General features: G+C 52.0%; 2 protein-coding genes across 4 annotated transcripts; one reads left to right on the forward strand and one right to left on the reverse strand.

Moving 5' to 3' along the window:
• The first annotated feature begins 20257 nt into the window (after positions 1–20257).
• Pald1 (phosphatase domain containing paladin 1) lies at positions 20258–91032 on the forward strand. Of its 2 annotated transcripts, none has more exons than XM_015990351.3 (20): positions 20258–20395; positions 53854–54067; positions 57058–57160; positions 58566–58745; positions 59902–60066; positions 60941–61101; positions 61253–61328; positions 62075–62226; positions 62512–62611; positions 62804–62908; positions 65327–65422; positions 65777–65905; positions 66507–66623; positions 66704–66859; positions 67163–67345; positions 68334–68474; positions 68688–68759; positions 71993–72133; positions 86126–86281; positions 89453–91032. In XM_015990351.3, the coding sequence occupies exons 2-20, from the start codon at positions 53883–53885 to the stop codon at positions 89603–89605; spliced, it is 2571 nt and encodes an 856-aa protein (XP_015845837.2). In that variant the 5' UTR covers positions 20258–20395; positions 53854–53882; the 3' UTR covers positions 89606–91032. The 2 variants fall into 2 exon arrangements, with proteins under 2 accessions (XP_015845837.2, XP_006972766.2); XM_006972704.4 differs by lacking the exon at positions 20258–20395 and adding an exon at positions 20442–20730.
• Positions 91033–103306: 12274 nt separating this feature from the next.
• Positions 103307–109487, reverse strand: Prf1 (perforin 1). Of its 2 annotated transcripts, none has more exons than XM_042265987.2 (3): positions 109374–109487; positions 106917–107625; positions 103307–105286 (listed from the first exon to the last, which is right to left on the reverse strand). In XM_042265987.2, exons 2-3 carry the CDS (start codon positions 107450–107452, stop codon positions 104158–104160), a joined length of 1665 nt encoding a protein of 554 aa, XP_042121921.1. In that variant the 5' UTR covers positions 107453–107625; positions 109374–109487; the 3' UTR covers positions 103307–104157. The 2 variants fall into 2 exon arrangements, with proteins under 2 accessions (XP_042121921.1, XP_006972765.1); XM_006972703.4 differs by having other exon boundaries at positions 106917–107489; positions 109374–109475.
• Between the last annotated feature and the right edge of the window lie 9702 nt (positions 109488–119189).

Here is a 119189-nt window from a genome sequence, read left to right on the forward strand (position 1 = left end):
GATGGGGCAGGAAGTACTTTTGAGAACAGCTAACAGCTTCCCTGGAAGTGAGAATCTATTCTCACCTCAACCACGCTAGGAGTCCTTTATTCTAGGTCTTGTATCTGCTTCTTGGTACTTGGGGATTAGGGTGAGATGGAGCTATTCCAAACCTGCGTCCTTTCCAAGCGTGACTAAAGAAGAGCTTGTCAGAAGCCAGATGTGGTGCACACACCTTTAAACCCCAGCACTCAGGAGGCAGAGGCAGGAGGATCTCTGCGAGTTCAAGGCCAGCCTGGTCTACAGAGTGAGCTCCGGGCCAGTTACTATACATAGTCAAACCTATACAACAATGAAGCCCTCCCTCCCCCCCACCCCCCCACCCCCCGCCCCGCTGTCAGACGTGTGGGACCCAGGCCTCAATGAAATCCTCTCCAACAATGAAGCCAGCTACATCAGATGCTTCATTCAGAGGGACTCGTGCCTCTTTTTCATCCTGATCCCGGCGAAAGGAAGGCATGCTCTCTGGAGGTGTTGAAAGGATAAAAAAAGAAAGGCGAAGTGGGTACCTTCCGGCAGGCCCTGCTAAGGTGGGCCACTAAGAAAACACACCGCACGTGCAACAGAGTGAATGTAAGAGGCTTGTTGGGGGAGAGGGAGCGTGAAAGAGGGGGAGGCTCTGATGGAGTGGGGGCATGAGAGGGGCAGGCAGACAGACAGAGAGACGGAACAGGGAAGAGACGAGGAAGAAGAGAGGCAAGAGAGTGAACGGGCACTTTTTTTTTTTTTTTTTTCCGAGACAGGGTTTCTCTGTGTAGCTTACGGCGGGCACTTTTAAGGGGTGCACATGGCGTACAGCTGACCGTGGAAAGGCCCCTGGCGACAGGTGCCGAGGTGGCTTAACTGCTTCGGCGGCAGAAGCATGCATGCGTGCATGCACGGCACGCACGCACACATGCACGAGGCTGCGGCTGCGGCTGCGGCAGAAACTAACAGTACTTATTCCTATTTCACAGGTGAAAACACTGAGGATCCCACTGCTTCAGTTCCTGCCCAAGGTCACATGGGTACTAAATGAAAAACTGGGTGTGGTGGCACACTCCTGGGATCCCAGCACTCAGGAGGTGGAGGCAGAAGTTATCCAAAGTCTAAGGTCATCCTCCACCACACGGCAACTTCGAGACCAGTGTGGGATAGGTGATAGCATGCCATAAATAGCCTCAGAGGAGCTAATGCCCTCTTCTGGTCCCCAAGGGCACTGCATTCAGGCGGTATACCCGTATACCTGATAATAACAATAATTATTATAAAATAATTATTAATAATAATAAAATAATAACAATAGATTTTTAAAAAATTGTAAATTAAGGCATGCACACCTTTCATCCCAGCACTCAGGAGGCAGAGCAGGCAGATCTCTGAGTTCCAGGCCAGCCTGGTCTACATAGCAAGTTCCAGGCCAGTGAGACCCTGTCTCAAACAGACAAATAAAAATAAAATAAACAAAAATGTATAAATTAGGCACAGTAAGCAATTCCTAAGACTGACTAATGACAAAACAGGATGTTGATTGCCTTGAGAAAAATAATGATTACCTGACCTTTATTTACTTACTTATTTTGGTTTTGTGGTTGGTTGGTTTGTTTCTGGACAGGTACACACTTCACTGTGTCGTCTAGATGGTGACCCCCCTGATCCAGCACCCCTAGTGCTGAGATTAGAGACATGAGCCAACACCCTCCTCCACTTGATGAGTGGTTACTTAAGCTAGCTGTGGTGGTGCCTGCCTGTAAGACCCAGGAGGCTGAGGCAGGATGATAGTGACTTTGAGGCTAGCTTGAGCTAGTGAGACTGTCAACACACACACACACACACACACACACACACACACCATGGAGCTGATTACATGCCTCCCATCCCTGCCTTGAGAGGCAAAGGGTTGAGGGCCCCCTACAAGCTGCAGGCCAGCCAGGGATACATAATGAGACCCTGTCTCAAAAAGGAAATGGCTAACAACAGTTACATGAACATCAACACTGTAGTGATGATAGTTGACCTGAAATGGCCGCTAGGTAGCTCAAGGGAAGGTTAGCAATACTGTGTGGATACTCTGGACGAAAGGACAGTTCATATCCTGGGCATGGGACAGCTGGAGATTTCGTCACGGTACACAGAGGATACGTAATTTAAAACTAACAAACTGCGTATGTGTGTGTGTGGGGGGGCATGTTTTATGTAATCTTTTCTGACTGATGTTGACCAAATGGAAATGAAATGTCACATCAGAGCACTGTTTCCTGTGGAGTGGTCTTTCTTTGTCCTCTGGGAATTTCTGGGCTGGCTATTGAAGGCCAGGTAGGGGAAGGAAAGGTGAGCAGACCCTGCCAAGGGACTCTTGGGATCTTGGCCTAATCCTTGGCTTTGGAGCCTTGTTGTAAACAGCCTGGCAGGGAGCAGATTTGAGCAAAGAGGACATGTGGTGACTTTGGCCTCTCTCTGGGGGCACTGCTTCCCTCATCTGAGGCAGGGGTAGATGCTCTGTGAGTGACCCCAGAAACTGGGGTGCGTGTGGAAGGAACCAAAGAAAGTTCTAGAAAAGCTTTGCCCAAGTCTTCCTACAACTTCCTCTGACCCCACAGCCACGTTGTTGGACACGCCACTATGCCCTGGCTCCACTCTCTGCTTTACAGCCTGACCCTCGACACCCCCTCCACCCCCCCACCCCCTCCACCCCCCTCCCCGCTAGCTGCTACATTTTCCCTTCATTGCCAAACTGCCGATGGCGTTGCCTCCTCACACTGTCCGTCTCCCTCCTGAGAGTTATTATTCACTCCATTTTATTCTCCTGTCTGAATCTACCCACGGCTTCCCTGGCTTGGGTGATGGGGAACTGTTTCCAAGTTGGTTCTGACCCGACTTGGCTGTACATCAGGCTTCGGTCCCTGTCATCTTTCAAGCCAGCAAGCTTCCCTACGTCGTGATCTCTAGTTCAGTCCTCTGGTCTTGCCCCGCGCTCACAGCAATTCTCCTGCCTCTACCTTCTCTTGTGCTAAGTAGCCCTCATGCCTTAAGTATATGATGTCACAGGTCTCACAAGGGCACTCTGTGTAGTTCAGGATCCCCTGTGCCTAGCATGGGGCCAGGCTTGTAGTGGGCCCGGGGATACCCTTTGTAGAGGAGAGGAGCTGGTCACTGAGGTGGTCTGGCAGGTGGCTTCCCAGGCCTGGTCCTCCTCACATTAGTCCTTAGCAGAGAACAGTCCTCCACCAGCCCTGGGTCCAGCTGAGAGCCCCATGGCAGGTGCTGAGCCTTTCTAACCCCTGCCATGGACAGCCCTCTGCCTTCCTGCTTCTTGGGACTTTCCTCGGGGTTCTTTCTTTCTTTTCTTTCTTTCTTTCTTTCTTTCTTTCTTTCTTTCTTTCTTTCTTTCTTTCTTTCTTTCTTTCTTTCTTTCTTTCTTTCTTTCTTTCTTTCTTTCTCTCTCTCTTTCTTTTTCTGTATGCTCCATTTAAAAAAAAGATTTGTTTATTTATTATGCATACAGTGTTGTGCCTGCATGTATCCCTACAGGCCAGAAGAGGGCGCCAGATCTCATTACAGATGGTTGTGAGTCACCATGTGGATGCTAGGAATTGAACTCAGGACCTTTGGAAGAACAGCCAGTGCTCTTAACCTCTGAGCCATCTCTCCAGCCCCTCCTTGGGGTTATTTCTGTACATCTCTAACAGAGACCAGGGAAACCTATGTCACCATCCCCAGTGTCCATCTTCTCTACTTCTGCTACTGTGCAGAGTTCTGGCCACATGAGCAGCAGAGACACAAAGCTCCTGGTGCTGAGCTCAGGCATTGGAGTCCCGCTGCCTCGGTTCTAATTTTGGCTCCAGCTTCTTAGTTAGGAGACTTTCAGGAAGTTTCTTCCTTGGCCTCTTTTGTTTTCCTCTTCAGTGAAATGGAAATCACACATGCGTCTGAGGGCTCATGTGACGCGGAATGAAGAAATTCATGGCAGCCAGGTGTGGTGGCTCGTACTTGGAATTCCAGCACTAGGGCAAGAGGGATGCCGTGAGTTCAAGGCCAGCCTGGGAAACATAGCAAGACTCTTATTTCTTTTTTTAAGATTTATTATGTATACAGTATTCTGCCTGTATGTGTCCCTGCAGGCCAGAAGAGGGCACCAGATCTCATTACAGGTGGCTGTGAGCCACCATGTGGTTGCTGGGAATTGAACTCAGGACCTCTGGAAGAACTCAGTGCTCTTAACCACTGAGCCATCTCTCCAGCCTTTAAGACTCGTATTTCAATAAAGCAAAACAAAATACCTGAAAAGAATCGAGGGTGGCCTATGGACATAGTAAATGCTCAGTGAAGGAGGTCTTTTGTTACCACACAATCCTTCTCCCTACTGTAACCCCAACCGATCTCCAGGAGAAGCTGCCCACTCTTGTACTGGGTACCACTGCACACAGTTGTGTATGGTAAATGCACATACATGAAAACGCACAACGACGCAAAAACAAACTGAGCAAGACATCCTGGAATCTCCATACTTGGGAGGCAGAGACAGGAGAATCGGGAGTTCAGAGTCACCCTTGGCCACACAGCAAGTTGGAAGCCAGACTGAGCCGTAAGAGGTGACGTTTGAAACAGAACAAAACAAGCACACAAAATACACAACACCCAGCTCTGTGGCCTGCAGCTTAGATGGACCAAGGAGCCTCCCTCACAAGGAAAGGGGGCAGGGCAGATGCCCGTCACCTCCCGGCCTTGTGCCTCTAGCAGCCAGTGCCCATTGACTTGGGACAGTTGCCCCGGCGACAGGTGCCTGCCTGGCCTTGGCTGGAGCTCTCTGGTATTTTAGAGGGGGTGGGTGGGTTCCTGCCAAGGTCCAGCCTCCTGCTGCCCAGTGGCCTCTCCTCACCCCAGAGCCCATGATGGGGCATTGACCCTAGGAACTCAGAGATGGAGCTGGCCCTGAGTATGCTCTGGGCAAGGTCCCTCGCCCTTTCCTCCCCTGCCCCATGGGTACCCCTCAAGGCTTTAGATTTAGATTGTCCAGGCACATAGTAGGCCTCTCTTGAATGTTTTTTTTTTTTTTTTTTTTTTTTTTTTTGGCGGCAGTGGCGGGGGGGGGGGGGGGGAGGGGGAGACATGACAAAAATTGAACTCCTTCTGGTCACCCCGAGGAGACTGCAGTTCTGATGGCGCTCTGGTGACGAGCTTCTCGTCCACAATGTTTCTTTAGTAGCATCAGCTCTGTATGGAAGCACGCTGAAACCTGGATGGTCAAGGTTTGCCTGCAAACTCACATCCTTCTCGAGAGACAGAGAACAGGGAAGCCCATCAGATGGGGATAATCCTGGGCAACAACTGGGGGTGCTTAGCGGGATGCAATAGAGAGGGGCTGAGGGCCAGGAAAGACCTCTTTAAGGAAGGGACATTTAAGCAAAACCCTCACCAAAATGAAGAGGGGTTTGAAGGAAGGCGTTCTAGGAAGAAAGACGTGCGAGTGCAAAGGTCTGGAGCGAGGGGCCCACTTGTCTGGTTTAAGGAACTAAAAGAAATGATACTTAGTGGGTAATGGGGTGACAAAATGATGCATAGGCAGGGGAGGGAGGGAAGGAGACTGGAGAGAGCCGGTCGGTTACTAGGGTCTGAGTGAACCTGGGGCCTCCCACATGCTAGCCACGCTGCTCTACTGAGCTGAATGACTAGCCTTCCTTCTATTGATTATTTTGAGGAGGGAAGTCTCACCAAGGTGTCTAGGCTGAGCCTTCCACTCACTCTGTAGCCCAGGCTGGCCTTCTGCCTCATCCTGGAGAGTAGATGGGATGACAGGCCTGGACCACCAGGGGGCGCTGGATGCACAGATAGAATCTTAACATTCTAGCTCCCTGAGTTTTCCAGCCATCGACTCAGGCCTGGGAAGTCCCTGCCTAGAACACTCCGAAGAACATTCCAGCACCCCAGAGGTTCACTGGCGCCACCTTAGCCAGTGTCATCCTTACCCATGGGTGGCCTTTCACAAAGTCTTGGTCCTAGCAAGCTACTACGGTGGAGTCTCTTCCACATCTGGCACCTGGCTATCACCAGTCTGTGATTTTACATTTTCACAGTGCCTCAGATACAGCTGTTCAACAACTTTATTATTTTTTTTTAATTTATTTTTGAGGTTTTTTTTTTTTTTTTTTTTTTTTTTTGGTTTTTCAAGACAGGGTTTCTCTGTGTAGCTTTGCACCTTTCCTGGATCTTGCTCTATAGACCAGGCTGGCCTCGAACTCACAAAGATCCGCCTGGCTCTGCCTCCTGAGTGCTGGGATTAAAGGCGTGCGCCACCACTGCCTGGCTATTTTTGAGTTTTTGGAGACAAGGTCTCACTGTGTAGCTCTGGCTGTCTTGGAATTTGCTGTGTAGACCAGGTTGGCCTCCAATTCACAGAGATTCGCCTGCCTCTGCCACCTGAGTGCTGGCACTAAAGGTATGCACCTCCATGCCCACCCAGCCTTGTGGTTTTTTTGAGACAGGGTCTCGTGCAGTACAACCCAGGCTGGCCTTTGCTTTAGGTGGTTGAAACATCGGATAGTTATATGCATGTATTTTTACATTGGGAGAAACTGAGGCCCATGAGAAGGCTCTGGGTTCACCCCAGTTACCCAGAAGAGTTAGTGGCTGAGGGGAGCGTGGCGGGGGTGGGGGAGGGGGGGACACGACACACTGTTGCCTTCACTGGGTCTTAGGTTAGAAATGGAAGGGAAAGACCATCTAATGAACACGTACTCTATGTTGACCTCCATCAACGGCTGTGATCGTCAGCGTAACTCAAAACAGGCATTATTGTGCCCTTGTTACAGATGAGGGACTGAGTATAAGACGCAGAGTCACAGGCCACAGTCCTCTGTCAGACTCCAGCCCACGCAGCCCTTCACAATATCACCCTGCATCCAAAGGAGGGACCGAGGACCACATGCCTGGCTTTAGAAGCCAGAAGGCTTGGTTCGTGGTGGGCCCTGTAGGATGGGGCCCCTGCGGGACTGGAGAGAGGAGGAGATAAGGTCTAGGTGTGCTGGGACCCGGCCAGACCCACTGGCCTGGCTTGCCTGCCAAGGGCAGCCCTGGGGCCCTGGTACCAGCTTTGAGGCCTGCCCTCTGCACCATGCCCACAGTCTAGGGCTGGTCTCTGCGCGCTGGTGCCGAGATCAGGGTTTCTTGGTTTCCACGGGTCTACCCCTGGCCCCTGGGTTGCTATGGGAGCCACTGGAAGAGAGCAGCTGGAGAGCTTTCCCACGCTGTGTGGGGTCTCCACCTCTGCTGGTCGGCCAGACTCAGAGCCAGACCTCAGGACCCCTGGGGCCTCTTGGGGGGAGGCCGACTTTTGTGTGTTTGTTGGGTTGTTTTTAGTTCTGTTTTTAAATTATTTTCTCCCATTTTGTGAGTTGTCTTTTGTGTTTGTTTGTTTCAAATTGTGGTAAAAGATGTGTCACAGGCTGGAGGTGTAGCTCAGTGACAGAATGAATTTTTGGGGTGTGTGCATGTGTGAGGGGTTGAGCTAGGATTTCTCCGTGTAGCCCTGGCTGTCCTGGAACTCATTTTGTAGACCAGGCTAGTCTTGAACTCAGAGATCTATCTGCCTGCCTCTGCCTCCTTAGCGCTGGGATTAAAGGTGTGCGCCACCACGCCTGGCTGAATGCTTTCTTATTTTTAATTTTTAAATTGTATTTGTGTGTGTGTGTGTGTGTGTGTGTGTGTGTGTGTGTGTGTGTACATGTACACATATGAGGCTCAGAGGACACTCTGTGGGAGCTGCTTTTCTTCCTCTACTGTGGGTCCCAGGAATGGAACTCAGGTCGCCAGGCTTGGTGGCAAGCACACTTTACCTTCTGAGCCATCTTCCTACTCCCAGAGTACGGGCTTCGCTCAAACTGGCCAACCACATGCATATGTAGAATATACAAACCCTGGGGCTGGGGACACAGCTCAGCAGTTAAGAGGGCTGGCCGCTCTTCCAGAGGACTGAAGTTCAATTCCCGACACTCACTTGACAGCTCATAATGGTCTCTAATTCCAGTCCCTGGGAACCTTATGTCCTCTTCTGGTCCCTGTGGACACCAGGTGTGTGCCTAGTGTGCTTGAAGGATAGAAGAAGGCATCAGGTCCCCGAGAGTGGAATTACAGATAATTGTTAACTGCCAAGCGGGTGCTGGAAACTGAACCCAGGTCCTTTGGAAGAGGAGGCAATGCTTCCTAATTGCTGAATCGGCCCTCCAGGCCTTCCAGTATTTTTTTTTTTTTTTTTTTCAAGACAGGGTTTCTCTGTGTAGTTTTGTGCCTTTCCTGGAACTCACTTTGGAGACCAGGCTGGCCTTGAACTCACAGAGAGCCGCCTGGCTCTACCTCCTGAGTGCTGGGATTAAAGGCGTGCGCCACCACAGCCAGGCACCTTCCAGTATTTTTAACTGATTCACACAATAGCACTAACTGCATTTCTTTTCTTTCTTTCTTTTCTTTTCTTTTTTCTTTTTTATTTATTATGCATAGTGTTCTGTCTGCACATATCCCCACAGGCCAGAAGAGGGCACCAGATCTCATTACAGATGTTGTGAGCCACCATGTGGTTGCTGGGAATTGAACTCAGGACCTTTGGGAGAACAGCCAGTGCTCTTAACCTCTGAGCCATCTCTCCAGCCCTGCATTTCTGAGGACCTCGGTGACCACTGTCCAGAAGCCTACCATCCCCTCCAATGGAAACTCCATAGGCGTTAGGTGATAACGTGGGGAGGCTTTGCAGGGTGGGGAGGTAGCCTGGAGAGAGGAGGAGATAAGGTCAAGGTGTGCTGGAAGCCCGCCAGACCCACTGGCCTGACTTGCCTGCCGAGGGCAGCCCTGGGGGAGAGGAGGTGAGAGAACTCACTTTCCCTTTACATGCCCACAAGGCCCCGGAGCAGGAAGCTCAGATCTCGGACCTGCTGGGGTTCCATCCCTCCCTCCTGGCCTGGCCTGGCCCTCCCATGGGACCTCAGACAGCAGCCTAGCCTTCCCACTTGCCGCCAACCACTGCTGTACCCTCCCCAAAGCAGAAGTCGGGGGCCAGGTAACCGGTGACAGGCTGGGAGGCAGGTGAAGGGGGTCTCAGGATGGGACTACAGTTTCTTAAAGTGCCAGTTAGGTGTGAAGTTAGAGCCAAGAGTCAGCGGTGTGGGAGGGGGTGCGGGGAGAGACAAAGACTCCTTTCTTGACCATCTTGGGAAAGAATCCCACAGGGGAGGTAGAAAAAGAACCCAGAACTCTTGCGTTTCCAAGGTTCCCACAGCCTTTGAAAGCTAGGGTGTTCAGCTGGGGGGTCTGGGGGTGGAGGGCGGGTATGGCATGGTATTTCTCAAATATTTGAAAGCGAAACTATTGAGACTCCTGGTGCTGATGGTGATGGTGGTGTGGTGTGGGTGTGTGTGTGGTGTGGTGTGGTGATGGTGGTGTAGTGTGGGTGTGGTGTGGTGTGGTGGTGGTGGTGTGTGTGTGAGATAGATAGATAGACAGACAGACAGACAGACAGATAGATAGATAGATAGATGGATAGATAGCGCCAGCTGGAAGTGGCTGTCAGATTCACTGAGGGGAAGGATGAAGTCCACCCTGACACCTCAGTCCTGCAGCAAAGAGGACTGCCTTCAAGGGCAGCTCCAGCCACTCAGAGGAATCCAGTCAGGCAGCATTTGTGTGGCTGAACACAAGAGCACCGGTGGACTGGGGGATACAGGACAAATTCCTCACCTGCCCATTATCTCAATTTATGCATTTGGATAATGAAGACAGTAACAGAGTCGGCCTTAGGACAGAAATGGCCACTATGAAGTAGATCTACTACTCAGGGAAGGAAAGAGCAGCGTCTCAAGGGGGGGCTGGGAGTTCCGGGGTGAGGTGGGGAGATCCTCTCCAACTGTCCTCTTGGCCCAAGGTTCCGTGGAAGTGGACCCATCGGCCCATTCCAACAATGCCCCTAAGTCACCTGAAGTTTGTCACCTGCCACCAAATGGGCATCTGCCACCAAATGGGCATCTACCGCCCCGCCCCCCCCCCCACAGATGGAGCTGAGAAGAGCACAAGGCAAGGATGATTCTGCCCATTGTACAGATGAGCAGACTGAGGCTGGATCCCCTAATCTGCCCAGTCTAGTCCCAGGGAGATAGGGTTTGGGCTGGAACTTGGGTCTCTAGAAGCCTGAGCATGGCTCTTTCAAGCCTGGCCCCATTTCCCCCTCAGTGGAGGAGGGCTGATCGCTTGACAGGAAAGGAAGGCAGGATGAGCTCCATTCTTCTGGAACCGAGGCATGGAGCTCCCTCCCCTGACGTTGCCCCTAGAGGAGCCCCTGCCCAGGACAGTCACGGATGAAGAGGGGACAGGGCACAGTAGATTCTGTGTTGGGGGGGCAGGTAGGGGAGAGGGCAGAGGCAGAGGGAGCTCACTGTACCACATTTTCCCCCATGCTCCTTCACGGAGGCCCCCAGAGGGAGGAAATCCATTCTTTTCTTTGAGTAGACAAGGAAACTGAGGTTTGGGAGATAAACTAACCTGCTCCAGGGTATCTGGCCTTGCTTCACAGTTCAGGCTCCCTGCTGGAGGTGGGGGGGCGGTGGTGCAATCATAAGACACACTGGTTCAGACCTGGGAAGCTCTCTGAGCCTCGGCCAGGGCAGCCCCGGATCCCTGCCAGTGAATTCTGACTAACACACCGGGTGGGGGGTCGGGGTGCTGTAACTAAGTTGTATTAGCAGGGTATAGCCAGAAGAGGGCTCAGTGTCCTTTGGCCCAGGGGTTCCTAAACAGTCAACATCGTCCCCACCCACCCTGGAAAGGTGTCGTCCATGGCTTCTGCTAATGACGGAGGGCAGGGGAAGAATGGTCAGGTGCCTGCTCCTGCTGGCGCCTTCCTGCAGGATTTTGAGTGCCTGCAGGATATGGAGGGAGGTCTGCTTTCCAACAGTGGGTGGGAACGTAGGGGGCTGCAGCTCAGCTGAGCTTGTTGGAGGGAGGAACAGACCTGGGAGTTGTCACTGCCTCTGCTAGGTGTCTGCAAGCCGGCAAAGCAACAGGAAGCATCGGCGGCGTCTCTTCAAAAACATCGCTGCCAGCCACTGGACTGAAGACGTTGACTTGGGCGAGCCAGGTGTACTGGGGCATGTCTATAATCCCAGCACTTCGGAGGTGGAGGCAGGGGGATCAGGAGTTCAAGGGTTGGTTTGGCCTGCATGAGACTCCGTCTCAAAAGGAGGGAAGAAGGGAGAGAGAAAGGGAGAGGGAGAGAGAGAGAGGAAGAGATTGAGATTTCTGGTTGTGAGTTTCTGGGAACAGTCAAGAAGAGGGCAGGCAATGCTACCCCAGGGAACTTAGTCCAGGGTCAAGGTCAGGTCTGGTGGGACACGCTGGCTGTCCTTTTTACACTTTGCTTCTGGAATGGTGTGTGTCACATCCCTCACAGTCTGATGTGGGGTCTGTGAGCTGGTGTGAGGTCTGGGGTTGCTTTCAAACATTCCAAGAGAAACCCCAGTGGGAACTGGGTGTGGCCATGCAAGTCTGTAATCCTAGCACTGGCCTGGGGTGGGGGGGGACGACAGACAAGCGGATTGCTGCAAGCTTGAGCTGACTCCAAAAACAAACAAACAAGCAAGCAAATAGACAAAACAGAAACAAAACAAAAACAAAAATAAAAGACAAAAAACCTAAACAGCAAAACACATACACATACACACTTCAACCCAATAGGAAGTGAAAAAGGAAGATTACGAAGAAATCATGAAAGATGAAATTACATACATACATACATACATACATACATACATACGTAGTCCTGGAACTCTCACTGTAGATCAACATGGACTTGAATTCAGAAATCCACCTGTCTCTGCCTCCCCAAGTGCTCGGATTAGATTGGTGCCATCATGGCCGGCTAAGAGATGAAATTTTTGTATATATATATATATATATATATATATATATATATATATATATACATACATGCTCTAACTGCATGTAATGCCAGAAGAATGCATCAGATCTCACTCTACATGGTTGTGAGCCACCACGTGGTTGCTGGGAATTGAACTCAGGACCTCTGGAAGAGCAGTCAGTGCTCTTAACCATTGAGCCATCTCTCTAGCTCAGGTTCTCCCCCAACATTGCAGAAAACAAAAATGGCATCCTGTATACAGACAGGGGCAGTCTGTCTACACCAGTGATACTGTCTATCAATGGTGTTGCATAGTATCTGTTCACTCCTGGCCCTTATCCCTGGATACAGTATTTCCAAGCTCATTCCAGTCTCTGGTTTGTGTGTTTAGCTGCCTGGGTGAGCTGGGCATGACCTGTAGTTGGGATCAGTCCCTCTAGAGACAAGACCTTAACTGATTCCAGGAAGCCACCACCACAGTCCACACCACCCTGGCTGTCCTCGTCCCTGTCCACTTCCAGACCTCATTCCCACTCTAGAGATACTCCCCTCTCAGCCTACATCCATCTGCCTCCTGTTCTAAAATAGTTGTGTGTGGGCAGGAGAAGGCTCAGTGCTTAAGAGTTCTTTCTGCTCTTCCAGAGTTCGGTTCCTGAACCCATATCAGGTGGCTTACAGCCTCCTGTAACTCTGCTCCTGGGGATCTGATACCCTCTTCTGGCCTCCTCAGAGATACCTGAATACAGACACACACACACACACACACACACACACACACACACACACACCCCTTAAAAAATAAAATAGCTGGGCTGGAGAGATGGCTCAGTGGTTAAGAATATAGACTGCTCTTCCAGAGGACCCAAGAGCCATTCCCAGCACCCACATGGTGGTTCACAACTGTCTGTAACTCCAGTTCCAGGGCACTCAGTGTCCTTTTCTAGCCTCTTCTGGCACCAGGCATGTACATGGTGCGCAGACACATGTGCAGACAAAACACTCACGCACCATAAAATAATAAAATAAAATAAAATGTTCCATGCTTCAGTTAGCCAGCCCATCAGCTCTCTGTCCATAGAGCCTTTTCATTGTCCAAACTTACACCATTGAAAACTATGACCAGCCTCGCTCAGGGGCAATTTGCTGGCACAGGAGCACAGCGTTAGGCCCATTTCTTCATGGAAGTGTGAGGGCCGAGGGGCCATTCCTGTGTCATTTGGACACACCCTGACGAAGGGTATGGGAGAGTCTCCTCTAACCCCTTATGGCTGCGGTCTTCTAGAACCGGGGTTCTTCGAGGCCCAGAGGCCCTGCTGGAATAACCAGCCCCCAGTGTTGGTAATGAGGCTGGGTGGCAGGGGGCCCGAACCCAGGTGACCCCCTTAAGCTCCTGTCTGGGTTCCTGCATGTCTCACGTTCCCAATGTCCAGGACCTTCCCTGTAAGTCGGTGGCCCTCTACCTCCCTCTACCTCCGGGCAAGCAGCCCTTCATTCTGCCTTTCATTTAGGGAGATGTCACCACCCCAGGAGTTCTGTTCCTAGGGACAGGGACTTTGTCACAAGAGGCCCCTGGGAGGCTATGTCAGGCCCCCCCTGGATCCTGTGACCTCTCTCCTCTTCCCTACTTCCCCTGCGGTATCTTCATAAATGGCACTGCCATTATGAGACATCCTTGGAAGCCTGGACGGGGCTGCTTGGAGACAACCAGGCAACAGAGCTGGATTATTTAAGGGAGAGAATAGGTGGGAGGGAACGGGTGACAGCAGTTTATTCAGGGATGGATGGTCTCTCTGCTGCAGGGGCGTGGCCCCTCCCTGTGCCCATTATTCCCAGCGTCCAGAGCCTGGGGTTCTCACTGAGGCCCATCAGAAAGCCGCTTGGAATCCTGCCTGAGGGCAGCAGGGGCCGGGCAATTTTGCATGTTCTGAAGGGGTTTGGAATAAGTTCTGGCTAGGGAACGCTGGAGGGGAGGAGGGTGAATAACATGTCAGAGAACCTTCTGGTGCTGAGGATAACCACAACTATTTTTCTGCTCAGAACTTCACCTGGGGTCCCTGTTGATTAAGGGATTTATATTTGCTTAATCTCAGAATGATACCAGGGTAGGTATGGCTCCTTTATAGATGTGGAAATGGTAGCTCAGAGGAGTTAAGTCGCTTGCCTGAAGTCATACAGAGAAAGGGCAGAAACTGACTGAAAACTCAGATCTGTTTCAGGCAGACGACTCAACAAACCACCCCCACATTGCTGGGGCCGGCAGGGTCCTTGCAACCATCTACTTCAGCTCAAGCTGGCCTAGGAAGCTGGGTATCCTTGCTTGACGCAGGGCCATTCTCTCTGCTTTTCCATGACTCAGGTCCCATCCCTCACTTGCAGGCACAAAATGCTTAGAGATGACCAGCCAGCTTGTTGGCTTATTCGTCTCGTCTACAGGTGCTCAAGGCTACAGGTGCTTGAACCATGCTGTAACCATTCCAGCTTTGGTCTGGAAGTTCCAACTCCCATTGAGGCTTCGGTAACTGTCACGCCTACAAGGCAGGGCCGAGAGAGGGCCCTGAAGACCCGAGATCCAGATGTACCCCCTTCTCTTGGTTCCCGGACCCTGGACGCTAGAGATAGACCGAACAGAGTTCTCCAGAGAACACTGCCAGACTGCGCTACGTCTTCCCCAGACCCTGTAGCCTATCCCTTCATTTGTGAGTTACCCCACAAAATAAACCTCCCTTTTAACTACGTGGAGTGGCCTTAATAATCTCACCAATACCATGCTGTAGGGCCGGCATGGTGGGAGCTCTAGGCTCCATCCTCGGTACCACATAAACAGGTGTGGTGACACTCACCTGTAATCTTAGCAATCTGGAAGAAGATGCTGGGGCATCTGGGCTTCAACGGCACCCTCAGCGACATAGGGACTTGGAGATAGACAGACCCTGTCTCAAAAACAAAAGCCTAACCAAAAAGAAAACAAAAAAGAAACATCCAGACAAAAGTATTTACTTTGGGTCATATATATATATATATATATATATATATATATATATATATATATATGTAGCTGGAGGGCTTCTCTCCAGGTTCCCCAAGCCCCGCAGTCCCACAATCCAGTTACAAAATAATCACTCAGACGCTTATATCACTTATAAACTGTATGGCCGTGGCAGGCTTCTTGCTAACTGTTCTTTTATCTTAAATTAACCCATTTCTATAAATCTATACCTTGCCACGTGGCTGGTGGCTTACCAGAGTCTCTATATGCTGCTTCTCCTGGCGGTGGCTGCAGTGTCTCCCCACCTCAGCCTTCCGCTTCCCACAATTCTCCTCTCTCCTTGTCCCACCTACTTCCTGCCTGGCCACTGGCCAACCAGTGTTTTATTTATTGACCAATCAGAGCAATTTGACATATAGACCGTCCCACAGCACTTCCCCTTTCTTTTTTTTAAAAGGAAGGTTTTAACTTTTACACATCTCCAAAGTCAGCTTGGTATATTTGGGAATTTGGGCGTAGCTTCTCTTACTACTTCCTGCTGGAGGGGGGCGCTGTATCTTATGGGGACACAAAGAAAATTTTAGGATCATGGAATAGTCCGTGAAACCGTATCGTCTGAGCCAGTTGCCTTGAAACGATTCTGGATGTTGGATCATCTGGGCCATGGTGTCATCGGAGACCTTTCAGGTGGTCTTGGCTGCCTCTGGCTTTCTGTAGAAACAAAAGCAGAGCCTCCTTTCCAAAGCAACATATCCTTACATCCACATTTTGAAGTCAAGGTACCTTTAAAATATACATTTTGGCATAACTCAACAGCTTTTGTAATCAAATGTTTTTCTTCAGTTACAAATATCAAAGACAACATAATCCAGATTCTCTGTGTGGTAGCCATCGTTACGTGGCTTATTTTTTATATTACCTTGAGCCTTGAGCCTATTGCTTTAAACTGTACCATTCTAAGACTGAAATAGCATTGTGGCTGCTGGCTCCACCCACTTTAGCTGCCCAACATGGCAGTGGTACATTTTCAGCCAGCTCTGGGAGTCATCAAGTCTCAGAAATAGTGGGTCTAAGCTTTCATCAAAGCAGCGTGTAGCCCAGAAACCTCTTTTTTTTTTTTTTTTTTTTTAATAATAGTAAAGACTAAATCTACCACACAGCTTAATGTGCCGCTGGCAGATGCCTCATTCCCGCCAAACTGCCGGTCAGACGCACACGCCAGGAACCCGCCAGTGTTCAAACCCGCGTTTTGCGCCGTCTAGCTGCTCATATGAGACAAGAAGCAGGAACCTGGTTTTGGCTCTGTTTAGAATTGGTTATTAAATATTCTCAGGTTTAAGGTGGAAGCTCGAGCCGTTGGGCGCCATTTGTAGCTGGAGGGCTTCTCTCCAGGTTCCCCAAGCCCCGCAGTCCCACAATCCAGTTACAAAATAATCACTCAGACGCTTATATCACTTATAAACTGTATGGCCGTGGCAGGCTTCTTGCTAACTGTTCTTTTATCTTAAATTAACCCATTTCTATAAATCTATACCTTGCCACGTGGCTGGTGGCTTACCAGAGTCTCTATATGCTGCTTCTCCTGGCGGTGGCTGCAGTGTCTCCCCACCTCAGCCTTCCGCTTCCCACAATTCTCCTCTCTCCTTGTCCCACCTACTTCCTGCCTGGCCACTGGCCAACCAGTGTTTTATTTATTGACCAATCAGAGCAATTTGACATATAGACCGTCCCACAGCATATATATATATATATATATATTATAATATATATTGGAATGACTTACAGGCTGCAGTCCAACAATGGCGTTATGAATGGAAAGTTCAAGAATCTAGTAATTGTTCAGTCCCGAGAGGCTGGGTGTCTCAGCTGGTCTGCTGGGATCTCTAAGAAGGAATCTGGGTCTTGGTTTTAAGCATTCTGAGTGTTTGGGTGCTGTACCTCAGTAATAGAGCCTTGCCTCACTCAAGGCCCTGGGCTCTACCCCCAGCATCAGAAAAAGAAAAAAAAAAATGCTTGAATTTAAACTTTGAACAATTTGAATTAGCGGGTGGGTTGTGGTGTGAGTGTGAATCCTGGTGATTCTGAGGCTGTCAGTTACCAGTACCTACCTAGTCTGGGGGATGTACTTGGGTCTAGGGGATGTGCTTGGGTCCCACAGGCTTGCAGGGCCAGCATGTAGAGGAGTCCAAAGCCCCACAGATCTAGTGGGTGCACCAAGGATGGAATCCAAGGGGGACTGTGCTGTGGGATGTCTTTCTGTACACTGTGAATATGCATTGCTCTGATTGGTTGATAAATAAAGCTGCATTGGCCTATGGCAAGGCAGCTTAGAGGCAGGTGAGAAATCCAAGCAGATATAGGGAGAGAAGAAAGGAGAGGAGAGAGATGCCAGCCACCACCAAAGGAGAAGCAAGATTTGAGCAGACTGGTAACGCCACGGCCATGTGGCAAAACATAGATTAATAGGAATGGGTTAATTTAAGATGAAAGAGCTAGCTATCGAGAAGCCTGCCATAGGCCATACAGTTTATAAATAATATTAAGCCTCTGAGTGACTATTTTATAAGCAGCTATTGGACCATGGGATCAGGGGGGGCCTTGGGGCTGGGTGGGACCAAATAAACCTTCCAGCTACAGGACCAGGCTTCTGAACTCAGCCAGGAGATGTCTTCTGCTCTGGCAGGATCAGGGCTAGGTTCTCAGTGTGAGCTCTGGTGGCAATAATAATGAGAGTGACAGATGCCACCGGTAAATGCTGGCACCCCTTTCATCCTCCAGGTGGTCCCAGGAAGCAAGAACTGCTGGAGACCTGTGGTGACTGGGAGGCATGTTAGGTAATGTGGAGGGTGAGCCCAAGGCTCTCTCCAGGCCTGTGTCTTCCTGGTTCAAAGCCAGTGTCCTTTATGCGTGGATTGTACACAGCAGGACTCAGTCAACTATGGGAGGGATCCTGAGACAGAGCAAAGGGTCTGCCAGGGTAGCCATAGCAGCCTGTGACTGTTTGGGTTGGGAACTAGGTAACTGTCCCAGAGATCACCAAGCTTGGGGGGAGCCGCTGACATCTGCTCTGGAGTACTGTGTCAGTACTGTGGTCCCCAAGAGCCAGGACAGGTTGACTTCATCCTCTGTGTTCTGTGTCCCCAGGCTTGCCAGGCCCGACGGGAGCTGAGAGGAGCAGAGGGGCCTGCTTCTTGTCCCTTGTCAAATGTGATCTTTGGTTCGGACTCAGCACCTCTGCCTTCCGGACAGTCATTTGTGCCTGTCAGGAAGTAACTTGTGGCTTGAGTGTTCCCAGGAGGGGAACTGGATTCCCACAGCTTCTGCCAAAGGCCTGGATTTGAGAGGGCTCTTTGAAGAGGACTGAAACCTGGCTAGGGTTGAGTGGTCCTGGGGCCCCATAAGCTACCCCCCCCCAGATGCTTTTTGCAGCGGCATCTGGCTGACCATGTAATGGGGCAGGGTGCTTTGTGTGGTCTATATGCATCTTCATTCAGGTGCAGGCACACACATACACACATGCACACTCACATACACACTTGAGCACACACATGCACATGCACACACACACCGTCACCCCCCCCCCACATTTGCATGCCCACATTCCCACTGAAGCACATTCCTGCAAAGAAGCAGTACAAGCCTGGGCTGTGCACGTATACACACACACACACACACACACACACACACACACACACACACGTTCAACACAAACATCTGTACAGGGCACCCCACTCCTTAGGCCTTTCAAGGTGTTACATAGGCGGATCTTTGTGAGTTCGAGGCCAGCCTGGTCTACAGAGCGAGCTCCAGGAAAGGCGCAAAACTACACAGAGAAACCCTGTCTCAAAAAACGAACAAACAAGACCCCCCAAAACATAGTGTCTTTTATGGGCTGCAGGGGTGTGGGGGTGCGTCCTGATCCCACTGCTTTCTCAGGTTCGGTTCTGTGGCCCATGAGTCCTTTCTTAGGAGAGCCGGGCTTTGCTCTGAGCTTTCAGCTGGCATCGCAGAAGCTTCTGCGGCAGTTGAGAGGTTCTGGACTGGCCCCGCTGGAGGAGCCGCTTCTCGGTCCTTGATTTCTACTGGAGAGAGTACAGCATGTCTGCTTGTGGTGCCCTAGGCTGCTGCTCTGTGTCCCATCTCAAGTGGGGTGACTCTGGGGTGTCACTGGTCCAAGTGGGGTGACTCTGGTCCTCCAGGCCTGACTTTAGCCCCATGGTCAGGGCTTCAGAGCTTTCTTCTCAGAGCAGGGGCTTGGCTGGGGACTGGTAAGGCCTAAGGCTGGGTGGTGAGGCCTTCATGGTCTGTGGCCCATCCTTGTTCCGCCTCCAAGTCTTTAAGTCCCTGCTCCTGAGGCCTTTCCACTGAGCTGTGAGGTTGCCGGTTAGAGTCAGAAAGGCTGTGATTTCAGCTGTTTTTTTTTTTTTTTTTTTCTTTCTTTTTTTCCCAGGCCTCCACACAGGGCTTCTCTGCGGGGTTCAACAAGAGCAGAGACGTGTGTGAGTGGTGCATTGTCACTGCGTGGAGATGCGCCAGACACATGCCGGGGACCAAAGACAGGTCACACATGCTCTGACATCTCCAGGCACTGTCTTGAGAGGCTTGTGTATGTACGCCCTTGTCTGTGTATGTATGTGTGTTTGCACATACCTGGCTGTGGGGCTTTGGGGGTATACTGTCCTGAAACATGTTCTCAGGCCTGCGGGGGTACCATTTGGGACTTGGGGAGGTGTTGGGGCCCATTTTAGGTTTCCTGGTAGCTGTTCCCAGCAGGACTGCTTAAGAGGTTGATTGGATCACGGGGCCTGAGTATCGGGTGTTTTCAGGGGTGAAAGAAACTCACCTCATATACAAAGAGGGCCTCCTGAGACAGAAGCAGGGGTGAGCAGGTACACGTGGGAGACCGGAGGTCAAGGGTCGCATAGCCTGTCCGGGTGCAAACCCAGAGCTCGCCAGAGCCAGCCGGCCCACTATCACTTGGAGGCCTTTGAGTATGGGCAGTGAGGATCCGCCTCTTCCCAAGACTGGGAGCTGCAGTTTTCTTAACCCAACCGTCAAGCTAACAACCTGCTCTTTACGGGGCCCATCCTTGGACATCTGAAGAGGTTGAAGCCCAGAGACGTCAGGTCAGTCCTCTAGCTCAAGTTGCACAGGAGAAAAGCAGATTCTGTAGCTCAGGTGTTCTGCTCAGTCTGGAGAAGCAGAGAGGGAAGCCAGGGGCTACCGATATCCCGGGGACCTGGAGTTGGGGAGGGGTGTGTGGCGTCACCAGCCTATGCCGCTTTCTCCAGCCAAGGAGCCTGGAAGCCGGCCTTGGGTGTCTTCCAGAAGGAGCGGAGCCGACAAGGGAAGAGGAACTGGCTTCGCGGGCAGTGTTTCCCGCCCCCGACTTTTTCTCCAGGCGTAGGGCGAGCGGACGGAGGAAGCTGACCCGGAACGGGGCCCTCTGGGAATTGTAGCTGAGGCAGGGGACATGCCTATCGGAACCCGGTGGGGTGAGTGTGTCTTTAAGTTCGCGCCCCCTCCTCGTAGGAGGAGGCCGAAGCTGCGGCGGGCAAGGCTGGGTAGGGAGTGACCAGTCCCGCCTGGGCGTAGAGGGCGGGGGGATCCGGACTCGGGGCGGGGTTCCGGGGATGATTCGGGGCTTGGTGGCCGCAGGCTGGTGGGGTCTGCACCGCCTGGACTCTGCGGGATCTGCCTCCGCCCCCGGATGGGCCGGGAGGGTGGGCGGAGCTAGCTGGAGCCCGCGCCCGGCGCGCCCGCAGCCCGCCTAGGCGCCGGCAGTCTCCGGCCGTAGTGCGCGACGCTCCCCCGGAGCTGCGGCTGCCAGGTAAGCACGCGTGGGCCGCGCCGAGGGCGGATCGGGGTTCCTTGACTTAGGGTGGAGGCGTCCGGGCCACCCAGGCCTGCCCCAGGCCGGCTCCACCGCGCTCTCCCAAAGCCCGAGCTGCTCCTGGGTCGTGCGCAGGTCGATCCCGGGTTCAGCTCCTGTACCCTGGCTTCCCTCGGAGCGGAGACAACGTGGGCTGGCAGTACCCGCTCCTCACTGGCGGCCTGGGAGTCCTCCTGGCCACCTGGGCTTCCGAAGAAGTTAGGAGACATAGCCGGGTCGCGATCCGTGCACGGGTCCCCCTCCACTCCCACCAACAGGGCCCTTGAGGCCCAGGGACAGGAGAGCAAACCCAGGGGCCTGGCAGGCACCAGCTTTGATCCTCCGCTCTGTTTGGTCTCTTCTGAGCCCGAATCTTTTTTGGTGTGAGCAGGTGTGTGTGTGTGTGTGTGTGTGTGTGTGTGTGTGTGTGTGTGTGTGTAGAGTGTGTGCATTCATGTGCCTGTGCGTGTGTGGTGTGTGTCCGTCTGTCCTCTCACCAAGCTTCAGAGGACCCCCTGAAAGGACATGAATCAGAAAAGGTACAATGCATGGGAGACGGACTGCTCCGGCCTCTTGTAGTGGCCAGAGTGCTCTTATTTTGGAAATCAGACTCAATAAAAGCCTCCCGGTCCGGGCAAGCTTGAGGCCATCTCTGCTCCGGCAGCCGCAGCCCCCGCCAGTCCTTGGCTGCCCACAGCCAGTGACAGAGCACCTGTGAGCTGTGGCCTCTGAGCCATACCCAGACAGTGTGGGAGGTGGGAGGACTAGGGAGGACTCTGTCCCCGCGTGGCTCTGCCCTGCAAGGGTAGACAAGACAGAAACACACAGCCAGTTCTCTGATAGGGAGCTTGATATCAGCCCTGGGCCGGTAGCAGTAGAAGAAAATGCCAAGAGGCTACTCCTGGGAATTACAAAACACCAATGCTGCAAGAAGGCTGGGGTGTCCTGAGACTTTGCACATAGATGTGTTTTCAGTGTCCCGGTGCGATCCGTCCCGCCCTCTCTGTTAGCATGACCCATCCAATCGGGACCTCTTTCCACCTCAGGGGCAACAAGCGTAGGAGGATTGAAGGGCAAGGACTTCCTGCTGCTGTGTGTCCACTAACCACCCCCCCCCCACCCCCGATTTTGTTTGCTTTAAGGGGGTCTAAGGACCCATTTGTTTTCTCCAGTCAGATGGAGCACAGGTCTGGGGCGCTGAGGTTTGAGCAAGCCCTACAGGAGGAAGCCCTGACTTCCTTTTTGAAGAGCCTCCATCGTGGGGGCCGGAGGGGAGGGTGGGAGGCATTGGCCAGACGCGGTTTCCTGTGGAGGCAGACAGGCCCGAGGTGGCCCACTCTGCTCCCTTCTCTGGTATTGGAGTGGACAGGGTGGGGTCCTGGGCAACCTGACCCTACCTGTGAGGCTCCACAGTATCTGGCTCTCTACTCTGTCCTTATTGCTCCTGATAGGCGTTTCTACAACACTCTGGGGGAGGTGGCGGTGTACCTGTGTCCAAGGCCTTGGGCCCTATTCTTCTTAGTGGGAGCTTCCCAGTCACAGGTGCGAGTGCCGTGTGGGCAGACCATGAGCTCATAGTCAGGTGTATAGCCATCTGGGCAGACAGACACAGGGAAGAACTGGACATACTCACCTGAAAACAGGCACAAAACGGGGTGGGCAGGCAACCCAAGAGCATAGACACGTGAGTGGACAGGCGTGTGCGAGCATGTCAAGGAGGACCAGTCACAGACACACTTACAGACAGGCTTGTGTCCCCAGGATTGCAGTCTGCCTGGAGCAGGTGTGTGAACGGACAGACAGGTGGACTCACCGAAGAACGGACATGAATTTGAACGGGCATTTGTAGATACAAGACACTGAGTCTCAAGGTTCTCAAGTACCTAGGTAGACATAGAGCCAGCTGAGGACCCCCAGGGAAACACATATACTGGCCAGAGGCGCCTGCTAGTCAAGGCTAGGATCTTGATAGCTGCAAATGCTGAGATGCAGTCCCAGGTGAACGTTGCTGTGGATATGGCAGCCTAGCCAACCATCATCTTGTTCGGCATGGAGGGACAGGTTCTCGGGTGTTGTGTGGTATGCTTCCTTCCTTCCTCATGTATCCCAGGCTAGCTTTGAACTCACTGTGTAGCCAAGGATAGCCTCAGACTCCTGATCCTCCTGCCTCTACCCCCTAGACACTAAGGTTACAGGCATGCTTCGCCGCACCCAGTTTATAGGGTGCTGGGAATGGAACCCAGGGCCTTGTGCATGCTAGGCAAACACTTTACCAACTGAGACCCAGCCCCACTGTGGATTGATTTCTAGACCATGCTGGGGATGGTTGGAGGACCCCAGAGGGCTCAGTGTTCTGTTTTACTCTGAAGTCCCGTGACCTCCTGCCCCCTCAGTTGCAGGGCTGAGTGTCTGGCCTGGGGCACCAGCAGAAACTTCTTAAGCCTTTGGTGGCATCCTTTTGTGTCCCCGGGACTTTTATGAACCTTCCCGTTGCACTGTACGCTGCTTCAGCTGCTGCCCGCCCCAGAGTCTGGCTCGAGGCTTTTCTGCTGATCTTAAGCCCCGAGCCTTCAGGCTGTTGTCTCTGTATACCACTGGGAGAGACGTGGAGGGTCTGGGATGAAAGCTGGCGCCCTTTGGCTTCAACAGAGCAGACTCTCCCACGTTCTGGCTGTGCTCGCGGCTCCTCTTCTGCCCAGCCTGGCACCTTGGAGCCAGCCCTGACCCTGATACAGCCTGACACCAAATGCTCTTGTGACCTTCCACCGTTACTTCATGTCTCAGTTGCCTCATCTTTTACCCCAGCTCCCCGGAGGGTTAAATGGGGGACAATTCATGGAAAGCTAGTGACTTCGCATCTGTCAGTAAGGGTGCAACCAGGACGGCCCAGAGACTCTTTGGCTTGGCTGGGAGCCTGGGCAAGCAGGGCATGGAGGCACGGGACACCTCTCTGTTGGAAGGGGCAGCCCACTCTGTCCTCTCTCTCTCTGCCCACAGCCCCTCCTCGTCCTGGGGTCCTCTGAAAAGGGTCAGGAAGTGGCAGGCTGGGCGTGTGGAAGCTTGGGCTTTTTGCCTGCTGGGCCTCTGGGAGGGGAGCCAGTGGTTCGCTAAGAATAGCCCCAAATCATGGTTCTGGCCTCCCGGTGGGCAGCACTGCCTCTCCCTGGCTCCCGAGCAGGGGACTTGGAGACAGGCTTTTCATGTTTCCTGTGGCCAGTGCGGCCTAGGGATGGGCCTGGGAGCCGGGAGGGAGCTGCAGGGAGCTGCAGGAGCTTGGCAGCAGCTGGCTCTGCCACTTTGCCCAGGCCTTTGTCTGGGACTTGGGGAGGAAGAAGTGAGTGAGTGAGCAACAGCCTTTGTCCGCTGCGGCTCTTCCCCCCAGGATGTCCCGATAGCCTCGCCCCTGACCATCTTCCCTCGACTTAAAAGAATACGGTTCTGTAGCACACTGGAGCAGAGTTCCTGTCCTGGCTCTGTGACCCTCAGCAGCACACCGACGTCTCTGTGCCTTATTTTCCTTATGTAACAGGGCGGGGAAAGGGATTCCCCTGTAAGAAGGTCACGGGAACGTAAGGTGGGTGTGTACGGAGATGGCTGGAGACTGTCTGGCTCACAGGATGTGTTAGGGAGACAGTGGGTGCCCTTAGCCATCACGATCACGTTTTTCCAGCAGGGTGGCTGGTGACACCAGAGAGGCCAGTGATTGTGCACCATGTTGGGTGGGGACAAGAACCGAATGTCATTCTGATTTGGATTCTTCCCTGTGGGTTCCAGTACAGAGGATCTGTCGGTGGGGAACAGGGCTCAGTTGGTAAGGTTGGATCCCACGCAAACACAAGGATCTAAGTTCCGTCACTAAAACCCACTGAAGAGCCAGCTGCAGTCATGTGCATACGGTGCTGGGGGAGTGGGCATGAGGATCCCTGGGGCGTGCTGGCCAGCCTGCCTCGCCAAACTGCTGAGAACCAGGTTCAGCGAGACACTGACTCCAAAAAACGTACAATAGAGTGATTTAGGTAGACATCCTAAACGTCAGCCTCCAGCCCTCACACATGGCCACATACCTGCATGAACACCGGTGTGCACACACAGAGGTGAAGTATCTTTCTAGAGGTGGATTGGCCTCTGATCACCTAGGAGCACACACCTGAAGTATACCACTCTCCCCTGGGGCCCACCCACCGTGTGCAGGTTATTGCCGCCCATGGTTGGAGCTGGACGGTACGGTTTCCCTGGGCAGTCACTTGGTCACTAAGGTAGGCGCTGGACCTTTGGCGCCTCCTGTGAGTGTGTCGTGACCTGACTCACCCAGGACCTGTCAGTAAGCTCAGGGTTCCAGATGCCCATGACAAAGGGCCATGTCAGGACGTCAGGTCCTAGGCTGCAGAGGAGTGTGGGCCAGGTCTCTCCTCTGTGGACTCTGATGGGCATCAGCTTGGGTGACGGTCCGGTTGTCTGCTCTGAACACATGTTCTCAACTGCAGAGTGGGTGGAAATTTTTTCTCTTCCTGCCTTTTTAGAAATTGCACGCCTTTAATCCCAGCACTCGGGAGGCAGAGCCAGGCGGATCTCTGTGAGTTTGAGGCCAGCCTGGTCTGCAGAGTGCGTTCCAGGACAGCCAGGGCTACACAGAGAAACCTGGTCCTGAAAAACCAAAAACCAAATCCAGACAAAACAAAGAAAGAAACAAACAAAAACAAAACAAAACAAAAAGAAGAAAGAAAAAAAAAGAAATCGTATGCATGCATGTGAATGTAGAGTTCAGAAGTTAACCTCAAGTCATTCCTTGGGCATCCTTCCTCAGGCAGGCAGGCACCACCCACCTTGTTTTTGAGATAGGATTTCTTACTGGCCTGGAGCTTCCTGGGTAAGCTAGGCTGGCTGGCCAGTGAGCCCCAGGGATCCGCCTTTCTAGCTTTGGACTAACAGGCACGCACCGCATTCTTACCTGACTTCTGAGCATCATGCTTGTAAGAAAAGTGCTTTACAGCTGGGCAGTGGTGACACACACCTTTAACTGCAGCACTTGGGAGGCAGAGGCAAGTGGATCTCTGTGAGTTCGAGGCCAGCCTGGTCTACGGAGCGAGTTCCAGGACAGCCAGGGCTACACAGAGAAACCCTGTCTCGAACAACAAGACAAAAATAAAAAATAAAAATAAAAGAAAGAAAGAAAAGAAAAAAGAAAAGCACTCTACTGAGCTCTCTCTAGTCTTGCCTTTTGTGTTTATATTTACATCCCCCACTCTCTTGACTGTGGGCCTGTATGTCATGGTGTGTGTGTGTCAGAGGACAGCTGTGGATGTTGGCCTTTGGCTTCTGCCTTGTTTGAGGCAGGGTCTCTTTGCTGACGAGCCGCTATCCTTCTCACAGGAGGAGCTCTGGGCTTACAGATGTACGTGGCCGTGTCTGACTTTTACACGGGTTCTGGGGATTCGAACTCAGGTCCTTGTGCTTGTGTGGCAACCGTTTCACCAACAGAGCCCTCTCTCTAGCCTCCTTGTCTCGGTTTTTGTGTGTGTTTTGGAGGCAGAATCTCACGTTTGATAGCCCAGGCTAGCTTGGAACTCATTAGTTGCCCAGGCTGACCTTGAACATTTGGCCCATCCTTCTGCCTCAGTCTTCCAAGTCCTGCGATTTACAGGCACGTGCTACTTTTGGTTAGTCCATTGTTTTTTTTTTGAGCAGTCCTTTCCTTGAACATACAATGAACTGTTTTAGGGTAGGTAAAATGCCTCACTGGGTAAACATACTTGCCCCAAGCCTGACCAGGCATTACCATAGAAGCATTTGGCCTGTACACACCGCTTGGTGGGGATTGATTCATCTTGGAGTGCTTCGGCTGAAAGCTGAGGGTCTGTGTGGACGTGTCCTCCAGCTAGCAGCTTCAAGCAGGGTTCCCATCGCACTTCTTGTGTCTGTGAGTTACTAGAAGGAATCCGGCCCTGCAGAAGGCAGTTGGTTGGGTGTCCGGAAGAGCCTTGGGGTCTGTGAGGAGAAGGAGCAGGTGCCGAGGTTTGCTGGGAGCTCCAGAGACGGCTTGCTTCGTCTTCTCTTTTCTTAGCAGTGCTCGGTTGGGGCCTCAGCACAGGAATGCTTTCTGGCATGTGTGTGGGTGGAGGGCTGAGCCTGTCTGCACCTCTGGAGGAAGGGGCCCAGCAGGCATGGATGTCACTACCAAGTCCCTGGCAGTCTGTTTGCCTCTGAATCTCTGTAGTCACACTTGCTCCTTGACACTGTCCTTCTGCCTGTGAAGTTTTAATGTGTCCCCTAATTTAATAATTCAGTGTAGGGTCTTAACACTATCGTGTGAAGTATTTCCCAGGTAGACATTCTGTGTTGGGATGACTACCCAGGTCTAGTTACTGCTTACTCAGATGGGGTTGACTTGGAACTTAGGGACACCAAAGTGGGTGGGAAAGAGTGGACCTGGGAGAGGAGGCATCCTACAGCCTGGCACTGCTTAATCTGTGTTACTGACATATAATTTCTTTCTCTTTCTCTTTCTGTCTCTCTCTCTTTTTTTCTCTCTCTCTTTTTCTTTCTTTCCTTTCTTCCCCTTCTCTTTTTCTCTCTTTTTCTGAAAAGATCTTGCCATACAGCTCAGGCTGGCCCAAAACTTACTGTGATCCTCCTGCCTCAACCTCCTGACTGCTGAGATTTTAGGCATATGCTACCACACCTGGCTTGAGAGTAACTCACATGTCATTCAGCTCTCCCATCTGAGGTGTTTAGTTCGGCTTCTATTCAGTATATTCACAGATGGTGCACCTGTCACCAAGGTCTAATTATACAGCATTTTCATAATCCCCCAAAGACACTGTCTTAGTTAGGGTTTCTATTGCTGTGAAGAGACACCATGGCCATGGCAACTCTAATAAGGAAAACATTTCATTGGGGTGGCTCACTTACCATTGCAGAGGTTCAGTCCATTACCATCATGGCAGGGAGCATGGCAGCGTGTGGGCAGACATGGTGCTGGCTACAGCTTGACCAGAAGGCAACAGGAAATGGACTGAGACAATGGTCGGAATGTTGAACATAGGAAACCTCAAAGCCCACCCCCACAGTGACACACTTCCTCCAACAAGGCCACACCCACTCCAACAAAGCTACACCCCCTAATAGTGCCACTTCCTATGAGCTTACGGGATCCAATTACAGTCAGATTACTACAGACACCCTGTACTATTAGTATTGTCTGCTTACCCCAACCAGGAGTCCACTGTCTAGCTCTATAGATTTTCTGATCCAGGACACTTCATATAACTGTAGTCATACCACGGGTGTTATTTGTAGATTGATTTTTGCCACTTTGAGACAGAGTCTGATATATATATATATATATATATATATATATATATATATATATATATATATATATATATCAGGCTGACTTTGACTTCCTGTGTAGCAGAGGGTGACCTTGAACTCTTTATTCTCTCGCCGCCATCTTTCAAGTGCTGGGATTACAGGAAAGTACCATCTTGTCCAGTTTATGCCGCACTGGAGATCAAACCCAGGGCTTCCTGACTGCTAAGTAAACATTCTTCTGGAAAAGCTACATCCCAGCCCCAGGTTCCTTTTCAAAGACATTCCTCCTTCAGAGATAGATGTAGCTGGAGGGCTTCTCTCCAGGTTCCCCAAGCCCCGCAGTCCCACAATCCACATATAAAATAATCACTCAGACGCTTATATCTCTTATAAACTGTATGGCCGTGGCAGGCTTCTTGCTAACTGTTCTTTTATCTTAAATTAACCCATTTTTATAAATCTATACCTTGCCACGTGGCTGGTGGCTTCTCAGCGTCTTTACATGCTCTTCTCCTCGCGGTGGCTGCAGTGTCTCTCCCCTCAGCCTTCCGCTTCCCAGAATTCTCCTCTCTCCTTGTCCCACCTACTTCCTGCCTGGCCACTTGCCAACCAGTGTTTTATTTATATATAGAGCAATATCCACAGCACTTCCCCTTTTCTTCTTTTTTTAAAAAGGAAGGTTTTAACTTTAACATGGTAAAATTACATATAACAAGACAATTACCGAGCAAGAATTATAGTTACAATATTAAAGAAGATGTCCTATCTATCTTATATTTGTGAGTTTAAGGTTTTATATCTAACTTATCTTTTATCATAACTGAGGAAATTACAACTATCTAGTTTTCAACCACATCAAAGACCTGAGAAGGAACATAATGGTCCCTGAGAAATGGTAGATGGATGCAAGCAACTTTCGGGAATCTTGCAAGAGTAGACCAAGACAGCTGGCAGCCTGGACAGTCACCTAATGTTTCTCAGCATTGTTGGTGCATTCAAATTGGCTATAGGCCTAGAGTATCTGACAGACCATTTTCAGAAGCAGGATTTCTGAAAGACCATCTTACCCTGTCTTGGCAGAGTACAGTGGTCACTTTCCTTGTGTCCCGCTTGTCCAGAAAGGAGAGCATTGCATTCATACTGTTAGCCGTCAAGGCAAGGGCAGTTCTTTGCCCAGTAGGCCATTTTGTGCCAAAAAGACAAACTTCCAAATGGAAATGTCTTAGAAGCCCAACATTTTCTCGGGATCAATTGGTGCAGCCAGGAGCAATTGTGTCTCACGTGAACAGAATTCTAAGTTATTTAAATGCCATATTCTCTAGGTCTATGAAGTGTTTGAAGATTACCTATCTATCTGAAATATATCTATGTATACCTAGAAGACTTAACTAACATGGCTACAAATATGATTATCATAGATGACTAATTATTAATCTATTTTTAATTATCCATTACAATTTTTTTTATTTTTATTATCATTATTATTATTATTATTATTATTATTATTATTTTACAACACCATTCAGTTCAACATAATAGCCACAGAATCCCCTGTTCTCCCCCTCTCGCCCACCCCTCCCCCAGCCCACCCCCCATTCCCACCTCCTCCAGATCAAGGTCTCCCCCGAGGACCGGGGTTGACCTGGTAGACTTAGTCCAGGCAGGAGAGATGGCTCAGCCGTTAAAGGCTAGGCTCACAACCAAAAATATCCATTACAATTTTAAATGAGTTACACAAACACAATACCTCAAACAAGAATAGAAACATATATATATATACAGTACAACAAAATTAACTTCAAGCCTGTATCAACAAACCAAAATCCATACCAATGCAAAACATTTTAAACATAAAATAAAATCCATACCAATGTAAAACATTTTAAACAAGTTCTTTAAAAGTAGGTTCATTAATCTACCCTTTTATCTTATCATCTCTATATACTATATATCCATATCATATCCCCTTTTCTTTTTTAGAAAGAGATCACATTTATAATCAACCTGTTTTAAATAAAAATATTGGTTTTTCTCTGTCCCATACCAGAGGGCTCTTCTGATTTGGGACACAAGAATCTCTTAACCATTTTTTTTTTAAAGCAATATGTCTGGGTTTAGAGGGGGAGTGAGCCAATTCCACCTCTAAAGCCAGCTTGGTATATTTGGGAATTTGGGCGTAGCATCTCTTACTACTTCCTGCTGGAGGGGGGCGCTGTATCTTATGGGGACGCAAAGGAAATTTTAAGCCTATGGGGTAGTCCTTGAGGCTGTATTGTGTGAACCAGTTGCCTTGAAACCGCTCTGGATGTTGGATCATCTGGGCCATGGTGTCACCGGAGGCCTTTCAGGGGGTCTTGGCTGGTGAAACCTGATGTATCTTAATCTGGAACAAATCCACAGCCTCTGGCTTTCTGTGGAAACAAAAGCAGAACCTCTTTTCCAAAGTAACATATCCTTATATCCAAATTTTGAAGTCAGGTTACCTTTAAAATATACATATTGGTTTAATTCAACATCTTTTTTGATCAAATGTTTTTTTGCAGTTAAAAATCCCAAAGACAACACAATCCAGATTGTCTGTGTAATATTCATCTTTACGTGGCTTTTTACATTAATTTTGTTGTCTCTTTCAAGCCTACGTATATTTTCCACACATTGTAAACGATTTTATCTGAATCAGTCTTTTTGTGAGCCTATTGCTTTAAACTGCATCTTTCTAAGCCTGAAACAGCGCTGTGGCTGCTGGCTCCGCCCACTTCAGCTTCCCAACATGGCAGTGGTACGTTTTCCGCCAGCTCTGGGAGTCATCAAGTCTCAGAAATAGTGGGTCTAAGCTTTTATCAAAGCAGCGTGTAGCCCAGAAACCCTTTTTTTTTTTTTTTTTTTTTAAAAAATACTAGTAAAGACTAAATCTACTACACAGCATAATGTGCCTCTGGCAGACCCCTCATTCCTGCCATACTGCCGGTCAAACGCACACGCCAGGAACCCGCCAGTGTTCAAACCCGCGTTTTGCGGCGTCTAGCTGCTCATATGAGACAAGAAGCAGGAACCTGGTTTTGGCTCTGTTTAGAATTGGTTATTAAATATTCTCAGGTTTAAGGTGGAAACTCGCGCCGTTGGGCGCCATTTGTAGCTGGAGGGCTTCTCTCCAGGTTCCCCAAGCCCCGCAGTCCCACAATCCACATATAAAATAATCACTCAGACGCTTATATCTCTTATAAACTGTATGGCCGTGGCAGGCTTCTTGCTAACTGTTCTTTTATCTTAAATTAACCCATTTTTATAAATCTATACCTTGCCACGTGGCTGGTGGCTTCTCAGCGTCTTTACATGCTCTTCTCCTCGCGGTGGCTGCAGTGTCTCTCCCCTCAGCCTTCCGCTTCCCAGAATTCTCCTCTCTCCTTGTCCCACCTACTTCCTGCCTGGCCACTTGCCAACCAGTGTTTTATTTATATATAGAGCAATATCCACAGCAGATAGAAACTTTTCTTCTTCTTCTTCTTCTTCTTCTTCTTCTTCTTCTTCTTCTTCTTCATCATCATCTTCTCCTTCTCCTTCTTCTGGAATATACTAAGTGGCGGATGATGCCGGTGCAGTGGGAGGGCATGGAGGACTCGGGGGCCCAGGATTAGGAGGCCTCGGTGTCTTCTGTAGAGGATTCAGCAGCAGTCTTAGGGGCTGCTGTTGTGGTCAAGGTCATGGCCGTGGTCGAGGCCCTTGGGCTCGTGGAGGTAAAGCCAAAGACAAGGAGGGGGTCCCTGTCACCAAACTGGGCTACCTGGTTAAGGACATGAAGATCAAGTCCCTGGAGGAGATCTACCTGTTCTCCATGCCCATTAAGGAATCCAGGATTATTTTTTCCCTGGGCGCATCCCTAAAGGATGAGTTCTGAAGATCATGCCAGTGCAGAAGCAGACTCGGGCTGGCCAGCGGACCAGGTTCAAGGCTTTTATTGCTATTGGGGACTACACTCGTCATGTTGGTCTTGGTGTTAAGTGCTCCAAGGAGGTAGCCACTGCCATCTGAGGGGCCATCATCTTGGCCAAGCTGTCCATTGTCCCTATGGGGAGAGGCTACTGGGGGAACAAGATTGGCAAGCCCCACACTGTCCCGTGCAAAGTGACAGGCCGCTGTGGCTGTGTTGGTGCGTCTCATCCCTGCCCCCAGAGACACTGGCATCGTCCACTCCTGAGCCCAATAAGCTACTGATGATGGCCGCATTGATGACTGCTACCCATCAGCCAGGGGCTGCACTGCCACCCCGGGCAACTTTGCCAAGGCCACCTTTGATGCCATCTCCAAGACCTACAGCTACCTGACCCCCCGGCCTCTGTCTGGAAAGAGACTGTGAAAACCCACACCCGAGTCTCTGTTCAGAGGACCTAGGCTGCAGCTGTGGCCACCACATAGGGTTTTTATACAAAAATAGAGTGAATTAAGTCTGTTATATAAAAAAAAAAGAGAAAAGTACTTGTTGGTTTAAATTACTCACATTAGAGTGTAACTTACATATACATGTTAGACCCAAGTGCCTGAGAATTCAGGTCTTATTTAACTAGGAAACAAACATGGGGTGGTTTGACTAAGGCTCAGTGGTAGAGCGCTTGTCTGTCATGCTCAAAACCTTGGGTTCTAGCCCTAGCATCATCAAAAAGCAAACACCTAGAGAAGCAGGAATGCAAAGGATGCTGGAGAGCCAGCCACCTGCAGGGAGCCATGCTGGTGTGGGGAAGTGGCCCAGTTTCAGAGGTGGCCAGTGCTGAGTGGCCGGCAGAGCTCTGGAGCCCTGGCCTCTCCTGACATGGCCTCCGGCTACCTGGACTGTGTTCAGACTATGTATATCAAGGACTTGGAGCTGGGTGTGTGGACTGGGGTAACCAGACTTCCCAGTTAAGCCCACACTGCCCGTGAGTGACTTTGTCTGTCTGTCTGTCTCAGTAGGTCGGCCTTAGCTCCTGGCAGGCCTGTTTCTGGGCTTGCCGATAAGGGCGGAATAATGGCACTATTGACGTTGTATGGAGTGGTTCTTCAGCCCACTTCTTGTGGGAGTCAGGACTTGGCACAGCAGCCAAGGGCTTTGCCCGGGACACACAGATGTTCTCGACTTCACCAGCCTGCTTGGAAACTAGGCCCCGTCAGTCAGGCAGGGCCATGCTCCCGTGGGGGTGAGGTGGCCTAGTTCGCCCTCCCGACTCCATGTTTGGACTTAAGCCCGTCTTTCTTGGTGCTGTGTGTGATGTTGTCCCGTGGCCTTCGTGGAGAAGGAACTGGGTTCTAAACGTGGAAACAAACTCCAGCCCAGACTGCACCGCAGTACAAGGTGGTCCTTACAATTAGGGTGGCTTTTTTTTTTTCAATATGTATGAGGGTTTACCTGTGTGTGTGTGTGTGTGTGTGTGTGTGTGTGTGTGTGTGTGTGTGTGTGTGTTGCTCATCGAGGTCAGAGAGGGCACTGGATCCCTGGAATTGGAATCACAGAAGGTTGTGAGCTGCCCTGTGGGTGCTCTGGAAACCAAACCTGGGTCCTCCACAAGAGCAGTCACAAATTGTGTTCCTTTGTTCCTGCGGTGGGCCTGAGCCTTATTTCTAACCTGTGGGAGTTGGAATAAAGCTCTCTTACCTGTCTAGAAGAGACGCCCAGGAGTGAATTGTTGGCTGGAATCCTTCTTTTACCAAGAAGGAAGCTGAGGAGCTTCCAGACGGTATGCAACAGGAAGTGTCACTCAGTCTGTCTGACCCCCCCCCACACTCTTCCCCACCCCCACCCTGGCTGCAACTTCCAGATCAAGCTGGAGTGGAGGGGGGGAGGGGGACTATGCTTCTGAGCCTTGTGGTAATGGACACGCCCACTCAGCAGTCGTCTCCCCCTCCTCCTCGGTCCCCTATCCCTGGTCCCAGCAGAGCAGACGGTCAGGCTTAGGTTTGCCCTTGTCTCTGTCTTTCGACAAGTTTTCATGTAGCTCAGGCTGGCGTGAGACTCGCTATGTAGCAGAGGCTGGCCTTGAACTCCTGATCATCCTCCTGTCTCTAGCTCCCGAGTTCTTGAGTACATGGTACCACCGTGCTTGGTGTAGATGGTGTTAAGGAATTAACCAGGGTTTTGTGAGTGCCAGGCAAATTCTCTGCCGACTGTGCCACATCCGCAGCCTTTTCTAGAACAGGCTCGTCTTCTCCACCAGAAACTCTGTGCCCGGTAGACACCAACTCTTCAGTGTCTGAAAGCCACCGTCCTGCTTCCTGGCTCCGGTGGATGGCTACGGGAGCCACGAAGTGGAGCCACACGGCTGTCCTTGTTCCGTTTCTGGCTCGTTCAAACAGCGTAGTGTCCTCAGCGTTCCCCCATGTGGCAGCACCTGCCAGAATTTCCTTCCTCCTTGGGCCCTAATTGTTCTCCTTGTTTTATTTGTGAGAGAGCCTTGTTATGTAGCCCGGTCTGGCCTTGAACTCAGGCTCCTCCTGCCTCTGCCTCCATGCGACTGACTATTCTTTTAATTTGTTTTTTTTTAAGATTTATTTTTATTTTATGTGTATGTATATGTGCTACGTGTGTGCCTGGAACTGGAGTTACAGGTGGTTGTGAACCACTGTGTGCATGCTGGGAATCTAACCTGGGTTCTCCGGAAGAGCAGCCACGGCTCTCAACTGCTGAGCCGTTTCTCCAGCCCAATGTAACTATTTTTTTTGGGGGGGGGCATTTCACATTTGAGGACTGAGTGAGGAGCCAGCACTGGGGAAGGAGATGACAGCTGCTGGGGTGTTTTTTTGTTTTTTCTGTGTAGTTTTGGTGCCTGTCCTGGATCTCGCTCTGTAGCCCAGGCTGGCCTCGAACTCACAGAGATCCACCTGGCTCTGCCTCCCGATTAAAGGTGTGCGCCACCACCGCCCGGTGACAGCTGCTGTTTTTTATAAGGTGCCACCCCTTCCCTGTGGGCTCTCGGCTGTTGTCACCTGACAGGAGAGAGTCTGGGCTGAGAGAAGTTCATACTGTGGCCAAGTTCACATTGCTGAGCCAGGCTTGGCGGCCAGGTCTCCCTGGCTGCATAGCCTCGGGTCTGTGTTCCTGACCCCAAAGCGGGCTTTTAGGTCCCTGCCTGGAATCAATCCTTCCTGTCACTTCCCCCTTGTGTACATGGAGCCAACTGATGCCCAGGGGGACGCAGGCCTGTCTTCAGGCCCGGGTGCCCGGCTTGATGGACATCCCTTCTTTGCGGTAGCCTCAGAGCCAGGCTGGGGTGTGCAGGCAGGTGGCCCTCAGAGCCCCCATCACAAAGCCAGGGGGGAAGAAGCCCAGCCCAGGGTGGCTGTAATGCAGGATGTCCCTCTTGGCAGGACCTTTCCCTGAACAAACAGTGCCAGGAGCTTCAGGATGGTGGGGACAGATAAACAGGAAGAGGAGAAACCAAACCCCATCTTCCCGGGCAGCCTGGCGCCCCTCCCTGCGGCTCTCTTGGCCTGGAGTTAGGAAGGGTAGACAGAGAGGCCTGGGGACTAGGCTCACCCTGTCGGGGCCCTAGGGTCATGGTTTGTCTCGATGAGTGGGGTGAACCCAGTATTAGGTGGTATTCCGCTCTGAGTTTGGCGCCAGTATTCTTTGCCATCCAGCTGTGTTTGCTGGCTGACCCGTAGGGCGTAGAGAAGAGCCCAGCAGCAGGTGTGTGTGGAATTGCTGGCCGTGGGCAGGCAGGTGGGCCCGGCAGTGGTCATCTCAGTCTGGCTGGGTATCCTCATCATCATGATTTAAAATTTTTATTATTATGCTCATGTGCATGTATTAGTCGGGGTTCTCTGGAGGAAGAGAACGGATAGGATGAATCTGTGTCTTTATCTCTATATAAAGGGGATTTAGTAGACTTGCTTACAGGCTGTGGTCCGGCTAGTCTCCCAACTGAGAGTCCAGGAGGCTGGATATCTCAGCTGGTTATCAGTATACCTTGGAATCCTGAAGAAACAGGCTCTATTTACCAGTCAAAGGGATGGACTTGCCAGCAAGAGTGAGGGCAAGCAGGCAAAATGCAGACACTTCCTTCTCCACGTCTTTTTATGTGGGCCACCACCTGAAGCTGTGGCCCAGACAGGGTAGGTCTTCTGACCTCAAAGGAGCCAATCAAGAAAAGCCCTCACAGGTGTGCCTAGCTGCTCGGGTCTCAGTTAATTCCAGATGTGGTCAGGTTGACAAACAACAGTAACCACCGCAGTGTATGAATGCTTTACCTGGGCACCACATGCTTGCAGGGCCCCCAGAGACCAGAACTGAGCATCGGATTCCCTAGGACTGGAGTAATAAGCTAGTGTGTCGCTGCTGGGAATTGAATTCTGGCCCCCTGGAAGAGCAGCCAGTGCTCTTACCCATCTCTGGAGCCATCTCTCCAGCCCCAGGAAGCGTTATTTTTGTCTCACGGACTCTGACCCGGAAGTACAGAGGGCTTTAGTCAAGGCTGCCAGGGTGCTGGTGCTGAGGCAGGACTCTAGGGTCTACCCACCCTTGCCTTGATCCGGCTGCTGTCAGCTGTAGACCTGGCCTGGGCTGCTGGGAATTTCTTTCTCTCCTCTTAGAGCTGTTGGGGTGGTAGCGGGAAGGGGCCAAGTCTCAGGTGTATCAGGCTTTTTCTTTTGGGCCACCAACCAGCTCCCCAATCATGACACAGAAACTTATTAGTAGTTATGAATGCTCGGCCTTAGCTTAAGGTCATTTCTTGCTACCTCTTATAATGTAACCTGTTTCTCTTCATCTACATTTTGCCTCTGGGCTTTTTACCTTTCTTTCCTTCTGTAAATCTTACTTTTTTTTTTTTTTTTTTTTTAAGATTTATTTATTTTATTATGTATACAGTGTTCTGCCTGCATTATGCCTGAAGGCCAGAAGAGGGCACCAGATCTTACTACAGATGGTCGTGAGCCACCATGTGGTTGCTGGGAATTGAACTCAGGTCCTCTGGATCAGCAGCCAGTGCTCTTAACCTCTGAGCCGTCTCCCCAGCCCAGTCTTACTTTTACTGCTTTTCATATCTGTCTGGAAGCTGCCTGCTTCTACCCCGGGTATGTGCCCCCACCCCCCTCGTTCTCTCCTCTCTAGATTCTTCCTCCTATTTATTCTCTCTGCTGACCAGCCCCGCCTACCCCTCTCCTGCCTAGCTATTGGCCGTTCAGCTTTTTAATTAGACCAACCAGGTGCCTTAGGCAGGTAAGGTGAAACAAATACCACCCGTCTTGACATAACTAAACAAATACAGCGCAAACAAATGAGCACGTCTTTCCACAGCTAAAGTAATATTCCACAACACTCAGGCTCCCTGTTCCAGAGAAATTTCGAATCCTTGCTAGGGTGCCTTTCCACATGCTTCCTCCTCTGCATGGCCTCCGGACGGTGACTCTTGGCTGTCGCAGGCCCCCATACTGTTGCCCAGCCTGGGCAGTACATCGCACCAACAGAGTGACACCTGACCTCTTGGTTCAGTGCCCAAGGCACTTGGGGTCCCCCTCCTGCCCTCTATTCTAGTCCCAGGTACCGTGTGATTTCCCAGGAGGCCCTGCACAGCACAGGACGCCAATCTGTGTTGTTCCTCCTGGAAACGACACCGTTATTTTCCTTTCCAGGCTTGGTTCCCTCGCGGTCTTCAGGAGCCTTCCCTGATGGATGGTTAACATCTCCCCGGCTGCAGCTCAGGGTCGTGGGAAAGGTGCTGGAGGCTCTGGCCTGCTCTCAGCCTCTTTGAGCCTCAGTTTCCCCATCTGTGAATTGGGATGGCTAGGTGTCGGTGTCGGGGAGAGTTCGAGAAAGCCTGAGTTTTCTTTCCCTGGCTTGATGTGAAGCCGGCCGGGACTCGGAGAAACATGGCCTTCTCAGGGTTAAGTCCCTTCCGTGCCAGAGGCGGAAGCAAAGAGGACAGAGTGTGAAATGAAGTCACTTCCCTGCCCAGGGGGCTGCCCTGGGCTTGGCTTCTGCAGTAAATCCTATTTCCTCCTCAGCTTCCATGTACCCACACACTCCCAGCTCCCATGACCCCACGGGTCACTAGCAGGTGGGGCTCCTGATGGAATGCTGGCCTGTCTTTCATCCGGCGAGTTCCGCTTCCTGCCTGAAAAAGCCATCCACCTTTCCTGCCTGGAATTCCATCAGTGGGGTCCAAGGAAGCTGTGTGACTGGTCCAGGGCGACACTCTCAGGCCAGTAGTAGTGTGAGGTGAGGAAGCCGCATGGCTGCCCTTGGGCCTCATTTCTTCTGGGGATCCTGGGCTGCCTGTGTCAACAAGAAGGCTGACCTGGTCAGGACAGCACACAATGACCTCATGTAACCCTCAGTACCCTGCAGGAAATGGGGTGCAGAGGCTGTGGCCAGGCCTCTGGAGCAGGATAGCGCTGGCAGAGAAGTCTTGCTGACTTCAGAGTCCTGGTTTTTCCTACAGGAAGGTGTTTATGAGTCTGTCCGTGGTACTCAAGGGCGGGCCCACTTCTGGGGGAGGTGCCAGCATATCTTTGGTTGATACTGAACCGTGGCTGCTCATCCCAATGGCCTTACAGTGTATGGGGTATGTCTGTGGTAGGAGAAATGGAGAAAATAAGACCAGAAGCGTAGCTCTATGGAGAAGGCCTTACTTTTGAATGCATGATGTGATGCGTTCATTCCCAAGCACCACAAAAAACAAAACAAAACAAAACAAAACAAAAAACCCACCAAAAACCAACCAAACAAAAAACTTCAAAAAAAAAAAAATCAGAGAAGATAAAAGTATTTAGAAAGATGAGAAAAATCACCTGGGCTATCCCTGGCCCCCAGATACCATACTCACTAAGAGCATTTTAAACTGTATCATTGCAGGCATGTGTGTGCCCTCCTGGCCAGAGTGTCATTGTTTCAGTTTTCCAAGGCTCTTTTGTGTCTGGCCCAGGGGAAGCCAGCCCAGTGCCCACTTCTGCTTTTGCATTCGGTGGCCTGTGATCTGCTGCTTGGTTCAAATGTGTGGAGAAGGCTCATCCGTCCATCGATGCGTGGGTGGACCGTGATGTTTCAGTCATCTGGGGGCACTTCCCTTTGATACTTGGTAAAAATACTACTAGCAGTAGATTCCATTGATTTATTTCAGATAGGGTCTTACCGTGAAGGGCTGGTTCCCTGGAACTCCAAAGGTATACACTTTGGATCGTGGAGATCCGCCTGCCTCTGCCTCCCAAGTGCTGGGAGTCACAAACAAGCCATGGCGTGGGCATAGAGGGTGGAGGGTGACTTGCCGGATGTGGGTCTCTCTGTCTTCTGGGTCCTAACCAAACTTAGGTCATCAGGCTTGGTGTCAAGTGCTTTTCCCCCCTGAGCCATGTCGTTAGCCCAGGAGTAGATTATTAGAAGTGAGCAGAGCTCTAGACATGTTAGTGATCTTTCTCTATTAAACCCAAATCCCATGAGCATGCTACATTTTGAATGGCTTTTCTGTGACTTTGTAACATCAGGTGCAGGCCTTTGGGGGAAACACTGGCTTACTAGGCAGGAAGACACTAGCCCCCCACCCCAACCCCAATCAAGACAGGGTCTCTCTATGGCTTTGAACTCCAGAGAGATCCACCTGCATTTCTCTCCTGAGTGCTGGGATTAAAGGTGTGCACCATCACACCTGGCAGATCTTTTGAGAAGGTTCTCATTCAGGCTGGCCTTGAATTCCCTGTGTAGCCAAGGATGGCCTCGAACGTCTGATCCCCCTGGCTCCATCTTGCAAGTTCTGGACTTGTACCACCATACACTGTAGTTGGACTTTGTCGCGGGGACCGTCGGCTCCCAATAATGACAGGAAGACTTGTTATTAATTATGAAAGCTTGGCCAATAGCTTAGGCTTGTTCCTAACTAGTTCTTATAACTTAAATTCATAAATTCATCCATCTCTTTTAATCTACATTCTTTTATGTGGTTTAGTTACCTTTACTCTGTACTCCCATTCTGCTTCCTCTCCATTTGGCTGGCGACTCCTCCTTTCTTCTTCCTCCCAGAGTTCTCTCTGTCCAGAAGTCCTCGCTATACCTCCTGCCTAGCTATGGGCCATCCAGCTTTTTATTAAACCAGAGTGACACATCTTCACAGTGTACAAAAAGATCATTCCACAACAGTGCACAGTGTGTGTGGTATCGGGGATTGAACCCAGGACCTTTGGCATGCTAGGCAAGCACTCTCCCTGTTGAGTGACATCCCCAGCCTGTCCATTACTGTTACTATTGCATTTATCACCTGAGTAATTTTCTTTTCTTTTTTTGTTTTCCGAGACAGGGTTTCTCTGTGTAGCTTTGTGCCTTTCCTGGAACTCACTTGGTAGCCCAGGCTGGCCTCGAACTCACAGAGATCTGCCTGGCTCTGCCTCCCGAGTGCTGGGATTAAAGGCGTGTGCCACCACCGCCCGGCTTCACCTGAGTAATTTTCATGCTTTGAGAACCTGTGCACTCATGGTTCCTGGTGCCGGTCTGGTTTTTTCCCACCGAGAGCTCTGACCTTACCAGCGGCTGAAAACCTGTTCACTCTTCTCCTTTTTGGGAACTACGCTGTTTTCTCTCAAGTGAAAATGCACTATTTGGACCAAAAGGCCAGTTTAACTCTGGCTCCTAACCAGCTCTGGTACAATATTTTTCCAGACCCCTCTCACACCGAGGTGAGAGCAGCTGAATTGGGTCAGCACACCGATATTGAAAAGCAGTGGCTCAGGCTGGAGGGATGGCTCAGCGGTTAAGAGCACTGGCTGCTCTCCCAGAGGTCCTGAGTTCAATTCCCAGCAACCACATGGTGGCTCACAACCATCTGTAATGAGATCTGGCGCCCTCTTCTGGCCTGCAGACATACGTTAATAAATCTTTTTTTTTTTTTTTTTTTTTTTTTTTAAAAGGCGGTGGCTCTGGGTAACTTTCACTGCCTCATTGAGGACACTCTGAGATGATACGGGTGCTGTATGTTGTCACAGTGAGAACACAATCCAGCCACGTGGGGCACTGCCTTGCGCCCTGCTGTGGCTGTGACATGTTTACCCACTGTGGCTTTTGCCCCACAAAATACCAACCCATCAAGGAAAGCAGCATGCTGTCACCTGTGTTCCCATCTGGGTAACCTGGAATGAAGATACTGGGGACCCTGGTCCCTGGGAAGCGTGCTTACAGAACTGCAGTTCTCTGCCCAATGTCTGGGCTATCTTGGTGGCCACTGCACATCACCCGTTCCTTTTTTTCCTCTTGCAGGTTTACCAGTCACCATTTCAATAGCAATCCAGACATTTTCTTGTCCATCATCTTCGTGTGTGTTCATGTGTCTATGTACATGGGGTGCGTGCGTATGTGTGCAAGTCAGAGGTCAGCATTGGGCGGGTGTCTTTTTCAATGGCTCTCACTGGCTGAGTTAGTCTGACTGGCTAGCAACCTCCAGGGATCTGCGTCTTGGTATCTCTGGTGCTGGTCGAAAAGATGCCCCAGGCTTTTTTTTTATGTGGTGCCGGGCATTGAACTTGGGTTCTTTTGCTTATGTAGCAGGCACTGAACCCACTGAACCGTCTCCCCAGCTCACCTGTCCTAATTTTTATATTGTCCCCCAACAACCCAGATAGAACACATTATACTGTCTGGTGTTAAAAATTCATTATTTGGTTAGTTGGTGTTGTGGTAGTTTGAATGTAATTGGCCCCCATAAGCTCATAAGGAGTAGCACTATTAGGAGGCGTGGCTTTGTTGGAGGAAGTGTGTCACTATGGAGGTGGGCTTTTGAGGTCTCATATATCCTCAAGCCACGCCCATTGGATCAGACCACTTCCTGTTGCCTGTGAGTCAAGATGTAGGATTCTCAGTTCCTTCAGGAGCACCATGCCCGCCTGCACACCGCCATGTCTCACCATGATGATAATAGATTAAACCTCTGAAACTGTAAGCCAGCCCCAATTAAATATTTTTTCTTTATAAGAGTTGCTGTGGTCATGGTGTCTTTTCACAGCAATAGAATAATACCCTAGCTGAGACAGGGGTGGTGCACAAATGTAACCCCAGTATTTAGGAGCAGAAGCAGGAGGATTAGGTGTTTAAGGTCATCTTTGGATACATAATGAGTTCATGATACATACATGAGACCCTATCTTAAAAAAAAAATCAGGGCCGAGGTGATGACTCATCAGGTGAGATGTTTACCATTGCTGATAGGAGGACTGGAATTTGAGTACTCAGTACCCAATGTTGGGTGGCTGGGCGGCCCGCTTGGAAGACAGAGTCAGGGAGTCTCTGGAAAAAAGCTGGCTAACTAGACTGGTCAAATCAGGAACTCTGGGTTCAACTGACAGTCCCTGAATCAGTCAATACAGTGGAGATCAGGAGCTCTGGGTTCAACTGACAGACCTGAATCAATGAACACAGTGGAGATCAGGAGCTCTGGGTTCAGCTGACAGACCTGAATCAATGAACACAGTGGAGATCAGGAGCTCTGGGTTCAGCTGACAGACCCGAGTCAATGAACACAGTGGAGATCAGGAGCTCTGGGTTCAACTGACAGACCTGAATCCATGAACACAGTGGAGAGTGACTGAGGAAAATCACTGATGTTGCTATATGTACACATGTGCATGTAGACAATCACACTTAACCACACACATAGATTCTTGTAAGCAATAACAACCAAAACCAACACAAAATAACTCCTCCCAGATACACACACACACACACACACACACACACACACACACACACACACACACTGAAAAAAAGATTTGCTTGAACTTTGCTCAGAGCCTCAATACATTTCTGGTGTGAACGAGGGCGTGCATGTGGAGGGTGTAGCTTGGCGATTTTTCTTGCTCCACTGAGAGACAGGAGGGCATGACTCAAGAGACGAGGTAGGTCCAAGGGTCTCAGGCAAGCTGCTGACCCACATGGGTGGGGTGTGCTCTCAGATGGGATGTCCACCCCTCTGGTGTCCACGGGGCCTCTGGGCTCTGTGTCCCTTCCTCACTATCCTCACTGTGTGGAATTCAGGGCTGAGCATCCTTCTGCCTGTCATTTTTAATGGGTAGTTACCCATGGTGGCCCTCTGTGGTATAGGCACTGTGTCCCCCGCCCTGGCCTAAAACTGTGTTGTCTTGTTAATTCGTTAATTCTCATGAGAGGCTCCTATGAGTCCAACCGTCTGTTCTGTGTTCCTTCAGGTGACCCCTTTGTACCAAGCCCTAGCCAGGATGTGGGGGACCCTCTGGGGGAGGGCAGAAAGCTTCTCTCAGTTTGGATGCGGGGTGGTGCTGGGCAGGAAGATGTGGAATGAGCAAGACTGAGAGCGAGCAGGCTGGAGAGAGGTCCTGTGTCTTCCAGACTGCCAGCAGAGAGGCCACCCACCAGTGACTGCGATTTCCAAGACTGTCCCTGCCTTGTCGTAGGATGTGGCTCTGCTCCGGATTTCTGTTATTGATGATCTGCGAAGGCCTGTTGATGTGGCTGTTCCTGGGACAGTGACTAGTGTCTTGCACTGAAATCTTGGTGCAATGTGGGTTCTGGGAGCTGTAGGCAGGTGGACGCACCTGGGCAGGCAGGCTCAGGGAAGTTCTTCCTTGAGTCTCCCTGAAGTCCTTTTAATGGGAATCTGTTCTCACCGCTTGCTGGAAACAGGTGTGTATCCCATAATAGGGTCTTCCTTAGTTCTGGACAGACAAGCAAATAACCAGAGGTGCAGGGGACAGGTGGGTAGGAGACCCTGGGTCCCATTCTGCTGCTCACTGTTGGAGTGTGGGTGGGTCTCTGGCTACCACTGGGCCCCAGTTTTCTCCTCTGTAAACAGAGAACAGAATGGAATCTCAAAAGCACCTTTGGCTCCAGTTCTAGGATACATATAGATGGCTGAGGGGGGACCGACCCTAAGTATTCACATTCATGTTTGTGCCTGCATTAGGAGCAGGGCCTGGGAAGGAAGGGGACAATCTGAGCCCCTGCTCTAGGGACAGACCTGAAAGTGTGTGTGTGTGTGTGTGTGTGTGTGTGTGTGTGTGTGCGCGCGCGCGCGCGCGCGCGCGCTGCGCGCTGTGTGCAGGGGCATGTGGGGACTAGAGTCCATCTTGGGTGGTGGTCTTCAGGCATGTCTACTTCTTGTAATAGTTAAAAATATTGACTTGACTTACACCAGGAGGTGGTAGCACAGCCTTTAGTTCCAGCACTCGGGAGGTAGAGGCAGGTGGATCTCTGTGAGTTTGAGGCCAGCCTGGTCTACAGAGCGAGTTCCAGGACAGCCAGGATTACATAGAGAGATTCTGTCTTGAAAAAAAAAATTGGTGTGTGTGTGTGTGTGTGTGTGTGTGTGTGTGTATGTGTGTGTGTGTTTGTGTGTGTGTGTGTGTGGTGTGTGAGTGTGTGTGTGTGTATGTGTGTGGTGTGTGTGTGTGTGAGTGTGTGTGTGTGTGTGTGTGTGACTGAAACATCTTCCCAGCACTCCCTGTCCTCAAAGTTTTATGATTCCACTCCAGCCCTTTGGTCCCCCAGCAGGGGAACACTGTAGCTTGGTGATTTCCCTGTATTTGTTCTGAAGCTGGGGCAGATGTTTCCTGCAGCTGGCCACTCACTCAGCCACTGTCCTCAAGATGGATCAGGCTATTTTTAGCTCTATTGTTAAGGCCTGGGCATCTGCTTCCAGGAGCATGTGGGAGGCTGTAGCCCTGAAAAGGACACTCCCCCCCCCCCCCCACATCATGCTCTGCCTCCTGACAGTCCATGTTTTAGGCCTCTATGTGTCCCTTGAGACACTAAGTGGCTTCTCAGACAGTGAACTCCGCACGTCAGTTTGTTCCACCCGCAGAATGGGACAATAGCCCTTTGTTCCTCATAGCACTGCTCTAGAGTGATGAGAAATGTGAAATTCACCCAGCAAGAGACGTTTTGAAACTCCATGTATCAGGAGTTCGAGTCTGTGGGCTGCTGTACGTAGAAACACCAAGTTGGCTGTGGGGGTGTGTGTGGGGGTGTAGACTGGGGGACTGATTAAAGGTACTGGAACATGGGCTGAGAGCGGCAAGGCTTGGGCATTTTCTAGTGGCTGCGGGTGGATGAGATGGAGGGGGTGAGGGCAGGGTGGCACTTCTTGTGTGGAACCCAAGAATACCAGGGCGCAGAAGCAAGGAAACTTGTGTCCTGGGAGGTGTGATCTGTGTAGGATAACCCTGAGTGTGCTCAAACAGCATTTTTTTCTTTTCTTTTTTGAGACAGGGTTTCTCTGTGTAGCTCTGGCTGTCCTGGAACTCACAGAGATCTGCCTGGCTCTGCCTCCCAAGTGCTGGGATTAAAGGTGTGTGCCACCACTGCCCGGCCAACACCAAATTTTGAGCTTTTTCTTTTTGTATTGTTTTGTAACTAAAATGCACAGTTTTGGGAAGTGACAGCCTTATGCCCTAGTATCACACATAATACATGTCTGTGTGTCAGCTTGCGAGCTTCAGGTTGGACACCCCATGTTGCCCATGATTATTCTTTGCCAATTGGGCCCCAGGGAAGCCAAAACAGTTGGCCATCCCTACTGGAGTTTCTTCCCCCGAGGGTCTCTGGAGCAGGTCTGGGAACCAGGGGCTGTATCTACAGTTCTGCCCTGAGCCAGAAGCCAGCTCAGTGGCTCTGCATGTGATTGGCTGCACACTGCATTGTTGGGAAGTGTTGATTTTGTATGAATGATTCAGCTGTCAGATGACCAAACGCCACCCAGCTGGTCTGTCCCCTCACTGTCCATGTGGAAACAAAGGTGGCCCACAGAGAAGGCCAGGCTGACCCCAAGGCCTGTCAGGAGGTCAGGGACGAGGGTGGGTCAGTGAGTAAAGGCAGCTGTTGCTAATGATGTCAGGGCCTCCTGGGAGAAGGAGAGAACCTGCTCACACAAATTGCCTTTCTGACCTCCACAGGACCACCATGGCATGAAAGTGCCCCACCACATATGCATGCTAAATAAAATAAATTTCAAAAAAGTTTCGTCAGACTCGGACGAAGAGGCAGGCAGAGCTCTGTGAGTTCAAGGACAACTTGGTTTACATTGAAATTTCCAGCTAGTGTCATGGGCCATGACATTAGGGCTACATAGTGAGACCCTATCTGAGTAAAACAAACAAATAATCAAATATTTAAATATAAAAAAGGAACAAAAGCAAGTCAAGGCTGAGAGAAGCTTCTAAGGGGCTTTTCCAGTTATTCTGAGGCAGGTGCTGTCTGGTTTTGCCTATAATCTTGGGCATGGGGGTGAGAAGCGGGTGTATTTATTTATTTATTTATTTATTTATTTATTTATTTATTTATTTATTTATTTATTTATTTATTTATTTCAAGACAGGGTTTCTTTGTGTAGCTTTACGCTTTTCCTGGAACTCACTTTGTAGCCCAGGCTGGCCTCGAACTCACAGAGTTCCGCCTGGCTCTGCCTCCCGAGTGCTGGGATTAAAGATGTGCGCCACCACCGCCTGGCATTGATTTTTTTTTTTTTTTGAGACAGGGTCTTATGTGGCCCAGTCTATCTCTGAACTTGGAAGGTAGCTGAGGATTACCCTGAACGCCTGATCCTGTGGCCTCCACCTCCTAAGTGCTGGGATTGCAGATGTGCACCACCACCCTTGGTTTCTATGGTGCTGAGGGATAGAAGAACCCAGGGCCTTGGGCTTGCTGGGCGAGCACTCCGCCCCCTGAGCCGCTGCTCTAGCCCCAGAAGGGGTTTTCAATGCTAGACAAGGCAGTTTGGATTACGGGCCCTGGAGTTGGGAGGAATGAGAACGGACCGTGGGGGCCCTGCAGGGTTGCCAGGGTCACGAGTGGAGCTTGAGTGTAAGTTGCTGCTGGCCCTCTGAGGCCCAGGTGGCCATAAGGAAAGTGGGCAGGGGGTGCCCTCATGGCCTCATGGGTCCCCAAGAGAGTCTAGGTTTCTGCGGACCCTAAGGCATCTAGACTGTCTCTGCCCTGCGGTCTGAGGTCGTACCAGTACTCAGGGGAGCTGCCATGGGCAGAATCCAGGGAAATAGCTGCTTCTCTGGAGTCTCTGGCTCTTCTGGGAAACTGCACTGCCTACTACTAGGTCTGTCTGGAGCAGACCGGCTTGGCTGTGGGCCTCTTTCTCTCCCTGGTGACCCCTTCTTGCCTATCGGAGACTCTCATGGCTTCCAAGGGCTCCTGGAGGGACATCAAGACACTCTGAGCTCCTCTGCCTTTTGGGAGCAGCAGAGGCCAGGGTTTTTTTTTTTTTTTTTTTTTTTTTTCCTGCAGCAGGGAATGTGATACCTGCTCAGAACTTTCTAGACCCTGCAGCTGGTGGGGGAGGTCAGCTGATGGTAGGTTCGTGTCTATGCCTCTGCAGTTGACCCCAAGACCCCAGTGGGGGGTGGCTCATGTGTTCTGTGATCACCCTCTGCTGTGACTCCCTCCACCTCAAACCCTGAGAGCAGACGTACAGTCTCTAGCGCAGCCTGTCCACCGGCAGGGAAGGTTGACATTCTCTTGCCTGAGAGGCAAGCTTTCATTCCTGTGACCATCTGGTCTGTGGTCACTGAGGGTCCAGCCTAAAAATAACAGGGTGCATTAGTCAGGATTAGATTTGTCTGTAAGTCATAGGAAAAGCCAAATAACAGGAGTTTATACAAGGTGGAAGTTTATTTCTCCGTCCCTATGCAAGATCAGGGCTTTGTAGATCACGCCTGCCGGGGTGGCTCTACTCCATGGTTCCCCTCAGGACCTCGGATGGCCACCGTTCCTTCCTAGGTTGCGGCTTCACAAGCTCTAGGCTCGACATGGCTACAGAATGTCTGCTGCCACATCTGTGTCCCAGGCCACAGGACGGAAGAAAGGAGGAAAAGGCTCTCATATGGAAGGATTCTGGAACTCGGCATGCGATGCCGTCCCTTACGTCCTGTTAGCTAGAATCTAGTCACATGGCATGGGTATCTACAAGAAAGACCTTGGTCCTGGGTAGCGTTGTGCTTAGGTGGGTCATTCCTGCAGTTCCTGGGGGAGGAAGGCATTCTGGGTATTTAAAATAGTATTTGTTTATCAGAGAGCGCGAGCAAGCGGGAACCACAGCACACAGGCAGCATCATACCCGTGGAGCTCAAAGGACAGCTAATAGTAGGTTTTCTCCTTTACTGTGTGGGTCCCGGGACTCAAACTCTGGTCCTCAGGGTCGGCAGCAGATGCCTTTTTTTTTTTTTATTGAACCATCTTATTGGCCCCGACTGTGGACATTTTGATCAAACTTAAGGTTGATTTTAGGCTGAGAACATGAGGGCAGCTTCAGGGTGTGAAGGTTTCCCAGGGTTTCCCAGGTAGGTCCATCTTGCTTTTGAGGACCAGCGAGCCACATCCCCCATGGCCCAGGCCAAGAAGGACCTCTAGTTGACCATGAACTTGGTTTTTTGTTTGTTTAGATTTATTTATTTTGCTTTATGTGTGAGTGGTTTGCTTGCATGTATGCCTGGTGCCCCCAGAGGTCAGAAGTGGGTGTTGAATCCTTCGGAGCTAGAGTTACAGATGGTTGTGAGTCACTATGTGGCTGCTGAAAGATGAACCTGGGTCCTCTGCAAGAACAGCCAGTGCTCTTAACCACTGGGCCATCTCTCCAGTCCCTGCCCCTGAATTTAGGATCTTTCTGCCTCCACTGACCAAGTGTTGGGATTACAGGTGTGTCCCACCCTGCCTGGTTTATACAGGGTGTTGGGGCTGGAACCTGAAACTTTCACAAAGCTCTAGGTTCAACCCAAGTGCCATAAAAACACAATACAGGGGCTGGAGAGATGGCTCAGAGGTTAAGAGCGCTGGCTGTTCTTCCAGAGGTCCTGAGTTCAATTCCCAGCAACCACATGGTGGCTCACAACCATCTACAATGATATCTGATGCCCTCTTCTAGCATGCAGGCACACAAGAAGGCAGAACACTGTATACATAATAAATAAATAAATCTTAAAAAAAAAAACACACACAATACAAAACTAAAACAAAACAAGTTAGGAGAGGTAGAGGCTCTCCCCTTCCCAATCCTCAGAAGGTTTCATTTACGTTCCAGTGGATACCATCCTCGTTTTAAGAGGAAGAGGTGGGGGAAGAGGATCCGTAGGACACCAGTCGGGGACTCCAGATGTAGGACAGAGAGGACACTCCCGTTACTAAGCTGAGTCATCCGGGAGCCCCTCTTTGCCTGCTCCATTGTTGCTCTGTAAAGCGCCTCCTGGACTTCCTTGTTGGTCAGTGGAAAGTTCACTGGGCTGTAGCAGTGGACTTCCACAGGGGGATGATCCCAGCCGGACACAGAGCAGGAGGGACTGGGGCAGTAGGGAGGCGCCATGACCTTGAAACTCTTATGCAATTACACTTAAAAAAAAAAATTCCGGGGTTGGGGATTTAGCTCAGTGGTAGAGCGCTTGCCTGCCACTCCTCTGAGCTGATTCCTTCTAGGAGCAGTTTGGTCTTCTGCTCCTCTGAGGCTTGCAAGCGCAAGGCCCTGGGTTCGGTCCTCAGCTCTGAAAAAAAAAAAAAAATACTCCTGAAGGAGCCAGGTTAGGTGTGGGAAATTTCTATGCAGTGGACCAGTGAAAAGGAAGATCTGAGACCTGGCTTGCACATTGGTGTTGAAGTGAGGCTCCAGTGTTATGTGTCTGCTTGTTGCCAAATGCTAGCCTTGGCTCCATGACATTGACCTGCCTGGCAGGGCAGGCAGTGATAGATGCCTTCGCAGAGCTGATTCCTTCTAGGAGCAGTTTGGTCTTCTGCTCCTTCTCTGAGGCGGGCAGCTGCTCCTGAGTCAGGGAAGATGCAGGATGGCTCCTGCTGGGAACAGAGAGAAGCAGCTTTTATGATGCCCTATGGATGCTGTGGGAGTTGAGAGACGTGTGTGTGTGTGTGTGTGTGTGTGTGTGTGTGTGTGTGTGTGTGTGAGATCAGGGAGGCTTCCTGAAGGAGTTGGACATCTGTTGGGTAGCATGTGGGGGTGTGTCTTGTGGAAGGCTGACGACTCCGTGGCCCCTGGTTGGGGGGGCTTGGTGCACAGTGCTCCCTGGCCCTGAGAGCTCAGTTTACTTCTCGGATGTCTGCTGGCCCAGGTGCTGTTCTGGACAAGCCAGGACAGCTCTGCCCTCCAAGGTGCCACTGAGCCCCCTGGCAGCCCCCAGCCCCTGCACCCTGCTTTTGTTAAGGTTCTTGCCTTTTCTAGATTGCTGCCGTGAGGTAACAAAAGTTGGCCTTCGGGGCCAGGCTTACTCCTCCTCTTCATATGACTATGACTCTGTTATAGTGATGTGTCCCCATGGCACACATCTACGGGGCTTTGTTCCTCGGCCACCAGCTGATGGGCATTAGTAGTGGTCTCAGGCACTGGCCGTGTGAGTCCTGAAGCTATGGAGGAGCATCCTTCAGCCTTATTCTCTGGTAGAGCCTTTTAAGTGGAAACGCTGAGTCACGTGGTGGTTTACCTTGGTAAGAAACTTCAGGACTTGTGGGCTTGTGGGGGCTCACGATTTTCATCCCAGTGCTTGACAGGACAAAGCTGAGGTAGGGGATGATCGTGAGTTCTCCGGGACTACATACCAAGTTTCTGGCCAGCCAGCGCTACATAACAAGACCTTGTCTCAAATACATAAATATCAATCAAATAAACAAAACTACAGAGCCTTTTTTTTTTTTTTTTTTTTTTGGGAAGTAGCTGAAGGACTTCACTTGTCCAGCTGTGTGAGAGCCTGGGAATTCCAGGGCCTTGGTTATTGAGTCACTGGAAAAGCGTCACTGAACGTGAGTGAGCACTGTCCTAGCGTCGCGTGCTTGTTTCGAAGGGTGCGCGTCCTCACGGCTCTTGTCCATCTTTAAGCAGTTCTTGTGTGTGTGTGTGTGTGTGTGTGTGTGTGTGTGTGTGTGTGTGTGTGTGAGCTTCATATGGAGCCGTGGGATTTAGTGCCTCTTTGGTAGGTCAGGATTAAACAGGATAATACATGACAGATTCCTGGCCGTCAGGAGATCCACCCATTGGCCCCCCCCCCCCCCCCCCCCCCCTCCACCATGTGCTTCTGCCGCTCCATTGGCCCAGAAACAATGGTGCCAACCCACCGTTGCCTGAAACCATTGGATCTGTAGACCAGAATGAACCTGTCTTCCGGGTCTGTTGACTACCCAGGTATTTTGTTATTCTAAAGATACAGCAAGTTGTTTACATACCTGTGCTAATGGACTGCCTAAACTGGCCTTGTTTCACGCCCACCCTCCCATCCTCCACCTCCAAGATGTCCCACACAGGGAGCCTCCTCGGGAGCCCACTCACACCCCTGCCAAGCTGACCAGGGTCATCGGCAGTGGTCTGATTATCAGTACCACTGACCTTAGCAACCTTCAGCTCCTTTGTGTTCACTGTGTAATAGGACCGTCTACACGTCTCAAAGGCCCGTTCAGTTTTCAAAGGATGCTGCCCACCCTAGCTGCTTGTTCTGCCAGCTGTGCACATCTGCATTGTCTGCTGGCTGTCCTTGCAGGCGACCAGCTGGGGCCTGTCATTGTCTACGAGCCCAAGGCAGGGGGGAATAGAGGCAAAGGGTGGGTGAGGTAGAGCCTGTCCTGTGGGAATGGGCCTGGGCTTGGCCTGTGGCAGCTGTGGCCGGCAATGGATTCATGCCCAGTTCCCTCTTTTTCCTATTGGAGCCGTCTCACTCACATTCCTTTGGCCCAGGCTGCTGGGAGGAGGCCTGGGAAACTTCAGTGTGGAGGCTAGCAGCTGGAGGGGCTGCTGAAGAAGAGAGAGAGTGAGTTTTTTTTCTGTGGCCCATCAGCTGGGGTCCACCGAAAAGCCCTGCTTTGTGAGCTACCTGACTTCCTATTCGGGAATATCAAGGTTCATTCTTTGTACCTTTGAGGGGTGGGGGATCGAGCAGTGTCTCCATGCCAGGGAGATGGGCTCTTATACACAGGTGCGGGGCGGTCACCAGGACAGTCAGGAGGCTCCTGGGAGTTTTCAAGGATGCTGAGGCTAAAGAAAACAGGGGGCCTTTTCCGTATGGGACAAGAACTGTCAATAGTAGGAGAAGGTTCTCGAAGGGCAGAGGAGATGGTCAGTTTCTCCCTAAGTACCCAGGACAAGAGATAGCTCCGGGGAAGGATCCCCTATAGACAGTGTTGGGAGGCATAAGGAGAGTCTCCTTGGGCACTGTGAGCTCCAGGTCGGGCCTCAGGACTGCAGACTGATTTGCCTGCCTTTGTGCTGACCCCCACTGTTCACACCTCTGGGGGGCCATGGCAGTGATAAAAGTGTGATGTGGGGCCGAGGGGTGGGATGGTGTGGTCGGGAGCAGACAGGTACCCATGATTCACAGCTGGGAGAGCTGCCATGTTTTAGGCTACCCAGTGGGCGATCTCCCCAGTGTAAAAGGGTGCAGGGGAGCTACCAGGGTCCCCCTACCCATAGTCCTCTCTGTGCCATGTGTGATGCCTGTGGCCACAGAGTCCCTAGAAACTCCCATGACCCCCTCTGCCATGTCTGCACCTCTCTGTAGGATACCCAGCCTCCTTTTTCTTCCCGGCAGACCCCAGGCCTCACGCCATCCCCCAGTTCTTCAACTGTAGCCATAGCCCCTTGAATGTGAACCTCAGCCTGGCCAGACCCATTTCCTTCCGAGATGCCTAGCTTTCTGTGGGCGAGAAAGCGCCGCCCCCTCTCCCAAAGGTGGCCACGGACGCCCGATCAGATGTTGGCGTGGGGTGCTGTGGCCGCTAATCTCTTTGAACACTTCATCGGGTGGAAGCTCACCTCGTTTGCATGTCTCTGGCCTCATTCTAGGAAACTCACGGGTAGGATGTCTTCCTGTGTGCCTGCCCTGGCAGAGGAGATGAGTACGGCCTCGGGCCCATTCCTGTCCCAGCCCTCTCCACCCAGCTTCATCTCCTACTCTCTGAGCCTAGACGTCCTGAACCAACATCACCTCTGTGGGCAGCTATCCTTTCCTGACTGTACCCCATGTCACCCCATGATAAGTGCTCTATGGCTGAGCTACACTTCAGTCCCTCAGCCCTTTTTCTTCCTTTTTTAAAAAATTATTTTCCCAACATGTTCAGGGCTTTAATATATATTAAATATATATATTTAATATATATAACTTATTTTCATGTATATGGATATCTTGCCTGCATGTATGTGTCTGTGCACTACATGTGTGTATGGTGTCTATAGAGTCCAAAAGAGGGTGTCAAGTCCCCTGGGACAGTTGTGAGCTGCTGTGTGGGTTTAGAGAATTGAACTCAGGTCCTCTGGAAGAGCAGCCAGTGCTCTTAACCTCTGAGCCGTCTCTCTAGCCCCCCTCTTAGTGGCCAGTGCAGTCTGCTCTCCCCACCACCCTCGGGGTGGTCCTGACTTAGTTTCCCAGGCCCCTTTCCTCTCTCCTCCGCTTGGCTCTGGTTACCTCTTTAGAGCACACAGGGAACAGAGATGGGCCCAGGAGGCTCTGGAAGAAGCCTCTCTAAGTAGCTGGAGCTGGTCTTTACCGAGTTTCTCTGTGTAGAACTTTCCCACAGCGTCAGCAGAGCTAGGTGCCCCTGAGAGTCTGTGTCTGCAGCCATGATGGGGATTGCTGCTGCTGCTTCTCCTTCTCCTTCTCCTTCTCCTTCTCCTTCTCCTTCTTCTTCCTCCCCTTCCCCTTTCCCTTCCCCTTCCCCTTCTTCTCTCCTTCTTCTTCTTTCAGAGCTGAGGACCGAACTCAGCGCCTTGCGCTTACTCAAGCGCTCTACCACCGAGCTAAATCCCCAACCCCGGGGCTTGCTTCTTAATGTGTTTCCTGCCCCTCTGAACTGTGTGTCCTCTTCCCCCGCAGGTCTGGGGTCCTGAGGCGGCTGGCGGACTATGGGTACAACAGCAAGCACGGCCCAGCAGACAGTCTCGGCGGGCGCCTCCTTAGAGGGCCTGCAGGGCGGCAGCGCCATGGATGGCAGGCATTCCCTCAGCGTGCAGTCCTTCCACACCACAAGCCTGCACAATAGCAAGGCCAAGTCCATCATCCCCAACAAGGTGGCCCCTGTTGTGATCACGTGAGTATCGGGGGACACGGGATCGTGGCCTTGGGAGGGTGGGGAACCCGTGTGCACTTAATGCTCACAGACAAAGGCTTCCAGTGTTGTAGCTGAAAACACCAAGTCTCACCCAGAGAGGTTAGGCAGTATTTCTGGAATCACACAGCAAAGCAGCTTGTAGGGCTGAGTCTCTTGTGAGTCTCTGATTCTTTGTTGCTTACCCATGTGCACAGTGCCAGAAGCCTGGAGAAGGAAGACTGGCCAAAGGAACATCCTTTTTACTACTTCCCCCTATCCCCCCCTTTTTTTTCAAGACAGGGTCTCACTATGTAGCCTGAGCTGGCCTAGGACTTGCCATGTAGACCAGGCTGTCCTTTATCACAGAGATCCACCTGCCTCTGGCTCTCAAGTGCCATGATGCCCCATAGTAGCTCTTTTTTTTTTTTTTTTTTTTTTTTTCTTCATGCATGGCCCTGGGCTGGAAAGCTGGGAGCTCCTCCTCCATGCTCCAGCCGGGGCCTTCAGGAACACTGAGCGAGGAGGCAGAGGTTCGCTCTTGTTAGCATGCTTTCAGCAACCTGGACACAGAAGCATCCCGGAGGGCCAGGGAGGACGGACATCTGTGTGTGGATGAAGGAGTGGGTACTTGTGGGAGCTAGAGACAGGAGCATGCAGGGACCCTGGGTCTGCCTCCTGGGGAGCCAGAAGCCTTCTTCTTCTCATCACACCTGTCCACCATGCTTCCTCATCTCTGGACCTTCCTGGAATGCAGGAAGAAGGACATGGGGCTCTAAGAATTAAATACATTCCACAGATGAATTGGGCAGAGCCCTGGGAGATGGGATTTCTGTGTAAAGAAGACCAGGGGTGGAGAGATCAGGCCACTAGCCCCAGGGCTTGGCAGACAAGCAGTAATTACCATCAATTACTGTGTTTGGGATGAAGGCAGAAAAGAAATGTCATGCAAAAGTGACTTGACAGACAGTGAAAGTTTGGGTTGCTGGGTGGTGGAGTGGTGCACGCCTTTAATTCCAGCATTTGGGAGGCAGAGGCAAATGGATCTCTGTAAGTTCAAGACCAGACTGGTCAGCATAGCTAAGTCCAGGACAGCCAGGGCTACAGAGTGAGACTGTATCTTTAAACAAACAAACAAACAAAGAAGGAAAGAAAGAAAGAAAGAAAGAAAAGGAAAGAAAAAGAAAAAGAAAGAGAAAGAAAGAAAGAAAGAGAAAGAGAAAGAAAGAAAAGGAAAGAAAGAGAAAGAGAAAGGAAGAAAAAGAAAGAGAAAGAAGGAAAAAGGAAAAAGAAAGAGAAAGAAAAAGAAAGAAGGAAAGAAAGAGAAAGAAAAAGAAAGAAAGAGAAAGAAAGACAGAAAAAGAAAGAAATAAAGAAAGAAAGGAAGGAAGAAAGAGAGAAAGAAAGAAAGAAAGAGGCAGTTTGGATGTTGAAAGCAGCCTTGGGAAAAGCCGGTCTGGAGCCTGGGCTCTGCCTCTTTGTTCTTTCTCTGGGCCTCAGTTTCCTTAACAGCATAAACAGAGATGACAGGGGAAATGTGGGACTGGGTCAGGTGGCTCAGACAGTTACTGGCTACCTGAAAATGTCCGGCAGGAAGGGGCTGTGCTTGCGGCCCTCCTTGGGTTGCAGACTGAGGTGGAAGGGACCTTACAGATCATTCAGTAGAGGCACCAACTTACTGCATCCTGCAGGACAAATCTGGCCCACCACTTACTGATGTAAATAAAGTTTTATCGATCCACCGTTAGGCCCATCCATTTATACATCACCTGTTGATATCTGGTGCTTCAGTGGCAGGATTGCCAGGCTGGAGCAGAGCCTGTATGACCCACAAAGCCAGAAGAAATGATGGCTTTCAGTCCTTTGCAAGAAAGGTTTGCAGAGCCCTGGTCACAGCAGATAGATGGGAAAACTGAGTTAGACAGGAAAATGGGTTTCAGGGAGGCAGAGGGTGGGCCACTGTGAAGGGTTAATAAGGTAGAGGCAGAGCAGGAGCCAGGTCCCTCCGGCTCATGCCACTGTCCCCCACCTGTTTACCCACTACTTCCTGCAGGCAGCTGTTTTGTATGGAGCCCCCCAGCAGGAGAGCCTGAGCTCTGGCAGGGAGGTCTCCTGCACTGGGTCAGTGGCAGCGTGGCTTTGTGTCTTGAGCACACAGACATCCCGCTTTAGTCATTGCTCCTTTACCCAGCTTCCTGTCTACAGAAATCATCACGGGCTTCTTTAAACAGCTGGCGTGTGTGGTCAGGCCTGTTGTGGGTGATAATTAGGCCTGAGGAATTGAAACACCTGTAAACAGCCAGGGTCGGGACTCACTCTTACAGAGTTTGTGGCCTGAACCGCACTGGACTCTAGGATTGGAAGTGTGGGGACTGTGTTCCAAGTCACAGCCTGAGGGATAGGCCATCCAATGTCAATGTCTTCATCAGAGTCCAGGGTAGATTACCATAACAAAGTATTGCCCATACAGAATGCTTGAATCAAGACGGATACTCACCTCTCATTTGGGTGTCCAGGCTGGTATGGCAGACCGTGACCATGCAGGGTACCCCAGCGTTTTACCATAATTTCATCAGCATGTGCCTCTGTCTTTTGGGACAATTTTACCATAATTTCATCAGCATGTGCCTCTGTCTTTTGGGGTGGGGGTGGGGGTGGGGTGGGGTGGGGGAGCAAAAGACACACTTAGAAGGCATCCCCCCCTTTGGGAGTGGCCCAGAATTTGCCCCACCTCACTCCCAGGCATCTCATTGGCCAGAGCTTAATCACAGGAAGACAGCTAGCTGCAAGGGAGGCTGGGAAATGTAGTCTGCAATGGGGGGGAGGGGGTCGCCCAGGTCTCCGGCTCAGTTCCGGTGCTCTGTGTGTGGTGAGGATGGAGGGGCAGCCGCATGGGTGGGGGTGAGATGGCTTGGCCGTGGGTTCTGGTGGCAGTGTCAGGGACCGACCGACCCCAAGGCCGCCTGACTCAGTTCTCACTGTGCCCCTGCCAGGTACAACTGCAAGGAGGAGTTCCAGATCCACGATGAGCTGCTCAAGGCCCATTACAGGATGGGCAGGCTCTCCGATGCCACCCCTGAGCACTACCTAGTGCAGGTGAGGGCAGCCCCGCCCACCCACCCCACCCCACCCCACCTCCTCACCGCCTTCTCCACTTCCACCTGCTCTGGCTCTGTCGCTCAGTCCTTCTTTGGAACTCAGGGCCTTTCATACGCTAGGCAAGTGTTCTCCCACTGAGCCATGCCCCCAGACCCTCAGCTCTTCTTAACCACTCATGCCATCTTCTCGCCCTTCAGGGGTCCTGGCCCCAGACTCTAGCTCCCGCTCCCCCTCCATGCCCCGTCTGGTAGTCTCCATCTTCTTGTAGACCGGTGGTTCTCTACCTTTCTAATGCTGTGTGCGACCCTTTAATACAGTTCCTGATGTCATCATCGTCGTCGTGCTGACCCCCCCCCCAACCATAACATTTTCATTGCTACGTCAGGGCTGTAATTTTGCTGCTGTTAGGAATCATAATGTAGATGTCTGCGGAGATGAAGGCCCGGCGAAGGGGTCTCGACCCATAGGTTGAGAACCTCTGTGAAACTTTCAGAGTTTTAGGATTTATTGGAGTTTGCTCCTTCTCCCCCCCCCCCCATGTCTCATGGGGGTAAAAAGTCCAGAGACCTGCTGTTTTAAAAATCTGTTGTTTGGGCCAGCCTGGGCTACCAAGTGAGCTCCAGAAAAGGCGCAAAGCTACGCAGAGAAACCCTGTCTCGAAAAACCAAAATAAATAAATAAATAAATAAATAAATAAATAAATAAATAAATAAATAAATAAATCTGTTGTTTGGTACTGTTGTCCTGTGATCAGCGATGGAGGAGGAGCCGTGTAGGACTGGCTAGCTACTGGGTGACTGGCTGGCTGGCTGGCTACCTGATAATCATTGTGGACGTTTCTGGTTTGTCTGGGAGCACAGGTCTCACTCACTCCTTGTCTGTGAGGCAGGGGTCACAGGAGATGTCCCAGGATTCCGGTCTGCCCAGGAATGAGCTCTTGACCAGCTAGGTTTCTGGTCTTTTCTCTGTAGTCACTCTGTGTCTTTTCACCCGGGTCTGGGATCCTTGGAACTGGTAGGGGCTCCCGGGAGGAGCTGGCCTAGTGATCTTCTGGCTCGATCCAGACATGACCCTTTTCCCACGAGCCTTGCTAAGAGCTCAGGGTGTCCTGTCGTCCTCCAGGGGACCTGTAGGCCCCCCCTTTGGGGCCAGCCTTGGCTTGCAGTTCCAACCTCTGCTCTCTTCAAGGCCTGGCTGGCGCCAGGGCCACCTTCTAGGTGAAGCCTGAACCAAACACCACTGCTGTCACAGATGTCTGTCCCGTGAACAGGAAGTAGCTTGAGGGCCACGTTCTCACCCCCACCCCAGTTCCTCCCTCCCTGTCCCCTAGAGCCCAGGACAGCGTTCTGCCTGGAGAGAAACCCTTGCACCCTGATTGACCTGCTGTGATTCTCTCTGCCAGGGCCGCTATTTCCTGGTGCGTGACGTCACTGAGAAGATGGACACGCTGGGCACCCTGGGGAGCTGTGGGGCTCCCAACTTCCGGCAGGTGCGGGGCGGACTCCCTGTGTTTGGCATGGGACAGCCCAGCCTCCTGGGGTTCAGGAGGGTCCTGCAGAAACTCCAGAAGGACGGGCACAAGGTGAGCTTGCTTTGCCCCAGGCTGGCCCTTGATGGCAGGAGGTGACTTCTGGGGCTCTGGAGTGGGGCTGGGAAGGGAGGGTGGCCTCAACCTTCAGGCAGAAACTGGAGAGTGTTTATTACATTGTCCTGTTGGTAGTGGGTGGCGGGGTTTGGGGGTGGGGGAGTAGGGGGGTGGGACTGCCCAAGGTCAGAAGCCTCTTGTACACCCCCCACTCCTGAGAGCCTTGGAGGAAGTGAGAGGTGACAAGAGAGCCACCCACTTTCCAACTCCAGAGACTGCCACATAGTGGTTTCAGCTGGCACCTAAATCTGTCAACTCTGTAAAAAAAAGGGGGGGGGGCCCATTTTACAGAGCAGGACACTGAGGTCCTGAGAGGAAAAGTGGCATTGTTCAAGGTCACATGGCTCCTGTGTGGTACCTGAAGGCTCCTGTGTGGTACCCCAGGCAATTGGACCCCAAGTGCCTGCTTTCACACGCTTCCTCTCACCTCCCTGAAGAAGGTGGGATAAGGCCAAGGGGTTGGCTGCTGTGACCCCAGATTCCTCAGCTGTGGCAGTGGCTGTATTGGCCTGGGATGAGGCTGAGTGGGCAGAGTCAGAAAGAAGGACGGGGGCTGTGTGCAGGTCCTGGCTTCTCAGCGTGACCCCCGCTCACTGGAGATGGCTCTCGCTGCTGTAGCTCGGCCACTGGCTGACTGCTGGGTGGAGAGGCCATTCTCCCCATTCTTTTTTGGGGTCTTTATGAGGCACTGATGTACGCAGGACTCTGTGCTAGGTATTGGGGGCCTGTGGAAAAGGCCAGAATGCGATTCTGCCAGAATGTGATGTGTAGTCCACCCAGAGAGAAAAGACAGACCGACGGGCATGTGAATGGGTTAAAAGGCAACAGAACTTGCTTGGAGACGGAAAAGACAGTCGGCCTGAGAGGAAAATGGATTCTTGCTTGATTGACGGGAGTGGGGGGGCGGGGGGGCGGGGGGGGGGCAGGCTGCGGCGATTAGACGGAACTTCAGTTTCTTTAGGATTCCTGTGGAAGGGACTGGTCCGGTGCCTCACCCTGGAGGAGGGAGGAACTGTCTGGATACAGGCCTAGCGGCTGGACCGGGGACGGGCGTCCGTCGGTGCACACAGGGGCAATGGTTTCTCCTCGACAGGAGTGCATCATCTTCTGCGTGCGGGAGGAGCCTGTGCTGTTCCTGCGTGCCGAGGAGGACTTCGTGTCCTACACGCCCCGAGACAAGGAGAGCCTTCGTGAGAACCTCAGGGGCCCTGGGCCGGGGGTCAAGGCTGAGAGCCTGGAGCTGGCCATCCGGAAAGAGGTGAGGGCCCGTGGGGGTGCCGACCGACGTGATGAGGGCGCTTCTCCCTCGCTGGCCTCCGATGTCTGAGCGGGAGACTCCAGCCTGCTCTCCAGACATGCCCCTGCAGCAGCCGTTCTGGCTGTGGGAGCCACTCAGCCTTTGCTGGCCCACACTGCCCGGCTTTTGTGCCCTGCTTGGGTGAGCGGTTGGCTGCCCGGTTGACCTCTTGTTCCCAGCTGGCCTATTTCGGTCCCTCTCTCTCGCCATGCCCCTCCTTCCTGGTTTAGGGAGGGGTCCGGTCTGGTGAGGAGAGATCTAGGGGTAGGACGCCCGTGGCTGAAGTTTGGCTACTCACTGGTCACGTGGGGTCCTACGGAGTCGTTTGCTGGGCCTGTCTCTGAGATTCTGGGGCCTCCTCTTCTCTCCCACACAAAGCCTTGGGAGGGGCCTCTGAGACACTGATAACTACCACCACAGAGGTGTATGAATGGAACGTGGGGGTCACAGTGCTTCAGAGATAGATGTATGTGGTGAAGTCCAGGCCTTGCTGGGGGACCAGCCTCTCCTTGCCTCTCTTACTTCTGCTTCAGCTGGCTGAGCCTCACCCCGTCCTGGGATTCAGGTGGCTTGGTGCATTTCTGCTGCCCCGCTGGGCAGAGCCTTCCGGCTGACCTCCATGGAGGTCATGGTCAGCCCATGCAGGTCTGGCTGCCCTCAGGCCTGATCTCTGAAGACAGGACAGAATGCCTCAGGCCATATGACTCTCCTCTTGAAGGAAAAGAAACCTGTGTATAGCCTCTGTGTGGCCTGGTCACCAGAGCTGGGCAGGGACAAATCAGGGCGGCCTAGGAAGCTCGGGTCACACCCCTCTGACGCCTGCATCTCACTCTAGATCCACGACTTTGCCCAGCTGAGAGAGAACACGTACCACGTGTACCACAACACAGAGGACCTGCGTGGGGAGCCGCGCACCGTGGCCATCCGAGGTGAGGATGATGTGCACGTGACCGAGGAGGTGTATAAGCGGCCGCTGTTCCTGCAGCCCACCTACAGGTACCCGGAGCTGATGTCCTCTCTGGGCTGGCTCTCCAGCTGCCGCCTCAGTTTCCCCATCTGCCCCTCGGGCCTGTGCTTGGGGATGAGGGCATGAGCTGTTACCCAGAGTCGTTGCCTGGCTCATGGGGCCGTTCTCCTCTCCTGGCAGGTATCACCGTCTCCCCCTGCCAGAGCAAGGGGCCCCCCTGGAAGCCCAGTTTGATGCCTTTGTTAGTGTCCTCCGGGTAAGTGGGACTGAGGGGAGTTCTGAGCTAGGAACAGGTGGCACTGGTTGGTCCCCATGGAGATGCTCAGGGTCGGGGGTGACCTCTGGCTATCTCTGTGGACGTTTCCATCTATGATGTATATAGGGTCCAGTATTGTTGGGGTGTGGGGTGGTGTCTGTGTCCTTACGTGGGCATGTATGTATGCCTCCTTCTGCCGTGTGTGTACACGCGTCTGTGTGTGCACACGCACACCTGAGTACACGTGCCACAGTCCTCTAATGCCAGAGTCTAGCACTAACTCCTGGAGGACCCAGTTCTGGCCACGGCTTGGCTGCCCTCTCGCCGTGTGGTGTTGGAGACCCTTCCTCCTCTAGCCCTCTCCTTCTCCCTTCCGTCAAGCTTGAGAGGCTTGTTTGTTGATATTTACTGGGTACGGGAGGGAGCCTTTCTGTCCCAACCCATTTTGGGATCGTGCCCTAATTTGTCTTACATGGGGAGGGGCGCCAGGTCAATGTAGGGCCTGAGATCCTGGGAGTCGCTCCTATTCCAGACCCCGTGGGATTCCTGGCCTGTGCTCTGAGTTCCCTTGAGGCCGGGCAGGGGCAGGACCTGAGGCCCTGGGAGCAGATGGATCAGATCTGGCTGCCGACTTGACATCAGGGGCCATGCTACTCAAGTCTGACCCTCCCGCTTGCCTGGGGCCTCGGTCTCAGGGTTTTCCCATCACACTCTCGCCTGATAGTCGTTTGTGTTCCCTCCCACAGGAGACCCCCAGCCTCCTGCGGCTCCGAGACACCCACGGCCTTCCCCCTGCCCTCCTGTTCAGCTGCCAGTCAGGTGTGGGCAGGACCAACCTGGGCATGGTCCTGGGTACTCTTGTGCTGTTCCACCATGGGAGAGCCTCCTCCCAGCCAGAGTGAGTGGCCGGGGTCCAGGCAGCTGAGGGGTTGGAAGGACAGACAGGAGAGGAGAGGGCCAAGCCATCTCCAGGATGATGGGGCCGCATCCAGAAGAACAGGCATGGTTGCCTCATTTGCCACAGATTTGCCTGGTGTGCTGGCGAGGCACCGGACCCTTCTAGGCCTTCCTGCCCCCGGGGAATTTCAGAAGGAGCCTGTAATCTGATGCCTCCCGGTGGCTGATGGGTGGCAGAGGGCTGCGTGGCTGTCCCTCATCACGCTCCTGGCTCTCACCTTGTCAGGGCTGCCTCCTTGCTGACCAAAGCCCTGCCGATGGAGCAGTTTCAAGTGATTCAAGGCTTCATCAGCATGGTGCCCCAGGGGAGGAAGATGGTAGAGGAGGTGAGTGAGAGGCTGGGTCAGGACAGCGTGTGTGTGTGTGTGTGTGTGTGTGTGTGTGTGTGTGTGTACAGCGGGGATGGGGGTGGGGGGGCAGTTGCTCCTTTCACTGATGTGTGTGTGTGTGTGTGTTGGGGTGTCTCTTCCTCCCCCACGCCCCTTCTCTCTGACAGTCCCCCCCTTTTCTGGCCCTAGGTGGATCGGGCTGTCACCGCCTGTGCAGAGCTGCATGACCTGAAGGAAGAGGTCCTAAAGAACCAGAGGAAGCTGGAAGGCATCCGGCCAGAGAGCCCAGCGCAGGTGAGGCCAGGAGGAGCATGCTGGACTCTGCCCGGGACTGGGATTTTTCAGTCTGATGGTTTCTGGCTGCTGCTTCTCCGCCGGTAGTTTCTGGAGGGGGTGGGGCAGGCAGCTGGACCAGCGGGAAGGACGAGGAAGAGGAAGTTTATTTTTTCTGAGCAGGTCTCTTGGCTGCAGAATAAACAGCATGGACCGAGGGGCCTGCTGAGACCTCTGGACGCAGACATTTCCCAGATCATCACCATCAGTCAGCTTCACGTTAGGGTGATGAGAAACCTGGGGCTGAGACCAGGAGCTTGTGAAAAGGAAAGGCTAGCCTGGGGTGCCGCAGGCTGGTGGTCCCCACACTGCTGCTGAGACAGGAGGACCGAGTTCGAGGGCAGCCTGGGCTGCATGGTGTGTTTCAGGTCAGCAGAGAGAGAAGGGAGAGAGAGAGAGAGAGAGAGAGAGAGAGAGAGAGAGAGAGAGAGAGAGAGAGAGAGAGAGAGAGAGAGAGAGAGAGAGAAAGAGAGAAGAGGCAGACGGATCTTTGTGAGTTCGAGGCCAGCCTGGTCTACAGAGAGATCCAGGAAAGGTGCAGCGCAAAGCTACACAGAGAAACTCTGTCTCAAAAAAACAGAGAGAGAGAGAGAGAGAGAGAGAGAGAGAGAGAGAGAGAGAGAGAGAGAGACAGAGACAGAGAGAGAGAGACAGAGAGAGACACAGAGAGAGACAGAGAGAGAAGGGGAGAGAGCGTCCATGGCTCATTGGTTCTGTTCTTCTGGCCCGCACATTGTGGAGGGACAACACTTCTCACACCATGGCCGGGGGACACAAAGGAAGAGGCAGCCAGCACCCTGCAGTCCCCTTTGAGAGCACCTCTCCAGTGACCGTAAAGAGCTCCCGCCAAGCCCTACCCCTTAGGACCCCGACACCTCCCCACGGTGTCACCCCAGGACCCAGCCTTTAGTCCAGGGACCTCTGGGGCACTTTGGGGATTCACGCAGGAGGTCTTCCGACAAAGGCAACTTCTGGAGCTTCCCTGGGGAGAGCGGGGGCCGTGTCCATCCCTCAGCTTCAGGGGGAGTGCTGGGCTGGCCCGTGGCAGCCCCTGTCCCCAGCTCTGCGGAGGAGACGGGGCCGACAGTGTTTGTGTACAGTGGACGGAAAGAATCCTACCATCTTTTCTTTCTTTCACACTTAAAAAAAAAAAAAGTTCGTGAGGGCTGTGTCCCATGATGGGGAAACTGAGAAACTAGAAACAGGAAAAGCGTTGGCGGCAGCTGCCCGGGCATTCTCTTTCACTACGTTTGTGATTCTCGAGGTAGCCGCGCCTCGTTTTAATGTGAATCCTTGGGTTTTTGTCACGGAGAAGATTTTTTAATGGCTCTGTCACCGAAACTCATGGCCGGGTCAGCCTGCCTCGGCCTACGGAGTCAGAGTGGGGGGGGGGCTTCCGATCCAGCGGCCTGGTGTCACTTACAGGGGCGGGGACTTGGGCATCTGCTCTGTGCCTTCACGTCCCCGTGTGAGAAGTGGGGCAAGTGATGATAAGTAGCCAAGTAGCCGGGAGGACTGTTGGGGTCATGTGAGGAAAGATGCATGAAGAGGGCTGAATGTCACCTGCTGCCGTCACCAGACAGGTCCCAGTTGCTGTCACAGGAGCTGCTTCAGGACCCCATCCTGCCATGGCTTTCCCCTGGGGCAGCTTCGTCTTGCAACATTGATTCGATTCCCCTCTGGCATCTGCAGTGGAGGTCATCAAAGACCAGCCTTATCTCCTAGTCTAGACCAGGGGTCAGGGGTCATCAGAGCTTGGCTCAGGGCCCCCGGGGCTCATGCTGTCATGCTGCCATGGCAACACAGAGGGGCGTGACTGAGACTGTGGCCCCCCCTCCCCCCATCTAGCATACTCACTCAACAGCTTTTGTTTGTTTTGTTTTGTTTGAGACAGGGTTTCTCTGTGTAGTTTTGGTGCCTGTCCTGGAACTCGCTCTGTAGACCAGGCTGGCCTCGAACTCACAGAGATCCGCCTGTCCCTGCCTCCCGAGTGCTGGCATTAAAGGGGTGCGCCTGGCTTGCGTTCCTGATTCCCTCAAGAAAGGGAAAGGATGTCGGTGCTGGCTTCTACAGCACAGCACAGGGGAAATGGAACGTGACGTGGGGGAGGAGTCGCCCTGTTGTCTGCCCCTCACCCTCGTCCCGTCCCAGGCCTGGGAACCCCGTCTGGAGAGGCAGCATTTGCACCCGGGCCACCCTGGCTCAGCGTGGTCGCCACAGAGTTCTGTGCTCCCGATAAACCACGGCAAATGGGATAGACACGGGGAAGGACTTCCAGCCTGGCAGAACTGCCGTGGAGCTAGAGACACACAGCTGGAGGGCAGCTCCACGCTTAACACCCCATGTCTCCCTCCCTTCCCCCTCCCCCCCCATCCTTAGCAAAGTGGCACCCAGCATGCTGTCCAGCAGAGGGCGCTGCGGAGCCTGGAGCTGTACTTCTACCTGGTCCTGTTTAACTACTATCTGCATGAGCAGGTGGGCCTGAGGCAGCACCCAACTTCCCACCCCAGCAACAGGGACCCCATGGGGTGGGGAATGGCGTGGTATTGTGTGTGTTGGTCCCCGAGGAAGGTTGGGAGGGGCAAGAAGGGGTCCAGATGAGTGTTGTTTCTGCCCCTACCCCATGGCCCCTTTTCCTTCCCATCCCAGGCCTAAGACTCCATCTTGGTCAGGGCGGTGAACATCCTGGTCCTCCCTCAACCTACTTGTTTCCCCCCTGGACCACAAGGATACCCCGATTTTGGGGCTCCCTTTCTGTGGTTAGGCAGGGAGGGCTCAAGATGGCCCCCCTCCCCTCAATGCCCCGTCTCTCCTGGCCTTGGGCCGCAGTACCCGCTGGCCTTCGCCCTCAGTTTCAGTCGATGGCTGTGTACCCACCCTGAGCTGTACCGTCTGCCCGTGATGCTGAGTTCAGTGGGGCCCGTGGCCCCTGGGGACCTCATCGCCAAGGGCTCCCTGGTGAGTGGCTGTGTATCTGGGGAGTGGGCTGGGCTGAGGACTTCTAGATTTCCTGTAGGGCTTGGGAAGCGTTGCCGGGGTTGGGGGGTGGTGGGGGGTGGTGGGGGTGGGGGGCTGGTAGGCGTCTCGCATGAGCAGAATGTGCTGTGTTCGGGTGCCATGTTCTGGCTGTGGTTCCAGCACTGTTTCCTTAGTCTCAAAGCCCAGAGCTTTGACACAGAGTCAGAATGGACTGTCAGATATCAGAGCTGGGGGGCTGGAGAGATGGCTCAGAGGTTAATCTCCCAGAGGTTCTGAGTTCAATTCTCCATCAACCACATGGTGGCTCGCAACCATCTGTAATGAGATCTGGCGCCCTCTTCTGGCCTGCAGGCAGAACACTGTATACATAATAAATCTTGAAAAAAAAAAAAAGATATCAGAGCTGGCGCTCTCTGGAGGGTGTGCATCATCACATCCCTGCCAGGGCACCAATAAGGCTGCGGGTGTCCAGCCATGTACGCCCTGCACCCAGCAGGACACTGTTCCCACCCCACACTTGCCCACTGAGGCTGGATATGGTTGGTAACTGTGGACTTCAGCCTTGGTGTCCTTCCTCCAGGAAGCAGACGATCTTGTTTCCCCGGATGAGCTCAGCACCGTCAGAGAGATGGACGTCGCCAACTTCCGGCGTGTACCGCGCATGCCTATCTATGGCACCGCCCAGCCCAGTGCCAAGGTGCCCGCTCCCCAGGCCCAGGTCCAAACATGGGGCAGGGAAAAGGCTAGCCCTGGCCCTGACGGCCCCTCATCCCCCAGGCCCTAGGCAGCATCCTGGCCTACCTGTCTGATACCAAGAGGAAACTACGGCAGGTGGTCTGGGTCAACCTGAGGGAGGAGGTTGTCCTGGAGTGTGATGGTCACATCCACAGCCTGTGGCCACCCGGACCAACCCTGGCCCCTGAGCAGCTGGAGGTAAGGTTTCTGGCTTTTTGCATGGTCTGCATGGGAGGCGCTCTTTGAGAGAGAAGGGGCATGAGGGAGAGCCAGAGGGCCCTTCTTGTGTGGATTGAGAAGCTGGGGCCCAGGCGGGGAGGATTCAGGCAGCTGCCGCTCCAGGCCTGTTCCTGTGTCCCCATGTCCCCATACTCCTGTGGCTTTTCTGCCCTCTGGGGTGGTTCCGACCTGAGGTTGGAGCTGGGCAGCCAGCACTAGTCATGGCTCCTGCCTCTCAGGCCTGCCTCAGTGGCCTCTGCCCTCTGTCCTGCCCCTATCCAGGCCCTGGAGGCCCAGCTGAAGGCCTACCTGAGTGCTCCTGGCCCCAACACGAAGAACCCTACCACCCCCAGGTTCCAGAAGTGCCTGACCACACAGGAGGTCTTCAGCCAGCACCAGGGGCCCTGCCTTGGCCTTACCTACCACCGTATTCCCGTACCAGACTTCTGCGCCCCCCGGGAGGAGGTGAGGGGCCGGGCCTCTGGGGAACCAGAGCAGCTCAACTCTATAATGGGGCCAGGGGATTGTCTAATGGGGTTCATATGTGGCTTCAGAAGCTTGTTACCGTCGTGTGTGTGTGTGTGTGTGTGTGTGTGTGTGTGTGTGTGTGTGTATGCAAGTGCACATGCCCATTCATTGTATATTCTACCTGCATATGCTTTGTGTTGTGGGGCCAGTGTGTGTGTGTCTTGTGTTGCAGGCATGTGTACCATGTGTTACAGGGAAGGGGGTGTGCTGGAGGGATGGATATATGATGCGTGGTGCCCTGGTTGTGCGGGTATAGGTTCCCATGGGGTTCATGGCATCTGTCTTGTGTTTGTGAGCCATGTGTAGGTGGTGCATCCATGGGGCGGGGCTCATGGAGAAAACCCTGTGGGATCCGGCTGTGTGATTGAGGTGATGTTCATGTGGCGGCTGTCGATCTGTGACAGATGTGTGCTTGTAGCCGCCTCTGGGGTTTGTCTTACAGGTGCCGGTACATCTGTGGGCTGTGTGTGCCTGGCCTGTGCGGCTTGTGGATGTGGCTGGGATAGCGTTACTTAGGGCTGTTTCCTTCTGCCTGCGTGGCTCTCCGTGGACTCACGGCTGGTGGCATGCTGCCCCCTGATGGCTGCTCTCAAGTGTTTGGATGAGCTCAGGCAGGACGTGGTTCCTTCCCAGGCAGGGACTGGGCTGCTGGCTGGAGAACACCTGAGCATGACCCGCCAGGTGGAGAGTTGGCATACTGAGTCCCAGAAGTGTGTTGTGTCTGCTCATATGCCCAGTCCTGGGTGCCTGGGATGGGGACATACACAGGAATGCATGCAACTTTTCACATACGTGTGGTCCTGTGTGTATAGGGACAAGGTTATGTGTAGGATGGGGCACATGGACACAGAAAGCAGGGGTTACCATTTGGGTGGGGGTCAGCCAGTGACACCCCTGAACCCGGACTGTGGTCTCGTCGCCGCAGGACTTTGACCGGCTGCTTGAGGCCATGCGGGCTGCTCTCTCCAAGGACCCGGACACAGGCTTCGTCTTCAGCTGCCTTAGCGGCCAGGGCCGGACCACCACCGCCATGGTGGTGGCTGTCCTGGCCTGCTGGCACATCGGGGTAGGTGTGGCCTTCCGAGTGAGGTCAGAGGTCATCCCAAGCAAGGGGTGGGGCTGGCTATGGCCAGTGTGGAAGGGCAGAGGTCATGCCTGATGTCATCCTGGGGCCCCTCCCATCGGTCCTGAAACCCCCCCCCCCCCCCCAGTAGGGGTTCCGGGTGTGGGGAGGTGGTAGATGAGGGAAGAGTCTCCATCTAGCTCTGTCATCCCTCAGGGCTGTCCCGAGGTGGGCGAGGAGGAGCTCGTGAGCGTGCCTGATGCCAAGTTCACCAAGGGCGAGTTTCAGGTGGGTGTGCCCCCTGGGTCTCCGGGAGTGCTATGCGGACTGGAATCTTGGGTCCTGCTGGCAGTTTAGTGGGGGTAGGGCTGGCTTTCTGCTTCCCAGATGGACGGGCTCTGCCTCAGTTTGACTCTTGAGCCTCTGCACAGGGCCATAGTAGGCAGGGCTGGACCCTTCCCTGCCTGGCCAGGGCGCTGGGGTCTTCATAGTGTTGTTGATAACCCACCTCACAGTTTCTTGAGACTCAGCTGTGGCTGGTGCCCCATGCAGGGCTGCAACCTGCTCTGTCCTGCATCCCCCTGCTTTGGCTCAGGGCCCCTGGCTCTCGGACAGCCACTAACATTTCAGATCCATGTACCATGCACCTGCCACACGCCGTGTGTCGTATCACACGCGTGACTCCTCCCTGCACGCTTGGCCTGTAGCTGACCAGTGAATGGCATCACAGCTATAGTTCCTGTCTGCCTGGTAACTGTGACACATGCCTGCCACTTGACCTACGGACAGTTCTGCTTCCCTGACCTCTGGGCGAGAGGTCAAGACTGCCAATCCCGTGTGCCTCTGGGCCTTTGGACGTGCTCCTCTTTAGACAACGTCTTTCGTTTGTGGTGAATGCTCAAGATTCTTTTTTTCTTTTCTTAGTGTGACAAACTGTGCTAACAGAAACCAAATCTGAGGCCAGTCGGGTCTATATAGCAGCTTTCCGGCCAGCAGGGGGCTACACACTGAAACCTTGAGTAAATAAATAAGTGTAGCTCAGTGGTGGAGTGTTTGCCCGGCATGTTCAAGGCCCTGCACTGGACCCCTACCACTGCAGTAAATAAGATAGATGCTTGGTGAGCATGGAGGAAGTCCTGGCTTAAGCCCAGCATCACATATCCTGAGTGGGAGTGGTGGCTTATGCCTGTGATCCAGCATCTGGGTGGCAGAGGCAGGAGGATCAGGAGTTCACGATCATTCTCTGCTACCTGCTGAGTTTGAGGACTGTCTGGAACATGTAAAGATCCCGTCTTTTTACATGGGGGGCAGGCAGTTAGATGGCTCAGTGGGTAAACGTCTTGTCCAACAATTAAAAGATAAGAATGAGATGAATCTTGGTAAGAGACCTCACCCGTGCTTTTGACGTACTCTGAGCATTTCAAACCATTAGTACTTCCTGTGGTTCACTGACATTGTCTCCCCAGCTCTCCTATTCCCTGGCTCTTCTGTTATCTCTCTGGCACTCCCATCATCTGTCTCCCCGGCTCTCCCATCATCTCCCCAGCTCTCCCATCATCTCCCCAGCTCTCCCATCATCTCCCCAGCTCTCCCATCATCTCCCCATCTCTCCCATCATCTCCCCGGCTCTCCCATCATCTCCCCAGCTCTCCCATCATCTCCCCATTATTTCTCCCATCATCTCCCCATTATTTCTCCCATCATCTCCCCGGCTCTCCCATCATCTCCCCATCTCTCCCATCATCTCCCCGGCTCTCCCATCATCTCCCCAGCTCTCCCATCATCTCCCCATTATTTCTCCCATCATCTCCCCGGCTCTCCCATCATCTCCCCTGCTCTCTCATCATCTCCACATCTCTCCCATCATCTCCCCATCTCTCCCATCATCTCCCTGGCTCTCCCATCATCTCCCCGGCTCTCCCATCATCTCCCCGGCTCTCCCATCATCTCCCCGGCTCTGCTTGCCAGCACCATGTGTGCCTTATGTTGCAGGAGCCTGACTTTCCCTGTTGTTAATGTGCTGTGAAAGACTGAGGATTTGTGTCTGTTTCACTAAACTGTGACTGTGACAGGCAGAGGTGACATGACAGTTTAGAGGTTTAGTACTTTTTAAAGTATTTTTGTTGTTGTTGTTTTTTGACAGGGCCTCACTATGCAGCCCTGGCTGTCCTGGAACTCACTCTGTAGACCAGGCTGGTCTTGAACTCAGAGATCTGCCTGCCTCTGTCTCCTGAGTGCTGGGACTAAAGTTGTGCACTACTACACCTGGCAAAAGATTTTATTTTTTAATTGCATGTACCTGTGTGTCTCTGTGAGGGTATGTCCACATGAGTGCAGAAGAGGGCGCTGGATTCCCTGGAACTGGAGTTGCCAGCTGTTGTGAGGCACCTGATGCACTAAACTCAGGTCCTCTATAAGAGCAGTACATGCTCTTAAAGGCTAAGCCATTGCTTTACCCTGATATATCCTCTTAAAAGTTATTATTATTTGGGTTTTTTTTTTTTTTTTTTAGACAGGGTTTCTCTGTGTAGCTTTGGAGCCTGTCCTGGAACTCACTCTGTAGCTGGCCTTGAACTCACAGAGATCTGCCTGGCTCTGCCTCTCAAGTGCAGATTAAAGTGAGATTTAAAGGCATGTGCCACCACCGCCTGGCTTAAAAAATTATTTTTGTCAACTTTGGGTGTGATCCCTCAGGAGCTGACTGCCTATTATTTTTAGTAGTATTACTATTAATTATTGACAAGCCCTGGGGATCTACCTGTCTCTGTTCTCTGCCCTCTGTCATCACTAGAGGTACAGACATGTCCCAGTCTGCCTGGCCTTTTCCGTAGGTACTTGGGATAGAACTTGGGTCTTCCACCTTGAGCAGCAAGTACAGTACCAGCCGAACTCTCTCCCCAGGCCCTTGATGGTCTCTAAGGATACAAGTCAAGGAAATGAACAAGAGAGATAGACACATTCGACCTCTTAGATTTTTTGATCCCTGTGTTAAGAATGGTGGGTACAAGGGATCATTGAACAAGCGTGAGGACCCGAGATCCAACGGCCAGCCCTACGTAAAAGCCAGGCATGGCTGTGTGCGTGTGTAACCCCAGCATTGTGCAGGGCAGATAGAAGAGGATCCATGGGGTTTGCTGAAGGCCAGCCTAGGCCCTGGCTCAGTGAGAGGCTCTGTCTCAAAGTATGAAGGTGGAGAGAAAGCAGGACACTCCTTCAGTGGCCTCCATATGTGCCCAGGTCCATGCGTCTGTACACACATGTGCTCATATATCACATATACACATCACACGTACGTACACATTTCACACATACACAGCGAGGAAGGTATGCATTGAAATGGACATGTACAGACCCTCAGAACAACTCACAAAATCTTGCTTATGAATGAAAAAAAAATGTGGATGTGTGGCCTGAGCGATACCGCGTCCTCTTACTACCCCAAGCCTGAGAAGCAGGCAAGGGGGCTCAGGGCTGAGGATGGCCCTTGGCCTTCCGTCCACTCACCCCTCCTCTGGCCTCAGGTGGTGATGAAGGTGGTACAGCTGCTGCCCGATGGCCACCGTGTGAAGAAGGAGGTGGATGCGGCGCTGGACACCGTCAGTGAGACCATGACACCCATGCATTATCACCTTCGGGAGATTATTATCTGTACCTACCGACAGGTGAGGGCCTGTATGTGAGAGCTCCTGGCTCTCAGGATGGGCTGGGGCTCATGTGGTGGGGGAGGTCACTGGTGCAGGTTTGAGGTGGCAGCAGATCCAGTGGACCCTTCCTCTTTCTTTGTTTCTTTGTTCCTTCCTTCCTTCCTTCCTTCCTTCCTTCCTTCCTTCCTTCCTTCCTTCCTTCCTTCCTTCCTTTCTTCCTTTAAAGATTTATTTATTTATTATGTATCCAGTGTTCGGTCTGCATGTACGCCAGATCTCATTACAGAAGGTTGTGAGCCACCATGTGGTTGCTGGGAATTGAACCTGGGTCCTCTGGAAGCACAGCCAGTGCTCTTAACCGCTGAGCTCTCTCTCCAGCCCCCTCTTTCTTTCTTTTTGGTCACTTTCCCACCTCTTAGAAGGGACTGTGGACCTGGAAACAGAAATGTCAGCAGCCCCTAAGCCACTGCCACCTGATCTGGGATAACAAGCACATTAGAAGCCTGCTGTGGGAGGGGCCAGTAGAGAGGAACACCTGAGACCTCTGTGGGCTGGAGCACGATTCTAGTGTGGGACCCTGGGGTCCTCCCAGAGGCCAAGCAGAGAATCAGGTGTGTGGCAGTGTGACGGGAAACAGGGACCAAGCTCAGTACTGCGTGGTGTGGCTGCTCTACCCCAGGACAGGTTTGTCTACACTGTTTGGGGTCTGGGTCTGGTCCCCATTTAGTTTTTTTTTTTAATCTGCTCAGTTAAATATTATTTTACATATTTACTTGTTTGTGTGCGCACAGCATGAGTGTAGGGGTCAGGGACAACTTGTAGGAGCTGGTTCTCTCTTCTACCATGTGGGCCCTGGAGAATGGATTGGGGTGATCAGCCTTGGTGGCAGTTGCCTTTACCCACAGAGCTATATTACCAGTCACCCCAAATAATAGTAATAATAACAACAACGATAATGATAATAATAATAATAATAATTATTATTATTTTAGTTTTTTAAGACAGGGTTTCTCTGTGTAGTTTTGGTGCCTGTCCTGGAACTTGCTCTGTAGACCAGGCTGGCCTTGAACTCACAGAGATCTGCCTGCCTCTGCCTCCCAAGTGCTGGGATTAAAGGCATGCATCACTACCGCCTGGCCCAAATGATTTTTTAATACCTCACTACATTGTAAAAATAAGGTCTTCAGAATGGCTCAGATTTAATGTATGAATCTGGGGCTCTCAGATGTTTAGAAAGAATATGCATTTGAGTTTACCTCGGTCCCCTTCTCTGCCTGTCATGGGACTTGTGGGCTGGGCAGGTGATGGAGTTTGCAGCTTCAGGACTCTGGCATGTGGGAACTGGGTTGGTCATGGGGACAGAGATCCCTGCTCCTCAGCCTGGAAGCAGGTGGGTAGGAACAGTGCTGCATGGTGCCAGGAGGTGGCAGTGTATGCCAGGGCTGGGTGATGGTCAGGGCGGCTTCTGCCCGTGTCTTGTAAGAGGAGACTGTGTCAAGCCACTTGTTCAGCCTCAAGTTGGGGACACCTGACCAGAATGACCCAGGACAGCCTTGGCTTGGGGCCCTGGGGTCAGATTCTGACTGGGTCAGAGGGGAGGCCCCTGTGTGGAGGCGGCCTAGGCGTGTGGTGTAAGGTAAGCCTGGGGAAAAGTTCAGAGTAAGAGGTTGCCCCTCATGGGGAGGAGATGATGGATCAGGAGCTTCCAAAATGGACTTGGCACCCTTGGGAGGCATGATGTACCTGTGATTAGGTCCCCCATCTCCAGGTTCCTATGAGTTAGTTACTTTTGTGTCTCACACTGTCTTAGGTTTCTGTTGCTGTGATGAAACACCACTACCGAAAGCAACTTGGGAAGGGGAGGGTTTATCTTATCTTACAGCTCGTAGTTCATCATCCGGGGAAGCCAGGGCAGGGACCCTGGAGGCAGGGACCCTGGAGGCAGGGACCCTGGAGGCAGGGACCCTGGAGGCAGGGACCCTGGAGGCAGGGACCCTGGAGGCAGGCACTGATGCACAGACCACGGAAGAACACTCTTTACTGACTTGCTCCTCACGGCTTGCTCAGCCTGCTTGCTTATACGACTCAGGATCACCTGTTGAGGGGTGGTACCACACACAGTGAGCTGGGCCCGCCCACATCAATCATCAGTCCAGAAGATGTGCCGCAGGCTTGCCCACTGGCCTGCCTGGTGGGGGCATTTTCTCCTTTGCAGTTCCCTCTTCTTCAGTGACGCCAGCTTGTGTCAGGTTGGCATAAAACTAGCCAGCACTCGCTCACTGCCACTGTTCAGAGCCCCACCTCAGAGTACGAGAGCTGAGGCCTCTAGGTTCCGGCCGCTGGAGGCTCAGGCAGTGGAAGGGGGGTGCTTAGGTCTGCCTCAGAGGATGTGGGCCAGGCCCTCTCCAGAGCTCACAGGCTGTCCTGTATCAGGAATCTTAAAAGGTCTTATTAATAAAAACAAACCCGGAGCCAGGTATTGGGGTGAACGCTGGAAGGTCAGAGAAGCAGAACAGGCCACAGCTACCTCACCTCACCAGTTCCTCAGCTGATCCTGTTTCCTCAGACTGGAAGCCTCTGTGTTCTCATCTGGAATGAATCTCAGCTGAACTGTGCTGCTCAAAGCTTAAAAGCTTAACCAGCCAAAAGCTTCTAGTTTCTGCTCTTCACGCCTTATATACCTTTCTGCTTCCTGCCATCACTCCCTGGGATTAAAGGCGTGTGTCACCAGGCCTGGCTGTTTGAACTCAGAGATCTAGGCAGATCTCTGCCTCTGGAATGCTAGGATTAAAGGTGTGTGTGCCACTATTTTCTAGCCTCTGTATCTAGTGGCTGTTCTGTTCTCTGACCCCAGATAAGTTTATGAGGGTGCACAATATTTTGGGGGGACACAATACCACCACACTGTCACTTTTTTGGGACTCTGTACCTGTATGTCCGCTGTGAGGACAGAGAGGGATCAGACAGTACAGGGGGCCTGGGCTGCAAGGGGAAGCTAGGAGCTGGTCTCCAGCAGCCCAAGAGGAATCACTGGGGGCCTCCAGGGCCACGTGGGCAAAGGCCAGGAGTCCTAAGGGTTCCTAGTGGGTTTGGAGGCACTGAAGGCTATTTGGTAGCACAGTGCTGTCAGCAGTCACCAGAAGGGAGATCGGATGGGCAGCTGGCTTTAACTCCTGGGGAGTGGGGTGGCAGGGATGGAGGTGAGGGACGGAGCTGGATTTGAGGGGCAGTAGCTTGGCTGACTTCACAGTAGAATGTTTAATGGAGGAAACTGAACAAGTGAGATCTCTCCCCGACTCCCCACCAGGGTGCCCCTCACATTTCCAAGGCTAAAGTTGGCACCTACAGGACCACTCCCTGCATGAAATGAAATCCCAGAGCCCCATCCCAGGGTCCCTGAAGGAGCCAGAAGCTGGATGCAGTTATTCACAAGTGTGGCCACCAGGTGGCCCCAGCGAGCTAAATTAGGGTAAATCCCTCACCACCACCTTCCCATTGAACCCAGGGCCTTACTACAGGTACTTTGCCTCTGTGGGGTGTGTGTGTGTGTGTGTGTGTGTGTGTGTGTGTGTGTGTGTGTGTGTGTGTGTGTGTGTGTACACACACATGCCACGGCACATATGGAGGACAGAGGACTACTTTTAGAATTATTCTTTCCCACCAGTGAATTTCATGAGGATTAAATGCAAGTTGTTGGGCCGGGCAACAAGAGCCTTTACCTGCTGAGACATCTTGTCCAGGCCTTGTTATTTATTTTTGAAGTAATTTTACTTACTATTAGTAAGTGTATGGTGGGAGGGGGTGTGCCACAGTGAGCATGTGAGCGTCAGACATTCTCTCCTTTCTTTCACCTTTATGTGGGATCTGGGGATTGAACTTGGGTCATCAGACTTATACAGCAAATGCTTTTCCTGGCCAAGCCACCTTTCTGGCTCCTTCTATCTTATCTTGAGGCGGGGTCTTTTGTGTGCTAGATGGCTCTGAGCTTTCAAGGATTCTCCTGTCCCCACCCCTCATCTTACTGTAGGAATGCTGGAATTACAGGCAAGAACTATTGTATCTGGCTTTCTTTGGGTTCTGGGGATTCAAACCCAGGACTTCACACTTGTGTGCAAGTACCTTCCTGTCTGAGTCATCTTCCCATCCCCTAGGACATGTTCTTAAAGGTACCATAGAGTGTGTGTGTGAGGGGGCAGGGGTCCCTGAGACTCTCAGAGGGGCTTTCACTCTGCTTGTGTGCAAGAGGTGTATGGGGATCTTTTAGCATGGTGGTTGGGCTCCCTCCTAGAGTCCAGCTTGGTTTGCTTTGTGACCAGTGTGTGAGTAGCTTTTAAAATTTGCCTGGGTTGAGTCCAGGGTACAGCCAAGGCTGACAGCCACCTCTGGTGAACTGGGGTCTCCTCCTTCAGTCCCTCGGATTCCCCTGCAGGCTTGCTAAAATGCAGATTGCTGGGGCCGTCCCAGAGTGTCAGGATGTTCCACAGCTCTGAGACCGTACTCATGGCTCGGAACTGGGGTGGCATGGGGCCTGGGCCATGGCAGTGCATCCGTTGTAGCCCAGCTTATGGAGATGTAGCTCACGGACTGCCTGATGCATGCACGTGTTTAGAGTAGACTGGTCCACGGTTGCCATTGCAGCAGGGAAATTAGAGCATGGTCAGGGCCACAGAAAGAAACCTCACACCCCGCCACCGACAGCTCCAGGTTTCCTGTTGAGTCTTTCTGGATTTACTTGTCTGTTTTTACAGAGATGCCAAACACATCTCATAATAATGGAATGATGTACTTTTGTGTGTTTTCTTTCTTTCTTTCTTTCTTTCTTTCTTTCTTTCTTTCTTTCTTTCTTTCTTTCTTTCTTTCTTTCTTTCTTTCTTTCTTTCTTTCCTTCCTTCCTTCCTTCCTTCCTTCCTTCCTTCCTTCCTTCCTTCCTTCCTTCCTTCCTTCTTTCTTTCGTTCTTTCCTTCTTTCCTTCCTTCCTTCCTTCCTTCCTTCCTTCCTTCCTTCCTTCCTTCCTTCCTTCCTTCCTTCCTTCCTTTTTTTACACAGGGTTTCATTATGATGCTCTGGCTGTCCTGGAACTCACTCTGTAGACCAGCTTGGCCTCGAACTCACAGAGACCCACCTGCCTTTGCCTCCTGAGTGCTGGGATTAAAGGCATGAGCCATGGCACCTCTTTCTTTCATTTTGTCACCGAGTTTCCCGTATCCCGCGCTGGCTTCAAATTCCATATGTATCTGAAAATGGCCTTGACTGTCAAGCGTGTGTGTGTCTGTGTGTCTGTGTGTGTGTGTGTGTGTGTATGTGTGTGTCTGTGTGTATGTATGTGTGTGTGTTTGGGGGGTGGGGGGCGTGGCCATCAAACCCAGTCTGTTTTTGACTCTGCTGTCACACTACAACCGTCCACAGAGACCTTTGTGACCTCAGAAGGTGTAAGGAGAGCCAGGGGATCTGATGTCCCCTTCCATCCTCTCTGGTACCCATACACATGGCATAGTCTTACACACACACACACACACACACACACACACACACACACACACACACGCACGCACGCACGTAAAGAAAAATAAATCTCAAAGGAAGAAACAAAATTTAAACATCAATTATCATCTGAACTGTTGGCATTTCATAACAGATGGGCTAGTTAGTGAGCAGGGAGTAGAATGTCCGTTAGCGCTATTGGAGGTCAGTGCTGGGAAGTTCGCATTCCTGATTTCTCATGGCCCCGAGGTTTGAGGACGGCAGCTTTTGGAGACTTGGAAGTCCCTCCATTAGCAAGTCCTCTGCAGGTCTCGACCCGGAAAGGCCTGGGCTTGTGTTCTGCCTGAGATCACGATGGGCTGAGCTGTACCCTGAGCCACGCCAGATGCTTAGCACAGAAAGCCTGATCTACACTCGCTCCAGAGGGGCTCCTGCCAGTTCTACACATGCGCGAGGGAGGAGGGTTTCTGCGTAGTCTCTCTGAGCTGTGTGTGAAAAGTCCCACTTTCTCTGCACTGTGAGAACACCCGTGATCAGAGGGGACAGCGGCGTCGGCTCTCTCAGTGGACACACAGGGAGCCAGTTCCATGAAAGAGGTGACGGAGCCGGGAGAGATCATCTGGGCTGACAGGTGGAAGACCAGGATGTAGATGTTGGAAGGAGCTGAGTTCGTTGAGGGAGAGGATTTTTCTGCCTCTCACTGCTCATGTCCCCACCTGCCAGGCTGGTGCCATGCTCCTCTCAAGGAGCAGCGTTTGGAAGTCCTCAAGGACTATTCACATCGGGCTGGACTGGGTCCTACTAAGTGCTGAGCAGAGAAGAAGGCCCGGAGGATGCATCTTAGGAACAGTGTCCTATAACATTTCTCCCAGCATCAAAATACCCTCAGAGTCCAGTGCGTGTTTACAGATGAAGCCATGATGCATGTCATGGGAGGCCAGGCCACACAAGGTCCTGTGTGAGTTGGGGGCAGAGCAGGGATGGGAGGCAAAGGTCTTCCCCCCAGTCCCATGCCCCTTTCTAGTCCATGTTGCAGTTGAGCCCAGGGTCTCTAGATGGCCTGGGGGAAGCTTGCTCAGGCTCTAGAATGGGGTGAGTTTCTTCTCCAACTCATCCCATGGACTGACTCCTAGAAACTGTCAGTGAGGTCTTACCTTCAGTATCCCGGGGTTCAGTTAAGCCCCTGCCCCCTGGTTTCAGACTGGAGGGCCTCAGCTGGTCTCTGCTGGAGCCTGGCAAGCTTTGCACAGAGCAGGCCGTCGGGCCATGTGTGGCGGGGGTGTGGGATGCTGCAGCTCGGCTCTGGATGGAAACGGGCCCAGGCTCCATCTGGGATGCGCCCCCTCCGGCAGCCTCACCGCCTGGGAATGTCCCAGTCGACAGTCTATCCGCTCCATCTCAAGTTCTCCCAGCAGACCACAGCCGTGAGATTACGATGCTCCCATCAGCATGTGGCAGCTTGGCTCCGGCTCCTCACCCCCCAGAAGCCATCTTTCCCGGCCCTCTGCCTGCTTCAGCGGTTGACTTGCCTGTTAACCGGAAGCCGTGAAGAACACACGGCTGGTAGTTGGCGCTGGTACTGCTTTCGGCAGTCAAGTAACCCCAGGGACCCAGAGAAGCAGGGGAGAGGGAGGCCCCTGCTCTCTCATGGATCAGGAAGGAACGTCCTGCCTGTGAACCTCCATGTGTGAGATGAGCAAGTACAGCCAGGAAGTCTGTGTGCAGCTGACTTGTTAGAGGTGGCGTGATATATTACGACATGCCCCGAACCGTGTGGGGATGCAGAGGGCTTCCTGTTGTTTACTGAGCTGCAGTGATTCCAGTTTCAGCTTTTCCAAGTGGTCTTTTTTTTTTTTTTTTAAATAATCTATTTGTTTTTATTTTATGTGCACTGGAGTTTTTCCTGCATGCATGTCTGTGTGGGGATGCTGGATCCTCTGAAATTGGAGTTACAGACAGTTGTGAGCTGCCGTGTGGGTGCTGGAACTGAACCTGGGTCCTCTGGAAGAGCAGCCAGTGCTCTGAGCCGCTGAGCCCTCTCTCCAGCCCCCTCATTCTGGTCTGTGTACCTTCGCGCTCGCCTTTCGTGGCGGGTGGGATTATGGAGGTTTTGAGTGCTCACTGGGATTGTGTCCGTGTGTCTGAGGCGAGGCTCACCTGGCGCGTGCTCGCTTCCTTCCCTGTCCCTTGCTGACACCGAGTCAGAAGGACACTGAGTCAGACCAAGGAGAAGGCTGAGCCAGACCGTGTTCTAGCGAGATGAAACGAGGCACACACATGCCTGCCTCTCCCGGGCAGTTCATGGTGATGGCGGAGGGCCCTTCATACCATTGTGGCTGGTGTTGTATGGTATATGCCAAGAGGGAGCACCCAAGGGCTTCCTGGGACAGTCTTGCCTTTCTCTGCCTCCACCTGCCTCAGTTGCCTGGCCTGGGAGGCAGAACTCAGAGCAGTGCCATGGTTCCACAGTTCCAGGGCAACTGTGAGGCTGTGTCTAGGTTTTGGTGCCCCGTGTGTGTGTGTGTGTGTGTGTGTGTGTGTGTGTGTGTGTAGGACCAGAGCGCTCAAGGAGTTTTAAGAACTACCAGGACCCACATGGAGGAAGGAGATGACAGACTCCTCCGAGTTGTCCTCTGACCTCTGTACATACTCACACATATGCGCGCGCGTACACACACACACACACACACACGCACACACACACACACACACACACACACACAGATAAGCATTTAAAAAACAAACAAACCAACCTGCCTCACATGGACAAAGGAAAGGAAAGGAAAGGTTGGGGTGGAGATGAGGTGCCTGGGGCCAGTTTGAGAAGCCCAGGCCCTATTGAGGTGTTCCAACGTGGCCACCAGCCCACAGGTTGACCTACCCGTGAATCAGTTGTTTCCTTTTGGACTTGGAGAGGGAAAGATATTTATGACAGAAACCAGGCTCTAGAGGAAGCCAGGCTAGAAGCATTAATGCCAGCAGGCATTTTCCTTGGCCTCGCCTGTAGACAGTTATTTTATTATTTTTTTCCGAGTCAGGGTTTCTCTGTGAGGCTCTGACTGTCCTGGAACTCACTCTGTAGACCAGGTTGGTTTCGAACTCACAGAGATCCACCTGCCTCTGCCTCCTGAGTGCTGGGACTAAAGGCGTGTGCCACTACCTCCGGCGAAGCAGTCATTCTTACTGTTCTGTATTTGAAATGGCCTCCTGTACCTTCCGTCTTCCATCCAGAAAGAGTTTGAGACAAAGCTGAGGCAGAGGTGGTTGCAGCTAACCTTTGCTCTCCACAGGATACTTTACAGAGACCACACTGCTTTGACTGAGTTTTCTGAGAACTTAGAGCTTGTCCATTCCGGCCCTCAGAGAGGTAAGGAAGTCAGGGCAGGTTTTATTAGACCCATTTTACAGAGGAAGAAACTGGGGCCCAAGGAGGATTTGTACCTGGCTGGAAGTCTCTTCTACTTTGTCCTATCCTCCTTCCCCTCCATGGTGGCACTCAGGACCCAGGGGACAGTTTCATGGCGTCAGAAGGAGGAGAGTTATGGAGGAAGCCATGGCTGCTTCTGTGTGCACTATCATCTCCTTGGTGCGGAATAGGCCTACCCAACAGGAGCTGCCGTGAGACAGAGAGGTCCACTCAGTGCCCCAAAGACTAAAGTCATTTCCTAAGAGAAACAGGAAGTGAGACGAGTTCAGGCTCAGGCGCTGAGCCCTGGTGGGTCTCAGCCTCTCTAACACTCGGGCCACACTGTCCCCGGAGACCTCATTCCAGTCGGTAATGAGTCTCCAGGGCCCAGCCCTGTAATTAGAGCAGCCTCGGAATGTCATCGGCTGTCACAGAAGATGTGCCAGGAGGAAGGACCTGCTTCCTTGGGCTCTTCACGGCCAGCTCAGAATAGAGCCATTGGAATTGGTGCAGCTGCTGAACAGAGTTTGTGTGCGCGTGTCTGTGAGTGTGAGTGTTCACGAGGGTGTTTTCGGTGTGTAAAGAAGGCCCCTGTCTGCAACTGATCCTTACTCTCCTTCCTTGCCATGGTTGCTGGCTGCCGGGCTGGTTTTGGCCTTACGAGGGACTTTCGTGCTGTGCCTGCCATGTTCTCTGTGTACCACTGGACTTAGCGGGGGTCCCAGGGTCAACTCTGGCACCCCCTGGCCCAGGCATCATCTCACCGAGACCTGCCTCTCTGCTTGTAGCTCTCACTGTCTGGGGAGTCCTTCGTTCATTGCCTAGGTCCACTCCCACAGCCCGGCTCCCAGGCCCCTGCCACACACAGCAGGCCTCTGCAGTGTCTGGTGAGTGGGTGGTAGGTAGAGGGCGGGTGGAATAAACATTTGCATACATGGGACACCTGTCTGTCTGCTGTCCCTCTGCTGCTTATTCGGCTGGGATGGTCTTCCAAGACAAGCCATTCTTCTTTAATGATGGAAGGGCCCTGGGGCATGGAGGTAGGCCAGGCAGGGACTGTCCCCGGGAGGGGGTGGCTGGGAGCCTCTGGAAGAGTGTTGAAGGGGAGCCCGTGGGATTTCCTGGTTGAGATGCAAATCAAGGAAGGGAGAGAATTGAATATGTAGCCGGATAGCCATTGCTGGAAGGAGGCAGTCGCCATTAAAATGGCAAACTTATGGGTATAATGGTTTGGTGGGTGAGCGCCCTTAGGAGGACATGGGTGATGAGTTGGGGTACCTGACAGATATCCATTGGAGTGCTGTGCAGGCACCCGATTGAAGGCGCGCACGCGCATGTATGTGTGTGTGTGTGTGTGTGTGTGTGTGTGTGTGTGTGTGTGTTGGGGAAGGGGGCATCTTTCTAGAATCTAGATTCTCAAAGCTACAGGAAACTGCCTCCGGAGGAGACTACAGGAGAGAGCACTCACTGGGCAGCCAAGGACTTGCTCATCCCAAGCGCTAATGCAGACCTTTTGGGGTAGGAGTGAGGGCCAGAGAGGTAGAAAGCTGGTGACAACCCCCACCCACCCTGGACGTCATCATTCATCATCGTTGTTTGGGGAGGCAGGTCCCACCTCCGTGAAGCAGTTAGAAACCCTGCCTTAGTGAAATGGTTCTGACTGAGAGCAAAGGAGGCCGAGGATGGGGGGGATTGTGGGGCCTGGAGTGCTCAGAGCAGGCTGTGGAGAGGGGCTGGTCCTGAGCCTGGGGGGGCGGGGGGGGGGGGACGGACGGACAACAAGCCCACTGTGGCTAGGACAGGTGGAGAGGAAGGGCAATTCAGGCAGAAGGAATAGAGTGGCTGAAGGCACAGAGGCCAGCCTCACGTTTACCTCTTGGTGGCCCAGCAAAGAGCTCCCAGACAGCCATCCTGACAGAGCCGGACCCTACATTCCCGCTACACAGGCCAGAGGTGAAGCCTGTGGTCCGCGCAGCCCTGGCCCTGGCATCTCTCTTGGGTCCCTTTTATTTTAGGTTTCAGTCCCAAGGGTCCAGGAAGCCTTTGTCCAGCTTCATGGCAGCTAATGACAGCCTGGCCTGCTGGACCATTTAAAAACAGCTTGGCTATTTTTACGCACTGGAGGTGGGCCGGGTGCCCCCTCCCGGAACTGTGCCAGCATGGAAGTGCTTTTAAGGAAACTGGGCTGTGACAGGCAGATGGGCCATTGTCTCAAATCACAGCCCTGTGGCCAGAGGCAGGATGTGTCCCCGGGAACCTCTGGGGGTGCCAGGCATCATCCTGGCACAGCGTCTGAATTTAGAGATAATTCTACCCTTGGTGGTAAGGAGAAAGACTCCCGCTGCCCTTTGCCGGATGTGCCTCAGACCTCACTCATCCTTGCCGGTGTCTTGGGTCGGTGCTGGTGTGGTGTGGGCAGGTGAGAGCGGGGCCCTTCTCCTGAGCCTTGGTGGGAAGCCGTTTAAAATGGCTTTTCCAAGGAGCACTGTGGGTGACTCACGTCCTCCTGAAAACACTCCAGGGTCCAGAGGAGACGGGGAGAGGAGAGGCCGACTGAGGGGTGGGGGCTACCTGACCCATGCAGCGGGGACCAGGTCACCATCCTGTGAGTCAAACATGGTGTCTGTGTTTGACTGTGGTGGCCACGTGCTTTACGTTTAAGTAAACTCTCTATTTTTTTTTCTTTCTTTTCCCTAACATCTGCCGCCTGTAATCAACATTGATTTTTCAGAGCCCGCGATGTTAATCCTTCAAATAGTGTGAAGCGCGCGCGCTCTTGTCCCGTGTGATCTTCTATAGGCAGCTGCTCTGGCCCTTCGTGTGTAGGACCGACCCTCTTGTCTTGGCTTCCCCCAAGCTCTGAGCCCGTGTCTTGGCTTCCCTTCCTGCTTCTGGGATAAGATACCCTTCACAGAGGCACGTGAGGGAGAAAGACTCTCTCTAGTTGGCCCGCGGCTCCTGGATGCAGCCCTCCACTGTGGGGAGTCGTGGCTGTAGGAATCTGGAGCGGCTGGGCTGCTGGTACCATCACACCCGCAGTCAGGACCAGAGAGCTTTGAATTAATTAATACCCGGCCTAGCTCTCCTCCGAGGCCGCCGCCATTCAGAGTGGGTTTCCCCATCCCACCTAACCCAATTAAGAAATTTCCCTTGCCGGGCGGTGGTGGCGCACACCTTTAATCCCAGAACTCGGGAGGTAGAGGCAGGCGGATCTTTGTGAGTTCGAGGCCAGCCTGGGCTACCAAGTGAGTTCCAGGAGAGGCGCAAAGCTACACAGAGAAACCCTGTCTTGAAAAACCAAAAAAAAAAAAAAAAAAAAAAATTCCCCACGGCCATGCCCACAGGCCAACCTAATCTAGACCCTTCCTTACTAAGTCTTTCCAGGGGATTCTACGTGGTGTCGGAGTCCACAACAGTCGAAACTAACCGCCCTGTCTTCCCCCGTTGCTAACTTGACCTCCTTTTCTACCCCGGGGACACACCTCCCTCCTGACCCCAGCTCACCTCCCTGGTGCCTGATGCATCTTCTTCCTCACCCACCTTGAGGGCCTCTTTCCTCTTTCTGCCCTTCCCTCTCCTTTCCAGACACAGCCACTGGGGCCTCCCAGAGGCCAGGGCAGGCGGCCCTCACCTCTGTGGCTTCAGACCTGTGCTTGGGGGCGCGCGGGGGGGGGGGGCAGTGTGGGTCACACGTGCCTTCTCACCAGTTCCCCGAGATGTGCAGGCTAAGAGTGGGATGGCCGCCATCATGGGAGCCTCGCTGTCTCTCAGGGATCCAGGGCACTGTTGTTCTTGTTCTCCAGCCCTTTCTGGTACCCTCCACCCCCTCAACCCCGGCGTCCCCTCCCTAGGGTCCCCAGCTTTGCCAGTTACCACCCATGCCCTCAAAGCTCAGTTGGTACTGTGTAGGCCCCTCTCCAGCTGTGAGTTTTAGGATGCCGGGCCATGTCATGTCTGGGGTGGGAACAACCCTGGAGTTTTCCCAGAGTGTGGAAGGCCGGCATTGTGTGTGATCATGGCAGGGCTTCCATCTGTGGCCCAGCTGTTGGGAGAGCAGCCCGCCCTGGCCCCCCGGAGCTCGCTGTGCCCGCCCACAGTTAGCACTATCTCTAGAAAGACATCCCGTGCCACACTTTTTTTTTTTTTCTGGATCAGAGCGCCACGGTGGGCCTGGGTGGAGGCCCGAGGGTGTGAGGATCGGATACTATGGGTCTGGGTGGCCTTCCCCCCTCTGGGACTCCTTCCCATAGCTGTGTGGGCAGCACACCCATGGTAGGCAGAGGAGGAGATGGGGACATGGAGGCAGACCACCCTACAGAGCGGGGCTGGCTGTGTGTCCCCGATCTTGTGAGTGTCCCTGGCCTGTTTCCCTGCTGAGAAGGACCTTGAAAGCATTCCATTTTTTTTAATGTCCCCTTTCTCTTGAGCATGCATCTCCCACAGTGTCGTTCTCCGACAGTAGGCTACTGGCGCTACCAAGCCTTCAATGACTTCAACAGTGTTGAATCCCATGGTGCCCCCACCCCACCCCTCTGAGACCCTCATTGGCTGATCTGGGCCGAACCCAGACGCTTGCATGTTAAGGTTCCCTGTGGTTCTTAAGAGCAGTGAGGCTGTGAACCCCACTGTGGGGGGCCCGCCCCCTCCTTTTTTTTCCCCAGGGTACTCTTTAGGAGTGAGGGATAAGAGATTTAGATAGAAATATAGAGGGGGAGAGAGAGACAGAGAGAGAGACAGAGAGAGAGAGACAGAGAGAGAGAGAGAGAGAGACACAGAGACACAGAGACACAGAGAGAGAGAGAAACACAGGATAGCCTCGGGAGGGCCTGGATCAAGACCCTCTGTACTTCAGATGTCCCCAGCTTTTCAGCAGACAGCGTGACTTTGGAGCAGCATGGTCTCCAGGGAAATAGAGGCCTTTCGTCGTCTCAATAGGAAATGGATTTGAGAGCCCCCCGCCCCACCCCCACCCCGCCCTAGGAACTGGTCCCCACGGGTCTCCTCTGTGGCCAAGCCAGGCCTGGCCACTGAAACCGCTCTGCGGGGTGCTCAGGCAGTGGGCGGGCACGGAGGTGTTGCTATACAGTGGGCCTCCGCGCTGATGCCCTCCTCTTGTCCTCCAGGCAAAGGCCACCAAAGAGGCCCAGGAGGCTCGGCGGTTGCAGCTCCGGAGCCTGCAGTACCTGGAGCGCTACGTCTACCTGATCCTCTTCAACGCCTACCTCCGCCTGGAGAAGGCCAGCTCCTGGCAGAGGCCCTTCGGCACCTGGATGCGGGAGGTGAGAGGGGAGGCGGAGACTGATAGGCCTGCCTCGGGGTGATGGGTAAGGCAGGCTGTCTCCTTCCCACCTGGTCCCCGAGTGACAGGCTCCCCCGTGGGATGGGGAGCGTCCCACCCAGCTGCTGCGTCCCTTGCCCAGGGTCTCACCAGGCAGACAGCCAGTCAGTGTGACAGCTGAGTCAATGAATGAATGGATGGGGGAGGGAGAGGTGGGCGTGAGAAGGGCAGCCTGCCCGCTAGGAGCTTGCTCTGTGTGTGGCTCATGGCCCGCACTGCCTGGACGCCTGGGCACTTGGGTCCCTTCTTCTGTTCGACTCCCATCTGTGCCCTATGAACCTGTCTCCTTCCGTCCGTGACCTTGGGCAAGGTGGCCAGTCTTGTAAGTCGGCTGTCTTCGGTACTGGAATAGTGGCAATGGTGTTGGCGTCTTCTGGGAAGGTGGTAGGGACTCCATGACATATGAGTGTGCCTCTGCCTGACCTGGCAAGATCCAGGTAAGAGGGGCCTTGCAGAGAGGTTCAAGGATAAAGCGGCAGATAAAATGGCAGTTCCACGGAGTCTGTCTGGTCATCAAAAGGGATTCATTCTGGGTTAATCCATAATATGTATAAGGGAGTTAGTCGCAGGATCCAGGAGGGGCGGGGTGCGGTCCAACACGGTTCTCTGGAGAACTCTGCTTTGGTCCGCAGTACCAGCATCCCGCACCCAAGACCACGAGGTAGCCAAGAGAACAAGCATGTATGCATTCCAGGTCTTAAGGGGTCCCCCCTTAGCCATGCCCCATATGTGTGTGTGGGGGGGCAGGTGCCTAGCAGTTACCTGCTTCCTGCTAGGGGTAAAGCACAGACGGCCACCCCGACATGGACTTCTTTATGGTTGTCATGGGAACTGGTCATTGGCGCCTCTCTTCCTATGGCCCCGATGACCCCTCTTTGCGTGGACTTCCAGTCCCTCCTGGCATCTGCTGGTCAGGAGAGAGAGAGGAAAGCAGCCTGTAATCACCCCTCAGCCAGGGAGCCGGTCCTGTTAACCTCACCATCCGTCAGTCATTCTAATCTGGATTCAGGTCTGCAGTGAGCTACCAGGATGTGAGTAGGTGGAGAGCAGGAACCAGGCACTCAGAGTGGGTACAGGACAGGTGCAGGGCCTCAGGACTGGATGGAGACATGTTCAGGGAACAGACAGGGGTGTGGGGATGCGGGCTGCAGGAGATGCACCTTGGGGCTGGTCTCGGGTGTCGATGTGGGAAAGCATGGGAAATGAATCTTTGTACTTAAGGGTGAGTATTGAGTGAGAAGACCTGACGAGGGCCCTGTTGAGACCACCTTGGTGAGCAGGCCCAGACTTGGCTTCTTCTTTGAGCCCTGGGGTGGAATATAGGTGGAAGGGTCTCATGTAGCCCAGGCTGGCCTCAAACTTGCTATGTAGCTGAGGATGATCTTGAACTTGTGGTCTTCCTGCCTCCACCTTCCTGGGATGACAGGGGTTTACCACCATGCCATGTTGGATTATATATTGCTGGGGCTCAAGCCCAGGGGCTTCATGCTTACCAGGCAAGCACTCTGCTAGCAGCTACATCTCCAACCCAGGAACGGGGACACTGTGGTGGTATTGTGTTCCCCAAAATATTGTGCACCCTAATAAACTTATCTGGGGTCAGAGACAGAACAGCCACAATATTAAACATAGAGGTTAGGCAGTGGTAGCACATGCCTTTAATCCTAGCATTCCAAAGGCAGAGATCCATGTGTTCAAGGATACAGCCAAGCATGGTGACTCACACTTTTAATCCCAGGGAGTTGTGGTAGAAAGCAGAAAGGTATATAAGGCGTGAGGACCAGAAACTAGAAACATTTGGCTGGTTAAGCTTTTAGGCTTTGAGCAGCACAGTTCAGCTGAGATTCATTCTGGATGAGGACACAGAAGCTTCCAGTCTGAGGAAACAGGATCAGCTGAGGAACTGGTGAGGTGAGGTGGCTGTGGCTTGTTCTGCTTCTCTGATCTTCCAGCATTCACCTCAATAACTGGCTTCAGGTTTGATTTTATTAATAAGACCTGTTAAGATTCCTGCTACAGGACACTTCTTTCTTTCTTTCTTTCTTTCTTTCTTTCTTTCTTTCTTTCTTTCTTTCTTTCTTTCTTTCTTTCTTTCTTTCTTTCTTTCTTTCTTCCTTCCTTCCTTCCTTCCTTCCTTCCTTCCTTCCTTCCTTCCTTCCTTCCTTCCTTCCTTCCTTCCTTCCTTCCTTCCCTCCTTCCTTCTCTCTCTCTCTGTCTCTCTCTTTTTCTTTCTGTTTTTGGTTTTTCAAGACAGGGTTTCTCTGTGTAGTTTTGGAGTCTGTCTTGGAACTTGCTTTGTAGACCAGGCTGCCCTTGAACTCACAGAGATCCTCCTGCCTCTGTCTCCTGAGTGCTGGGATTAAAGGCATGAGCCGCCACCACCACCTGGCTACAAGGACACTCTCTGCTTGAGTTCTTCTTGGACAGGGAAACCAAGGGCTGGGGCACCTTGCTCTGCCCCCCACCTCCCTCTCGGGCTGGATCTGGACAGATATTGAGGGAGAGATGCTGGTTTAGGCAGGAGTGTGACTCTAACTCAGGCGACTTCAGCCCCTCTCCTGGACAAAGGCTGGGGCAAGGTTCCCTGGACACAGCGAGGACAGCAGCATCTCTTTACTCCAAGTGGAGTTGTCTCCAAGAAGGTGTAGGAGATGGTTGGAGCCTGGGGCCAAGGGCCAGGCTACTGGGCCACCAGCTCTGTGTTGAATGTCCAGAGCAGAGAAAGCCAAGCTGGCTGAACTCCCAGACAAAGGGAAGGGCTGCCATCTGCTCTGGCATCCACGCTTCTGCAGCCTCCCTGTCCAGATGTGGTTTGCCGGAGTGGCCAGGCCAGCGCTGCCGAGGTCTCCCAGGCATGTCCAGGGCCCCATGTACTTGCCCGGCCTGCTCCATGCAGTCTCAGGAGAGAAGACTGTCAGTGACCCTCTAACAAAGTGGTTATAGATAGATAGACACGCAAACTTGCGGTAGCCGCTAAGCTGGCCGAGGGCAGCTCTGGGCCCAGGACTCACCCATGTGCCTCAGAGCTCAGCCAGGGGAGGGTGGTATGAGGAAAGCTGGCCGGCTGATGTCTCACTGCCCTGAAGTTCTGCCCCACCTCTGCCCTCTCCAGGTGGCAACCAAAGCTGGCATCTACGAGATCCTCAACCAACTGGGCTTCCCTGAGCTGGAAAGCGTGGAAGAGCAGCCCCTGTCAAGGCTCCGCCATCGCTGGCAGGAGCAGAGCCGAGACCCGGAGCCCTGTGACGTCGGGGACTTCCTGTAGACCTTCTTCTTCTTGCTCCGTGACAGGCAGGCAGGCTGGGGGCCTGAGGCTCTCGTTGCTCCAGATGAACACTGGCCAGCTTCCCGGAGGGACTGAGGGGCCAAGAGCCTTTGGAAAGAGGTTTTTGTAGGATGTGTGGATGGCACAGCCATTCTCTGTTAAACCCTTGGGGTATGTGATGGCCTCTGGCAGGGCCCAGCATGTGTACCTCACAGACCAGCTCGCGAACAGCCTCCAGGGAGCCGGCTCCCCCACACAGCCAGTCACTACCACTGTCCTCTTCTTACTGTTGGCCATCAGACTGCCTAGGTGGGCAGCAGGCTGGCCATGTTTTTTTTTTTTTTTTTTTTTAAACTTCCTTCCTCTGGCTGGCTTGCTCTTGCTTCCTCACACTTTCAGCCTAAGCAGCTGCCTGAGGTAGGCGAAGGGGATGGCGAGCTGGGCAGGTCCACATTAAAGGCAGCTTTGCCCAGCTCCTCCTGGCTCATGAGTGTCGCCAGCTTGGAAGACTGAGAGGCAAGCTCTCTTACCCCCCCCCCCCCCCCCCCCCCCGGCTTCCTTCTCTAGACTGGCAGAGGTGGAAGTTCCTGGGGCGTTGGAAATATCAGGGAGACCCTCCCAGTGTGGGGAAAGGGCGTGTGGAGGAGGCCAGGGAGGCCGTGAAGAGGAGGGAGCTGTGTGTCGGAAGCCTGTTGGCAGGGTCAAGGGTGACTCTGGGGAGGAAGTGGAGGGTGAGACAGGCAGGGCCATGGTGGCTTGTCGGGCCTCAGGTTCCAGGTCCGCCCTTGCCGGGACCCCTGAGTGTCCTTGGGACACTGCGGAGTTCTGAGCAGTTCTGTTCACTCAGCAGGAAGGCGAGCATAGAAGGCTGTGTTTGGTGAGTCTTGGCTGGGACTGTAGTTTGCTCCATCCAGTGGTTGCACATCTGGGAGCTTGGTTACCTGTCTGACTCTGTGGGGATGGGGAAGAGTCTCTGAGGCTCCTGTCCTTCAGCAGGAAGGTGGAAAGACCTGTCAGCCGCAAGCTGTAATATTTGAAGGGGCCAAAAGTTGTTTCCTGCCTGGGGAAGTAGTGACCCTCTTAGCCAACTTCTTTTGCAAGCTGCTGTATGTCTGTTCACGGCTTCTCAGGTTTGCTGGTGTCTGCTTTGTGCATATCAGTTATTTTCAGATAAGTAACCAAGGAGTCAGAGACCAGAGAGGGGCCCTTCACACTCTCTTGGTTGGCACTGACTTGGAGATATGCTGGGACCACTGGCGGATCACTTTACCTCTCTCCCTCAGTTTCCCCATCTGCAAAATGGGAGAATAATACTTGCCTACCTACCTCACAGGGATGTTGTGAGGAATCCTTTATGTTTTTTTTTGTTTTTGTTTTTTGTTTTTTTGTACAGAGCTTTTGAGCATTAAAAACAGTATAAACGTTCACTGTGTTGCTGATTGATTTTTAGTGTGAGGCAGACATTATGGAAGTCGTGAGGACAAGTGGGTTCCCTGTTCCTCTGGACTAAGGGTGGCTGCAGGGTGAATGGGAAGTCCTCGTTCCTGGCACTCCTGGTGTTTAGAGGCCGTGGGTGTTGCAGATGTCAGTCACTTCCTTCCTCCGTAGCATCAGTCACACTTTGCCGTCTTGTCCTGGCTGTCCAAGATGGCCCTGCTGATCGCTGCTTGAGCAAACAGCGCCACCAACCACCGATCAAGAGGGTGCACCACAGGCCTTCCCTCACGCCCATCTGGTGGGGCGTTTCCTCACCTGAGGCTCCCTCTTCCCAGATGACTCCAGCTTGTCAAACACAGCATCTCTGCACACACAGATCTGAGTGCAGAGTTTGAGAAAGAAAAGCGCTCAAGGTAGAGTTAGGGGCTACTGAGGAGGACAGGCCTCAGTCCTGCTTCCTCTGCAGACGCCCAGGGGCCCTGCCCGGCACCTTCGAGCACTGCGCCCATGTCCTCTTCATTGATACCGTTATTGATACCGTTTTTTGGTTTAAATGTCAAATATCCTGCCTAGGCCACGGGGTTGAACACTTTGTCTCCAGCAGGTGGCGCTGTGTCTGAAGCTTGCAGAACTTCTGGAAAATGGAGCCTCACTGGAGGAAGTGCCCCAATGGAGGAAGTGCGCCACTGGAGGAAGTGCACCACCGGGAAGTGCCCCACTGGGGGAAGTGCACCACTGGAGGAAGTGCATCACTGGAGGAAATGCCCCACTGGAGGAAGTGCACCACCGGGAAGTGCCCCACTGGGGGAAGTGCACCACTGGAGGAAGTGCACCACTGGAGGAAGTGCCCCACTGGGAAGTGCCCCACTGGGGGAAGTGCACCACTGGAGCAAGTGCACCACTGGGGGAAATATCCCACTGGAGGAAGTGCACCACTGGGAAGTGCCCCACTGGAGGAAGTGCCCCACTGGAGGAAGTGCCCCACTGGAGGAAGTGCACCACTGGAGGAAGTGCACCACTGGAGGAAGTGTCCCACTGGGAAGTGCCCCACTGGGGGAAGTGCCCCACTGGAGGAAGTGCCCCACTGGAGGAAGTGCACCACTGGAGGAAGTACACCACCGGGAAGTGCCCCACTGGGGGAAGTGCCCCACTGGAGGAAGTGCATCACTGGAGGAAGTGCCCCACTGGAGGAAATGCCCCACTGGAGGAAATGCCCCACTGGAGGAAGTGCATCACTGGAGGAAGTGCATCACTGGAGGAAGTGCCCCACTGGAGGAGGTGCCCCACTGGAGGAGGTGCCCCACTGGAGGAGGTGCACCACTGGAGGAAGTGCACCACTGGAGGAAGTGCCCCACTGGAGGAAGTACACCACCGGAGGAAGTGTCCCACTGGAGGAAGTGCCCCACTGGAGGAAGTGTCCCACTGGGAGCAGCCCTTGAGGTTTTGGTAGCCTGGCCCTGCTTCCTGGCTCCTGACTCAGAGTGGGCAGCGCCTGCTCCGGTTATCACATCCTTTCTTACACCCTGAGCCGAGACAACCCTCTTTAAGTTGCTTCATGTCAGGGGTTTCGTCACCACAATGAGAAAAATAACGGATCCATACGGAGAAACACTAGATTTGGGCTTTCTGAGGCAGCCTCTATCCAGGATTCCACAGGGCTGGGTTAAGTTTCCATTCTGACAAATGTATTCCTTTCTCCACACCCTCCAAACCGGGTTATCTTCCGTCTCTGTGATAGTCGCCATCCTGACAGCGGCTAGGTTTCCCTGTGTTGTGGGAATTCCTCTCCTGGGGAGATGCAAACAATATCCGATTACTTACAGAGCACAGGTGAGGGGTGGCCTAGGGGATCTAGAGTGACCTCAAAGCAGCTGCACTGGAAAGTCTCACCGCAGCGTCACACCACAGGCACCGGATTCCCAGAAGCCTGCCCACACACCAGGGACAGATCTCGATCCCCCTGCCTGGGTGCCCCCCAAAACATTTCAAGCCAAACAACTGTCTTCCAATTTGTTTTGCTTTTTAGCCCAGGCTAGCCTTCAACGGATTCGCTTGCCTTCCCCTCCCAAGTGCTAGGATGACAGGCGTGTATCACCTGATTGTTTAATGTCTTTCAAAGGCATATCCTTATGGGGCATAAGCGTAGGGAGAGAAATATCTTACATGGAGTTATTCTTTAATGTTAAAACCTATAAATGTTATGCCCTTGCCTACCCCATGAGAACCCAGATTTAATTGTCCAGATGCACCAGAAACCAAACAAACAAAAGCCCTTCCAACAACCTTATGATCAACGCCTCCCAGACGATCTTTAAAGGGGATTTTGTGGAGATAATAATTAGAACCTGTTGAATTGTATCGCCATGCTTACACACGGAGGATTATCAAAAGCATGGCCAGTAGGGGGACTCTGGGAGCTGAGCAGCAGGGCCTGGGGGCAATGGGAGTGTGGTTTACACCCAAGTCCATCCAGGGAGCCTGGAAGCTTCCTTCCTCTGTCCTGCCAGGGTGCTGTTCAAATCCGAGGCCAACCTGCTGTGCTGAACCCATGACGATGAGCCGATGACTAGCCTCAGCATCCTCCATTCAGCCCACCCTCTGCCTTGTTCACGCTCACATCAGCTCCTACCCAGCACCTTTGACCGTGGGCTGCTCTGGCCAGCCACTGGGTGCTCAGAGGACACACAGCCAGACTACCCCAGTTCCTCTGTGTTAAAACCTGGCTGGGCCTCCCATCACACAAAGTGAGCAATGCTCTGGGTTCCGCTGAAGCATGTGGCTCCTCCTCCTTTCCTCTCTTCATGGAGGTGTCAGAAGAGCCTGGGGCCCTTCCCTGATCTTGTTGCACACTCAGTCACTCCGAGGTGCACCTCTGAGGACCATAGTGACATCCTTCTGTGTCCGCATCTCCGAGTGTCCTCTGTGCTCTTCCTGTTGAGGGTGGCCCTTCTCTGGCTCTGCTCAGTAAAAGTGACCCCTGGGTGGGTGTCCAACGTCGTACGGTACAGTGGCAGTCAGTAAGCTAGTTGCTAGCTAGGGCTAGTGCGATCCCCTCCTTTCTGAAATCTCCAATGAGGACTGCCCCAGGGCAGGGAATTGCTGCCAACCTATGGAGGGGACACTGGAGGGGCTAGCAGTCTGGGTTGACAACTGGGTTGCCAAACGCTGCGTTTGAAGGTGGCAGTGCCAGGCTCTGGCTATTTATCAGCTGAGGGGATGTCCACTTTGAGGGGTTTCCATACCCACCTTCAAGCTGTCCCCCTTCAGCAGTGGCCTGGGAACAACCTCAGACAGCCGTGAGTGCTGTTCCCTGCCTCGGCTACCACTGTCTGTTTACATCTCTTAAAAATGTTCTTGCGCCAAGTGGTGGTGGCACACACCTTTGATCCCAGCACTTGGGAGGCAGAGCTAGGCGGATCTCTGTGAGTTCGAGGCCAGCCTGGTCTACAGAGTGACATCCAGGACAGGTACCAAAACTACACAGAGAAACCCTGTCTCAAAAAAAAAAAAAAGTTCTTGCTAGGGACTGGGGATGTGTGGCTCAGTGGTTACAGTGCTTGCCTAGTGTGTGGGAATTCCCAGCACCAAATAAAATTTCACGTGCCGGTAATTCCAGAACTCTGGAAGTAGAGACAGGAAGATCAAGAATTCCGGGTACCTAGTGAGACTCTGCCCCAAAGAAGGAAAAAAGAGACCTTAAGCCCTGCGGTAAACTGGGGTGACTCAGGGTGGGGACCGAGGGGGACACCTGACTCAGAAAAGCCTCCATCAGTCTCTCGAGCTTCTGACCTGATGCTGGTTGAAGCCCTGTGCATTCTCACGTGGTCCCCTCCACGCCCACAGTGCTTTCATCTGGAGCCACACCGATGGCACTGGCCTTTGAAGTGTCCCATGCACTGCCTCTCAGTAGATTCTTGCCTCCTCCCACATCACCACAATGAATTCATCTGGGCTGGCCTAACCACCCTTCTACCTGGAAGTGACGTCATGCTTGCTCTGAGTGAGGTGGAGCAGTCTCTGGGCACCACCCAAAACCAGCCGCCTAGGAAGCACTGTTTCCCCTTTCCCAGTCAGTCTGATAAGGAAAAGAAAACAAAACAAAAGACAAAACTAAGGGCTTTCCTTTTTTTTTTTCTCTCTTCTTTTCTTTCTTTCTTTCTTTTTTTTTTTTTGGTTTTTTGGTTTTTTGGTTTTTCAAGACAGCGTTTCTCTGTGTAGCTTTGCACCTTTCCTGGAACTCACTTGGTAGCCCAGGCTGGCCTTGAACTCACAGAGATGCACCTGCCTCTGCCTCCCAAGTGCTGGGATTAAAGGTGTGTGCCGCCGCCGCCGCCGCCGCCGCCGCCGCCGCCGCCGCCGCCTGGCTATGTCATCTTTTTTTTTTTGTTTTGTTTTTGTTTTTGTTTTTCGAGACAGGGTTTCTCTGTGTAGCTTTGCGCCTTTTCCTGGAACTCACTTGATAGCCCAGGCTGGCCTCGAACTCACAGCGATCCGCCTGGCTCTGCCTCCCGAGTGCTGGGATTAAAGGCGTGCGCCACCACCGCCCGGCTGGCTATGTCATCTTAATGTAACTTTCCTGAGTACTGTCAAGGCTGGAACATTCTCTCATGTGTTTATTTATCTGCCATTTTGATTGACTCTTAGGGAGTTGTCCATCTTCCAATGCTTTTGTTAAAGTGGTAGGCTGGATATTGTAATGCCACGCATTTCCTGAATAGGTAGATGTTTGGCAGGCAGATAGATAGGGAGGTAGCCGGGCCAGTTTTTTCTTGATTCATCTTTTTCTGTCCTGATGGTCTGGGTTTTGAACACAGGGCATCATACATCTAGGCAAGCAAGTACTCCATCACTGAGCTAAGTCTCCAGATGGTGGAGGTCCTGCTCCCACCTTTTTGAAGGATTCTTAGGAGGAGAGGGGGATAAGAAAACATCAGATAAAAAGAGAGACCTAGTTGATGAGAAGAAAGACAGAAACACAGGAGAGCTTCGGGAGGGCTTGGATCAATACTCAACGCCCTCGAAGGTTTATTCAAAAGGCTTTTTATAACAATGCCAAGGGGAGAGGGAAAAGACCTCCCCCTTGCTAGATCAAATCACACCGTACAGCCAAGTGTAGACCTTTCCAAACACTTGGTCACCAGGCCCGTGGTCAAATCATCCCCTCAGGCAGCCCTGCTGAGTAAAGCCAGCTCAGATTCTGGGACCCTGAGTAAGGTCTCACTAGGAAACCTCTGTGGGCTCCCATACCGGACCCTTAGCTTCCCATTTTTTTTTTTTCTTCATGTTTTGAGACAGTCTTTCTGCATAGCCCGGATGGGAGTAGCCCAGGCTGTCGTTGACCCCATTCTTCCTACCTCAGCTTCCTCAGTACTGAGATGAAGGTGTACACCAGCATGCCCTCCCTGCAGGTTAGTTTTTCAAGTTCACATGTTTTCCCCCTTCTTCCTTCCCCTCTTTCTTTTGAGACAAAGTCTCATGTTTCTCAGGCTGGTCTTGAACTTGCTATGGAATTGAGGCTGGCCTTGAACTCCTGAACCTCCTGCCTCTATTTTCCAAATGCTGGGATGACCTGGTTTCTTTTAATGTGATGATACTGGAACATACATGGACAGAGTTTTCAGGGTGGGTCATTGTTATGTTCCTAGATAAACATTACTTGGTCTTTTTTATTTTATATATTTTTTTCATTTTTAAATTTTATGTACAATAGTGTTTTACCTGCATGTATGTCTGTGTGAGGAGGTCAGATCTGGGAGTGACAGACAGTTGTGAGCTGCCATGTGGGTGCTGGGAATAGAACCCGGGTCCTCTGGAAGAGCAGCCAGTGCTCTTAACTGCGGAGCCATCTCTCCAGCCCCATTACTTGGTCTTTTAATAGGTTTTATTCTATTTAGAAAATTTATATCTGTGCTTTAAGTGTTTCCCCTCTTGTCATGGCTTTTAGCCCATTGTAGGGTTATGCCAGTCTTATAAACCTGTGAGACACCTTCCGTATTTCCAACGTTTAAAATAATTCATACCATCATAAATCATCTGCTGCTGGAAGGTTTCCTGAACTCCTATCATTGGGCTGGCATTTACTATTGTATGCATTTTTAGTAGAGAAATTACAGCTGGACCGTGGTGGTATATACACTTTTTTGTTGTTGTTGTTGTTGTTGTTTTTGTGACAGATTTTCTCTGTGTAGCCCTGGCCGTCCTGGACCTTGCTTTGTTGACCAGGCTGGCCTCGAACTCACAGAGATCCGCCTGCCTCTGCCTCCCAAGTGCTGGGATGAAAGTGCACTACTGTGCCCAGCTGCATTTCTTAAGAAAGCTATGTAGGGGGCTGGAGAGATGGCGCAGTGGTTAGAGCACTGACTGCTCTTCCAGAGGTCCTGAGTTCCATTCCCAGCAACCACATGGTGGCTCACAACCATCTGTAATGAGGTCTGGCGCCCTCTTCTGGCCTGCACTCATGCATGCTGTATACATAATAAATAAATAAATAAATCTTAAAAAAGAAAAGAAAGTTTCATAGGGCTGACAAGATGGCTCAGCCGGCAAAGGCCCTTGTCACGACCTTAATGACCCGAGTTTGATCCCTGTGACCCTATAAGGTGGAGAGAGACAGTCCCTGCAAGTTCTTCTGTGACCTCCACATGTAAAGCAACTTTTGAAAAGAAAGTTGTGTAATTCCCTACCAACCAGCTGACCCCTCTCAGTTGGCTCCACAGAGATTGTTTTTGTTGTGTTTTTAAAATCATAAACAGATGTGTGTTTACACTGCCAGTTACCATCTCAACCCAGGCCTCTCTCCTGTGTCCAGTTTGCTATGCTCGAGGCGGGGGAAGGGGACCCCAGGCTGGGCACCTGTCCCCGGGCCACTCAGGGGGCTGCCTCCCGCTGTCACTGTGAGGAGGACCCTCTGAGCAGTCACCCTGAGCCTGGGGAGTCCTGGGATGGAAGGGAGGGTCTGACTATCGACCTCTGGCCAGTCTGTGCGAGCTAGAGCGAGCTGCTGGAGGGGGCCTCACCAGAACCGGGGGATCGGAGGCAGAGGAGGTGGCCCTACCGGACAGAATCCTCTGTGCAGGCCGGACCTCACGGTTGTGGGGAGGCTATAAGGGAAAGGTGGGGGAGGAGCTGGAGTCCCCATGCACCTGTGGGGACTCCCCCATGCACTTGGGTCTCCACCTGACAGGTGGGGTTGTGGCTGAGGGAAACTGCTCAGTGGTTTTGTCAAAAGCTCAGACGGAACTCGCACGCGGGCAGCAATCCCGCTCCGGGGCATGCATCTAAAGGCGGGGAGCTTCGACACTTGAGCACCAACGTTCCTAGCATCATTACTCAGCCACACACGGAATGGCATTTTGATCCAACCCAGCTGGACAGGGACAGAAGCCAGACTCAGAACACAAGATTGCAGAATCCTTCCAGCACACCAAGGACCCAGCGCAGAGCAAACGGCGGAGGACAGAGGAGAGGATAGAAGTTTCTAGACCCGGGGTTACTGTTGTTTCGTGGGCTCTTGTGAGTGACTGTCCTCTGAGTCAAGCAACCACAGTCTTGGGGAGTTCAGCAGTGCCCCCTTGGAAACTGATTATCCCAGTTGGGCTTGTTGACTGTTCATAACTCATGGATGTGTGGGGAGGGTCATGAGACCCTCATCTGAGCTCCCTACCACCTGCAGGTCCCTACTGCCCAGCCCAGGCCCAACTGTTCGCAACTCTGCCTTAATCACATGCGGACTTTGGAGGGGAGACCAGAAGAGGTGGGCTCCATCTATACAGCTGCAGAGAAGTCCTTGTCTTTGTTGGGTGAGGCCTGTTAGGTGGGGAGAGAACCCACACCCTGTCAGTAACCCCTCATCTATGCTCTGTGAGGAAGCCCAGTAAACTCAGTTCCCCAGAGTACATGTTGGTGGAACTGTGTCTTGGTTTGTCTTCGGTACCTTAGGAGAGGGGGTAGATGTGGCTTGCATCCTGCTTCCCACTCTCAACCCCGAAGGAATTTTAGCATCATGGGCATAGCACTGTGTTTGAGGAAGATGAGAAGATTGGGGGTCTGCTTGGTAGTGATGGTTATGCAATATTGTGAACTCATTGGGTACTACTGGATGGCACACTGACCAGAAATAATATGTGCTTTATCATGTTTTAGGAAGTGCGGATGGCAGGATGGTATGAGCACATTGCTCTTGGAGAGCATGTCTTTTTCCCCCCCCAAGACAGGGTTTCTCTGTGTAGTGTTGGTGCCTGTCCTGGATCTCACTCTGTAGACCAGGCTAGCCTCGAACTCACAGAGATCCGTCTGCCTCTGCCTCCCGAGTGCTAGGATTAAAGGCGTGCACCACTACCGCCCAGCCAAGAGCACGTCTTTTGATGGGACTGTTAAAACCAGTGATGGCACCAGGAGTCTACTGAGTATATGAAGGAGAACCCCAGGGATACTGTGCATAAAGATTGTTAAGTGAAAAGCCAGGTGGTGGTGGTGCACACTTTTAATCACAGCACTCGGGAGGCAGAGGCAGGTGGATCTCTGTGAATTCAGGGCTAGCCTGGTCTACAGAGTGAGCTCCAGGACAGGCACCAAAACTACACAGAGAAACCCTGTCTGGTAAAAACAAAACAAAACAAAAAACCCCAAACAAAAATTAAACATACACACACACACACACACACACACACACACACACACACACACACACCCCCCAAACCTGTAAGTGAACTGTAAAAGTGAGGGAGAAAGTCGTGGCTTTATAGGTGACCCCATTTCTGTGATGGGGAGACATGTGTTTACCTCACTAGGCTGTTGAGAAGGTCAGAGACATTAACACCCACCCTGTGCCCAAAGCTCTGCAGTCTTCAGGAGAGGCTACCTGGAAGGAAGGGGAAGGAAGGGGGCAGGGAAGGGGGTGAGGGCCCTTTTCCCAATTCTCTGACTTAGAGAAACATTTTCCAAAATGAATTCATATGGTGTCCCAGAACCCACGCTGGGGAGGGATAGGCATGGGCGGTGACAATGTCCATGCTTGCTCAATTACTGCCTTCTGCCCTGTGCAGGACACTGAGGAAACTTCCTGGAGCCCAGTGGGACTGAGTCCTGAGAGCAGTGAGGACAGGGAGATGGGGTTGTCCTCCTTGGGGTCAGCCTTATTTCATGGTCACAGGGAGGCTGGGGTTCCCAGAGAAAAGCCCAAGGCACCGTCAAAAAAGCTGATGTCACTGTTCTTTTAAGACAAAACCAAGAACCAGATGTTGGAGGGATGAACAGTGAGTCCAGATGTGCCATTGAGTCCCCACAGTGAACAACAAAGCCCAGTTACAGCCCGCAGAACAACAGCAGCTGTTCCGGTCTGGGCTAGCTGGAGTCAAGGACAGCCTCTGGGAAGCAAGACGCAGAAGAAGTCGGGTGTCTTCCACCATGCAGGCTGATGTGGTGACGTGTGGACTGCCAGAGTGAGACGACTCCGCAGACCCTTAGGGCCCCTAAGCTGTGCAGAAACTTTTGGTTCAGCCCCTGTGTATCACATACAGCTGGGGACATCTGGGGTTGGAGGAGCAGTCTTATGTGGTTTCGGCGAGTTAAAGAGAGTTGATAGGGCTAGGTGTCAGACCACAGGCTGGGTCTGGTAGCTAGCCTCTGAGGGGATGGTGGAGGTCTCTTTATTGGTACAAGTCACTCCTTGACTGTTTCTCAGGCTCCTTCCTGTGGCTGAGGCTTGCCTCTGTGCAAGCAGCCCAAATACTAATCTTGCACGAGACTCTCACCATGCATGACCTTGGTCTCCAGCTGATCTGACACTGCCCATCACTGGCACCTACTTGGTGCCGGGACTGTCCTGACCCTGGAAGGTATGGACAGCTGTGAGTGGGAGTCAGTCCCTGAATGAACTTACCAGGCAGCTTGGGGACTGAATGGGGCTGAGAACAAACTGGAGGCGACTTCCCCCCTCTGGGTCAGGAGCACCTCAGTCTGGTATACTTACATGGTGGTTCCTAACCGTCTGTAACTCTAGTTCCAAAGGATCTAACCCTCTTTTCTGGCCTCTGTTGGCATCAGGCATGTATGTGGTGCACAGACTTACATGTAGGCAAGACACTCAGACGTATAAAATAGAAATAGAATGTGTGTGTTTGTGTGTATTCATGTGTGTGCGTGAGTGGGTGTGTGCATGTATGGGTGCATGTGTGTGTGCTTGTGTCTGTGTATGAGTGTGTGTGGTGTGTGTATGTCTCTCTGTGCGTGCACGTATGTGTGCTTGTGTGTGTATGAGTGTGTGTGTGTATGTGTGCATATATGTGTTTGTATGCATACGTGTGTCTGTATGTATAGCTGCAAATATGTATGTATGTATACGTATGATGTATATGCGTGCATGTGTGTATGTGTAGATGTGTTATGTGTGCGTGTGTGTGTGTGTGCATGTATGCGTGCATGTGTGCTTGTGTGTGTATGTATGCATGTGTTCATATGTGGCTGTGTGTGTGCATGTGTAGAGGTCATCTCTCTGTGTGTATGTGTATGAATGTATAGAGGCCTGAGGTCATTCTCAGAAACAAGGTCCGCTTCCTTGAGACACAGTTTCTTATTGGCCTGAAGTTCACCAATGAGGCTGAAACGGCCAGCCAGTGAGACCCAGGGATTGTCTTGTCTCTGCCTCGCCAGCTCTGGGCTTAATTACAAGGTCAGCATTTTGGTCTGGTTTCTGGGATCTGAGCTCAGGGCCTCATCCTCTCCAGGTGAGCCCTTTACCAATAGGCATATCTCTCCCAGCCTGAAAGAAGGGTTTTAAGACTAGCAGATGAGCTTTCAGAGCTAATGACTTCTCTCTTGGGATCTCTTCTCTTTTCCTACAAAGCCTGGTGACCCCCTTCAAGCAGTCCTGGGAAAACACAGATGATCCTTTGAGAGAAATTGAGGCAGGGGAAAGGACCTGCTGAGTGAGTCCTGCCCCACCCCAGTCCTGCCGATCAGTTTTTGTTGGGGGTTTCAAAGCCACTCAGAGTCTGTGTGGTCCCTGCAAGCCCCTCTGACCACAAACAGCCACGCATCACCGAGTCCTGCCTTGGCTCTGATGCTGCCACAAAGCTTTGCCTGCGCTCCATGGCCTGTGTCCCAGGCACATGAAACTTAAGAGGATCTCACTTGATATCAGATCCTGATGTGCTGGCCGAGCAGGCTGAACTTGGGAGACTCCCGGACTACCCTGTTAGGACCACTGCTTCCCCCAAGTTGGGAAGTAGGAGAGAACTTATAGACCTATGCAGATGGATTCTCTTGGAAACTGAGGTTTCCGATGGGTACACCTGGGCCAGTGAAAACCTGCACACACAGGCACACACACAGGCATGCACACACCTCCACACACCTCCACAGGTACACACACACCTCCACACACCTCCACAGGCACACACACACATGGGCACACACGCATACACACAGGCACACACACATGGGCACACACACATACACACAGGCACACACACATGGGCACACACACATACACACAGGCACACACACAGAGACATACACACACACATACACACAGGCACTCACACATGCATACAGGGCATACAGGTACACACACACACACACACACACACACACACACACACACACACACTTTGTCTTATATATTGTGTCTGCCATGTTGGGGCTCCTTGTAACTTTAGAAAGTGAGAAGAGGGGGCTGGAGAGATGGCTCAGTGGTTAGGAGCACGGGCTGCTCTTCCAGGTTTGGTTCCCAGCATCCACATGCTGGCTCACAACTACCTGCAGCTCCAGTTCCAGAGGACCTGATGCCTCTTTTGATACCAGGCACACATACAGATGTGCACAAACACTCATATACATAAAATAAAAAATCTTGACGAGAGGAGGAGAGGTGAGAAGGGGCTGGAGACGGCTCAGAGGGTTGAGGTGCTTGTTGTCAAAGCTGATGATTTGAGTTAAGATTCCCTGAGTGTGATGATGAACCGGAACCCACATGATGGAGGAAGAGAACTGACTCCTGTGTGTTGTCCTCAGACTTCCACACTTGTGCTATGGCACACATACATGCAAGCATGTACACACACACACACACACACACACACACACACACACGCACACACACACACTCATACACCCATCCTCATGCACTCATGACAAATGTAAAAGAAGTGAGAAGACCCTGTGGTCCCGGGCTTGCATTCTCTGAGTAGAGCCGCAGCCACTTAAAGCCTCCCCTGCCGGTTCACCGCAATCCCCACCATCCCACACTGTCTTTCAGCCAGAAACTGAATGCCCATCACCATTTATTACTGAGTTTATGCTGCTGTTTCTTGATGGGGGGTAAGGTATTTTGGAGTTCCACATTAGCGACAAAAGTAGAAAAAACAAAAAAACAACAACCAGCTTGTTTACATTCATGGATTGTCCATTTCATAAAACTGGGTGGTTGGACATAGACATCTACCCCTGGGGCTTCCTTTGTCCCCTCTTCTCTGCCCCCACGCCACCAGCATGCTTACCATCGCATCATATTTACTGGTCCTGTGTCAAGCTGTGATGTGCTTGGTGACACAGGCCTTGACTTGTCAGGAGCAGAGTGAGGAGCAGAAGGCACACGGGAATCGGGGACGGGGGTCGGCTCTAACAGATGCCGACCTTGACCTATGACCTTGCGAGGCCACGGAGGGAGGGCCTGGAAGCTCGGTGGGCACCGCCTCCTGGCTTGCTGCTGGACTCCCGGCTGCTGTCAGGCGTGGCGGCACTGGAGGGCGGAGGCAGCGTGGACAGGGAGGTCAGGGAAGCTCTGTTGTGTAACCTTAGCCACTTCAGTGGGAAGTTCAGGTCTCAGCCTCTGCTGCCTACTAAGCCATTGTGGATTCCCCTGGGAGAACTCAGTTGAGCACTGGAGTGCTTTCAGGGTGTGGTATTTTGCTGTTCGTTTTTTTTTTTTGTTTTTTGTTTTTTGTTTTTTTTGAGACAGGGTCTCCCTATGTAGCCCAGGCTGGCCTCAAACTCACAGAGATCCACCTGTCTATGCCTCCCAAGCGCTGGGATTAAAGGCGTGCGCCACTACGCCCAGCTTTTAGGGCTTTTTATTTTATTTTATTTTATTTTATTTTATTTATTTTTTATTTTTTTTACCACACAGCCCCACTGCGGTTTCCTGGAGGAGCTCCTAGAAGTCCCAGGGGAGCATACTCTAGGCAGGTGTCTCCAGTCAGGTGGGGCAAACACTTGACATGGTAGGAGAATGTCACAGTGCCGTGGTTCAGGTTACATCTCGTCTCATGGAAACCAGACTTGGGAGACCTGTCGCAAGAACCAAGAAGGTCGTCATCCCAGCCATTGTCAGCATCCCAGACCTGCACCCGCAGGGGTCCGCTCGTGGCCACGAGCACATCCCCAAAGTCCATCTTGTCAGGCCACTGAGGGTCGTTATTGTTCCACACTGTACTGGTCCTAAACTCCTGGCCACCAAAGAAGACCTTCACGTAGGCATCAGAAGCTGTGACGTAGTCTCCCCACAGACCCTTGGCACGGATATTGGTCACCATCAGCTGGCCCAAGCCCCTCTGTCGTGGACAACAGTCCTGGCTGGTGACCTTCGAATTGTGGCACATGCATTGGCAGGAGTCACGAGTACTCTTATGCTGGCCTGGCCTGCAGGGCCGGCTACAGTCCTTCCAACGAGCCCTGTTGACCACATAATGGCTGATAGCCTGTCTCAGCGCCTCCCGCCTCGGGTCCAGATCTTCCACGAGCACATGCAGGGACTCCAGGCTGTAGTCCACCAGACCGGGGCTGCTGGTCAGTGAGGTTATCCAGGTTGAGAACTGTTCCGGTGTAGCCTGGTTCCCGAAGAGCAGGTCGTTGGTCGAATCAAGGTGGCCGCCAACCACCTCGACGTGACGCTCTCGGTAGGTCTGGTGGAAGGAGGTGGACATCTTGTGCTGTTTCTTCTTCTCCTCACAGGCTTTGAACTCGTTTGAGGAGCTGGCAAGGGTGCCGATGCTGACCTGGGCCTCCACCTGCAGGCAGTCGGCTACCTCATCCGCCGTGAGCCCGTCCAGGGTCAGCTGGCAGGTGCGCAGGGCCGTGAGGGAGGAGACGCGGCCACCTAGGTCCATAGCCGTGATAAAGTGGGTGCCATAGGAGGAGATGAGCCTGTGATAAGCATCCTTTGTGGAGGTGTTAAAGTTGGGGGGAAGGTCCCTGAGTGCCTTTCTGAAATCGGGGTGCAGTGGGGGTTTTTGTACCAGGCGAAAACTGTGGGGAGAGCAGAGCATTAGGTGAGCCTAGTGGGTGGTATTTCCCTGATTCAATTCAGCCTTCCAGACCCCTCCCCCGTACATGCATATAGACACGAAAGTGGAATGGGACCAGACGGGGACAGGTGGGAAAAAGAAGGGGTTAACAAGAGTCGGGATAAGAAAGAATATGATCAAAATATATACACATAGTGAAACTCATTGTTAGTGAAAATTAATGTTTAATATCTAAAAATGTAAAGCGTGTGCATGTGGGGTAAGGGCTAATGTGTCTCAGTGGGTAAAGCTTGCTGCTAAGCCTATCAACCTGTGTTTCATCCCCAGAACTCACACAGTAGAAACAGAGAAATGAGCCGGGCGGTGGTGGTGGCACACGCCTTTAATCCCAGCACTCGGGAGACAGAGTGAGTTCGAGGCCAGCCTGGTCTACAGAGCGAGATCAGAGACCAAAATGACACAAGAGAAACCCTGTCTCGAAAAAGCCACCAAAATAAATAAATAAATAAATAAAAGAAAAGAAAAAGAAACAGAGAAGTGACTCTCACAGGTTGTTCCCTGAACTCTGCACACTTACTGTGACACACAGATACACTAAATAAATGCATACATGAATAAATGAAGTAGAACTAGCTTTTAAAAGCCTGAGAGACAAGTGCAGATGATGTGGAGTCACTGTGTATCCATGCAATGAGGAGGGAGGACACAGCCAGGTCTCCTGTCTCTGTCCATACTCACGAAGGGCCCCGTGGGAGGTTGGCAATGCCTGGGAGAGGCCTTAGGTGCTCCCTGCCTGTACCTAAATGTCACCCAGCTAGGGCTCAGGAACAGTCTTGTTTCCATCCCCTTTTCTCCAGATGTGGGTGCTCATAATAGAGGAGGCCTAGGATGGATGGATGGATAGATGGATGGGTGGGTGGATAGACAGATAGATACAGATAGACAGACAGACAGGGCCTCTAATCTAAGGACCAGTACCATGGGTAGTTTTGTTAGCTTGACGCAATCTAAGATCACCAGAGTCTCATAAGGAATTATCTAGTTCTGGTTGGCTTGTGGTCATGCCTGGGGGGTGGGGGAGATTGTCTTGATGGCCTCCATTGATGTAGGAAGACCCAGCTTGAAAGTGGGCAATACCATTTCCTGTTTTGGACCCTGGACTGTATACAAATAGAGAGTACTGAGTACTAAGCTGAGTACTAAGCATGAAGGCATTCATTTCTCTCCCTACTCTTGACTGTGGGTATGATGTGACCAGCTGCTTCAAGCTCCTGTTGCCTTGACATCATGCAAAAATGGACTCTAACCTGGAAGTGGGGCTAAAACAAGTCCTCTCTCCTTAGCTGCTGTTTGGTCAGGACATTATTATCACAGCAACAGAAATCAATCTGGAGCAGTGGTTCTCAACCTGTGGGTGGCGACCCCGAAGTGGGGTTGCATATCAGATATATACATTACAATAGCAAAATTACAGTTATGAAGTAGCAATGAAATTGGTTGGGGGGGAGGTGTCACCGTAATATGAGGAACTGTATTAAAGGGTCACAGCATACTGCTATTCCAGAGCTCCTAGACCCCTTGGAGTGTCCCACTGCTGTTCTGGTTCCTCTCTCCACTGGCCCGGCTCTTACCTGTACAGGCGACACTCCACTGTGTCGGTATTAAAGTTGTACTGGTCCTGATGGGCCTTCTCGGCTGCAAAGTTGGCTGCCTTAGAGTGGGAGCCAGCCATGGACACGTGCATGTTTGCCTCGGGCTTGGGGTTCACATCCAGGCCCACGCGCCAGTCGTTTTTAATGTTAGAAGCTGCATCCCGGGTCACACCCTCCGTGGAGCTGACCTTGGCTGTGGCCACTTTACGCTGGCAGCCCGAGCTATGAGGCCGCCAGTGGGCGATGGCCAGGGGCAGGCGTTGTATAGCATTTCCCTTCAGGGCATTTTTGCAGAGGGTGCAGGTGCGGTCAGGCCTCAGGAAACTCTGTGTGCTCACCGGGAAGGAGCCGGAGCGGCGGAGGGTGGTCACGTCCACGCCTTCCCCAGCCAGCCACGCACCTGGCACGACTTTGTGCTTCTGTTTGCATTCTGACCGAGTGGCAGTGTAACAGGGAGCAGGGGTGGGTGGTGGCAGCATCAGGACAAGGCCCAGGAGGAACAGGTGCCTGGCCATGGCCGCTGTGGGGACGGCTGCCGTGAGCACTGGCAAGCTGTGGAAACAGGGATGAAAGATGCTGACCTCACTCACTCACGACGAAGACGATGAGCGATCCTCAAGGAGAGAGACTGAAATTCTCTTTAGTTATGGCGCGCCAGAGCCGGACTGGCTCTCACAGGCTTGGTCCACTGTGCAAAGAGACCCAGAAAGGTTAAACATATAGCCCAGAGTCACACAGCCAGGAAGAGCCCTGTGCTGAGATTTCACTATCTCCGACTTAGTGGGAATCAAGACGGATGGCTTTGATCCTGGACAATACTTGATGGGGGCTAGGGAGATGACTCTGACCATACAGAAGGGACAAAGCATTTATCATAGGTAAGGCTTTGGAGAAGTGTCATTTTCTACCCAGAATAGGGTGCCTTTTTCTACCTCATTCTCCTCTCCTATTCCAGGGATGGACCCCAGAGCCTTACATATAGTAGAGTGGCCCTGCCACTGAACCACACACACTCTACCTCTTTTTATTTATTTATTTTGAGACAAGGTATCATTAAGTTGCTCAGGATGGTTTTGAAGTCACTCCGTAGCCCAGGCTGGCCTTGAACGTGTGACCCTACAGAGGAACGAGGATCCTAACTAAGCCTGTGGCCCCAGGCATGGCTCCTAGCTAATTCTGTCTCTCCCTGTCTCTAGTTCCAGTGCTCACTTCTGTCTCTCCCTTACAGGTATGGAGAGGCAGTGAGCGCCCTTCCTCTCCCGGCACTTCCCGTGGGGCTGCTCTGAGCCTCCTGGAAGGGTGCCAGCCCCAACTCTGCAATGAATGATGGCTGCCCTGTGTCTGTGCCCTTGGCTCTAGGGTGACAGACTTGTGAGGGTGTCCTTGCCAGCCCCATCGGCTGCTCAGGTCTCCTGCCTTGACATTCTTCACCAAGTTCTTCAGACTTGGACTTAATGGCAGAGACCGGCACCTACTTTGCTGCCAGTGAAGGTTCTTCCTTGCTTTGAGACGGCTTCGGGGCCTATTTTTGAATCCCCGTCTAGCTCCTTTCCACCCCGATGGGTCTCAACCTGTGGGTTGCCACCATAGGAAAACGTATTTCCAATGATCTTAGGGACCTCTAATCATAAATTAAGTTTCATTGCCACTTCATAACTGTAATTTTGCTACTGAGCAGTGTCTTCGCTCGTAAGACGATCGGAAATACGTGTCTTTTTCCAATGGTCTCGACCCCACAGATTGAGAACCATTGCTCTATCTCCTTCTGGGGCCCTCAGAGATCTTTTTCCTCTGCTGTCGGCCATACGCAGAAGGGTCCCTCCCACCTAGCTGCAGGCTTTCATGCTCTACCCAAAGCGGTGACTTGGAGGCAGAATTCAGGTGACATGTGAGGCCGGGAGATAAACAGGCAAAGGAGAATCCTGTCAAGCTTTCTGGCCACCCTCCTTAGGTGACCAGAACGCTCCTGGTGCTGACCCACAGACATCAGTCTCCTTCTGGAACTCTTCTGTTGTCAGGTAGTCTATTTACAGGTTTTAGCTTCTCCTTCCCTTCCCTTCCCTCCCCTTCCCTCTCCACCTCTCCCCTCCCTTTCTTTCCCTTCCCTCCCCTCCCCTTCCCTGTATCTTCTATGACAGGCTCTCACTGCCTTCCCAGTGGTGAAATCATAGGTGTGTACCCCACACTCGGCCCATTTCTATCTTTTAAAGACTAACTGCCAGGACTTGAAATAGCCCCTGAGACGGTGGGCAATCTCATTTACACACGAGCCCCAGAGTGGGCACAAGACCAACGAAGGAATTAGTGATGGACCTGAAGGCTGTCAGAGACCCAGGGCTCCTGTTTTATGGCCCCCCCGCACTTCCGGCTCTGCCTCTCAATTCTCTTTGCCGGGGTATCCCAACCTCCCTGCTTCCCGCCCTTCCTCTCCCCTACCTGAAGTCCCACAGAGATGCTGCAGGGCCGGAGACACCTGCGCTCGCTCCCGAGGACGGAGGCTTTTGAAATGGTGCTGCGATCCCCAGGCAGGCCCACCCTAGTCACCGTCACATCACTACTGCTTCCTGCCCTGCCCCCAGAGTGTGGTCACAGGTCCCCACCAGCACCCACCCTGTTGTCACCTCCTCATCCGGCCTGTGACAGCCTTCAGGAAGTCAGCTGTGAAGGCCAGGGCCGCATCTGCCAAGCAAAGGTGTTGGGGTGTGGGACGCTGGTGTGGCCCAGCAGGCCACACTGACTACCCCCTGCTTCTGCTCAGAGTGTGTAAGCTGTGAGGAGCCGGCGGCTGTGGAGGGTGGCCTGGGCTCCAGGGTTGGCTAGGCCGGGTGCTTAGGCCTTCTCCTGTCTCAGCTCCTCACCCAAAACGGTGGATAACGACGATGTCCCGGGAGAGGGCCCATGAAGAGGAGGTGCAGCATTTAGAATCAGGCTCGATCGGCACTCTGTCTCAATACATGTGACTGTCCCCTCCTCCCTGGGTAGTGGGGAGAGATGTTCACAGCTGGTACCCACTTCCTGTCCATACACCATCCCAGCCCTGCCCCAGGTTTGAGCAAGCTAGTACTGGTGAGAGCTAGGAGGGGATGAGAGACTGTTGCCCACTCTTGACTTGCCTGAGGTTAGAACAGGGAGGTTTCCATGGGTGGAGTGACTCACAGGCACCTTCTGGGGGCAAAAAAAAAAAAATCATACTGGTTATGAGGTGGGTAAAAGTGGGCAAGGGGGGTGCTAGTTCTCGACACCCCCAAGTGTGTACGTGATCAACAAGTATCCGCAGACCCCAGGCCACATCGTCACATCTCACCCCGGCTAATGCTGCCTTCTCAGAATCTGGCCTCATCTCCCGTTACTCTCCCAGAAATGGCAGCTGCCCTGTCCCATGCTGGTTGGTACTCTGCCCGAGCGGCCTGACCAGGATGCCAAAGCTAAGAGGTATTGAGTCTCCAACCACGCTGGAAGGACAGTGTGGAAGGTGTAGATACCTGCAGAAAGCCTTCAGGGAAAGAGTCGAGGGTCTAAACAGGCTCTGGTTCAGTTACACCAGAAACCCCACTCTTGACAGTGGTTTTCAGCTCTTGGGTGGTCCCGAATTTGCTCATCCAAGGGAGGGTGCTGGGAATGCAGTTCGGTGGTAGAGCTTACCTAGCAGGTGAAAGGCCGCATGTTTCACCTCCAGCACTACAGCCATTATCCTTATTATTATCATCATCGTCATGATCACCACTATCATCCCTATTATATCATCATAATCGTTACCAGATCATCATCATCATCACCCTCATCTTCATCACATCAGCAGTATTGTAATCACCATCATCATATCACTGACATTACCGTCCCATCATCTCTATCACCACCATCATCTCTATCACTGACTTCTCACCATCATCCCCACCCCTATCATGCCACCATCACATTACCACCGCCATAAGCATCAGGAAACCTTTGTTTTCTTCAGAATCCTTTGGGGGGGGGGTTGGAGAGATGGCTCAGTAGCTAAGAGCACTGGCTGCTCTTCCAGAGGATCCAGATTCAATCCCCAGCACCCACATGGCAGCTCACGTCTGTAACTCCAGTTCCAGGGCTTCTGACACCCTCACATAGACATGCAGGCAGGCAAAACACCAATCAATGCACATTAAATAAAAATAAATCATATATATATATATATATATATATATATATATATTTTTTTTTTTTTTTTAAAAAAAGAATTCTTCTAGCAAATGACAAGCTGTCCAAGGTTCCCACTGGGGTGTCCTTCAGAGAGCCACAATGACACCAATGTTTCTGACGTCTCTGGGCTTGTATACTTGATGAGAGATGTCTTATCATCTGAAATGTGCATCTGCACAGCTTTTTCTCAGAGATACAAGTTTCAACTGTGCTGAGATGTAATTCTTCTGCCCTACACACACCCGTTGAAAGTATTTGACCCCATGGTTTTTTGCTATGCTCAGAGGGCTGTCCGGCTACCACCACAGCCGACTTTAGGATATTTTTACCACTCTCCAAAGGAAACCCTGTGCTCACTTGCCCATGAGCTTCTTGTTTTCTCTTAACACTAACCTAGTTTACATCTCTGGATTTTCCTGTTTTCCTACTGTTCTGGCAATGTATTTTTTTTCCTTTGTCAACTGGGTGCAGACTAGTGTCATCTGGGAAGGGGAACCCCAGTTGAGAAAGCTCCTCCATCAGATTGCCTGTAGACAAGTCTGTAGTGCTTTTTCTCAATTAATAATCAACGTGGGAGGGCCCAGTCCACTTGTAGGTGGTGGCACCCTTGGGCCGGTGGTCCTGGGTTCTATAAGAAAGCAGGCTGAGCAAGCCAGGGGGAGCAAGCCAGTAAAACAGCACCCCTCCATGGCCTCGGCTTCAGCTCCTGCCTCCAGGCTCCTGCCTCAAGTTCTTGCCTTGGCTTCCCTCGAGGAGCTGTGGCTCTGGGTATGCAAGCCAAATAACCCTTTCCTTCCTAAGCTGCCTTTGGCTGTGGTCTTTATCACAGTGATAGAAACCTAACTAGGACGTTGATTTTCACAGAAATGGAGTCGTGCACTACAACTGTTTCTGTCTGGCTTCTTTTGCCAGTTCTTTTGGAACTCAAGAGTTCCAAGCTTCATGAATGCTTGTAGCCATGTGTCAACCTTTCCATGGCTGAATAATATATGATCATATGGGCATACCACATTTGTTTATCTATGCATTGGTTGATGGTCATGTTTTCCCACTTACTCATTATTACGAACCACGCGGCTATGAATATTTCTCTACATATTTCTCTGTGAGAACGCACGTCTTCACTCCCTTCGGTATATGCCTGGGAGTGGAATTGCAGGGTTAGGCGGTAACTTCCGTTTTTGTTCTTGTAGGAATTGTTTTCCCAAGCAGCTGAAACATTTTACATTCCCCCAGCTGTGTGTGAGGGCTCCAGCTTCCCCACCCTCACCATGCAATGCTACCCTAGCCGGTATGAAGCTCACTGTGCTTTCTCTTTTGATTTCCCTGAGGGTTAATGTTAGGTCTCAAACCTGGGGCGAATGGCTGAGATGCCTATTTAATGTATCAAAGTGGGTGCAGGCTGCCAGGTTCTCCCTACATCCCTCAGTCTCGACCTGTTACAGGGCCCTCTTGGCTGGGGTACCCCACCCCCTACCCTAAATTTCTCCAGCCCATGGGCTGGGCTTCCCTCTCCCCAGCTGTCCTTTCCTATATAATCCAACCATTTTGTTTACCCGGTCCTTTTATCTCCTCTCTTTTGGGCCTCCACCTGCTGCACCTGGTTCCCCTCTCTCCCATCCCCCCACTCCCCACATGGCCCAGTTCAGTCTGGTCATGCCCACGCTGGACTCTCTCAGATGCCCTTGGCTCTGGCCATGCTCTCCCTATTATCTATAATAAACTTTCTCCTCCACCACACCTAGGAGCAGCCATGTCCTTTTCTTCCTTCTTTCTTTTCTTTTCATTCAGTTAAGAGATGTGTGCTTTACATGTGCTCATGGGCCATTTGTTTATAATCTTTGGAAGACTGCCTTTCAATTTTGAATTATCTTTTTATTATTGTGATAACTTTGTTGTTGTTCTTTTTTGTTTTTTCGAGACAGGGTTTCTTTGTGCAGCTTTGGAGCCTGTCCTGAATCTCAGAGTTGGGATAAATCTTTATATATTTGGATTCTAGACCCTTCAGAGATACACCATGGACCAGGACCAGCAGGTCGTTCTGCAGTGACAGGTTCCTGAGAGGAAGGACCAGGGGATCAGGAGGTCATGTCCAAGCTTTGTCTTAGGCCAAGCAAGTTTATTAAGAAGAGCAGCATCTTGTATATGGTTTGTATGGAGAAAACGGTGCAAAGACAGCAGAAAGCTGACTTCACTACCATCCAATGGGGTGAAGCCAGCAGGAAGCTAACCAAGCAATGTTGCACAACAGGACACAGGGTATCTCAAGTGCATCAGAGACTGAGCACACAGTGGCCTGGAGACGGATAACTCCAGTCTCTTCAAGGAAGAAAAGCCAGGTTCCCAGGAACTGAAATCTTAACTCCTTCGAGGCCCTGTGCTAGCCCCAGGCTGGACCTTGCCAAGTCTGCCCCTGGGCACGGACACAAAAGTAGAGTTCCCTTTGTCTTTTTATCAGGGCCTCTGAGATAGCCTGGGAATCAGCCTGGCTCCCAAAACATGGTTTTGCGACTATTTCTTTTCTGAGTCATTTTTCATGGTCTCCTTTCCTTTCTTCCCCTCTCTTCCTCCTCACTTTCCTTTTCGCTGTACTAGGAGTTACCAGGGCTTCTAACATGCTGGGCAAGAGCTCTTCCACTAACTATATCCCCAGCCGTCTCTGATCTTTCTTTCTTTTAAACAGATTTGGGGGCTGCAGGCACCGTATGCACATGGTGCATGAACACACAGGCAGGCAAAACATCCATACATATAAAAGAGAAAAGGAATGGCAGTGTAAACATTTTTTTGAGATATATTTATTCATTTTTAATTTTATGTGTATGGGTGTTTTGCTTGCATGTGTCTGTGCACCATTTGCATGCAATGGCTGTGGAGGCCAGAAGATGGCGTCAGATCCTCTGGGACTGGAGTTACAGACATGTGGGTGCTGGGAAGGAAACCCAGGTCCTCTGGGAGACAGACCAGCTCTCTTCATCACTGAGCCATCTCCCCAGCTCCTAAGCTGCCTTTGAACTCATGCTATAGCTCAGGCAAGCCTTGACCTTGCAAGCCTCTTGCTGCAGATTCATGAGTAACTGGGATTGCATACAGGTCTGCATCCTCAGGACCATTTTCTTTTTGGTTTCTTTCCTCCCCCCCAAACCTCCCAAGACAGGATTTCTCTGTGTAGCCCTGGCTGTCCTGGAACTCCCTCTGTAGACCAGGCTGGCCTCGGACTCACAAAGATCCGCCTGCCTCTGTCTCCCGAATGCTGGGATTAAAGGCATGGTTCACTACTGTCTCGATTTTGGCTTGCTTTCTTTTCTTGTCTTTTGCTTTTCTTCATGTTTTCTGGGATCAGTTTTTGGAAATGACATTTCTAATAGAAAATTTCAGACCTGTGGGCATGAAGTTATTTATAGTTTGGTACCTCTATCTTTAAAACATAGTGTCTGGGTTGGGAGTATGCTGTTTTGTTTTATTTTTAGAAGGAATCTCACTGTGTAGTCCTGGCTGGTCTGGAACTTGCTATGCAGAGTAGGTTTCTCCAATTCACATAGATCCACCTGCCTTTGCATTCCAAGTGCTAAGACTAAGGATGTGTGCCACCATACCTGGCTTGACCATATTTTTTAAAGGATTTTTTGTTTGTTTGTTTTTTGAGACAGGGTTTCTCTGTGTAACTTTGGAGGCTGTCCTAGAAATCGCTCTGTAGATCAGGCTGGCCTCGAACTCAGAGATCTGCCTGTCTCTGCCTCCCGAGTGCTGGGATTAAAGGCATGCACCACCATTGCCCAGCATAAAGGGTTTTTTTCTGAAGACATTTAGATATTATATGATGTTTTGTAAGACTCTGTGCTTGGTTTATTAATCACCTCTGTAAGGAGGCATTTTTTTCTACTTTGTTAATTTTTTCCCTATATTTTTCATTTTCTCCTCTTTTTCTATATTATTTAGGCTTCTCTTGTTCTTTTTCCTAACTCCTTTAGATGCACTCATTAATTTCCAGTCTTCTTTTAGGAAGCACCGAGGCATTTCATTACATATTTTTAAATTAATTAATTAACTTTAATTGTATGGGTGTTTTATCTGCATGTATGTATGTGCAACACATACGTGCCTGGTGCCCACAGACTCCAGAAGTGGGCACCAGATTCCCTGGCACAGGAGTTACAGACAGTTGTGAGACGCTGGGTACTGGTAAGTTGTGGGTACTGGGACTGAACCCAGGTCCTCTGGAAAAGCAGCTAGTGTTCTTAGCTGCTGAGCCATCTCTCAAGCCCTGCTACCATAATTCTTTGAAACTACATCTCTTGAGTTTTTGCATGTGGTCTTTTCATTAGGTCCTTGGTGTCTCTCTGTCTTTCTTACATGCGCACGCACGCACCCATACACACACACACACACACACACACACACACACACACACACACGCGCGCGCGCGCGCGGAAGCTGCCTGTGGAGGCCAGAAGAGGGTATCAGAGCTCCTGGAGTTGGAGTTACAGGCAGTTGTGAGCTCTCTGACCTGGTTTGGGAACCAAACTCCAGTCCTCTACAAGAACAGAAAACACCTTCAGGGGCTGAGCCATCTCTCAGCCCCTGAAACAGAATTTTTTAAAAGATTTTCATATAAAGGGAAAATGGATACATTGGAGCTTATGAGAATTAAGAAATATTTATGAGAACCCGAGGGTGAAGCAGCCAGCCTCTGAACCAAGTTTAAACTTGGAACTAAGACAACAGAAACAGTAAAATCCCACAGTATGAGGGCAGCATTTTCCTGGTTCGGCTGGAAGGGCACCCAGAGGTCACTAGGCTACATCTTGACTGGTAACAGAACATGCTATCTTTCAAAGGGTGCTTGCTTTTTAGGACACAGAGAACACAGAGTTACAGGGTCATGGAGGCTTGCACCAGGATTCCAGAATGCCAGTGAGGCTGGGTAATGGGTAGTGTGCTCAGATTTCTTGCATGGATCTGATGAGTAGGATCTGTGTAAAACTGAACAGGAAGCCCGAGTTGCAATCGAGCTGTCTTAGTTAGGGTTTCTATTGCTGTGAAGAGACACCATGACCATGGAAACTCTTGTAAAGGAAAACATTTCATTGTGGTGACCACTTACAGTTTCAGAGGTTCAGTCCGTTATCATCATGGTGGGACATGGTGGTGTGCAGGCAGACATGGTGTTGGAGAAGGAGCTGAGAGTTCTACATCTTGCAGGGAAGAGGAAGTAGTCTGAGACACTGGATAGTATCCTGAGCATATATGAGACCTCAAATCCCACCCCTACAGTAACACACTTCCTCCAACAAGACCAAACCTACTCCAACAAGGCCATCCCTCCTAATAGTGCCACTCCCTTTAGGGGCCATTTTCTTTCAAACCACCACACCAGGATATTACAGGATGTGGTACATCTGCCAAGGAAAGCAGTAGGTACTGGGAAGAGCCAGTTTCAGAAAAGCATGTGGAGACCAGGTACAGAATGTCATGGATTAAATGTAAAATCTCCATAAACTCATGTGTTTGAACCCTTCATCCCTAGCTGGTGGCATTGTTGCAAGAGGCTGCTGAAACTACAGGACATAGGCCCTAGCTGGCAGACACATGACTCTAGGAGTACAGCCAGCATGTTAGGATACAGCCTCATTCTGCCTGTCACGATGTGAGGTGCTCTATCGACATACCTGCTTTTCCTTTACCCAGAATGAATCTACAGCCTCTCATTTCCTATAGAAACCAAAGCATTACCTCTCCCCCAGAGTAACATATCTTTTGACTTAAATTTTGAAGTTAAGATGTTTTAAAACGTATAGGTTGGTTTAATCCAACAGTTTCAGTAATCCAATGTCTCTTAGCAGTCAAAAAAATTAAAAGACAACACAATAACATACAGGATCCAGACTCTCTGTGTATTTCCCATCTTTATGCAGTTTATTTCTTTTTATATTACTTTACTCCCCTTTTAAGGACTTTATTTTATATTTTAAAACTATGTTTTTAAATCTAAAACTGTATATACTCTTTCTCTTCTCTCTCACGCCTATGTACATTTTCAAACACACTGTGACCCGTTGAGAGGCTCTTTTTGTCTGAATCTGTTCACATTGTGTATCTGTAAGCTTTTCTGCCTGCATGAGCAAAAACCAAACAAACAAACAAACAAAAAAAACCCAAAAAACAAAAACAAAAAAACCCCCCAAAACAACAACAAAACAAACCCTATTGTGTAACTTAAATCATGGCATGTTGGTGGCTGGCTCCTCCTCCTTGGTCCCTGAGAGGCCAGTCCTATGACGGAGGTACATTTACTGCCAACTCTGGGAGCCATGTTCACCGCCCCAACTCTGGGGAGTTTCTGGGTCCATGGTGCCACTGAGCATCATGCCACCCGTTGCTCATAAATACCGTGTAAGTGTTTGGCAGCAGGACCTCTTAAAAGAGCCGCCCATTTTGGGGGATGGTACTGGGCCAGGAAGCCGCACCTCTGCTCCCCACCAGCAAACAGAGCCCACCCAAGAAAATGCAGCTTCCAAGAAGCTGTGCTTGATTCCATTTTTGTGTGTCTAGAATCTTTTTTTTAAGCTTTGTCAGGTTTTATGTGGTAATTCTGGCCACATATTGGGACGCCGTGTGTAGGTGTCTGCGGGTGACTCTGACTCCGTCCTTCCTCACCCCGCCATTCTCAGTTTAGCTTTCCTGCTTAACGTTATCTTGTTCAACAACTGGCCAGTCAGCTTGTTTATTAAACCAACCGGTCAGCTTGTTTATTAAACCAACCGTAGCGACATAATTCACGCAGTGTACAGAAGGATTATTCCACAGCAGTCCTGAGCCACCCTCCTGTGTCTGTCACAGCCTGTCACACAGACCCCTCTGTGCTCAGACCCGCCCCTGTTCAGCCACTGCTTGTGATTCCCATTTGCCTTAAGGAAGACCCAGGCATCTAAAGTCTCCTTGGAGGGATGATGGAAAAAGGAAGCACAGTTGGTCAGTTGTGAGATGTTAGGAATAAGGGTCCCTCCCTGCTAATGAAGCTGTCAGCAGGAGCTGGGATGGAAACCACCTGCTCAAATGTCACTTCAACACTGCCCCCCACCCCCCTTAAGGACGAGGCCTCATTATGTAGCTAGCTCTGGCTAACTGGGATTTTCAGAGATCCGCCTGCCTCAGCCTCCTGAGTGCTGGGATTAAAGGAATGAACCACCACACATAGCCACTTTATCTGCTCTTTACCCTCTTGCAAAGAGACCCAAGGGCCATGGAAGTGACCACAGTAAGCTTATGTCTTAGTGAGTGCAAAGCTGGAAATCTCATTCAGGATCTAAAAGAAAGAGGATAGGTTTATCACTTGCAGCAAGTAAGGAGTGCCCTGAGTTATTTACAGAGCAATGTCCTCTGGGGGAAAAGAGGAAACACCAGAAATTCTATACAGATCCATATGAGAAAGCGAATGCAGGGGCAGGCATACTTCTGAGCATGCTCAGTTTAAAGTCCTGGAGATCCCCGTTCCAACAGGAAGGATGACTGACACATTCCTGAGCATGCTCGGTTGCAAGTCCTACACCATGTGTTCAAAAAGGAAATATGGCAGATATGAATGCTACTGGGCATGCTCAGTTCAGTATTGTACCAAGCCAAGTTTATTTCAGGTTGCCTAAGAAGAATGAGTCATAGTGACGTAGTGACCTTAGACGTTCCTTGTAAGTTTTTCCAAAGAGGTTTTTTTTAGCTGAAACAAAAGGGACAATGTTGGAAATAAGTTCACAGTCATTTAAAGAGTAGCAGGTTCGCCCCTCGAGTCTGTGGGAGTTTGCCTAACTTAGTGGCGAACAGAAGAGCCGATGGAGAGTTCAGGACGGTCCAAACTGAGCCCAGGTGGTCAGAGGGCGGCTGAAACCCTCCCACAGATCGGCCACCAGGCCTCAATTACTGACACCTGAGGCCCTAAACCCAAACTGACTCTTAGGTTTGGGTTTTTTTTTTTTTTTTTTTTTTTTTTTTGGTTTTTTGAGACAGGGTTTCTCCGCGTAGCTTTGCGCCTTTCCTGGAGCTCACTTGGTAGCCCAGGCTGGCCTCGAACTCACAGAGATC

Source organism: Peromyscus maniculatus, chromosome 21 (genome assembly GCF_049852395.1).
Source record: "Peromyscus maniculatus bairdii isolate BWxNUB_F1_BW_parent chromosome 21, HU_Pman_BW_mat_3.1, whole genome shotgun sequence".
In the NCBI taxonomy this organism is placed as follows: Eukaryota; Metazoa; Chordata; class Mammalia; order Rodentia; family Cricetidae; genus Peromyscus; species Peromyscus maniculatus.

Excerpts from the sequence above, each read along its gene's own strand:
- Pald1 (XM_015990351.3), top strand. The coding sequence starts at position 53,883 with ATGGGTACAACAGCAAGCACGGCCCAGCAGACAGTCTCGGCGGGCGCC. Across the intron at positions 58,746-59,901 it reads TCCAGAAGGACGGGCACAAG|GAGTGCATCATCTTCTGCGT; the intron begins GTGAGCTTGCTT and ends TCTCCTCGACAG. Across the intron at positions 61,329-62,074 it reads CCTTTGTTAGTGTCCTCCGG|GAGACCCCCAGCCTCCTGCG; the intron begins GTAAGTGGGACT and ends TCCCTCCCACAG.
- Prf1 (XM_042265987.2), bottom strand. The coding sequence starts at position 107,452 with ATGGCCAGGCACCTGTTCCTCCTGGGCCTTGTCCTGATGCTGCCACCA. Across the intron at positions 105,287-106,916 it reads GTGGAGTGTCGCCTGTACAG|TTTTCGCCTGGTACAAAAAC; the intron begins GTAAGAGCCGGG and ends CTCTCCCCACAG.